The sequence below is a fragment of the Gossypium raimondii genome, chromosome 12, assembly GCF_025698545.1.
Source record: "Gossypium raimondii isolate GPD5lz chromosome 12, ASM2569854v1, whole genome shotgun sequence".
Lineage (NCBI taxonomy): Eukaryota > Viridiplantae > Streptophyta > Magnoliopsida > Malvales > Malvaceae > Gossypium > Gossypium raimondii.
Window position 1 is genome coordinate 31692818 of NC_068576.1, and position 144179 is coordinate 31836996.

Consider the following 144179-nt stretch of genomic DNA (forward strand, 5'->3'; position numbering starts at 1 on the left):
TAACCTATGTTATTCATCTCATTTTCATTTCTCCTTGAGACTGACTTTTTGTCACTCTCTCCACCATCTATTCTTCCACTTCTGATGGCATTTTCAATCATTTCACCATTCATGATTATATCCGAGAAACTCTTTGAAGCACTTCCCAACATGTGCGTGATGAACAGGGCTTTCAGTGTGTTGATGAAAAGCATCGTCATTTCTTTCTCTAGGAGTGGCGGCTGAACTTGGACTGTAACCTCTCTCCACCTCTGCGCATGCCGTCTAAAGCTTTCATTCGATTTCTTTTCCAAATTTTGCAAGGTGATTCTATCAGGAGTCATTTCTGATACGTGACTGTACTGCCTCATAAAAGCCTGTGCTAGGTCCCTCCATGAACTAATCTCTATACGGCTCAATTGATTGTACCATTTAGATGATGCCCCCACCAAACTGTCTTGGAAGCAATGTATTAGCAGTTGATCATTATTGACGTAGCCAGTCATCCTTCTGCAGAACATGGTGATGTGAGCCTCGGGCCAACTAGTTCCATTGTATTTTTCAAATTCAGCATTTTGAACTTGTGAGGAAGTACTAATTCTGGCACCAAGCTCAGATCTTTAGCGTCGATTCCATGATAACTATCAGCGCTTTCCAGGGCTTTGAATTTTTCCTCCAACCATTTACTCCTTTCTTCTAGTTGTTTTGGCAATTCTTTATTTGCTTTGTCCTTTCCAGCCATTTCATTGAAATCAGGGATAGCTAGATTAACAGGGTTATCTCTAGGGGTAATGCCTGATCCATTTTGGAAGTTCATTGGCACTGAGACACCGGCATGAAACCCCTGAGGCCTGATTGTGATAGAGGACTTACACGGGTGCATCTCCGCTTGGGTCTACCCATGTGGAGGGGTAAAGCCAGGAGAATAGAGAGATTTGTCATTGCCTCCTTCTTCGGCATTAGTCATAGGGCTCTTTCCTTTATCATTTCCCTCAGTCAATAGTTGAGTCAACCGATTCATCATGTCTTTTTGAGACTCTCGCATTTTGTCCTTAATATCTTGCTGAATTTTTTCCAACTGCTCCTTCATTTGCATCTGTAGCTGTTCTTGCATTTCTTTTTGCATTTGTTCTAGTTTCTCTAATCTTTGATCCATTTCTTTATTTTTGCGACGAGTACCATAGGGGTGTTTGGTTGGTTGGTTTTCCAGATTAGCTGAAATAAATTTACTCAATTAAACTCTTTCAATGGATTTTAATGCATGTAATGCAAATGCATGAAATTGATGCCTAAAGAGACGTTGAATTTGATTCAATTACATTTAGAAAAGTTTACTAGAAGACAAATTTCTTTACATAAAACGGATACATGTACAGCCTCGCCCTCATACTCCAAGAAACAACGTCAATCTTTCCTTGATCTGGATGTTAAGATAAGCCTTACTTAGAAATGGATATCTCATCTATCTCCTTTTTGCTTGATCCTGTTTGAGATCCATCGTCTACCCATCCTCGTGCTGCTTATCGACTTCTTTAAAGAAGTTGGAATGTCGAAGGCTCTCGGATAATCAGCTTGAATTCTCGAGCCATGAAGTAAAGTCACGAACTCTTTCATCACCATTCATGTGTTTCTAGGAATATATTCAGGCAGTCGTATTATTTTCCACTTTATCAAAGAATCCGTATTCCATGCCAAGCTTTCTAATTTAGTAATCGGACTTGAATCAATATCTCTTTCCTAAGATGCAAATGCAATGCAACCATAATCAAAACACAACAAGAGGGGTTAGTACAAAACAGAAGCAGGCAAGGAAAATAAAAGTACCTAGTCGGGTAACCACTAGGGATTTGGAGTGGCTCTACCTAGGATGGGTTCCTAAGGTCTTCTACATACGATTTGGCTCTAAATTCAATGTACCCGAACCAGCAGATTCCTCAATCTTCACCCATTATAGGCTCATACAGACCGAGTTCGGTTCAGGGGAATACATTTCCCTATGGCTGCACGGAAATGAAAATCTCACGAAGACATAGGTACGGATGTATCCCGAAAGTGATGCACTATCCTGCACGGAGGTGAAAACCTCACGAAGGAGTAGCTTCTCACTCCCACTTAAAAAGGTGAGACTAACTAGTCTTTATGCAATATGATGCCAAGATATAAAACTCAATGTACATAATCATACAAAAAAATGCAAAGAGAGAATCGTAATTTTGTAAATCAGATTTTCAATTTTCGATAATAAGACAGGAAACAATCAATTTTACAGTCTGACTCTCTCATGTTCCCCAGCGGAGTCGCCAAGTTGTCGAAAGCACTTTTTGAAAACAAAAATTAATTGTCGACTTAAAAAATAAAAATTGGGAGTCGCCACCGATCCTTTATTGGGTGTGATCGGCTCACCTTAAAAACGATTTTGGTCTACGAAATTTGAGAAAATAGATTCGAGAGTCGGTTACGCACGAGGAAGGGTTAGCACCCTCATAACGCCCAAAATTGGTACCGAATTGATTATTTAATGTCTTAGTCTTAAAATTTTGAAAAGATTTTAAAATACGATCCTTTTAACTTGAATAAATTGAAAAATAAAACACTCTTACTTCAAAGAAATAAAATGTCACACCTAGTGAGTTAGGGCGCAACATTTTGATATTCAAAATTAAGTTTATCTTTTGACTTTTAAAACCCATGCATTTTGAGAAGGATACTTGGTTATTTGGGTCAAATGAAAAATCAAAACCCAGTAAGTTAGGGTTCAATTTCCCAAAATTCCTAAATACTAAATATCGCCTTTATTTTTAAAAATCCTTAATTCGAGGTAGCAAAATGCCATATCCAGTGAGTTAGGATCCAACATTTTGAAATCTTTAAAAACTTTTATTTATAATTTGTACGGTTTTATTGCAAAAGGAATACTTGGCTATCTAAATTCAACGAAAAGAATCGAGGCCCGATAAGTTAGGGCACAATCCTCTCGAGAATCATGAACACCAAGTATTTTGAAAAACTTTGGAATAAAATGATTTTAATGCTTTAATGAATCATAATTTTTAAACAAATGTAGCATGATGGAGTAGTAATGATACATATATACTAGTATACATAAAAATGGAGAAGGTTTGGTGCATTAGTAAATTTGGAAAGAAGTTGATTTCACACAAATAAAATCGGTTTAAAATATCTATATAAATATATTAAGACACTTAAAAGTAATAATCATAGCAAAATCAAAACATTAATATATACTGAAAAAAATTTAATAAGTTATATAAGAGTAATAGTATTTAAAATTATTATTATGTAAACATTTAACATATTGGTATATAAAACAATGAATTTTAAGATATAACATAAAATAGAACATTAAGATATGTACGAATTATATCAAATTCTTATGAAAATATATATATTAATGAATGATGAATTTAATAATATGTCAAGTTAAATTTAATAATAGTAATATTATTAGAAATACAAAATAAATTTGTCAAAATAAGAACTAATTTAACTTAAAATTAAGCTAATAAAAGTTTAATCAAAATTGAAACAAGATTTAAAGAAAAAATAAAGCAAAGTACAATGAAATAATGGAACAAAAATTTAATTGAAACAAAATAGAATTAAATAGGTAAATACATAAATAAAATAAAAGGATTAATTTTTATTCGATAAAAAAATGAGGGACTGAAACAACAAATAAACACACAAATTAGGCATTCAAAACCAAAAAATGAAAACGACATCGTTTAGCTGAGGAATTAAATGAAACCAAAGTTAAATACACAGTACAAATTAAAAAAGAAAGAGAATTGAATCGCCACAACACCCAAATACAGAGGGACTTATAGCGCAAATATACCATTGAGCCAAAAACGCGCGGATCCTTCCCTCAGGTCGGGTCACCGCGCGGGTATAGACCATTAAACGATGCCGTTTTGACACCTGAAGGCCTTACATCAAACGGCACGGTTTCCCTTTTATTACTTAAAACAATTTTTCTTAAAAACATTTGTGCTTCATTTCTTAAAAAAACAGAAAGAAAGGGGAGAAACTCTGCTAGGGTTTCAGCCTTAACCCCCTGAACGCCGCCGCTTCAACATCGGAGCCCCCAACCGTCTGGTTTTGATCGGAACCAACAAGGGATTCGACGGTGGACTTAACCAGGTGCGAATTCCAACTCCCTTTCTCTTTTATTTACACTCTTTTTCACTGAAACGAAATGAGAACAGAGGCAAAAAATAAAATAAACAAAAATTAGAGAACAAATCACCATTTTTCTTTTCAATATTTTTTTCACTTCTTTCGTTTGTATTGATATTCTGTGTGTGTGTAATCGAAAAAGGGTACATCCATGGGGTTTTTATAACCCGAAAATAAAAATAAAAATAAGAAAAGAATACAAATTTATTTTTTCCTTCTGTTTTTCTTATTTTCTTTTTCTTTTTTTGCTGCCGATTTCTGCTCCTCTTTTCGTTTGTTTGTCCTCTGTTGTTTTTTTGTGACATTGCAGGTATATGGTGCTGATGTAGCGGTGTGCGTGGCAGATGCAGAGGGTATGGAGGTGCACGTGAGGGAAGAGGGTTGACACGCGCAGACGAGTGGAGCTGTTGCGGCGCTCGGGTTTGCCTACTGCCTTAGGGTTTTTGGAATTATTTTGGGCGTTGGGCCTCATAGTAATTGGGCCACTGTTTTAGGAATTGGGTCTGGGTTAAAATTGGGTTTAGGGTTTCAATTGTATGGGTACTGGGTTAAAAACGATTTGGGCCATGCTGGGCCCATGTGTTTGGACTGAGGACTTTTAAATTTGGATTGGTTTATTTTATTACGGGCAGGGCAAATATTGGGCCTTACAATACATGGTATTGAATTTGAGCTATTGATTTTGATTGATGATGTGGGAATTAATATGGGTCATTGATTAAAGATAATTATGTTAATAATATTTTTTTTAGTTTAGGAAATTTTGGCAGGATATGGGCCTTGAATTTTGATGGAAAGTTACATGAAATTTTAACCATTGGATTGAAATTATTATCTTAAGATATTTTTATTATTTTATTAAGGTAATTATTAAAACAAATGAAGAAAAGTCTTCATATTTCCCATTCATATACATATCCCACAAGAAGAGAAGAAAGGAAATTTTGGTTTTTTTTCAATTTGGTCCTTCTTAATTCAAATTACAAGTCACTACCCAAGACCTTTGATTTTTAAGTAAATTTTCATGTGAAAAATCAAGTGCCTAACAACATAAAATGCTTAGTTTTCTTGTTAGAGTTCATGGATGGAGGTGAGAGAAAGTTAAAAAAGTGAAGAAATCAAAGTGAAAAGAGAAAGAAATAGAGTGATGAAAGAATTGTGAACAAAGGAAAAGAAGTAACAAAAGTGAGAAAGGGAGAAAAGTGAAACAAAGGAAGTGACATCTAGCAAAAATAGGTAAGTACTTATATGATTCTATTTATTTTTCAAAGGATTGAAGTGAAGCATGTGATAAAATAAGTGTAGTCAATGTAGAATAAATTAAAATAATATTAGTGTAAAGGAACCCATAAGAAATAATATTTATAATTTATAAGAATTAAAGTGAGAAAGTGATATGTTAAGTGAAACGAAAGTTGGAAATGTAAACAAGTTCATGTGTACATGATATATTAGCTTGAGGGACTAAATTGAATAATATTCATGTGTTAGTGAAACTTGTAAAACAAGTGATTTTATGATAAGAAATCATTATGTGTGGAGTGAATTAATTAACAAGTGCATGCAAGGTTAGTAGTGACTAATACTTAGTTGTAGAATTTGACAAAATATTCTTTTAAAATATGCAAGTTGTTTTGGGAAAAACAATGATTTATATTCACTGAAACCTTAATACAATTTTAGAATTTTTATAAATTAAAAAAATTTAGATTGTTTTAGAATTTTAAATATTTTTAGATTTTTAAAAAATATTTTGAAGAATTCTCTGTAATTCTTTATAATTCTTAAGATGTTTAAAATAGTTATAATTATTTTATAATTTTTATAGCGTTATGTAATTTTAAAATTTTTTAAAATTTTTAATATTTATTGATATGGCAGTATGCTACATCAGCATCAGTCTAACGTGGATGCTGTGAGAGGAATTTTGTCAACTCTATTAGCGAAATTTAGTGGTCACTTTGGTTCATTGATAGTTTTTATTAATGAACTTAATTGATTTATTAAATTACCTAGAAGAATTCAATTAATGCAAATTAAGTCAAGAAACTTGGTTGATTTTTTTTCTTAAGATTTACATGAAAATATTGAACAAATTAAAACTAAAAATATCAGAAGGTTTGCCTTTCGAAATCATAGTGAGAGAGGGGTGCAACATGTTTTAGTCTTTGGCAGGGACGAAGTGAGAAATATACTTTAGGGAATCAAGATTATTACTGTATTAATATATTATTTCATTTTTTTTTAAAAAGATTATAACAAAATTTTACCATCTTAAAAAAATTAAAGTACAATTTAATCATAATATTAGCTTAAAAATTCAAATGTTTTAGAAGGACTAAGAAACAATTTACTAGTGCCTCCCCTTAATGCAGTCCCCGGACTTCGGTCCACTTGGTTGGACATTTTACTTTAAAAAAAATGGCTACCATTAGCATTGGTATGCAAGAAGCTACAAAAAGAGGTTTTCTTTTCTTTTTCTTTTTCTTTTTTAAAGAAAAAGAGAATTGAAGAGTTGATTGGATGAAGTTGAAGTTATAAGAGAAATCTCGACTTAATCCACTTTTATCGAACACGTTTCGTAATTTGTAGGTGTTGTTTGACTTTATTAAATTAAGTGATAACCTTTTCAATTAAAATTAAATTTGATGCATTGAATCGGTCTACTGCAATTATCCTCCTCCAAAAAAAAAATGTAATAAATTTATATGAAATTAAATGTAAATGGGTTAAAATGATAAAATTGAGGATCGAACATTTTAAGTTTTTGGTTTAAATTTCATGTGTATGTATTTTTTTAAAATTGTATATAAAAGATAAAATATTCTCAAAGTTATATTTATTGTTTTATAAAAATATTATCTAGTTTTTTTGTAATTTCACAATTGAGCCGTGAAAACTTTAAATAGATATTGGGTTTTTGATGCTTTCACAATTAATTTAGGACTTGACTGAAGGTGATCACAACTCAACTAAAACTTTAAATAATAATATACATAAAATGAGATAACATGTCAAATTTTTTGGGATAATATAATTTTTGGCCTTAAATTTGGTAACTCAATCCACTTTGGTACTTACATTTTTTTTTGGTTCACTTTTGTTACTTGCACTTGACAATTAGATCCATTTTAGTCACTGAACTTGAATTCCGTCAATATTTGATGATGTGACCAATATTCTTGAAACATGACTAGATTGGTCGGTTGAAATGATTAGACTGAGAACCAACCGGTATATTAGTTTAAACAAATGGGTTGAACAATCATAAACTACTCAAAATCAGTACTTGAATCGATTTAATAATTTTTTAATTAATGTTAATCTAGAAGTTGAACCAATCAAACCAATTGAATTAAGAACCAACTATATGAGCAATTCAATCACTAGTCGATTATTAAAACATTGTATATGATACTCAAAGATTATACACATGATGAACTGAAAATTTATATAAATTTTTTAAATGTCAAATAATGAGAGTGTCACATCATTAAATTTTTATATTTTTCAAATTCAAAATCAAAATGAATATAAATAAAAAATACAATTACAAAAGCAGGCCTAAAAATTATATTATTCTTTTAATTTTTAAAGTTAGAAGTGACAACCAAATTACAATTATAGAACTCGAATAACATATAACATTCTTTTAGACAATCAACAAACATGAGAAAAGGTTATTAGAGACAAATTAAGAATAAATTTTACTATTCCCATGTGTAGAAGAAAAAGAATAACGATGAAAAGAATTGTATGAAAAATGATGTTATATTATTTGTATTTTTTAATAGTTTAATATCATAATAATATTTTCATTTTGAATTTAATGATTTTCATCATAAAAAAAATCAAACTCAGATGGAAATCTTAAAATTTAAGATAAAATTACTAAATTTAAGCTACTGTAAATGAATAATATCATCCTTTCTGATTGAAACATAATTGTCAAACCATAGCTTTTGAAATTGAATGATTTAAAGACCTTGAGTTTGACCACACCCCATGATAGAAGACGGTAACTTCCCCACCTTCTCAATCCCTTCAGCGAAAACCACACCCATTCCCATGAAGAGATGGGATTCTATATGGCAATGGAATGACCAGGCCCCAGGGTTATCTGCTTTAAACCTCAGAGCCGTCCATCCAAAAGGATGTACCGGCACCGTGTTCTTCATAATCGGATTCACCAAATTGTACTTGTTGGGATCATTGAACATATCGAACTTCCCTTCTCCGTACCCTAAAACCCAGAAATCATGGCCATGCAAATGCCATGGATGCGTCTCACTGTTCTTCGGGTTCATGGTGTTTGCATTCTGAAGTATAACATCCACAATGGAGTTGAAATTCAGCCTGTAAATCCCATTACCTGAAGTTGTGTTTGCATTTGGGTGCCTTTCGTAGATATCATAGTTGAGGAAATCGTAGCCATCGGGAGGTGGGTTTTGATCGAAAGCGTGGGTTAAATTGTGCTTGAGTGCAATCAAGTAAGGCGTGAGGGGATGCGTGAACGACACATTGTTAACCGACCATCGTCTTCTTCCGTTTAACTCGTTTTGTGTGTTGAGGAAGACTATGACCCTGTCGGAGACTGCAGGAGGAGTGTGGATGTAACCACGGCGAGCTTTAATGGCTTGACTCTGTGCCATCCGAGGGCGGCTGTCGTTCCAGACGGGGGCTGCCGGAGGGATTGTCAGAGGAGATCTCCTTGGATGATTTGGATAGTAAACCAAAACGCCCTGACCAGGAGGAGTGTTGGGCGCTGGTCGACTTACAATATTTGATGTGATCCAATAATTTGTGGTGGGATCTTGATCGGCTTTTACTAGAACCGAATAAGTTTCCCCCGAGTATATGAACAAGTTTTGCACAACAAATGGCTCAACATAATGCCCATCCGCTTCAACTACTGTCAATTTATGGCCCTGCATATATAAAACCATTACTTAATTTGCAGTTTTCACAATTTGTGTTCCTCAAATTTTAGTAAAATTAATAAATTTTAATTAAAATATTACTTTAATAAAATTTTAAATTTAATATAAAAATACATTAATCATATTTAATTTATTGAATGAAAAATAATATTTGATAAAAGGAATTAAATTTATAAATTTTATTTGAAATACAACCTCAATCTTACTGACTAATAATATTATCAAAATATTATAGTTTTTTAATTTAAAATTTTAAAAAATTCAAATATAATCTAATGCTATTATAGCTGTCTCTTATGCTTTATAACATCAAAAAAGAAAAAAGAAAAGAAAAAGAATAAAAGAATCGATTGTATTGTAAAGAAAGGCAAGACGAGCATTACCTCAATCTGGAAGCTGAGAGCTGACAAAGAAGTCAAACTGGAAACTCGCAATCGATATGTTTTTCCAGGGACCACTATTAATCTAAAAGGGAAGCAGTCTGGGTTTGTGGTATTGCAAAGGCCAGGGTCTGAACTTGGAACACTTAAACTAGAACAGTTGAACCTTCCTCTCCCATGGATCAAAAGAGACTGAAAAATTTTCAAACTTACATAAAACAATCATCACCAAAACACTTGTTGACTTGAAAAACAGGTAATGATATATCCACCTGAGGCTCTCCAATCCATTGAAAAGGAACTTTAGACAAGCCAACAGCTTGTTCAGTAGTGCTGTTATGGTACCAATCATTGAGGATGATGTTCCTATCATAATCATATGCAAAAGGTTCGGATTCCCCATCAGATAGTCCCACAATGATTGATCCATATAACCCAGAATCTCTTTGCATTCCATAATGTGCATGATACACGTATGTCCCCGGCTGCATTCAATTCAAACACACAAAAGTTTTCAAACTCTCAGTCTATGATTCTATACTATAAGCTTCTGAAATTTCCCCAAACTTACTCTGTCGACCACAAACTGGTATTTGAAAGTGGTTCCAGGCAAAATTGGACACTGAGTTATTCCTTCGCTCCCATCAAACCAGGGTGTTCCAATCTGTCAAACAATAAATAAATAAATAAAAACACAACTTAATTTCACAAGTGTTGAGCTGAAAGATTAAAAAGTAAAAAAGTAAAACCTGTCGGATCCCATGCCAGTGAATTGCAATATTCTCTGTAAACAAACTATTTGTAACTTCAACAATGATTGTATCGTTTTGTTGAGCCCTGATTGTAGGACCCGGAGTTCGGCCATTGATGGTTATTACCATTTTCCTATAGCAATCAGGGGACTTGAATTCGTTCTTTACTTCCCATTTATATCGGCGGATTCTTGCCTCAACACCATAACCATTTAACAAAGCTATAAGTGGTATTAAAAGCAGAAACCTGACCGGAACCATATCGCAACAACCCCAACAAAATACCAGGAATTGGATTAAGTGAGTGAGGGGAAACTTGGGTGGTTGTTGCTTTCTCAAATCAAGCTTCCAATTGCTGCCTTAGAGCGATGGGTACTTGTGCCTTTTTTATTATTATTTTATAATGAATGCATGCTATTGAAGATTGACCAAGACAATGTCTTCTGTATCTATCCCAAATGAAAACTTCATAGAAACTCTGCCCAGAAAAAAAATGAATTGGACAGTGGACCTTTTAAAATTCTAAGCTTTAAAAAAATTCATGTGAAGTGTGATAAAAGAAAATAAAACAAGGCAGAAGTTGCCTAAATGACTTCTTTTTTTGAATTAGCCTCAATGACTTTGCCCTTTCTATTAATGGGTCTTTTACTTTTCTTTTCTTGATCTTTATAATATGAATATCATATATCTACTTGTGATAATTATATGAAAGCCGCGTATAACTGGATGACTTATAGAATAAAACAAATTTGAGTCAGTTGTCAGATTTTTTGGTGTGGTCAAAATGAAGGAAGTATCTTTGCATTTTCTGTTCTATTCCTCCGAGATGATGATGGTTAAATCTTAAAAGGGAAAGGGTCTTCCTTAAGTAATGTGTATAACATTGAGTATTGATTAGTCTATTTTTTTATTTAATACAATATTTTTATTAAATATAAAAATAATTTCTTCATTTATTTATTAAATAATATATTTTATAAGTTTTTAACAAAAGTAAATTTAATTTAACTACATAATAGATATAAACATATAAAGTAAATTATGGAAATATTTAAATTGGTAAAATATATATATGAAAGAAACTAAACAAAATACATAGTATTCAACTTAATATATATATACACTATAGTAATATGAGATTATAAAAAAAAAGCAAAACCTATACGGCACAGTTTATATGTTGACATTTGGCACATTAATATGATAATTATAATTAATATGTTTCATTATTTTTTTATAAGTTACCATAAACATAAATTTTCATAATGAAATAGAAAGATTTAGTCAAAGAAAATCAAAGATTAGAATATTTATTAAAATAAAATATTAAGCTCAAGGTAATCAAAGATTACACTAATTTTCACATAGATTATAAATTTATTCTGCAATAACTTATTTAAATTAGAGCAAAACAAATTAATTTAACAATATATAAAACAAATAACCTATAAAAATATTAATAAATATTATTTAAATTATAATAAATTAAAATTAATATTCAAACCATTAAAATATTTGTATTATTTTAATATTATTTTTAATATTAAAAAATTAATATAACTAATTCTAAATTCGTTACATAATTTTAAAATATTTTGAATTACATTATTATTATTTATTTTATTGAGGAAATTCATCAATGTTGTCAAACAAAAACTAATAAATAAAAATAATATAAAGTTAATATGCACAATTTATTCGTGCATTGCACAAGAATGCAAACTAGGCTATAATATTAAAAAAAATAATGTTACAGATTGTCAACCAAACTCATAGGGTTATAATTAAGGTAGTCATTACCGTACCAATGGACATATCGTTTTTGTCTTAGTGTTGGTATGTATCTGTATTGGCATGTTTCAGTGTACCATTTCATATTTATTGATGTTTTAAAATATTTTTCACACACATACATATATTGGTAGCCTAATTTTTAGATTTTTGAAAAAAATTATATATACATTAAATTTTTTCACATATATATTAATAGTCTAATTTTTAGTTTCTAAATAAATTATATATTATTTTGATAAAAATATATTATATGTTATATACATGCAAATATACATAAATTACATCCATATAAATATATTTATATGTAAATATAAGTTTTAAAATTGTTAATTAGGTTGAATAATTCAATTTAATAACTATTAATTTTAAATATAATTTTATAAAAATTAAAATGGGTAAGAAAAAAATTTAAAAGTTGGTTTCAAATATCAAATTTTTGTACCAACCAGTACAAGCCGATGCGCACCAATATTGACTAAAACAAGTTAAAAAGCACTGAAATTGTCACACCCCAAAATATAGGGGGTTAATTGAAATAATTAATTAAGAAATGAATTAGGCTTAATGGTTAAGTAGTTAGTGTATTCTTTAGAGGTCTTCAGTTCAAGCCATTCCTCTCTTATTTTTTTTCCCTTTTATTTTCAACAATGCTAGGATGAAAACCATACTAAAACAAGTATTGTTAGGAGTGAAAACTTAGGAAGTAATAGGCTTAGGCTTAATGGTTACACACTTGCTTCTCCCCCTTGCATACCCGAGTTTGAGTAGCCCAAATCAACCTCTATTTCTCTTTTATTTTCGACAGTAGGGATAAATTACCATGCAACCCCCTAAAGTTTGAAAACCCTAGGTATTTAGCTCCTTTTCTAAATTACATTTGCATTCTTGCTTTCTTTTCCAAACCAAACAGAATTTTGTTTTCTTTTCCCTATTTCCTTTTCATCTTCTTATTTTCATAATATTTTCTTTCCATTGCTGAAATTAATTTTGTCTTTTGAATCAAAATCAATCCCATACAAATCATATTTCCTATTGGATTTCGATTTCACCATTGATAGTATCTGTTTCTTTTCATCAAAGGTTCGAACCTGTTTTAGGTGCATCAGAACAAATTTGATCGTGAGGGATGTCATTCAGGCTTCCAGTTAAAGATGTGTTCTTTTACAAGTGAATTGGGGCAAACCGTGTCCAAGAATAGGGTCATATGGGTGGACCACACGACCCTTCACACAACCATGCACCTCTGAAACCCTAGGCTAGTCTGAATCTCACATGGTTGAGAACCTTCTACATGGCCTACCACACGATCGTGTCTCCCCTGTAGGTTAATTTTTGCAATTGCCAATTACCACAGTTTGTTACACAGCCGTGTAACCCTTCCACACGACCTATAGCCTCTTGCATAGCCAAGCTACACGACCGTGTGACCCCTGCTTTATAGTGTTGCTCAAATTTTTTTGATTTGTTCAGTTTAGTCTCTGAATAGTCCCAAAACTATTTTTAGATTTTATTTCTCTCAATTGAACCCTTGATAATATGAGTACTGGAATTCATGATTTGAATGTCTGAATTATTACTGTATTTGCATGATAGGTGAATAATATATGCCTATTGCATCTATATTACGGATCGTATGATCAGCATGCCTTAAGTTACCATTAAACTGAATACATCATAAAACATGTCTTTTGCTACTGTATTGATTTATGATAAGCATATTAATTGCAATTGTATTGACCTGTTATAAGCATATTAAGTACTACTGTATTGATCTGTTATAAGCATATTAATTGCTACCAATTGATCTGTTATAAGCACATTAAATGCTATCACATTGATCTAAGCATGCCACATTGCATTGCATGGGGTGGGATGATATGTACAAAGGAAGATTGGCAGTTTATCTGCAAATTTGCTATGTATCCATAGCTAGAGGCAGATTCTATCTGTGAGATATTTGTTGTGCATCCACAGCTAGAGGTAGATTCTAACTGTAGGATTTTGTTGTGTTTTCACAGCTAGAAGCAGATTGTGTCTGCAAGATTTTTGTTGTGTATCCACAGCCAGAGGCAAATTCTATTTGTGGGATTTTTCTATGTGTCCACATCCATTGGTAGTTTATCTACAAACCATTGGTGGTTAAACTACAACTCGATGTGTAAGTAGTTAGAGTTCAAGGGAACTCCCATTGTGGTGTGTAGCAGAGTTGGGTAGGACCTTTATTTTGATATATTGAAATTGCTTTGCCATACACAAAAATGTGCATACATAAACTGTGAACTCTGAATCGATAATTTATGGTGCTCATTCTATGTTTTGTTATATAGTATGTTTTATCGATTGTTAGCACTGATTTTCTTGTGATAGAACTCACACTAAGCTTCATAACTTACTTCCTTTTTATTTCCATCTCTATAGATAACCCACCAAGTTAGGACACAGACACGACATTCGCAGACTCTCAGCTCAAAACATTTTTTAATTATTTAATTAAAGTATTTTAAGTTTATAATTCACATTTTCTGTTATACAGAGACTGTATTGTTTTATTATTAAACTGTGAGATGAGACTTAAGATTTGAGTTTTATTTTATATAGCATGCATGAAATTTAATTTGAATTTAAGATATCGAAATATGGATATAAATTAATTATGCATGAATTTCAGTTTTTGTTCAAACTAAATTAGATATCACTTTTTTCGCTGCTAGGTTATAAATAAATTTTGAGCAGTAAATAAATTGAAAATTAACTAAGGTTTCCTCTAAGATAAAACGAATATTTAAGTATGCCTGTTTTATAAAGTCTTCGATCATACTAGTCCATTTCGGTGGCCGGTGTAATCTCCTGAATTTAGGCTTAACGTCTAAGCCGGGTTGGGGAGGTTACAAAATTTTTAACTAAAACAAACATAAACTTCGATACTGAATTAAAACCAAAACAATATATACTAACTAATACAACCAATACTATTATAGTACCAACGATCATAGTAATAACAAAAGACTTCTAATAAAATAAGGCTTCGTTTGTTTGCCAGTAAAACATTTTCCGGAAAAGCTTTTCAGCATTTTTCAATGTTTTTTTGGCTAAAAATAATTTTCTAAGGTAAAACGTATTACAAAATACGGGAAAAAAAAGCCTTTAATCTAGGAAAATGTCTTACCCTTTTTATTTCGGTAAGACATTTTTAGGAAAAGAAGCCAACAATGATTCTCAACACCCCGATCTTCTCTTTCCCCTTCCCCTTCCTCTTCCCCCATCCTTGACACCCTGATATTCTGCTTGCCTTCAGCCAACAACGATTCTCAACACCAGACACTGGCGTTCATCTTTGATTTTCCCCATCTTCGCCTTTCGTTGTCAAAATTTGCACTGGACCACCAGTCGATGACGGTGTTCATCTTCTTCTCTCGAAGGTAAGAATGAAAAAAAAAAGAAATATGTGATTGTTTTTGTTTATTTTTGTACTTATCAGGGAAGGGCTGTGATTTATTCTAGAAAATTGATATGAAAAAGAGAGAGAGATATGGAGAAAGATTTAGGTTTCTGCTTTTGATGAGTCTGCTTATATCAGCAGCCAAAGCTTTTTCTAATATAGATAAAAAATAGGGTAAATTTTTCTAATTTTTCTAATATAGTGTAAATTTTTCTAAATGATGTGAAGATTATACTACTGAACAGCTAGAAAACATTTCTAAATGATGTAAGATTGCTCCAAAAAGTTGTTGTAGCTATAGGAAATTTTATTACAGTGCTTACTGTTAATTGTTAACTCCAGAAAGGAACAGAGGAAACTGTTTGTTTTAGTTAAATTGTGCATATGTTGCCCTCTTGCTGAGCTTATTTCACTAAGGCTTGGCATATGTTCTTGGCACATTATCTGTTGTATGGTTTATCCTTGTATTATTTCTTAGATTCTAGTATATGCATCACATAGTTATCTTTGTTGCAAACCCTTTTATTTTCCTGCACATTTTTTCCTTTGTCTTAAATAAATTTTTTCTGTTTACAAATTCTCTGGTTTAGGGCAACCAAGCATACAAAGATAAACAATGGCGGAAGGCTATTGGGTTTTATACTGAGGCTATCAAGCTTAGTGTCAATAACGCAACATATTATAGCAACAAGGCCGCAACATATCTAGAACTAGGAAGGCAAAATTTTACTCTTTTATTAGTTCATCTATTCCAATTGATGATATTCTCGAAGGACTTCCTTTATATTTGATTTTTTTTCTTTTTAAAAGAGTAACTCATACGGCCATTTTAAAGTTGCAAGGAAGCCATTTAAGCAAATATATATCCATTTTCTTTGAAACAGTTATGAAAAACCTTACAGTCCTATATTCAGAACGAACCTTAAAACCCCATACTTAAACATTTTTCTTTGCTTATTTGACTTCCTACACATAATATTAGCTTTGTGAGCAAAATTTTTATTTTAAAAACGTCATATAATCCAATTTAAAGGAATTCCTTATATGATGTTGTTAATTGGACTATACTTATTAAATCAAATGGGTAGCAGAGGGACTAAATTTTTGGGACTTTCGGTAACTAAAAAAAAAGCTTGGGACTAAATTTCAAATGTTCAAAGAGTGCAGAGACTAGCAGCATAATTAGACCTAAAATATGTGTATGGATTAATTGAATTAGTTTCGCAATGAGTGTCGTTTTCATTTTGCACTATTATATATATTTATTCTTTCCATAGAGGCAAGAACTAAATAGAAAGGAATTGAGCGTCTTTCTTGTCCCATGTGATTGGATTGCCACTAAAATGACTTGCCAAATCTCCACTAGAATTAAAATTTAGCTGATAGACCTTGTTTTATATTATGCTGGACTTTCACTTTCAGATATCCCTATGTTGTCTTCTCCATATCCATTAAGCAAGCCTGTCATAAAAGCTGACAAACTCTGTTCAAATTTTATGGCCAATGCTTGAATTTCAAGCACCTACTTTAACAGAGAAGGCTAAAATTAAATCAATTATGTTGCATGGAATTCAGTTCCATCATTAAATTAAAAAAGAATCATTCAACTAAAATACAAGCCATGGTAGGTCAAGGGAAAAAAACTGCCAAACCCAATTATTTAACACACATATATATAATAAATAAGTTAACTACATCCACTTTGGTTTTTTGGTACTTGATTTTTTTCCCTCCCCTTCAGTTTCCTCCAAGCAGAAGCAGATTGTACTAAAGCTATCAGCCTTGATAAAAAGGTAATTTCTTCTTGGAAAAGATAATGATTTTGATTGTATAACTGTTGTATATTTTATTTCGTACATGGCATTTTTATGCATTATCTTTGATTGAAGTTTACTTAAAATCATAATTTCTACCATGATTCCATTATCTGTTTCAATAAGTGTCTCTGTTTGCAACTTATTGTGCTTTATTTTTGTGTGATCTTATGTAAAGCTTGCATATTTTTTGTAGTGATCAAATATTTGTGTGGCATTATTTTGTGTAGATGGATCGTAATCAAGATCAAAATGCAATTGCCGGAGTCGTGGCTTCAGTTTTAGCTTTTAGGGATCTTTGGATTAAAAAATTAAAAAAACTAGAAAGGAAATTGCTTCTCACCCTCATGTGAATCGAGATTATGAAAAAAGAAATTATATTAATAGGTCATAATGTATTGATGTGATAAGGATGAGACCAATTGCCTTTTTTAATTTGTGTGATATTCTTAGTAGGTCATAATGTAAGGTTTCGAGTGATTGGATCTAGATGTTATAGATCAATTGAGACAATTCATTGTTACTTTAGGGTTGTATTAAGAGCTATTTTGAAATTGTATAAACTAGTTATTAGATTACCTGATGAGTCAACTCCTAGTGAAATCAGAAAAAATACAATGTTTTATCCTTATTTTAAAGATTGTATTGGAGCATTAGATGGAACTCATGTTTGTGCATCTGTTCCACTTGGCATTCAAGGAAGATTTCGTAGCCGTAAAGGGGGAACGACACAAAATGTATTGGCTGCCATTACATTTGATTTGAAATTTTCCTATGTTCTAGCTGGTTGGGAAGGTAGTGTACATGATTCTCGTATTTTAAATGATGCACTTTCACTCCCAAGAGGATTAAGAATTTCGGAAGGTAAGAATTAACATTAAATACCAAATATTTCTAGTAAGCTCATAATTTATTAGTAATAATTATGTTTTGTAAAATTGTAGGTAAATATTATCTTGCTGATGTTGGATATGGCATCCAAAATGGATATATTACCCCATATCGTGGTGTCCGATATCATTTAAAAGAGTTTAGTGCTCAGGGGCCTAAAAATGCAAAGGAACTCTTTAATATTCGCCATTCATCATTGCGAATCACTGCTGAACGTGTTTTTGAGATTTTGAAGAAATAGTTTCGTGTATTTGATGCTGAACCATTTTGGAATTTTCAAACTCAGTAGATATAGTTTTGCTTGTTGTATCCTTCATAATCATATAATGGGAGTTGATCCTAGTGATTTACTTAATCAAGGATTATATGAGGAGCCTGAGTCTGATTTTGTAATACCAACTCTTACGGAGCGAAAAGAAAGAGAAAAAGCAAGAGAATGGTTTGCTAAGAGAGAGGAAATTGCACAAACTATATAGACTGGTTAGATGGCTAGAAATATTAGGTAGGTTTAGGGCTTAGGGTTATTGTTTCTGTGTTATGTATGTTTTAGAATTAAAATTGTTTTTTTAATGTTGGTTGGATAATCATATTGAATTTAGTTTGTTGGATTTTGAAATTATTATGTCTTGAATTTGTTAGATATTGAATTTATTATGTTTTAAGCTTGTTGGATATTGAAATGATTGACAATGACAATTATTAATGTAAAATGGGTAAGGGCAACAAAGAAAGGACCTCCAAGCAATTCAGGTGGACAAAACCGATGGAACATCTTTTTCTTGAAATTCTAGCAGAGGAGGCCCAGAAAGGAAATAAGCCTTCTAACACTTTCAAAGCAGTTTCTATTAATTGAGTTGTTGTAGCTATTTCTGAAAGATTTCAAGTCCAATGTGATGCGAAGCATGTGAAAAATCATTTGAGGACTGTAAAAAACCAGTGGCAAATTATATGCACAATTCGGGCTGAAAATGGTTTTAGATGGGATGATAACATGAAAATGATCACATGTGATAGAGTGACATATGATGCAGCAGTAATGCTAATATATGTATATATATGTTAAGTAGATTTCAATTATTTTTTACTTGTTATTCTAATTGTGTATAATGTCAAACAGGCACACAAGAAGTATGAACCATTTTTGAATAAAAGCATTAATCATTATGATGAAATGACTTTGGTTGTTGGCAAATATATGATAACAAGGATTTTTGCCAGAACATTTGCTGACATAGATTTGGAGGATGGTAACTAAGATTCAGTGCCTATAGACTGTGACAATGAAGAGATTGAGCTGGTAAAAACAAAAGTATCTTCATCTGGCACATCTAAACATAAAAGAAAAAATGCTCAAGAAAGTGTCGATGATGAAAAATTAAATTTGTTGGTGAACAACTCGGCAAAATTGTTAATGCTTTGGAACAATTTATTGCAGATAAGACACCACATCTTTACGAAGAAGTGATGTCGATGGAGGTAGAAGGATTTGATGATGACTTCCTTTGTAGTATGTTTGATTATCTTGTGGGCCATGAAACCGAGGCCAAAGCTTTTTTACTTAAAAGTAAGAAGCATAGAAAAATTTGGCTTCAAAAATTTTCTTAAGGTTGAAGATACTGATACTTTAATGTGGTGTAATATTAGTTATGCACTTGGACAATGTTGTTGTTATCATGTGGTGTACTACTAATTATGCATTTGGATAATATTATTAATTTCTAGTATTAAATGTGCTTTGGAAGCTAATTTATAATTATTCAATCTTTGTTTTTATTTTTATAACACAATTAGAAATAATTTATTTGCTTTGGTTGTTTTCAATTTATAACGGTTAATACTCTAGCTTAATAATTGAGTATTATTATATATTTAATTTGATTGATTTATTTATAAATAAATATTGCAATATATGTAAAAACAATTTAAAATATAAATTTATTAATATATATAATAAAATTAATTAAATAATGAAAAGATAATAAATTCTTAAATATATATTTGTTTCATTTCAAACAGCTTTTATGAAATATTTTCAGGAAATCTGCCAAACAACAGAAAATATTTTACACAGATTCATCCAAACACCAGAAAAATAAATCATTTCCAGAAAAACAAATCATTTTTAAAAAATTATTTTCCGAAAAATATTTTACTGGTAAACGATCATAGCCTAAAGTAAAATCTTGATGAGCAAATATCTCTACCTTTTCCGTTGGAAAAAAGGAATATAACCAATTAGATTAGATTCAATTTAAGTTGATAATCCACTTTCAAAATCCCTTTAGGTTAATTATTATCAAAAACAAGTATTTTCCCCACCTTTGCTTAGGTAATTTATTGTATTTATGCTTATTATCAGAAAAATTAAGTTATAATACTAAATAATTCTTTCGAAAATAATTAAAATTAATTAAGTTCTTCATTGCAAAAAGTATTTAATTGAACCCTTTGGATTATGATTGTTACACAATCAACTCTTTGAAATTATTTTCCACCCTTGACTAGTCGTTAAGTACTAACGTGCAGATGACATGGTAACTGACATGCCAAATTTACATAAAAAATGATGATGTGGAGGGTTTAATTAATTTTGTATTATTTTATTTAATCAGAAATTTTAAATATATAAAATTATAAAAATTAAAAAATTAAATATTATAAATTATAATAAAATATTATAAAAATTTTAGAAATTATGAAAACCTTACAAAAAAAAACTACAAATAAGTTAAAGAAATTATTAAAATAAATAAAATTTTTAAATTTTTTAAAAAAATTATAAAAACATTAAAAGTTATACAAATTATAAAAACAATAAAAGTTATAGAAAAATTTTGCTATTTAGTAGGTTTGGAGTCTTTTTTTTTGTAATAAGGAAATAGAGAGATTGAAGTGTGATTAAGAGGGAACGTTCAATTGAATTGAGACAAATCGAGTGAAATTTTTTTGAGTTAATCAAGTTGACAGGTGCTATTTTATCATCCTCACCCGATTTGAGATTTTTTTCGATTCGAGTTGAGTGAAATAAAGTTCGAGTCGAATCGAATGAAATTGTTCGAGTTAAATTAAAAAATTAAACATGTCAAATTAAAAATTGTTACAATATAACTAATTCCATGCCAGAGCACATAAATTTGAAACCATATATCTTTAAAAACTTTTTCAAAGCTAAATAATAAAAATAAGATATTTTAGTATGATAAACTTGAATCATTAATTAACTTATTTAGGTCCTAAAATTAGTATTTTAGAAGATTTTAAAATTTTAACATTCTTTATATATTCTTTAGATTTTTATAAAATATATAATTTTTTTAAAATATAAATTTTTTATTTTTATAAATATTTTTAATTTTAATTTTAAATTTTTTGAATTTTTTTGTAATTTTGTTGAGAGAGAACAATTTGCTCTTTTTTAAAAATTGACAAGGACCAAATAGGTATTTGCACCAATCTTTTATTCGAATTATTTGAGTTATTTGAATTGTAAAATTAAACTTGACTCGAACTCAAAACTTAAATTACTTATTCGAGTTGAATCGAATAACGCAATTCAATTAACTCAAAATACAATATTTTTTGAATCAAATCGAGTTTTGCTCACCCCTAAGTGTGATGGAGATTGGTCTTGTGTGGGGTGCCGTGTGTGGGGTGCCAACTGAGGAGTTTGACTGATGATGAGTTTAGTGCTTGTGTCACGCCCCAAAATATAAGGGGTTAATTGAAATAAATAACTAAGAAATTGAATAGGCTTGATGTTTAAGTACAACTCCCATATCCTAGAGGTCTTAGGTTTAAGCTACCCCTTCCCCATTTCTTCTCCTTTTATTTTCAGCAAACCAGGATAAAACCACACTAGAATATATATTATTAGGAGTAAAACTTAACAAGAAACAGGCTTAGGCTTAATGGTTAAAATGCTAGCTTATTCCCCTTGAAGAACTCAAGTTTGAGCCATTGCTTTCCAAGAATGCATTTTTATTTCGACATCTAAGGGAAAAATTACTATGTAGCCCCTAGGGTTTCCCAAACCCTAGGTATTTAGTCCAATTATTCCTAATTAGACTTGAATTATTTTCTTTTCAAATCCCATTATAATTTTTCTTTCCTCTCCTTATTTCTTCTCATCTTTCTTTTCTTTCCCCTCCTTTACATCATATTTTACATATTTTACCATTGAATATTTTCTTTCTCGTATTGGATCAACCTTGTTCATGATTTATTAACGGTATTGTCAAATAACATCCTTAATCTTTGCCAAAGAATTGGTAAGTACATCTCAATCCCGATGTTTATTCTCGAACTCCTGTAGAATTTCTATCCACGCTAATCTTGAAATCGATTAAATGATCTTTTACAAATCCTGCCAAAATCTTTATTAATATTTTCAAATCTTGATACCCAATGTTAATTTGTGTGAATTTGTCATTGAAAGACCTGATTAAGGTGAAACAGATCAGTCTTGATCGCAAGGAACGTCAATCAGACTCTTGGTGAAAGTTGTGGGTTCTTTACCAAGAAAATTGGGGCAAACTGTGCCTAGGATTAGGGCCACACAGTCTTCCACACGGGCGTGTGGACCACAAAACCCTCCACACAGCCATGTACCCTAGAAATCCTAGGCTAGTTCATGAACCACACAACCAAGAACCCTCCAATAGTCCTGTCACACGTCGTGTCTCCCTTGTAGATTAATTTCTTCATTTGCCACATGGCCACAGTCTATTTCACGACCTAACCACACATCCGTGTGACCCTTAGTTTACATTTTTGCCCAAAATTTTATGATTTCTTGTAACATCCCAAACAATAGGAGGGTAGATTCTTAGGAAATTATTATGAATTGAATCTTAGTCTAGTGGTTAAGAGCTTGGTGGAAAGTATAGAGAACCAAGTTCAAGCCTTCTAAATTACAGTCTTTCTTAGTTTTCCCCCATTTCCCAAAGGCCTAATCCACGTTGGCCATGCTACTTTAATGATTTTCTTAACAGATGCGCTAGTTGCCCAATAAGACCCCAAACCTTTGCTTAACCCAATTCTCTAAAAAACTTTCCCTAATTCAACTAAAATTCTCATTTGTTATCTTAGCAAATTAAAAAACCATAACCTTACTCATTTTCACATAACCTTAGAAAACCCCCTATTACAAACTTGTTCTCAAAACCTTGTTGTTGGAAATTCTTTGAATTCTTGAATCTTTACAATCAAGCCCTAATCCATCGTCTTCATCAAAATCATTGGATCTTGCGTCGATTACTCTTCAAGTCCCTGTCAAAATCAGTAAGTATTTTGTTCCCTATCAATTAGGACTTCTCAATTTTTAGGAAGCAATGAGCTTTAACCAATTTATCAACTCGTTATTTAATCTTTAAATGTTTCTATCAAAAATCCCCTTCGACTATTAAAAACCCATTAATAATCATTACGTTTTGTCGCTTAAAAGATCCTTGTAGGTGTTTGGGTCAAGCTTGAACGTGGGGTGGTCACTTGAGGTCCCGAGAAAGTAAGGTGGGTGACCTTTTACAAAAAATTAGGTTAAAATTTGAAACTGCCTAGGTACACACGATCTACCACACAGGTGTGTGGCCCGCCCGTTTAAAACACACGGTCCCTCACACGGTCGTGTCCCCTATTTTCCCGTTGCATCCCTGTTTTTCACACGGCCTGGACACACGACCGTGTGCCCCCTACACCTATACCGCTTCACTTTACACATGGCTTGGGGGCAACGTACACGAGCTGGACACACGACCATGTGGCCCTTGAAAACTCAAAATTAAAATTTTTCCTTATCTTCACTTATTTCATGCAATTTAGCCCCTGATTAGATTTTTAATGGCATCTAGAGAACTAGATTATGCAATTAGGTCATAGACTAGGATGGTATGAAATATCTACATGGATAAGTGATTTTATGCTTTATATGTTTATGATTATTGATTATTTTCATAAATTTGTGAATGAAATCATGATTGTAGTTAGAATTTGATGATTTAGGTATGACCATTTAAAACCATGATTAATAATGACATATCTATGATTGTTAATATTATATGATTGCTTAAAGAATGATCATTCTAATTCTTGTATGATTATGTTAGACTGAATATGATATGAATATGTCAAGCGAGTGTCTCGCTCAATAATATGGAACGACTATATGACAAAATTTTGAACAATCACCGAAGGAACGAACAATAAATATCTGATTGTTTTGCATATGCATAGGGGGAAGTATGAAAGGTGGAAGAAATAAATGATAGTTTGTACTGCATATATGTTATATGATCAAAATGGTAGTTTATACTGCATATATGTTATATGTTCGATGTGTACTCACAATTTAGCAGATTCCGACTATGACTAAATAAATGGAGCATCCATGATTTTCTCTGACAGCTTTCATCTGTAAGGAATTGTGGGTTATCAAACCAAACGGCAGCTTGTCTGCACTTAAATGAAAATGGAGTGAAAAGGAAGAGGGGTTCTGGGGAACACCCTCTTTGGAGAGCTAGTGGACGAGGGTAGGACTTATGAATGCCATATGATACGTTATACGACTATTGCATGAACATACTATGCATTCTCATTGGATAGTACATGATGAATCGTCTGAACTAACAAAGTGTGCTACATGAATGACCTTATGACTCTATAATTTGTGTTACTACCATTGAATCCATTTGAATGATGATTATTCTGCTTATCTAGAGTAGCAGGAATTGAATTACCGTATTATTAGGATTTTTATGTATATTTGATTAATATGATCGACATGAATGTTTGAATATTGATTGAATTTATTGTAAATGGTCTCCCACTGAGCTTGTCAAGCTCACTCCCATAATTTTCCATCTTTTCAAATAATCCAATAGACTAGGATGCAGACTCGACATACGGAGGGTGTTAGCTTGTCATGAACTTAACTAAATAATGCTATTATTATTTTTTTCGTCCTTATAATTATTGTCATAATTATTGTTTATGGATTCCATGATTTGGGATTTTTGGGTTGCACAAATTATTCTTTTAAGATGTGTAATATGGGTTATTAGGAAATCTTATAATTAGTTGAATTGTTACTTATAAATATTATTAGGTTATGTTGATACAATTGAGTACGGTTCTTATTTATATATGTGCCTAATTTGAAACAAGTTTATTTATTTTAAAAGAATGTGTTATAAATTGCTATTGTTATATTCTTGATAATTTTGTTAGAGGATTTACTTGAGTATAACAGGTTTAGAATCGAAAATTTAATTTGAGAAAGCCCGAGCCATTTCAATTGTTAATGTAGTCTCTTCGCTTAGGTCTATCGTCTAGGCCGATTGGGGAGGTTACATTTCTTCAGTTTAGTCCCTGAATAGTCCCCAAAATATTTTTAGAGTTTTATTTCTCTCAATTGAACCCCTGATAATATGAGTATTGGAATTCATGATCTAAATGACTGAATTATTACTGTATATGCATGATATGTGAATAATATATGCCCGATACATCTGTATTACTAATTGTATTTTCAACATGCCTTATGATATTGTTAAACCAAGCATATGACAAGTATGTCTTTTGCTACTGTATTAATTCGCTATAAGCATATTAATTACTACCGTATTGATCGGTTATAAGCATATTATTTGTTATCATATTGATCTGTTATAAGCATATTAATTGCTACCATATTGATCTTTTATAAGCAAGCCATATTGCATTGCTTGGGGTGAGAAGATATGTACAGAGGAAGATTGCCAGTTTATCTGCAAAATTTTTTGTACAAACCATAGTCATCAGTAACCTATCTGGAAAATTTTCAATGCACCCACAACCATTGATAGTGTTTTTTTTCTTTAATTGCAAATATGTTGTGCATGCATAACTCATTGGTAGCTTTTACTTGCAAACATGTTGTGCATCCATAGCCAATGTTAGTTCTCATCTGCAAATTCTGTTGTGTGCCCACAACTATTGGTAGCTTATCCGCAAACCATTGGTGGTTAAACCACGAATTTGGTCTTTAAGGTTGTTGGAGTTCTAGGGAGCTCCCATTGTGGTGTGCAGCAGAGTTAGGTAGGATATATCTTTTGGATTTACTGAAATAACATTGCTACTCATAAACACGTACATACCTAAACTGTAAACCCTAAGATATTACATTGTTAAATGATTCATAAAATCGATACTCTTAATTGATAATTGATTATGATAATTCTATGCGTTGTTATTTAGTATGTTTTATCTATTGTATGCACTGATTTTCTTGGGATTGAACTCACACTAAGCTTCATAGCTCACTCCCCCTTTATTTCCATCTCTATAGATAACCCACCAGGTTAGGGCGCAGACATGGCATCTGGAGGCTCTCATATCGAATCTGTATTTATTATTTGATATTTTCCGTTATTCAGATATTGTATTATTTTATTATTCAATTGTGGCATATGACTTAGGTTTTGGGCTGGTATTTCATGCATGACATTTAATTTGAATATAGGATATTGAAATATGGATATTAATTAATTATGCATGAAATTTGATTTTTATTAAAACTATAAATAGATATCACTTTTCTGCTGCTAGATTATAAGTAAATTTTGGGTAATGAATGAATTGGAAATTAAATAAATATTCTTCAAAGATAACGAATGTTTAAATATGACTGTTTTGTAAAACTCCGATCATACTAGACCATTTTGATGGCCGATGTAATCTCCTGAATTCAGGTTTAACGTCTAGGTCGGGTTAGGAAGGTTATAGCTTGATAACTTAAGGTGAGTGGTAAGAAAAGGTGTTCATGGGCCAACCTAATTTACTATTAAAAAAATAAAAATATATAAAAAATTGTATATTAATAATTTATATATTTTTATAATTAAATTTAAATAAAAATATTTTATTATTTTTAGAGTGAAACAAACCATTTGGTGGACCATGTCTAGTTGGGCTTGAGCCAGGAAATTTTTTTGAAATTGGACTTAAGCTTAGCCAAACCTATGCACATCTCTAGTGTTAGGTAATGTTTTAATTGAGGAAGGATAAACCGAAGGGAATCAATAAGGATGGGTTGAGGTATAATGTAAGACAATGTATAAGAGAAAACAAAAATGTATAGTAACTTTTATTTTTTAAAATTTCTTTGATTTTTTTAAAATATTTGAATAGTTTAATAAATTGTATATATATATTTTAAAAAATTATTACATTTAAATTTCTTCTATATATTTTTGTAATTATCAATAATTCTAATAATTTTTTTATGATTTTTATAATTTGTACTTTTTTAATAAATAAGAACTTTAAAGAATTTTAATAAGTTCATTTTACTCAAATAATTCATTACTCATTTATTCTTACTAAAAACACAAAATAATATCAACAATGTAACCTCCAAGAATAGTTATTCCACGGGGATTAATAAGGCACAGCGCTAGTCAATTAATCTACTTATGAAAAATTAACTAGGTTATTCAGTTTAAAGAATAGTAATGCAAAAACCTAAAAGCCTAACTATCTATCCTGTTACTTGTGTAGACTGTAAGCAATTAAAATGATGGTTGATTTATTATCTAACTATCACGAACCTAATATGCATGCCTTACTATCTCAATTATTATTCCAAGTTGGGAATTTTTTTCTTGGTCTCATCCTAACAAAAGAACCACCCTCTAGGATCTCCTCTCTGTCTCCCCTAGTGAATGACTAACCACTTGGTCTCACTATTTGGCCTAGTTGTATCGAAATTTTACATGATAAACTTACCTCTCGATCTAATTTATCTAAGTTTTCAACAAGAGTAATCTATTCTAGTCTACTAATTATATACTCACAATTGAATAATTGATCAAGCAAAGATGTCACACCCCAAAATTGGGCCTAGAAGTTTTGAGGGTATTTTTGTGATTTTAGCCTACATGTGCTTAAAATTTCATAAGTTTGTAACCGATAATGTTTTCGACAATGGCTATTAGGAAATTAAACCAATTTTTGAAAATAAGTTTTAAATATTTTAGGAAGAGGACTGATTTGTAGCAAGGTAAAAATTGTGAGCATTTATGTTGCAATTTAGCCAATTTTTTAAAATTCAACATAAAGAACCCCCACCTACAGTTTTGTTTCAAGATAGTTTCTCCCTACTTTATTATTGTGTCGTCCCTTGCTTCCCAAGCTCCTCTCCTTCACTTTTTGTTCTTCAAACCTCAATTCCATTGCTTCTTTCAATTCTCATAGCATTAATCTTCATAAATCTTCAAGAAAACATCCTAAAATCTCATTAATTTCATCATCTTCTTCAAGAGTGGGTTTTCTCAGATTTGTGTCAAATTTCATTTTTCTTCCATCAAAGGTAACTATTCATCTTTCTATTAGTTTTAAATGATATGTAGACTTTTAAATTGAATTTATAGTAATTATAATGCATGTTTTAAATACAAGTAAAAAATTAAGTCGTTAATGGTGGGCTTTCAGATTGTGGATTAAAACATGGTTTCAAAGTGTTTTTCAAGTTTTTTAACATGATTAGAAGGTTTCTAAAGTTACTTTGAAGTTTCGTTAAGGATTTCTCGAGTTTTAATGAATTTTCATCATAATGGCCAAAACTTGTCGAAAAATGTTGATACCTTGAAATGTGTAGTTTTGTGTAGTTTAGAGGTTGAGAATTAGTCATAGATGAATATGTAGATGAATGGAATTAGTTTCATGCGAAAAGATTAAGCGTAGGCTGAGATATTCAAATTTAAAGTTTTCTATGTCGAAGGTTTTGATTAAAAGAGAACATAGTTTAGACTGTTGTTTTTGACTATTTAAGGTAAGTTAATGACTGATTGTTGATTGTATGTTTGTGCGGTTTGTCTTGTTGAAGTGTCGGAGTCAATAGGACCTTCAACAAGTAGAGACAAAGGCAAATAAAAGCTTGTTTGAGCTTTTAGCTTTTCGGCGAAAGCGTATTGTTGGTGAGTGTTTTGGAATCACTGTTCATAGATGATTCATTGTGTAATTGAATTTAGAGGTATCCTAAACCCCTACTCTAAATTCCGAGTGCAAGTGTTCTTACGCCTATGACTAAATGTGATATATTTGTATTTGTGCAATTGTGAAAATATAAACATATATGAGATGCTATGACATGTGCCATAAGCTTGTGATGATTGTTGTGAAAGAGAATATGTGGGTTTACTGTTCATGCCATGTGACAGTAAATATGTGAGTATGTTATTCATGCCATGTGACAGTAATTATAATGTGCTAACGATGTGACTATGTAGTGAAAATATGCAAAAATCAGTAAGTAAATATGTTGTAATATTGTAGATATTTTGGCCTTGTGATTTTATGAGTCCGTTAGATAAAGTTGGCATGTAATTGGATTGTAAGTAGTCACCTTTGTGATGTAATTTTTGGGACGTTGAGGCCCAAGGACAATTTTTAGAGAGATAAGGGAATGTGAGCTAAGCTTTATTCACCGGGATATGTGTCCTTGGTGTGTTGGAGAGTATTAGCTATCTGCTTCACTTATGGGACATATTCGACTTTACGAGTCATTCTGGTGTGTTGGAGCTCCGTGTATTCGATGAGTGGTGATAGAGTCCACTTTAAGTTTCATAACCTCAAGAACCAAACTATCATAAAACGTGACTGAATGTGATTAAATGTGATTTATATGTGCTGTAACATATGCTTAAATATTCATGTGATTAATGTGTAAAATAATTCATGAAAGATGATTAAACGTGTAAATGTGACATAAGAGTTGAGGATGGTATGAATTTGTTGTATGTCTGTTTCGTTGTTGCATAATGACTTGTTTACGTAGTGATTATTCCGAGCATTCATTGAGCTTGTTAAGATCACTCACTCCTTTTTAACCATTTTAAATAAGTAGTGCTAGTGTGAGCAGTGTGGTCTTGAGGGGTGATATAAGCCACAAACTTTAGTTGCTTTTAGTAGGTGTTCTTTTAATTATTTGTGTTTTGGGAATAAAAGGCAATGTGGTAGACTTTATGTTGGTTTTACTATGATTTTTAGTTGGTTGCATGCCTATTATACTTGGAAATTTGTGGACTTAAAATATGATGCTTGGGACTGTTATTTGGGACATATTGGTGCTTAATTTATGTGGTATTTGATGCATGATGTTAATGGTTGGGAATGATCTATGTGATGATATATTCTGAGTTTTTACGGTCTAGAATAGAGATATCGATATTTGGGCTTTAAAAACGATACCTTTGATATTTTCAAAGTGTAGGAAGTCCGATTTGCTAGTTGGTATCGATATTTTTCCATGAGTATAGATACTCAGGGTAAAATTATCGATACTTGTTTAGTGGTACTGATATGTTTCGAAAGTTGGCTAACACTAGTGGTTGGACTGGTGGTTCTGGATGGCTACTTTGTGCGCATTGTGATCGTTGGCATCCTGGGGTGTGTCGTAAGTTGACAAGTGGTTGTTATAAGTGTGGTTCGAAAGAAAATTTTCTGAGGGATTGACCGAAGAGAGTTGAGGTTTCACAGACTCAGAGTTCGGCACCTGTTTCTACGCCTTGCTTGGGGCCAAGGTCGTGGTAAAGGTAATGGGAGGCCGATTATACAACGAATTTTTGCTCACACTATTGCTTCGCAAGTTGAGTCTGGAGGTCCAGCTCAGGTTTATGCTGTTAGGGAACTTGAGGATCAAGATCCAACTATGTTATTGCAGGTACTTTCACTTTGCAATCTATTCTATTATTTTCCATGGTTGATTCTGGTTCTACACATTCGTATATTTTGAGTGAATTAGCTTGTAAGTTCGGGATTCCTGTAGAGATGATTGATTTGGGTATGACTATAATTAGTTCCTTTGGAGATAGTGTCTTAGTGAATAAAGTTTATCGTAGATGCCCCATTATGATACAATGGCATGTTTTCTCTGTAGATCTCATAGAATTACCATTTTATGGTTTTGATGTTATTCAAGGTATGGACTAGTTGATTGAGCATAAGGCTAAGGTAGAGTTTGAAACGAAGCGAATTACTTTGAGGAATAGTGATGGGTTGGAAATTACTGTAGTTGGTGAAAGACCAAGATTTTTGTCTAATAGATTTTCGGCAATGAAGGCTGAAAAGATTATAGGAAAAGGTTGTGAAGCTTATTTAGATGTTGTGATGAATTCAATTAGCAAGGAGAAAGTTCAAGATATTCGTACTGTTAAGGATTTTCCTAAAGAGTTGCCTGGTTTGCTGCCGAATTGAGAAGTCGAGTTCGATATTGAGCTTTTTCCTAGTATTACACTGATGTCTATTGCACCTTATCGCATGGCACCAAAGGAGATCAAAGAGTTAAAGATTCAGTTGTAAGAGTTGTTAGATAGAGGGTTCATTTAGCCAATTGTATCTCCTTGGGGTGCACCAATTTTTTTTATGAAGAAGAAAGATGGTACAATGAGGATGTTTATTGATTATATGCAGTTGAATAAGTTAACTATTAAGAATAAGTATCATTTGCCTCAAATTGAGGACTTGTTTGATCAATTTCGAGGTGCGACGGTGCTCTCGAAGATTGATATTAGGTCTAGGTATTATCTGTTAAAGGTGAAGAAGTCTGATATTTTGAAAACTGCTTTTAGGACTAGGTATAGGCATTATGAGTTTTTGGTGATGCCATTTGGTTTAATTAATGCCTCTTCTACATTCATGGTTTTGATGAATCGAGTGTTCCATTCACACTTGGATCAATTTGTGGTGGTCTTCATAGATGATATTTTGGTGTATTCTCGTTCTAAGGAGGATCATGATGAGCAACTTAAGGTTGTTTTGCAAATTTTGAGGGATAAACAAATTTTTGCTAAGTTAAGTAAGTGTGAATTTTGGCTTAAGGAAGTTGCGCTTCTAGGACATGTGGTATCGGCAGAAGGGATTTGAGTGGACCCTAAGAAGATTGAGGCAATCTTTGAATGGAAGCCGCCTATGAGTGTTACCGTAGTGCAGAGTTTCTAGGGTTTGGCTAGTTATTATCGTATATTCGTTGAAGGGTTTTCCCTTATTGCTTCACCCTTGACGAAACTACTTCAGAAATATGTGATGTTTGAATGGATTGATGAAAGAAAAAAGAGTTTTGAACAACTTAAAGTAGTTTTGACTAAGGCACCAGTGTTGATTCGACTAGAACCTAGAAAATATTTTGTGGAATTTAGTGATGCTTTATATTCGATTCTTGGTTGTGTGTTGATGCAAGAGGGTAAAACTGCAGCTTATGTTTCTAGACAGTTGAAGATGCATGAGTGCAACTACCCCACCCATGATTTGGAATTAGCTATTGTGGTATTTACGCTTAATATTTGGTGCCATTATTTGTATGGGGAAAATTGTGTTATTTACATGGATCATAAGAGCCTTAAGTACCTCCTTACCCAAAAGGAGTTGGATTTAAGGCAAAAGCATTGGATTGAAATTTTGAAGGACTATGATTGTATGATTAGGTATCATCGTGGCAAGACAAATGTTGTTGTTGACACTTTAAGTAGGAAATCGATGTCGAAGTTAAGAGCTATGTTTGCGAGCTTAAGTTTGGCTAGTGATGGTGGTTTGTCAGCTGAACTTCAAGTGAGGCCGACTTTGACTCAAAAAATTAAGGAGAAGTAGCCTTTAGATGGAGATTTCTTGAAGAGGATTCGTCAAGTTGAGCAAGGTGTTAAGGGAGACTTTGATGTTGATGCAGAAGGTATCTTGAATTTTCGAGGTAGATTGTCTGTGCTACAAGATGTGAATTTAAGACAAGTGATCATTACTGAGGTGCATAGTAGCCCTTATGCCTTGCATTTCGGTAGTGATAAAATATATCATGATCTCTGTGAGGTTTATTGGTGGCCTAGGTTGAAGCATGAGGTTACAGATTTTGTGGCTCGATGTTTGGTGTGTCAAAAGGTGAAAGCTAAACATCAATTTCTTTCAGGTTTATTGCAACCAATTTCGATTCCTGAATGGAAGTGGGAAAGGATCACTATGGATTTTGTTCAGGTTTTCCTTTGACGCCATCGAAGAAGGATTCGGTCTGGGTTATAGTTTATCGGTTTTCAAAGAGTGTGAATTTCTTAGTAGTGCGTACCAATTATTCTTTACAGAAGTTGACAGAGTTGTACATTGCGTAAATTGTATGTCTTCATAGAGTTTAGGTTTCTTTCATCTACAATAAAGATCCGTGTTTCACATCAAGATTTTGGAAGAGTTTGCAAGAGACTTTGGGATCAAAAATTACTTTCAGTACGACTTATCACCCCCAAACAAATGACCAATCTAAAAGGGAAATTCAAGTGTTACAAGAATGTTGTGAATCTATGTGATCGAGTTCAATGGTAGTTAGGAGCGATATCTGCCTTTAGCAGAGTTTGCTTACAACAATAGTTTTCAAGTGAGTATTCGCATGCACTGTTTGAAGAGGTGTTGTATGGTAAGAAGTGTAGAGCTCTTTTGTGTTCGACGAAATTAGATGAAAAGAGGGTCGTTGGATCGGAATTAGTTCAAGAGACAAAAGAGAAAGTGAAATTGATATGTGAGAGGTTAAAAGCAGCAACTGATAGGCAGAAATCTTATGCGGATTTGAAATGTCGAGACATCGAGTTTCAAGTTGGTGATAAGGTGTTCTTGAAGGTTTCTCCATGAAAAAAGGTTTTGAGGTTCGGAAGGAAAGGTAAGTTGAGTCTTAGGTATGTTGGACCTTATAAAGTTGTTGAGAAGATTGGACCGGTAGCTTATCGACACAAGTTGTTGCAAGAACTTGAGTGAATTCATGATGTTTTCCATATGTCTATGCTAAGAAAGTATCGTTCAGGTCCATCGTATATTGTTTTAGTAGAGGAGATTGAGGTTCGACCTGATCTCACTTATGAAGAAAAACCAACAAAGATTTTAGAAAGAAGGTTTTAAGAAATAAGAAAGTTTCGTCTCAGTTACAAACAAAAGAGGACTGATTTGTAATAAGGTCAAAACTATGAGCATTTATATTGCAATTTAGCCAATTTTTAAAATTCAACCTAAAGAAACCCACCTAAAGTTTTGTTTCATGATAGTTTCACCCTACTTTATTTTTGTGTTGTCCCTTGCTTCTTAAGCCCCTCTCCTTCACTTTTTGTGCTTCAAACCTCAATTTTATTGCTTCCCTTCATTCTCATAGCATTAATCTTCATAAATCTTCAAGAAAACATCCTAAAACCTCATTAATTTCATCATCTTTTTCAAGTGTGGGTTTTCCCTCAAAGGTAACTATCCGTCTTTCTATTAGTTTTAAATGATATCTAGACTTTTAAATTGAATTTATAGCCATTAAACACATGTTTTAAATAACAGACAAAAATTGGGTCGTTAATGATGGATTTCAGGATTGTGGATTAAAACATGGTTTCAAAGTGTTTTTCAACTTATTTTAACATGATTAGAAGGTTTCTAAGGATTTCTCAAGTTTTAATGAATTTTCGTCATAATGGCTAAAACTTGTCGAAAAATGTTGATACCTTGAAACATGTATTTTTGTGTAGTTTAAAGGTCGGGAATTAGTCATAGATGAATATGTAAGTGAATGGAATTATTTTCGTGTGAAAAGATTAAGCGTAGTATGAGATATTTGAATTTAAAGTTTTCTATGTCGAAGGTTTCGGTTAAAAGAGAACGTAGCTTAAATTAATGTTTTTAACTGTTTAAGGTGAGTTAATGAATGATTGTTGATTGTATGTTTGTGTGGTTTGTCTTGTTGAAGTGTCGGAGTCAATAGGACCTTCAACAAGTAGAGACACAGGCAAAGAAAAGATAGTCTGAAATTTCGGCTTTTCGACGAAAGTATATTTTTGGTGACTGTTTTGGAATCGCTGCTCGTAGATGATTCATTGTGTAATTGAGAATTTAGAGGTTGCCTAAACCCCTATTATAAATTTCGAGTGTAAGTGTTCTCATGCCTATGAATAAATGTGATATATGTGTGTTTGTGCAATTGTGAAAATATGAACATATATGAGATGTTGTGACATGTGCCATAAGCTTGTGATGATTGTTGTGAAAGAAAATATGTGGGTATGTTATTCGTTCCATGGACAGTAAATATGTGGGTATGTTATTCATGCCATGTGATAGTAATTGTAATGTGCTAACGATGTGAATATGCAATGAAAATGTGGGAAAAAGTAGTAAGTATATATGTGGTAATAATGTGGATATAGGTCGCAAGCCATAGGATTGTGAGTACTCACCTTTGTAATGTGATTTTTGGGGCGTTGAGGCCCAAGGACAATTTTCAGAGAGATAAGGGAATGTGAGCTAAGCTCAATTCTGCGAGATTTGTGTGTTTGGTGTGTTGGAAAGTGTTAGCTATATGCTTTACTTATGGGACATGTTTGACTATACAAGTCATTTTGGTATGTTGGAGATCCGTGTATCCGATGAGTGGTGATAGAGTCCACTTTATGTTTCATAACCTAAAGAGCCAAACTATCATAAAACGTGACTGACTGTGATCACTACACCAAAATAGGCTTTTAGCGGCGTTTTTAGCGGCGTTTGGACAAAAAACGCCTCTAAAAATCGAGCATTAGCGGCGCTTTTATGAAAGCGCCGCTAAAAATGAGCATTAGCGGTGTTTTTCGGAAAAACGTCGCAAAAAACCTAAGCCCAATGGCATCGTTTTATACCTTTTGGGGCTTTAGCGGCGTTTTTAAAAAAAGCGTCGCTAATGCTCAGATCTTTAGCGGCGTTTTTGAAAATGCGCCGCTAATGCTCAGATCTTTAACGGCGTTTTTGAAAATGCGCCACTAATACTCAGATCTTTAGCGGCGTTTTTGGAAAAGCGCCGCTAATGCTCAGATCTTTAGCGGCGTTTTTGGAAAGGCACCGCTAATGCTCGGGGCTTTAGTGGCGTTTTTGAAAAAGCACCGCAAAAACATTTTATCTGTCTATTTACTATTTAATTTGTTTATTTATATTAATTAAAATTTAATTTATTTTTAATTGAATATTTGTTAAAAATGGATAAATTTGAAATAATGACACGTAGAAATAATTTGAAATAAAAAACATAGAAAAATATTTGTTAAAAATGAAGAAATTAAAATACTATTATTTAAAATAATTTTAAAATTTTTGGGTACATGATTGATTAATTTTAATTTATATATTAAATAATTTCAAATATAATTGTAGAAGATACGTTAGTATTAATTTTAAAATATTTAATTTAATTATCATTATAGTTTAGGCGGGTTTAATATATATGGTTTAAGGTATATATATGGTTAATTTAGGATTTAGGGCCGGTTTAAGAGTTGCAATTTTAAGGTTTATAGATTATGGAATTAGAGCTTATGGATTAGGGATTCTGATTTAAGGGTTGTGATTTAAGGTTTATAGGTTAGGGGTTAGGGGTTAGAGGTTAAGAGTTAGGGATTTAGGGTTTATGTATTTAGTGTCAGGTTAGGGTTTAGGATTTAGATTAATTAGTGTGTTTTAATTTATATATTAAACAATGTTTAGGGGTTAGGGGTTAGGGATTCGGGGTCGGGTTAGGGTTTATGATTTAGATTAATTAGTGTTTTTTTAATTTATATATTAAATAAGGTTTAGGGGTTAGTGGTTAAGGATTTGGAGTTTGGGGTTAAGAGTTAGTGATTTAGGGTTTAGAGATTTGGAGTCGGGTTAGGGTTTAAGGTTTAGATTAATTAGTAATTTTTAATTTATATATTAAATAAGTTCTTATATAATTGTAAAAGAGATAATAATAAATTGTAAAGATTATTAATTTAAAATTGATATGCAATATACAATAATTGAATATAAAAAATTGTAAAATATGCAAGCTTTGGCAGCGTTTATAGCCAAAACGCCACTAATATGATTTAGAATTTTTCAAAACGATGTCGTTTCATTACAAGAATTTAATTTATTAGTGACGTTTCTTCTGTAAACGCCGGAAAAGGTAACATTAGCGGTGTTTATGACTAAAAATATTTAATCTAAACCATTTGATATATTTAAATATCAGATTTAAAAAAATTAATAAATAAAAAATGTAAAAAATTGATACGGATAGGTAACTATCTATTTTGGATATATACGACCAAATTATAACAAATAAAATAAAATACAAAAACTAAAATCATTCCACATCGAACATCTAGCAAAATAATTATATTTTAGTTAATTAGGAAGAAATATCTCTAATAAAATAGAGATTAGATCGAAATGAATAATATAAAATCATGATTAACGTCTCAATCTTTAATAGAAATTTGATATGTGAGAGATTAATTGCTTACATTGGATAATTCTAACTTAATAATTAATAACACCATTTAATCATTTTTTCTTATTAAAAATAATAATAAATGTTTTATAAAATCACTTAACTAATAATTTTAATGACAAAATAAAAGATTTCAGCATAACAAAACAGTGTCGTTTTATTCCAAATGAAATAAGTTTTTGCGGCGTTTTTGATAAAGACGCCATAAAAAATAATTTTACTTTTAAAAAATAGCGCCATTTTATTTAGCAAAATAGTGTCGTTTTATTCAAAATGAAATAATTTTTTGCGGCGTTTTTAAAGGTAAGCAATAGCGGCGTTTTTATTAAAAATGCCACAAAAAATTTACTTTTAAAAAATAGCGCCATTTTATAAAATCCCCTCCCCCCAAAATCCCCAACTTTCTCGCCTAAAATCCCTAATTTCCCCCTTGAAACCCCCAACTTTACAAACATACCGTCCTTTAAAATTTTTAACTCCATGCCCATTACTATCTTTTCTTCCTCAACCCTAATTCTTAAACGCCCAAAAATCCCTCTTCCTCCATGGAAGCTGCTTCGAGGAATTTATTGAGCTTCATTTCCATGCTACCGACATGTTTTCTCTTTCTCAAATCTCCTTTTCCTTTTTGTTTTCTCTTGCAATCTGCTTATGTTCGGATTTGAATTAGCTTATTATTTGTTTTTTTTGTTCTCTCTAGGGTTTTAGTGGATCCATTATAGATGTTTTAGAAATTTAATGAATACGGTTTCATTCTTTATCCTATTTATTTTTTCCTAAAACTTTGTTTGCTAGGTTAGGGACGTGATATTTCCATGCTTAAGATTTTACGGTTAGTTTTTTTTTCTTTCTTCATCTTCTTTATTATTAAAATCCAACATTGTTTTGTCTGTTTGTCTTAACCTTTCTCTCTCTATATATAATTTTTTAATTGTTTAGAGTCCTCACTTTGAGAATTTCAGTATTTATTGAAGGATCCTTCGGGTTTCTCATTGTTGATTCTTCAATCTTCTATTTTGTTTTCAGCACCCTTTTCTCTTTATGTTCCATTTCTTTTCTTTATTGGATCTTTTAAAAAAATTAAAGAAGATATTTTGGGCTTTAGGGTTACTTTTGAATAATTATGGGTTGTTTTTAAGTTTATAACTTGTTGTTTGATTGAAAGCAGAAATATGTGCAGTATGGAAGTTCATGAAGATATGTATACGATAGTTGAATCAGTGGAGATATGTCTAGTGAGCCCTCCAATGGACAGGACAGGGAAGAGATTGTGGGAAAAGCTGAAGTATTAGCTGGTAGAGTACCACTCATTGCCTAATCTTATTTGCAATCTATTCATTTACATTTGGGACTTTGGTACTTTTAGGTGCTATCTACAAAAGCGTGTTCTTAATGTTTCAAGAGGTCCTGCTGTCCGAGCATTGCGTGAACAAACTGACAAACGAGAATATGCAATGCAAATGAAAAATGTGGTTGAGAGGCAAGTTTCTTTCTTTCCATTCCAATTTACATATTCGTTTGTAGAAATTAGCATCTATTGCCATTTCTTTATTAGAAGAATAATTAATATGTTTTAGTAGAATCTTGATTTTGTAACAGCGTTAACACTATCTGGCTAACTGATTAATTTTCCTATTCATGATATTTCTAGCTTATAGTTAGGTGCCTATATTGTGTAGCATTTGTGAGTGAATTGTGATATTCAAAGGCAAATAGATAGACTTTGTAATTTTGATATAATAAAATCGATAAAGAAACATAAGGTCACATGGAAAAGATAGAAAAACTGTAACTATTTTATTTTCTTTTGCAACATCACAAAAGAATTGTTGCCTCAGAAGTTAAATAATAGTTATAGCCAAACATCCATCTAAACGCTTTAAGAGCAACTAGTTATAGGGCTGATGATAACAAAAAGGTCTCAGATAAAAATGAAAATTGTGCAAATAATAGTTAGTTTAAAATGTAGCTTCTCCTTCTTTCAGTTTTAATAAAAGGGGAAATTGATTTCTGATGAGCAAGCATAAGAACCTAGAAAAACTTATGGATTGGCTTGAACATAGGTGAGAATGTTTGATTTACTGTTAAATTTCTTAGACTATTGTTTTGAGCTAAAGTGCACTCATGGATTGGCCAGTAGATTTTTTAAAATATGTTAGAATCTCTTCTCTTCCTTTTTTTTTCTTTAAAAAAATCAATATATTTTCATGTTTCAAAAGAAATGTGATAGCTTCCCTTCTCCAGGAAAATGGAAACCTTCTAGTAAAAAAGAAATGTCAAATTCTTTAGGATTGATCTACAGAATAGTTCTCAGGTCAGCCTTATATCATGGATTCCAAAAGTGTTAACATGGATTTTCTTTCTTGATGTTATAAATATATATGTTATTCAATAATTTTTTAAAGGACCTGGATTTATGATATATCTTTCCTTTCCACTAATTTCTTCTACTTTAATTGTTACTATGAGTGTTGTATGCATATGCTGTTTTTTTTCTTCTTTCTTTAATAGTTAGACCGATAATTGTTACTATGAGTGTTATATCACTTTTGATACCTTTTCGTATCATGAAGTTTGTTATCGACAAAAGAGATGAGAATTTGGGAGTCGAGTTATAATTTAATTTATTAATGAAATCTTCAGTGCTCAATTTAAGGATTTATTGATGTTTTGCTTGTATGATTTTATGAATCTTGTGCACACAAGTTTCTTATCTGAACATAAGAGATGAGGATTTGGGAGTCGAGTAATAATTTCATTTATCAAAGAAATATCAATTGAGCATGTGCCAGTTTATAATTGTTGTAATATTTATCATTCAACAGATATTTCATTTATTTTGTTTGATTTTTTTATACTTTCCAATTATTTTCCCTTGGTTTAAGACTTTAATTGGCGGCATGAATCTTTTGGCATTATACTTAAGCTTAAGTTAAAAATGGCATTTATCAAAGAAATGAGTCTTGGGATATAAAGCTGGAATGACCCATATAGTGAGGGAGGTTGAAAAGCTTGGTTCAAGTAATTTTTTCTTTTCTGACCCATCATCTATAAATTTTGGAATACTAGATAGTCTGTTGCTTATCTGCTGCTATATGAAATAAAACCATGTGCCTTTTATGTGCTTTCTTGCATTGTTTACTTTCCTCCATGGTTAGGTGGATAGCATAATGTATTTATATGTTCTTTTCTTCCAGAACTTCACAAGAAGGAGACATGTGAAGCAATTACTATCATTGAGACACCACCGATGTATTTCGACTTCTTTTCGTCTTTCAACGGCTGGAATTGCTACTACTTGTTATTATTTGACCCTCTTTTCTACAAGGTAAACTTCTTTTCGTCTCAAATTTGCTTAATTTCAAAACCTGATATTTGGGTCTACTATTTGGTTTCTGAGAAAATTAGAATGCTCCAATATTGAGCTTTATTTTGAGTTTAGATATGCTTTATTTTTGGTTTCTGATATTTGAGTTTGCTTTATTTTGGGTCCGAATCTAAATTGTTACTCGTATGTCAAGAGGGGCTGAGGTTAGTTCTTACCATGCTCTGGATATGCTTGATTTGCAATCTAATTTATTAGTATACATCTGAATCCGATTCATTCTAGATCCGATTAAAGGCTATTCTGTATTGAATATACTCAACTGATGAATGGTCTGAATTTATTTCGATGCCCTTATCTTCTTTTTAGCCTCAATGTGAGTAATCATTGATGGAACCGAACTTCTTTTAAAATGTGAAGGTCTCATCGGTACGCTAATAAATTTTAGCAAGTGGTTTCGAATATAGTGGTGAACTAGCTTCTTCCATGTCTTTATTAATTCTTGGTTTTGTTGATTTCATTTTTAAATTAGTGGTGTTTTTCGAGATCCGGGTTAAATTATTAAGTTCTAAATTGTTTAACAATAGGTTCTTTGTTTTCTTAGCGAGGATGATGAAGATGATTCATTGCCAAGATAAAGGCGGTGAGGAAGCCTTTGAAGCAAAACAAAAAGTAACAAATAGCTTGTCTGCTACTGTTCTTTTTTTATCATGTTTTATAATTTTGTGACAAATTGTTCTTGGTACTCAAGATATTTATGCAAAATTACCCTATGATTCTATTGTATTTATATTGCATGGTCGCACCATGTATTTCTTAACTAGTTTGATAAATTTTATGTGTGGTGTTTAATTTTTCGTTATTATGCATGTAAGATGCAACAAAACCTACATTTGAGCTATCTTTCCATTGTTTATTTTAGTTTTGATTCTAAATTTTATTTTTCTTTAATATTACGACAACTTGAGTTCTAACTTTTGGATTTTAATTGTGTTATTAATTTATTATTTTAAATTCTAAAACTAAATTCATTAATTTTTATATTTAGTTTTAAAGTTAAAATTTTGATAGAAAATTTAATTTAAATAATATTTTTTATTTATCCTTAAAAAGTATATTTAAAGTTCAAATTAAAAAAATAAAACATAATCTAATATTTATCATAAAAATAAATATTATTTGATTAAAATATTTTTTTAAAGATTATGTTTTTAGCGGCGTTTTTGCTAGAAGCGCCGCTAAAGGTTTGTTCTTTAGCGGCGTTTGTGATAAAAGCGCCGCTAAAGGTCATGGTCTATAGCGGCGTTTGTGATAAAAGCGTCGCTAAAGGTCTTGGTCTTTAGCAGCGTTTTTGGGAAAAGCGCCGCTAAAGGTCATGGTTTTTAGTGGCATTTGTGGGAAAAGCGCCGCTAAAGGTCTTGGTCTTTAGCGGCATTTTTTCCGGCGCTTCTCAAAGCGCCGCAAATACTTTTAGCGGCGCTAAAATGCTCCGCTAAAGGCCTAAAAAAGTGTCGCTAAAAGCCTGTTTTGGTGTAGTGGATTAAATGTGATTTATATGTTCTGTAACATATGCTTAAATATTCATGTGATTAATGTGTAAAATAATTCATGAAAGATGATTAAACGTGTAAATGTGACATAAGAGTTGAGGATGTTATGAATGTGTTGTATGTCTGTTGCGTTGTTGCATAATGGCTTATTTACGTAGTGGTTATTCTAATCATTCACTGAGCTTGTCAAGCTCACCCCCTCCTTTTTAACCATTGCAAATAAGTAGTGTCGGTGTGAGTGATGTGATCTCGATGGGTGGTCCAAGCCAGAAACTTTAGTTGTTTTTAGTTGGTGTTCTTTTAATTATTTTTTTTGGGAATCAAAGGCAATGTGGTGGACTGTATGTTGGTTTTGCTATGATTTTTAGTTGGTTGCATGCCTATTATGCTTGGAAATTTGTGGACTTAAAATATGATGTTTGGGACTGTTATTTGGGACATTTTGGTGCTTAATTTATGTGATATTTGATGTATGATGTTAGGGAATGGTTGGGAATGATCTATGTGAAGATATATGCTGAGTTTTTAAGGTCTGGAATAGAGGTATTGATATTCGGGCTTTAAAAATGATACCTCTAAAATTTCAAAGTGTAGGAAGTCAGTTTCGCTAGTTGGTGTCGATATTTTTCCATTAGTATCGATACTCAGGGTAAAATTATCGATACTTGTTCACTGGTACCAATATTTTTTGAAAGTTGGGTACGAGAAATAGTAAGCTAATTTGGTATAAATTTTCCAAGCAGTATCGATGCCACCCTACCAGTATCGATACCTACGTAACAAATTTGGGAAATTTTGCTAAATGGTCCTAATACATGTTTAGTACTTATTTTATGAATATTCTATGAATGTTTAGCATGATTCAACCTCCTTAGAGCGTGTATGACTTACGTTTCATGTGAATTCTATAATAACAAAAGAAAAAAAAGGATGCATGTGTAATATTGTGACGGATTGTTATGAATACGAAGTGAGACAGTGGTGTAGCATCCTAGTATTTGAGCTCGACGATCGGACCAGGTATAGGGTGTTATAGGGGCTATGAATCAACACACAATTTAAGAATTTTAAAAACAACTTTACTGTAAGTGTGATAGGTTAGTTATAATATTTATATGTGTTATATGTGTAATATCGTCTTCTTCTATTGTTTCAATGAAAGGAAAAAATTAGGAAAGCCGTGCATGGAGCAGTGGTCGTGAGAATTGAAGTCTGGAAGTATAGAAATTTAGAACTTGTAAGCTTTATTATCTTTCTATACTCGTGAACTAGAGGAAGAAGAAGAGTAAAAAATCCTAATAAGTTTCTATATAATGGGTTATAGATTTTAAGGTTTGAATGCCTTTCATCTAATCGATATATGGTTTTCATGCTTAGCTTCCAGGACGAAGGAGGCTTTAGAGGTGGGACAAAATAAGCTGACAAGGAGGAAGGATTTAAGGTGAGATTAAATAATCTTCCTTTGGGTGATCAATAATGTTGTGTTGCTTGAATGAACCATGTTTGTGTCTACACTAAATTTTGCCTAAGTTCATGGTGTGTATGAACCTGATGAAAGAGTATGATGTGTGGGCACTACAACTGTGTGAGTGTGTAAACTCTTGCTAGTTTGCTTTCTGATTGTTATATAGTTGTGAATTAATGATTAGGAGACTGGTGTATTGTATGTATAATAATAACTTCAATGAGTTGTATGAAATGCATGATTATATTGTATGTGAGTGCAGAGAAATTTACCTTGATGGAGTAGATGAAGATAGGAACTATTTGGTGTAATGGATGAATGAGCGGACTGAAATGGGGATTCAAGGGAGTTTTGGAGGCATCAAGGAATGATATCTACTAGCTCGCTAAAGTGACACCATGATGACAGTCTATTGACTTTATGGAGAAACACCGTGACGGTGGTTATGGACTAGTCCTTTGAGGCGACATCGTGGAAATAATTATTAGGTCCTTTGGGGTGACACCTCAGAAGAGGTTTATTGATCCCTCGGAATTAGAAATCCACCAAGACAAGAAACATCGGATCATATTGTGTAAGACCATAGTTGGGCTATGGCAACATATGGAGTTCACCAGGACAGTAACCATGAGATCATATCATGTAAGACCATAGTTGGGTTATGACAACATATGGAGTCCGCCAAGACAATAAACATAGGATCATATCATGTAAGACCATAGCTGGGCTATGGCAAAATATGGAGTCTTCCAGGACAATAAACATGGGATCATATAATGTAAGACCATAACTGGGTTATGGCAACAAATGAAGTTTGCTAGAATGGTGAACCAAGAAGCTAATAGGGCATAAAAAGAGAAATCGTTGTATGACTCGCGTGGTAAATAACATAATAGGATGATCGTGGCATGTTTGAGAACGCAGGTAAATGAGATAGTAAGAGAATTCGCCAAACTAAGAAGAGAAGAAAAATTGGTAGATGTATTTGAGAATGTGAACAAGCCTGTTAATAATGGGATTCGCCAAATTTAGACGGCGAGAGGAAATAGTACAAGTGTTTTCTACATGACATATGGGGAAAGAAAGTGTATTTTTGATAAAGATACTCGTGCACAAGTATCAGCCTAAGATGTTGTGGAATCATCTGCTAAGATTCACTTTTAGTCAATGATCGTCCAAACGATCTAATCAGTAAAGTTCACCAGAGATCTATAGAGAAAGAGGATGATAGGTTAAGAACATGTAGTGCGGGAAAGCCCGCGGGGACTATCAAATGAGGAAGTCTGCGGAGGACTACTTTGAGTGGAAAGTCAGCTGGAAAATGGTAGAAGAAATGAAAGCATGTCAGGGCTATATAGCATGGGGAAGACCATGTGGGACTACCAAAGGTGGATACGGTCAAGGGATACCTGGGGAGAAGATAGTCCATTGGGAATTATCCATTAATTGAATTATCTTAAAAGATTGGACTAAGGTGAGTAAGTACTCTGAGGTTACATTGCGGGTACGAGTCTGCCAAGAAAAATAAAAGGAGGGGTGCTAATTCAGTTAGCCAAGTATCATATTCAAGTCTGTGACTGAGGATAATAGAAAGAGACCTTATTCAGGAAATGGATCAAGTAGAGGTTAAGTCAAAAAGAAGATTAACGTTGAAATAGTAGGACAAATCCATATGGAGATCAGTGTGAATTAAAGGAATCAGTAGGTTAAGTCAAAAAGAAGATTCACAGCTATGGCGAAGTCTAGGTTAAAACGCTTGTAGGTGTTGCCAAATCCATGATAGAAAATACGAGTAATCAGTGATAAGACATATCATTATGAGTATAAGAAAAGTCTAGAAAAAGGATAAACAAGGTCAAGATCCATAAGAAAGTAATGTTGTTAGAACATAGTTATGGAGGGTGGTTATGTCCACTGACAGTTATTTCAGAGAAAACAAGGTATTGGCTATGCCAACAAAATTTATGAATGTCCTATGAACTTCAAGGAGTTTTACATCTATGCATAAAATCTCATTTTTCCTAATATTAAGAAGTCTTTTATGAATACCCTTGTATAGGATCTTGCTAAGTTCTTCTGAACTTATAAAATTTACTTATTGTATGTAGGGTAGATAATGACTTGAGGATCGGCTGGAGGGACCAAGCCAAACATCGCTAGATTCTAGTGGTGGATGCAATAATTGTTTCATGTATATACAGGGGCACCCTTAGAGGTGACGCCTTGGGGATTAAGTTGGATATGTTTGTATTAGAGTCCTAATTTAAAATTTCTAAATAGTTACTAGGTTTCTTAAGGAATCAAAGTTGTAAAAGTTTATCACTCATGTGATATGAGTTTTAATTGTAGTTAAATTTAAAAATTTGATATTGTCTAAGTATGTAATAAAATCAGATCAGAAATCTTGTTAGGTTATTAAGGTTGTTTGTAATATTCAGTACCTGAACCTGGCGATTAGGTCGGGTATAAGGTGTTACAAAAAGGGACTATACAAAAATTATTGAGTCGAGGATGTTGGTTGGATGTTGAATCACACCTCGGGACTTTGAGGTAGCTATAGGGTGTTACAAAGTAAACAAAGCGAGCGCTGAGAGATAAAGGTATCGTGCTGGAGAAAACCTGGTTTGAAAACAACTTTCTTGCACAGCAGAAAATTAAAATTTTGAAATCCGACCTAGTTTGTGATATTTATAGTAATAAACCTTAACTAAATACACACATGTGTTTTTGGATAAGCAGATCCTTGATGTTTTTCAAATTTCAACTAAACAATCATCTCCACTATTCTCGTAGCATGAACTTCTTCGAGTGTTGGCTCAAACCAATTGAATCAAAACACAAAACTAGAAAAAGTTTTCGTTGGGTGAAAATGAAAATTCTCTCTTGTTTAATAGAAACTGATAAAATTGTTATTCTAAAAAAATATATTTAAAAGTTGATAATATGTTCTCTCTATTTTACAGCAGAATAACAATATCTCAAAAGTTATTTTAATAGCTCTACAGGAAGAGAAGGTAGAACCCTTGTAGAGCTATAGGGTTTTATTTTAAATAGAAAAACAATATCCTACTTAGAGTAGGAGAGGGGTGAACACCTCACACTTGTATTTCTACTAGGGTTGCTGCCCCCTTCATGTTATATGAGGAGTTTTAGGCCTCTCTCATATTGGGTCCGATTACGAGTTCTTTCTAGGCCTTTTCACTCAGTACTCTGTAATATGATCCCACCTGATTCAGTTTTTCTATTTCCCAAAATAAACTTTAATATTTACATATTAAATAATTTTCTCATCCCAATTTTACTCCAGTAAAATTTTGACGATTTTACCCCTAGTAAAATGTCGAGAAAATTCATTCAATATGCCAAAACTCAATATGTTCACTATTACCGAATGCTTTATTTTCATTTTCGGGCTTTAAAATGGTTCAAAAACATAAACATATTCTTCCATCATTTTTTAAGTAATCCTATATAGGATTGCAAATTTCCATGTCCATTTCTGGAAACCTACATTCATTTTCAGATGATTCCATTTCTCCATTTCGCAGAAAACCATAATCATTCATGAATGTTTCTCATTTGTTTTTTTCTATTAATTTCGTTCATTTTTATTCAAGCATGCAATTCATATCTGGTTTTAACGAGCTTGTGGGGGGACCAATTGGACATATGAAGTTGAGACTCAAATGATTTATAATTAAGTTTCGGCTGATCACTTATTAATTATGAATCCATTTAGTCACGAAGTCATTCCACTATAGTTTCGTGACTGAGCTCTCCCCAACGACATACCATTACGAAAGCAACTACTTAGTGCTCGTCCAATAACCTTGTCATTAGTGTGTTACCCTCATAGGATATCCTTGATCTCTTTTGGATAATATTCGTTTTCTATTTTATCTCATGGTAACCATTACATCTTCCTTCATGAAAAGTCAATCACTATTAAATAGTGATCAAGTCCTCCATCACAAAAACGGACGACTGTGGCCACGTTTACTTTTCATCAACCATGTAATGTCAATGAGAGGATATCATTTACCCATGTTTTGGGCTATGAATTCCACTTTTTTTGAATGGTGCGACACACTATAGAAGTCATAAACCCAATGCACCAGCTTTCGATTCTTTATCTATTTGAACTCAAGCTTTTACTAACATAAAAGTGTACGAGTCACGCATACAGAGTTCGCCATCCACTCAAGATTTAGGTATGTCACAGTATGAATGTCACAAGTGAATAAATCCATAAACGGATTCAAGATGTCTTCTACTTGGGTTCTGTCCGTCCAATAAGTCACATCTATGTATCTATCTTCTAGGAGCCATCCACTCCCATGTCGAAGACAAGGCATCTCCCCAATTGGACTTGATAGATGACATATTAGTCTTTCAATTGGTTTTATCATTTCCTATTAGACTAAGGAAATGTTTAGGTTCGTCTACTAATACAAGTTGTCTTTCCGTACTACAATCAGACCACGTAATTTCGCTTAGTATTAGTTAAACATTAGACAATCAATAAGCAACATTTGCTTCCATTTTGCTTCGCGTGTAAAAACCATGTGAGGAAAATTATACAAAGTATATTAATGTAATCAATCAATTTGTTTTATTAACCAATATGTTTGGAAAAATTACAAGTGTATATTGACGAAAATACTACACTTTGGCCACCATATCCAACAAATGGTATATCCATGATTCAAGTCAATATAACACAAGTACTAATCAAATGAATTCAATCAATTCATGTTCAATCTTTATGCATATCACATACACATACATGTCAAAAGCTTCCAAGATCATATGAAATATGCATATAACCATTTTGTACATCAATTCATTTCATATTAACATTTAAACTTATCATATCTTGCCATTTAACATTACAATAGAATCAACCAAATCATACCATTTGTCAAGTGCCAATCTTTATACCATTTAAACATTCAAAACCATTTATGTATCAAATATACCTTTCACATTATGTCATTCAATTTTCATGTCCACTCAATACCATCTAATAATTTAACTTACCATTTGAATATATTTTTGAGTCTATTTAATCATTCATATTCAATTCACCCAGATCTCGATTTTAAATGAATCACATAATGTTTTATATACTTTCTTATTGAATTATTTATATGCACTCATATAGTTCCTTATTATTACATCATTTCATATACTATTATCAATTTACAATTTTATACCATTCCAATTCAAATCATACATCATAATAGTTTACCAAAATTCAATTTATTTCATTTTTCAATTTCAAGTTTAGATTTCAATGTTTAACCCAATGGAACACTAGTAAAACAGATTTGGATACATGGGCAAACAACATCACATCAATATAATTCATATAAGAAAAACTACACCACACCAAAGCATCGACCTGCAAAGCCCATAGGCATCAAATGCATATTCATATGCAAATACATCCCTCCACCACACTAAGGTTTCTGTAGCGACAAATAATACTCGATGATTCGGAATAGATGTTGGATCTCGATATAACATGTCCTAATCTCCATATCATCAAATATCACATACAAACGCACCTAAAATCCTATTAGCATGTTTGTCGCGTGTGAATATGATGTGCGAATTATGGAATTATACACGTCAAATCAAGTGATAAAGTTATGAGTGAGTATCGTTCCCACGAGGATTGGGTGAGTGCTATTTGTCTAAGTTATCACAATTAAATGATGTTTAATGAAATTAAAATGAGATTAACACATTACAAGTAAGAGTAGTAAAGTATACTAGCAGAGATTATCATTGCAACAAATCAAACAAGAGTAATAAAGACTGTAGCAAGGTTGGAATATTGGTCATGAAGGCTAGGTTTACTATGGGATCTATTCTAACTCGCAAATAATGCAGCGGAAAAACTATGGTGAACTTATTGTTCAAGTGGGTACTAATGTGGTTTACCTCTATCAAAAGCAAGATCTAAGGTTACTCACCTCTAAGGCACTATATGTCTATAGGCTCAGGATTAGTAACTACTACTAAAGCTCAACCCTTTAAATCATATAAGGTAAGGCTCTATGCCTAGAGTTTACATGATTATTTCACTTAACACTCACTTATATTACCCAACTTCGATCTAGGTAACCTAACCCTATCAGTGTCAAGCTACCTTAAGACTTATTGACCATTCATCAACACTCTCTTAAGCATTTAAACAAAAACAACCATTGAGTAAGGTAGTAATATAAACCATATCAATCCATGAACATTAATCAAAGTTAAAACATCATCTAAAGCAAATCCTAGACATATTAAGTTAGTTCATAGTTGGGCTACACAAATTCAAGAACAGAATCATCAATATCCCAAAATATCAGTTTAGATTAAGAGAATTGAAAAAAATGCAGAAAAACAAATCTGGGTTAAAAACCCCAATTCCCCCAACTCAGTGTTTTGTTACTTGTCTTCACCAAAGTTCACAGTTAGCTCAACTTGCCCTTCCTGCCACAATGAGCTCTCTGTCCCAGCTCCCGTCGTCCTTCTTCCTTTCCTTTTTCATTGCCTTTTATACTTGGGTTGTCCTCTAGGGTAAAAGTCGTTAGCTAATGATTTCTTTTTCCCTAATTTTGGGGTCAATATTCTCCATTACGAGTGCATGTGGGGGACCGAACGCTGAGTGTTCTTATTTTTGACTGGTTTTTGTCGTTTTCTTTACTAGCATTGCCATGGAAACCTCTCATAATGCCTCAAAAATCTCCATCCTCTGCTATCCTTCTCCCTTAAATCTGCATTCAGCCACAACAAGACCTTTCCGTAAGTAATTAAAAGTAAATATGTAATAAAGTAATCACCATCTCAAGTTCTTAGATCCACCGTTCGATTGACTAGAAATGATCATGCAATTACCTAAAATGAAGCTAATTTTACTTAAGTACAAGCAATTAATTAAGTCTAAGAGTATGACTTATAACTCTTTTCAAGAGTTATCACACCCCCAAACCTGAATTATTGCTTGTCCTCAAGCAATGCAATGCAAGCTAACAACTAATGCATGCTTTAATACACTTCATTGCCTGTACTTACACTATCGAGTTGATTAATATTGCAAATTTCCAGTCTTCAGAATAACCTGTACTGAAGAATATGTGCAATCTGTCCCATAAAAACTCATCAAATCCAGAAATGAAAGAACCTCTCCCTAAAATCAGAATTTCCTTAGGTGCAGTTGTGTGCATTCAATTGTATTTAGTCAATTCTTAAAGAACTTAGGAATTCTTAATCTAACTAACTTATTATTTCTTTCAACTTTACTTTAGTTAATACTTCTCCCATTTATTGCTTTACTCTTTGTTTTTGGGAATTAATCTCATCACACATGCCTTTCCACTTGGAAGTGAAGATGGAGCAAACACCAAACTCCCAAGCTACTTAGCACAGTCATAATTTGAAGTTATTTTCTTCACTCATGCTTCCAACCACCTTTCTACTTGGATGTGAAGATGGATCAAACACCAAACTCCCAAGCTACTTAGCAGTCTTCCACAGCGGAGTGTCCCAAAATTACTTTAAGATACTCTTATTTGAAACTCTTTTCTTCCCAAAAGTAAAGATGAAGCAAACACCAAAATTTTAGGCTACTCAATGAGACAGAAATTACAATCTTTACTACAAAACTTAGCTTACCAATTTATGCTTCTGGGAGTTTAAATTTAGCCTTTCATTTGCTATATTTGTGCATTTCAGCTCAACGTCTTCTATAAGAAATTGTGAGTTTTAGTCCAAAAATTCCTAAGGTCATTAAGGATTGAATGATACAATCTACGTGTCATAGATATGATAGAGAATCCTAACCTTAGGAGTTGGTTCTATTCATCTCCTTTCTATATCTTGCAAAAAAATTTTAATGACTATTTTCATCATTAGACTTCACTAAATTAGCTATCATGCAATCAACTCAGTAATGCTATAACAAACAATTCTTTATTACTTACCAAAATGCATAAAATGATATGGCAATAAGTATGTATATAAGGATAACATATAATAACGAATGATACAATGTTAAACTAAAATCTATAATACATGCTACGCCCCCAAACCTAAGGGATGCATTGTCCTTGATGCATGAGACTTAAAATTAACAAAATTCAATGTGATTTATTTATTTAATAAAGGGTAAAAGAAACTCACTAACAACTTGTTGTGATGGTACTTCACTGCCTGCGGGTTGATTTTTGTGCTATAAGCTTGTATCTTAGCTTTCTTTTAAGTGACTGAATGGGTGGTTCCTCCTATTCCTTATCAGAATTGGTGATCTTGTCAATGATTTGATTGATTTCACAGTCTTGTTCGGACATGTCTTCTGTTGGCGGAGGTGGGACAGCTTCAACACTGCCCTCTGTGTTACAGGTGTAGGGGTGGTTTCATTTTGTTCTTATTCCTCGCCCTCAGTATTCACAGCCTTTGTTTTCTCTAGTTCCTCCTCAGTTGCTTTCCCTTTTTCAGGATTTTCTCTCATAGTCTCAGGTTCTACCTTGTCACAAAGTACTTCAACTGGTTCCTCCTTATCACGTCCAGCCTCGGGGAGTGGTAGCAAATCTTTGGGGAAATTAGGAAATTGACGCAGTGGTTTAGTGAAGTTCTTCTACAGGGATCTTTTCAGAGCAATATTTTGATCCTTCACATAGGACTAATAGAGTGCCTGCTGTTCTTGAGCCTTTGTCATTTTCTTAGAAATTTGATATTACTGAGTCTCAAATACTTTTTTTTAAATAAACTCAGAGAGGTTGATGCTTCTGCTGATGCAAAGTGCCTGGTTGAAGATGTAGGTGCCTTACTTTGCTGGTGTTGTTTCGATGTTTCTAGTCCTTGGATTTTTGCAAATATAGATCGTGACATTCCACCATTGTTTGGGGTATCATCCTCATTGGCATTCAAAGGAACTTTAGTTGTTCTGCAGTGAGCAGTGATTAGGGAAAGGAAATTTAGACTGCCTAAATTCAATTCCGCACACAGATGCACCATGAAAAATAACCTTACTGATGTTGATTTTCCTACCCATGATGATCGAATGCAACAGTAGCATTCGTTCCTCAGACACTGTGGAATTGTGGGTAGATGGCATTAACCTACTCTTGAGGAAATGATATCAGACCTTACAAATAGGCTTTGGCGAAATCCTCTCGCCTGTGTGACATTCCTGGCTGGACACATTTCATCGAGTTCCTTCAACACACAAGTCCTTTAACACCTGATTTAAGCCTTCAGCAATGATGTTTTCAGTGAACGGGGTATGCTCTTGAACATCTGTCAGCCCAAATTGGACATTGATTCTATCTTCATCAAATGAGTCTGATGTTCCTCAAACATAAATGAATGGGTTATCAGGGGAATTTATATGTGCATAGAATTCTCGAACAAATTTTCCAAAGATATCGTCCGGATACAAGACGAAGATTTGCCAATTGTGCGTTGCCACAATAGGTGAAACCGACTCGTCATAGCCCATGTGTGGCTCATCCTTAAACAAAAAACCTTGCTCAAAATGGAATGGTATCTTGGAAATGTTATTGTCATATTATGATGTAGCGGCATTATTTAAGAAACTTTTGGGTTGGGTGGCCCCCGCCTTAGAAGATTCGACACCTTTAGAAGTTGTTTTGACTCTTGCCATTGATTACTCTTGAAGAATCCTTGTGAGTTTTCTATAGTCTAAGTACGAAGATGGTTTGTGAAACTACTTAAGAGAAGTTAATGGGAGGGAACCCTAGAATGACTTGGCCCTAAAAATTTTTGACACTTTCTTCATGGGCTTTCATATTAGGATAGGGTCCAGTTATCCAAAATATTTTCCTTGTACTTTTTCTCTCTTTTCAACCCACATGTTCTCTCGCTTTGATGTCCAGTTACCCACTTTGCTGCGACATAATTTACCTCTGGATTACTAGGGCAAACACATCTCTAAGGTCAATGGATTATTTATCTTGATTTACATGAGCACCCCAGTAGTTCTTTAACGTTGTCTATTAACTTTAAATGTGACCCCTGTTTGCATATCCTTGACATCCACTGCTCCATGGGGGTATACTTTGGCTGCTTCAAAGGGACCTGACCAACAGGGTTTCAGTTTACTAGGGAACATTTTCAACCTTGAGTTGAATAACAACACCTGTTGTCTTGGTTCAAATTGTTGTGGCATAATTCTCTAATCATGCCAACGCTTGGTCTTCTCCTTACAAAGTTTAGCATTCTCATATGTTTGTGCCCTGAATTCTTCCATTTCATTTAATTCAAGCAATCTTCTATTGTCAATAGCTTTCCAATCCATGTTCAATTGCTTTATAGCCCAGTGTGCCCTGTGCTCTAACTCAACCAAAAAATTGCATGGTTTTCCATAGTCAAGCTTGAATGGTGACATTCCTAATGGGATTTTGTAAACAGTGCAATATGCCCATAAAGCTTCATCCAGTCTCAAGGACCAATTTTTATGATTTGGATTAACAACTTTCTCCAAAATTTACTTAATTTCCCTGTTGGAAATTTTAGCTTGCTAGTTCGTTTGTGGATGATATGATGTGGCAATATTTTTTTTTACTCCATAACTTTGCAGAGGTTCACAACTAGCTTGCAATCGAAGTGAGATCCCTCATCACTAATGATGGCTCGAGGCGTACCAAATCTCGTGAAGATGTTCTTGTACAATAAGTTCATCACTAACTTGGCATCATTTATAGGTAGAGCTATGGCTTCTACCCATTTGGAGACATAATATACTGCCACAAGTATGTATAAATTGTCGAATTAGGGTCGAAATGGACCCATAAAATCTATCACCCAAACATCACACAAATCAAGTTCCAGAATATTTTACAGTGGCATTTCATGTCTCCTTGATAGGTTGTCTGTTCTCTAACAACAATCGCATAACTTATAAAATTCATGGGCATCTTTGAAAAAATTCAACCAACAGAACCCAAATTGAAGTACCTTTTTTACAGTTCTTACTCCTCTGAAATGCCCTCCATAAGAGGTTAAATGACAATGTTGCAATACAATGTTCATCTCTTCATCAAGAATACATCTTCGAATTATTTGATCAGCACATTGCTTATATAGATAAGACTCATCCCAATAGTAGAATCTTGCATCATTCAAGAATTTTCATTTACCCTGGCTATTCAGATCAGGTGCCAACAACCCAGTAAATAAGAAGTCTACAATATCAGCATACCAAGGCAATGTTATAGCAATTAACAACTGCTCGTCTAGGAAATCGTCCTTAATAAGCTTGATATTATCGTCTTCATTTCCAGCTTCTAATCTTTATAGATGATCTGCCACTTGATTTTTGATTCCTTTCTGTCTTGAATCTCCAAATTAAACTCTTACTGCAAGCGTATCCACCGAACCAGTCTTGGCTTTGTATCTTTCTTAGCCGCAAAATACTTAATGGTAGAATGGTCTGTGTAAACCGTGACTTTGGTACCAACTAAATATGAGTGGAATTTATCGAATGCAAATACCACAGCCAATAATTCTTTTTCAATGGTGGTGTAACTAAGCTGCATGTCAATTAGAGTTCGATTGGCATAATAGATCGCATGAAATATTTTGTCTTTCCTTTGACACAGTACTGCTCCAATGGCATAATCACTGGCATCACACATAAGCTCGAATGGAAATATCCACTCAGGAGCTATTACAATCGGTGCAACCACTAGTCACTTTTTTAACTCCTCAAAAGCTAACAAGAAGGTTCATCAAAGATGAAAGGTTTATTTTAACTCCTCAAAAGCTAACAAGGCACAAAGGGCTTAAAGATCTTGGAAAATTCTTTGATAAATCTCTTATAGAATCCAGCATGCTTTAAGAAACTCCTAATTCTTTTAACACTCGTTGGAGGTGGCAGCTTCTCAATCACTTCAATTTTTACCTTGTCAACTTTGATTCCTCTATGGGAAACATTATGCCCTAGGAAAATGCCTTCACTTACCATGAAATGACACTTCTCCCAATTTAATATGAGGCTAGTCTCCTCACAACGTTGAAGTACCAACTTTAGGCTGTGTAAACAACCTTCGAAATCATTCCCAAATACAAAGAAATCATTTATAAATACTTTAAGGAAATTCTCAACCATATCCAAGAATATGGAAATCATGCACCATTGGAATGTTGCTGGCGCATTACACAGACCAAAAAGCATTCTTCTGAAGGCAAATGTACCATATGGACAGGTGAATGTTGTCTTTTCTTGATCCTCTAGGGTAATTGCAATCTGATTGTACCCAGAGTATCCATCTAAGAAATAGTAGAAGTCCTTTCTAGCTAATCGATCTAATAAAGGGTAGTGGAAAATTGTCCTTCCTTGTCGCTTTGTTGAGCTTACGATAGTCCATGCAAACTCACCTTCCCGTGAAAATTATTGTACGTACAAGCTCATTATTGTCGTTACTGACCACGGTGACACCTCCCTTCTTTGACACCTATTGGATTGGACTCACCCTAGAGCTTTCAGAGATTGGGTAGATAATGCCAACATCCAACCATTTGATTATCTCCTTCTTCACCACCTCTTTCATAATGGGGTTCAACCTTCTTTGCTGCTCAGTAAAATTGCCATGGCCATATTCTAATAGAATTTTGTGCATGCAGGTATGGCTGATTCCTTTAATATCTGCGATTGTCCAACCTAATTCCTTTAATATTCTTTCCTAGATATGCGTACTTTAACTATGAAGGTAGAGGTTTTAACTCTAAGGTGGGTGGTTCTTCTATGGACAATTTAAAAGGGCTGAAAGTTTGAGCAGATAAATCTAATGTGTCAAACCTCTTTCCAAGTCTACCGACAATTATTTTGGATTCCAGCAACTCATTGCAATGTCCTAATGGCTCTTCATAATTAATCTCAACTGAATCTGATTCACTATGCTCTTTGTCGTGATATTCTTTCTCAAATTCCTCTTCCACATTAGAATCTAACAAACTAACAGCATGACACTGTTCGATATGATCAACACATTTCAGAGCCTTGAAAACATTAAAAGTGATCTACTGATCCTTCAGCCTCATAGTTAATTCTCCCTTTTGAACATCAATCATAGTCCTACCTGTTGCAAGGAAAGGTCTTCCTAGAATAATAGGCACATCTTTTTCAGCTTCGCAGTCTAACACAATGAAATTAGTAGAAAAAATGATTTTATCTACCCTTACAAGGACATCCTCGATTTTACCTTCTAGGTGTGCATATGATCAATTTTCCAATTGTAGCGTTATAGTGGTAGGTCTTGTTTCAAAAATTCCTAGCTTTTTGAACACAGGCATGGGTTGCCAATTGAGCAAGGTATTGTAAAGCTTCCTAGGTCCTTCAACTTTGGAGGCAAGTTATTTGTCAACATAGCAGTGCACCCTTCAGTGAGTGCAACTGTTTCAAATTCTCCCAATCGTTTCTTCTTTGAAAGTATGTCTTTCATAAACTTGACATAGTTAGGTGTTTGCTCCAAGGCTTCCACCAAAGGTATATTAATGTGAAGTTACTTAAGGATATCCAAGAATCGCCTGAAACGTAGGTCTTGTTTGTGATTTTGAAAGCAACGGGGAAATGGTGGGGGTAGGCAAACATCAGGTTGTAATGATTGTTTTGCCCGGGCCTGGTGTTCAGCAATGCTATCTGAATTTGCTTCGGCATTCCTTGGTCCAAATTTCTCAGTTGTGGTGCTCTTCTTGGGTTGTTCAAGGGTTTTGCTTGTAATTGTTTCTGAATTAGCTAATTCAGGAGCAACATTCTTGACAACTCTATCTAGTTGTTTTCCACTTCTAAAAGGGATTGCTTTACAATGCTCTTTCCCATGTGGTCTTGCATTCTCGGTATCACTAGACAAAGTTCCGTATGTTCTTCAATTCAAAGCATTAGCTATTTCTCCTACTTGATTCTCTAAAGCTCATAATAATGATGCTTGGCAATGGATCACAGCATCGTTCTTGGCCATATGCTCCTTTAATAGAGACTCAGTAGATGAGGAAGAAGATGATGTCTATCCTTATTGAACTCGTTGTTGAGGTGGTATAGACTGATTGAAACCAGGTGGAACATTCAAGGCATTGAGTCTACTAACCGTGTTGGAATTTCCAGCTCCTTTACCGTTCAAACCAAAATTTGGGTGTTGTTTCCAACCAGGGTTATATAAGTTGGAATAAGGATTGTTGTTCCTATTGACGTTGCCCATATAGTAGACAGAAGTTGGGTTCGAGGGACACTATTCAAACAAGTGATCCTCACCACAATAAACACAAGATAACCCAGTTGCTTTTAGCTCTTTCACCTCACTAGGCTTTGTAACAGGATTTGTGCAAGTGTACACAGTCGTTCAAGTAATAAGTAAGTAAAATGAGTTATCGTCTCCACAGGGACTATATAAGCTTAACTGATTAATTGCAAAATTATAATTAACAATTTGATGTAAAAACTGAATAATTTGGATGGTGGTGATTAAACTAAGTAAAATTAACTAGATGCAAATATTGATCCCTATGCAATTCTAATATAGATGCAATTTACCTAAATATATGAATGAATTGTTTTAGCAACAAAAACAATCAACATTAAATGGGCTAGGATAATTATATTAAACAATTCAATTTACTTTATCATGCTTAACAATGTTCGGACATACTTCCACGACAACTCGATCTTTCATGAGTTTGGAAACCAAATTAAGTCCTCTCGGATATTTTACATAGTGAAATATGCATTTTACTGATCATATTAGACTAAAGGTTTATTAGCATTTATGTGAGGTCACAGGGACATTTACGTTTGCAATAGTTTAATCACATAAACCTAAAAACTATGTAAGATAATAAAGCTAACTAAAGATATTATGAACCTCAACTTAGTTGGGTTTAATGATCTAAATTGAGCATTGCACTTTACAATTATATGTCTACTAGTCGTCGTCTAGATAGGATCATTCAGCTAACCTGAGTGCACCTAATCACGTATGAATGAAATGCATCATGCTATTAATTGAAAACATGATCGACTAAGGCACAAACATGTTAAACATGAATAAAATAGAAGGCACAAACATGTTAAACATGAATAAAATAGATCTTATTAAATTAACATAATCATCCTAGCAAATAGGATTTAAAATATCATTGCTGATGTCAAAAAAATAAACTCAAAGCAAATATGATTAAAATAAATAACAAGAGGAAAGAGTAAACTCTATTATTCAGTTCAGCAGCCTTTTGGATCTATTCTGACTTATGTGCTCCTCCATTCTGCTCAATGTTTTTTTTGCTAAGGAGTTTCTAAGGTGGCCGGCCAAAGAAGGCTTTTGACAAAGCTTATGTTGGCTAAAGGATAGGAAAGATATAGGCGGCTATGCAAGGGAAGGAAAAGGGAAATGGAATGTAGAGAAAATGCTTATGAGAGAAGAGAAATGAGTGTTGAAGGATGATTTGAGAAGTGATAGGTGCATGGTATTTATTGCTGAAGGTAAGGGGTAGAGTTAGCTAAAAATAGATTTCAAATCCCTTCTTTTTCTATCACACATGGCCGGCCACATTTCAAGGAGAAGTGGATGACTAAGTCTCATTTTGAATTCAAATCAAGGCTATTAATAGCCATAGGATGGATGGTTTCAATAGTGAAGTAGTTGGGCTGATGTAACACCTCTAACCCGAATCCGTCGCTGAAACAGGGTTACAGAGCATTACCAAATAATACAAATAAAACAGACAAAAATTTCAAACATTTCATAACATAATAATAATCACAACAAAACCAATCAACATCATATATATTGTCCTTTGTATGTGCCCTCGAGGCCCAACATACACATTAGAAACAAGTCGGGACTAAATCAGAAACTCAAAGAATTTTTTAGAAAATAGTAAAAATTTTCAAAGCTGTAGGGGTCACACGGCCAAGAGACACGCCCGTGTCTTAGGCCATGTGGGCATTCGAAATAGGGACACACGATCGTGTCCCAGCCCATGTCTGTGCTCGTGTAACTCACTAACTTGGGCCATACGTCCAAGCCACACACCCGTGTGCTAAGCCGTGTACCCTTTGAAGTAACCTCACACGCCAGTGTGCCAGGCCGTGTAATAGCCTGACTTGCAACCCTTTAAAAAGCTACAAGGGACACACGACCATGTCACCTGGCCATGTGTCACACACGGCTGAGACACATGCTAGCCCGTGTGACAAAATTAGGCCATTTTACAAGTCATATTTCTCACCCAATTTGACATGCACCTACACCCAAGATTGTGCATATAAACCAGCCATAATAAGGTACCAAAACCATGCATTTTCTATCCTTATAGAAATGGTATGATCATATACAACCAATATTCCCTTAGGCAACTCAAATGAAAAATATAAACATGTTTAACCATGTATTCAGTATAACCAAATGTTCAACTAGCTTATATGCATAATTGCATCAATACATATCATGTAGATCACTTTACCAAAACATACCAATTGCGGTTAAACATGCCCTTCAATTTCTAACATAATTAGACATACATGTCTTATACAACAAATTACCAATTCATTAACTCACAAAGCACTTATACAAAATGCACATATAACTATCATTTTGCCATATATCATTCAACCACTAAACAAGCCACACATCAACCAAATGAAGCCACATATATACATACCAAAATATACCAAAAAACAAGCCAAATCAAATGGTTATAATCTCAACAAAGCATATAGGCCAACATTAGCCAAACTAACCTATACATGCCATTATAACCAAACTTAAACCAACCGAAAGTACCGAGTGAGTTGATGGATAGTGTGATATAGCTTTGACGAGCTTCTAATCGAATGAGCTTCTGAATCACTATAAAACACAGAAATTACGCAGAGTAAGCATTTAAGCTTAGTAAGTTCGTATAACATAGAATTTAACTTACCATTTAAGCACATATTAGGTAAGTAAACAATACATATCCCAACATAACTTGGACAAGTGCCTAAACACATATTCACCAACATTTTAGCCATGTAAAATCACATACAAACCAGATCATGGATGAGCTCAACTAATAATCAAATTTCTATATACATGTACCATCCATTTCATTTAAATATATATCATGTAATAGCCTTTCCATGTATTTCATGTATATACCTGTAATAGTTTGTATCGAACTCGTATCATCTCGTAAAAGAACATTGCCCATTAAACCATTTAGAATATCGTTGGATACGTGGGATAACTCACACATAGGGTGCTAAACTGTAATTCGTCAATTCTTGTACATGTATGCTCATACGAGCTATGAATCGGGTATGCTCTCACAAGCTATGAATCAATATACTCTCACGAGCTGTAAATCGGTAAGCTCATACGAGCTGAAATTGGTAAGCTCTCACGAGCTAAAATTGGTAAGCTCATACAAGTTGTGGTGCGTCCGCAACACATGTAGGACTACAACCAAATCGGTAACCCTAATGACATGTCATTTGTATCCTACAAATTCCTAAGGTTCAAACGAGACTCGGTAATCATCATACGTCGTCGGATATGCGATCGGTATTTATACATGGCCATTATACTAATAAAATGCATATAATTCAATTAAAACATATAAGTACTCAATTTAATTGCACGAACTTACCTCGACGAGTATACGTAGACACGGATGCGATTAATCCAAGACTTTCTCTTTGCCTCGATCTAACTCCGTACGAGGTCTAACTTGATCTATACGAATAAATTTAATCCAACTCAATATATTTCACATTCAATTTAATCAAAAACACATTTTTGAAAAATTACCATTTTGCCCCTATACTTTTAATTTCTTTGCAATTTAATCCCTAGTTTATAAAAATGGAAATTTACACAATTTCACCACAACCCACCATGGCCGAATATCAAATAGGTCCTTAACATGTACTATACTTCAATTATTTCACAATTTTACCATGTAATATTTCTTATTTTTCAATTTAGTCCCTATTTGACAATTTTACTAAAAATTCCTTTACAAAAGTTGTTTATCTATCAACAACCATTCATATTCTATCATCTAACTTCAAAACTCAAGCATGTTCATCAATGGTAAAACCCTAACAATTTAATAGTTTCAAAAATTAGTCCCCGAGCTAGCTAGATTAAGCTACAACGATCCCGAAAACATAAAAATCATAAAAAAACGGATTAAAAATACATACCTAATTGAAGGAAATAAGGTTGCCAAAAGTTAAGCACAAAAATGTCTTTCTTCTTTGTGAAATTTGGTTGAAGAAAGATGATACAAAATGGTGTTTAATGTAGTTTTATTTATTATTAACTTTAATTTCCTAATTACTTAATTAACCTTTATTAACCTTGCAAATTACACAAAATGCCAAGCCATTATAACTCACTATCACTATTATGGTTTAATTACCATATAAGGACCTCCACTTTAAAATTTTATAGCTACTTAATACCTTTAGCTATTAGAATTCCACTTTTGCTCTTTACGCGATTTAGTCCTTTTTATCAAATTGGGCATGTAACCGGTAAAATTTCTTAACGAAATTTTTATACGATATTTCTATCATGCTTTAGACCATAAAATAATAATAAAATAGAATTTTCTACTTCAAATTTGTTGTCCCAAAGCCAGTATTTCGATTTCACTGAAAACAAGCTGTTACAACAGATTTCTAATTATTTTCCAACTGTAAGGACCTTCAATTAAATACCCTAAAGCTTGCTTTTGGTCTGCCATCTACTTGTGCCGAAACTGGGCTTTAGTTCCCCCATGTTGGAAGGTTTCCTAGTCCAATAATGTAGTGGACATGTCTATCTTTTAACACCTCTTTTACTGGGTCAAATTATCAACCTTATGACCCAAATTGAATAGTCTTGCCATCCACATCAATTAATTTATACATGTCCATGTTTCATTCACATTAATCACATCTTCAGTAGTCCTCCAACATAGGGAAAAATCACATATTAATAATTTAACATAAAATAATATAAAATATGTACAAAAATCATGTAATTAAGCACAATTTCACATACTTTATAAATTCATGCCCAATATTACTAATTAAAATTCGAGTAATAATTACTTAAGATTAACATATTTATTAAGTAAAAAGGTGGTAAAAATATATAGAAATACCCTATACAATTTCGAGTTTACACACCCCCAAACTTAAACCATTACTCGTCTCGAGTAATGTTCATGCACAGCACAATTTTTGCAAAGGCAATTTTGCAAAATGATAAAGTAGAATCAATTTTCGTACATAATCATGCATCAATAAAATCATGCTCAAAAATACTTTTTATTGATAAGTAGCTCAAATGCAAATATTATTTCCAAACTTTATACTAAACACATCATAATGTCAACATGAATCATAGTTAGCATGCATTTTCAAAGTCATACATAACATTCACCAATCAATATGGTTTCCTTATCAACTAAACATGACAATCCCAAGGATTAGTTAGTGGTCTTCATAAGTTGAGCTCAGTAATTCCTCTCCACTAATGTAGTCGGTATAATCATCCAATCAATAGGTCTTTTATTAGGTTGTAATAGGGCTAGGCTAAAGGTAGGGATAAAGAGAAGTGAATTTTTAGGTTCAATCATCTTAGCCCTAACTTGTCTTGAATCTTTTTGTGCCACAACCTTCATAAAATTGGGTCTTTGGAACAGCCCCAAACTTATTTCGAGCTCACACTCAACATTTATTATTTTTCAAACTTTGAGCAAACTTTGCTATTTATTTTTGAGATTTTTGAGCAATATTTTCTTTTATTCTTTTGAGTAAACTTGCCTTTGCTCTTTCATTAATTCATTCTTCTCCTCTCTTTTTTTAAGATGTGAAGAGCATATACATCTTTTCATATCTTTCCTCAAACTTTGATCACCAAGACAAATTTAGTTAAAATAGTTGCACAAAATAGGACAAAATTAAAAAGATGGTAATGTGGCTTATAATGTAGGTATTTTGTAATAAACAGGCCATTAAGCTCAAAAATTAAGTTTCAAGGATTAAATTAATAAGGTCTGCTTGAAAAGCTCAAATGATCCAAAGAAAGTGTGTCTATATCATATTAGATTCTTGTAGCTCCTAGGATTTCACCTCAAGAAAGTTACTAAGTCAATTCTAAAAACTTAAACCTTCATACATGTCTATTTCTAAAGAAATCAAATTTTCATGGCAAATACGACATAAGTCTAAAGAACATACAAGCATTCCATCACTCAAGATAACATGCAAATAACTTAGATAAAATAAAAAATCATGCTTGTATTTGAACAAACTTATGAACAAAAATTCTTTTTGAACATTCATTTATTTCAGCATACTTAAGTAAAAAGATTGAAACATACTTTAAAATTCATGCGAAATGCCTTACCCCTTTAAAGAGAAGCAATTTCCTCATTGCAAAAACAAAGTAATGAATGAAAACTGAACACCAGGTAGGGTTGCAAGAAAAGAGAGGTGAGTCATAAAGACTAATTAAGTACCAAGTCTTTCTCAACAATCCAATCCTAGACATGTTCATTCCCATTACCACATCACTTTCTTTTTTTATGTTGAAGAGGCATTGAACTTATTTACTCATGCTTGCTATATTATTATGCGAAAGCAAAAATTCTAACTAGGAAATAAAAATAAACACCTAAAAAGAGATAAAAAAATAAAGATAAGAAATCCCCCTTTTTATTTATTTGATTTCTCCTCCTCGTCTTCCTCTTTTGATGTTTCATCCTCGCATGCATTCTTATCTTCCTTCCATGACTTGAAGATATAATCTTGGAACTCAGGAACAAAATTTTTAAAGATATTTTTAAAAGTATTTTTTATAAAATCATCTCTAACTTTTGCATATTTCCAATAAGCCTGTTGTTGGCTATGCATAAATTTCATCATATCCATCACAATTGACAATTTTGTTTTCTTCACAGTGTTTGAAGAAGTGGGCATAGGAATATTCAACTTATGATCAACACTTGGTTCAACTAGCTCATCAGAATTCGACTCCTCTCTTGGTTCAAAGATTTTCGATTTCTTTATCGGGTTTGGATTGTTTGGTTCTTCCTTAGATTTTGCTTCTTTTGTCTCTATAATTGAGTTAGCTTTCATTTCAGATTTGTTCGATGACTCATCAATTTCTGTTTATGTTGGTTCACTCAGTTCAGTTGAGTTTAGTTCATGGACATTCTCCACTAAGCTTTCAAGATCCTAGGCTGTGATGCAACCTTGAACATATAGGCCTTTCAAGTTTGTTTTTGTTTTAACTTGGGCCCTTAAGCAAAGTGAAGTTATCAATGATGAAAAGTAAGCACTTCTGGTCTTCTTTCTAGCACAATCGTGGATTTCTTTGAGAATGATCCTCCCAATATTGATAGACCTTTCTATCATAATTGCATACAACAAAAGAATTTGCTCCATCGAGATGGTCAAACTATGTGAGATAGGCATGAAACTATATCAAACAAAGTAGAACCATACCTTAGCCAACGACTTTAAATATTCCTTTGGTAAGAATGGCTACCATACTTCCTTATAATCCATTGGGATCCCAGATTTGTCACAACATTAAGCACTTGTTGAAGAAAATCTCAATTTATATTTGTCATCATGGCAAAGTACTCATCTTCTTCAACATCAAGTAGGTGAAACAAATCATTAATGGATTTAGAAGTTAAGGGTACCCTTTTCTTGCAAACAAGAACTTCAGTAGCATCTGGCTTAGTCAAATTGGCGTAGAACTCTCGAACTAACTCCTCATTGGGTAATGATTGTGCATCACAAAAATAATTCCAATTGAGGGCATCAATCGTCTTTCAAATCGGCAAAGGCACAACCATTTTATCATTGCTTTTCAAGTTGGAACCTTTTTCCAACATCATAAGTTGATTCTTCAAGATGGAATCAAACCTGAACCTTTTTCCAACATCATAAGTTGATTCTTCAAGATGGAATCAAACCTTTCTTTCACTTCCTTATCTTGAATCATAATGGGATTTTCAGTAGAGGTCTCGAAAGATCTAGTTCTTTTGCGAAACATGGTGATTTTTCCCGAAAATAGGTAAAATTTTAGCAATAGATTAAGCAAGGGATTTTGCGACGGTGATAGGCTTGAGACAGCAACGGGCTTGCGATGGCGTACGATAGGGTGTGGTGGCGATATGGTTGCTCTGGCTAAAGGCTCGCGGCAACAATAAGCTAGGGTTTGCAACAAGGGAAGGAAATTTAGAGAGATTCTTTGGGATTCAAGGCTGATAGCTAAGAGGAAAAAGAATGAGTGGCTACGGTTTAGGCTAATTGTTTAAAGGGTTGTGAAAAATATGGTGGTAGAGAGGGGTTTAAATAGTGATGAATTATGGAAAACTAGTAGCCAAAAAAGGGTTTTGGAGAACCCTATGGATGGCAACATGGGGTGAATTTTCTGCTCTTTGTTGTTTCAGGCTTTGAGCCCAAATTGTACTTACAAACTAGACTGGTTAAGATAAAATAAACTTTTTAGTACTTGGGCCAAAGTGACCCCCTTATTAAACATAACAAATAAAATTAATATTAAAAAAATCAAAATTAAAATAAAATTTCAAAGCCAATTAGAAAATTTCTTCTCAAAAGATTACATTAAATTAATTCCCAGGAAAGGTTGAAGAGGTCACAATGGTCCCACTTAAGTTCCAATCTCCTTAGATAGAATTAATTAAATGTACTAATTTAAGAAAAAATAATTTCTAAGCATGTCATTTACTCAAATGAGAGAGAAAAAAAATGAAAATAAATTAACTACAGAGAGAGTGAAGTGGACTCCCTCAATGTTATTGATGATTGTCACTAACAAAGGCAATGTCGAACAGCCATTTATCATATCAATCGTATCCATCTAGAAAGAACAAGTACTGTTGACCAACAATTATATTCAATATTTGCTCAAAAAATAGCAACAGGAAATGGTCTTTCTGTTTTTCTTTGCTCGACTTTCTGTCTTTTGTACAAATCTACCTACCCACGATAATATTTAACGAAATCAACTCATTTTTTTGTTATACCTTCTTTCTTTGGTACAAGTCCCACCCACTGAATGTCATAGATGGGATCTATGATCCTTGCTTTTAACCATTGAGACTCGAGTTTTCCAGGATCAAATACTCAAGATTGGATGAATCTCTTTTGTCCCTCGATAGAACTCTTTTCAGTATCTAATGATCTTTTCAAAATCGTTAACTCTAACTCGAGTGACTTTTCTCTTGATGGGTTAGGTTGCTTGTACTCATGTGATGGTAGCTCTAATGACTCGAACTGAACTTTTGAACTGAATTCTTCTAAGTTAGCTTCCGAACATGTATCATCCTTATCTTGATGTGAAGAGTCAAATGAAATACCTTCCAATGGATCATTGTATTCTAATTTTGCAAGAACCAACCGATCTTCCTCGAATATAGTAAAAAAAACCTTTAACCTCATCAGGAGATCTTAGGGCCTTGAGTATATTAAAGGTAACTTGTTCATTTTGAACTTGCATAGTGAGATCACCTTTCTGTACATCGATTCTTGTCGTACCGGTTTCCAGGAAAGGCCTTCCTAGGATGATTGGTACTTTTTTATCTGCTTCAAAATCTAAGATAATAAAGTCAGTAGGAAATATGAATTTATCAACACATACTAAGACATCCTTGATTTTTCCTTCCGGGTATGCCAAAGATTGATCCACCAATTGGAGTGTAATAGTAGTCGGTCTAGCCCTACCAATACCTAACTGTCTAAACAAGAACATAGGCATTAAGTTGATACTCAATCCCAAATCACACAAAGCCTTACCACAATAGGATTCTCCAATATTGCAAGGTATGATGAAACTTCCTAAATCCTTCAACTTAGGAGGCAACTTGTTCTGAAAAAATAAGCTACATTATGTAGTCAAGGCTACAGTTTCAAATTCCCCAAATCTTCTCTTCTTAGAAAAAAATTCCTTCATAGCTTTCGCATAGTTCAGTATTTGCTCCAAAGCTTTTACCAATGGGATGTTGGTACATAGTTGTTTCAACACATCCAACGTTCTCTTAATTTGAGTATCTTGTTTATGTTGTTGGAGTCTTTGTGGATATGGAGGTTGTGGAGCTTTGGCTTGGATTGGACAGCTCTTCTGAGGTAATATTTCTACATCTAATGAAGAAGCTTGTCAAAATTCACTAGTTTAGATTTTATCTTTGTAGAATTTCAGAATTTGACTTCTCTAGTGCAAGAATTTCAATTGTTGGTTGATTTTCCTCTTTTTGGGGAGGTTCATCTTCAACTTCAAACTCATCGAGTTAGAAAGTCCTTTCGCTTCATAAATTGACCGTTTTGCAATTCTCCTTGCTCGGTTTTCTTAGGTTCTCCATGTCAGTGGGCAAAGCTCCTTGTGGTCTATTTCAAAGTTCGTTAACTTGTTGCCCTATCTGGTTCTCCAAATTTCTCAAAGTTGCATCATTTTTTGCCATGTATGCTCTTAATAAGTTCTCAAGATTAGAAGACTCGGCTGATAGAGGATTTTCTATGTTGCTTGGTACAGCACCTTGGGATTCGTTTCTAAACTCATCAGCTAATTGTCCCACTTGATTTTTTATATTCTCCAACGTTGTTGCTTGGTCTTGAATCAAGGCATCATTTTTAGCAAAGTATGTCTTCAATAAGTTCTCCAAATTATTTGAAGGTTCAACTTAAGGTAGGTTTTGAACTTGTTGATTGAAACTAAGAGGTCGATTCAGTCTATGCTGCATGTAAGTGTTGTCCGGTCCACCTTCTTGGTAGTGGATTGGTGGCTGAGATGCAACATGATTTAAATCGTTAGTAGTAAACTATTTCAACATTGAAGAGATAGACCATACCTGAGCTGAGAGTAAAGTAATGGCGTCTACTTCATGTATTCCAACTACTCGTCTTCTTGAAGCTGCTTGATTTGTTAGCCATTGGTAATTATTATTAGCTATTCTCTCGATGATTTTGTAAGCCTCATTATAAGACTTCAACAAGAGAGCATCATTCATAGAAGCATCTACCACCAACCTTATGTGTGCATTGAGACCATTATAGAATGTCTCCCACTGGATACAGTGTGGAATCCCATAATGAGGACATCTACATAGTAACTCCTTGAATCTTTCCCATGCCTCGTATAAGGACTCGTCATCCAATTGTTGAAAAGTGGTGATCTCATTCCGCAACTTAGAATTTTTGCTAGGTAGGAAATACTTGACCAGAAAGCATTCAACTAGTTCTTGCCAAGTAGAAATTGAGTTGGATGGCAAAGAATTAAGTCATACTCGTGCTCGATCTAGCAAAGAGTATGGAAACAACTTCAACCTCAGTGCATCTTCAGCTACACCATCTATCTTGAAGGAATCGCTCACCTCCATAAACAATCAAAGGTGAAGATGTGGATCTTCTGTGGGTATTCCACTGAATTGGCCTATTATTTGAAGCATATGAAACATCACAGGCTTCAATCCAAACCGTAGTACCTCCATCTCTGGTCTTCTAATTATTAGATTTAGTTCGTTAAGAAGTGGCACGGCATACTGTCTTATTGGTCAATCCCTATCATCAGCAATAAGGATTGGATTCCAAACATTAGCGGCTCTTTTCCCATGAACATCATTTTGATTCTCAAGGTCTATTACTGCGACTTGTCTCTGGGCTAACCTTTCTTGTCTTTTTTATCTAAATGCCACTCAATTTCAGGGTCTACAGGGAGTAAATCGATGATTCGATCTATGCTCATAAAAACCTGAAAAGAAAATCACAAAAAACAGTAAATAATAAAGAATAAAATACGAATACTAATAAAGGAAAAAATAAAGAATTAATTAGTAAAGTTAGAAATTAAATAAAAATAAAATAAAAACCAAATTGTAAAAAATAATTTTGCAAAAAGGATTAAGGCAACAATCCCTGGCAACAGCGCCAAAAACTTGTAACTGGATTTGTGCAAGTGTACACAGTCGTTCAAGTAATAAGTAAGTAAAATAAGTTATCATCTCCATAGGGGCTATATAAACATAACAGATTAATTGCAGAATTATAATTAACAATTTTATGTAAAAACTCAATAATTAACTAGATGCAAAGATTGATCCCTATGCTATTCTAATCTAGATACAATCAACATTAAATGGGCTAGGATAATTATATTAATCAATTCAATTTATTTTATCATGCTTAACAATGTTCGGAAATACTTCAACGGTAACTTGATCTTTCATGAGTTTGGGAACCAAATTAAGTCCTCTCGGATCTTTTACTAAGTTAAATATGCATTTTACTGATCATATTAGACTAAGGGTTTCTTAGCATTTATGCGAGGTCACAGGGACATTTATGTTTGCAACAGTTTAATCACATAAACCTAAAAACTATACAAGATAATAGAGCTAACTAAAGATATTACAAACCTCAACTTAGTCGGGTTTAATGATCTAAATTGAAAGCATGATCGACTGAGGCACAAACATGTTAAACATGAATAAAATAGATCTTATTGAATTAACATAATCATCCTAGCAAATAGGATTTAAAATATCATCATTGATTTCAAAAACAATAAACTCAAAGGAAACATGATTAAAATAAATAACAAGAGGAAAGAGTAAATGCTATTCAGTTCAGTAGCCTTTCAGATCTATTCTGACTGATACGCTCCTCCATTCTACTCAATGCCTTTTTTTGCTAAGGAGTTCCTAAGATGGCTAGCCAAAGAATGCTTTTGACAAAGCTTACGTTGGCTAAAGGATGGGAAGGAGATGGGCAGCTATGCAAGGGAAGGAAAAGGGAAATAGAATGTAGAGAAAATGCTTATGAGAGAAGAGAAATGAGTGTTGAGGGATGATTTGAGAAGTGATAGGTGCATGGTATTTATTGCTGAAGGTAAAGGGTAGAGTTAGCTAAAAATAGATTTCAAATCCCTTCTTTTTCTATCACACATGGCCGGCCACATTTCAAGGAGAAGGGGATGACTAAGTCTCCTCATTTTGAATTCAAGTCAAGGCTATTAATAGCCATAGGGTGGATGGTTTCAACAGTGAAGTAGTTGGGCTGATTTCTGATTATTTTCTAACTGTAAATCTTCAATTAAATACCCCAAAGCTTGCTTTTGGGTTGCCATCTATTTGTGTCGAAACTGGGCTTTAGTTCCCCCTTATTAGACAGTTTCTCAATCAAATAATATAGCAGACATGTCCATATTTTAGCACCTCTTTTACTAGGTCAAATTATCAACCTCATGACACAATTGCATGGTGTTGTCGTCCACATGAATTAATTTATGCATATCCATGTTTCATTCACGTTAATCACATTTTCAGTGGTCCTCCTACATAGTGAAAAATCACATATTAATAAATTAATATAAAATATGTACAAAAATCATGTACTTAAGCACAATTTCACATACTTTATAAATTCATGCCCAATATTACTAATTAAGTAAAATTTACTTATTTTAATAATAGTTACTCAATATTAACATATTTATTAAGTAAAAAGGTGTTAAAAATATATATAAAAAACCCTACATAATTTCGAGTTTACAAGCTTTTACATGGTCTTTATCCTGTTGGCTAAAGAAGATACCTGAGGAGAAAGCGAGGTAACAGCATCAAGTTCGAATGATCCATCCACTCTCTTGCCAATTCCAACTCTTGTTGTGGGGTATTGATAATCACTATTGACAATTCTCTCAAAAATCTCGTAAGCTTCATTGTAAGATTTATCTGACAAAATTCCATTAGCTGAAGCATCAACCACCATCCATGTCTATGCATTCAAACCATTGTAGAACATCTTCATTTGGGTTGAATGTTGAAATCCATGCATAGGACATTTCTTAAGCAAATCTTTGAACCTTTCCCATGTTTCATACAATGTTTCATCCTCTAGTTTCTTGAAGGATGTTATGTCATTTCTCATTTTGGCATTCATATTAGGTGGGTTATATCATAGTAGAAATCTTTGACAAAGATCATTCCAAGATTTTACTGTTCTAGATGGTAAAGCATTGAGCCATGTTCTAGCACGATTTCTTAAATAATAGGGAAACAGTTTAAATTTTAAGGCATCTTCAGGGACATCTTGCTGTCTAAAAGAATCACAAAACTCCAAGAAAAGTCTCAAGTGCAATCTAGGATCGTCACTTGGAAAACCACCAAACTGACCAATTGATTAAAGAATCTGAAACATTACAAGTTTCAGTTAAAAGTGGGAGGTTGAGTTTGTGGCCTAACTATTCCAAGATTCATGTTGTCTAAGATAGGCACAACATGCTATCAAATTGGCCTATCTTAATCATCAAACATTTGAGCAAGAAGAGGATTAACATTTTGAGCTCCTGGATTAAGTTGCACATTCATAGTCTTGATTCATTGCTCTTTGTTCTCTTCTCCTTCTCAGCAAGGTCCTTTTAATTTTTGGATTTAAACGATAGAGTCCTTTAGTAGTAGTGCCTCTACGCATACAACTAATAGCAAAACCGTTGAGATCATGAAACAAAAAAATTAACAACTAAAAGTATAAAAAAATGCAATAACAAAAACTAAGGTTACCAATCGCCAATTCCCAACAACGGCGCAAAAAACTTGTCTTGTGTGAATATGATGTCTAAATTGTACAAGTATACACGTCAAATCAAGTAATAAAGTGATGAGTGAGCATCGTTCCAACGAGGATTGGATGAGTGCTCGTTGTCTAAGTTATCACAATTGAACAGAAAAGATAAATGTATTGAATGATGTTTAATGAAATTAAAATAGGATTAACATATTACAAGTGAGAGTAGTGAAGTATACTAGCAGAGATTATCATTGAAACAAATCAAACAAGAGTACTAAAGACTTTAGCAAGGTTGGAATATTGGTCATGAAGCGGTTTACTAAGGGATCTGTTCTAACTCGGGAACAATACCGTGGCAAAACTACGGTGACTTTACTACTTGAGTGGGTACTAATGTGGTTCACCTCTGTCAAAAGCAAGACCTCAAGTTACTTACCCCTAAGGCACTATATGTCTATAGGCTCAAGATTAGTAACTACTACTAAGGCTTAACCCTATAAATCATAAAACGTAAGCCTCTAAGTCTAGAGTTTACACAACTATTTCACTCAACACTCTCTTATATTACCCAACTTCGATCCAAGTAACCTAATTATGTCGATGTCAAACTACCTTAAGACTTATTGAGCATTCATCAACACTCTTTTAAGCATTTAAACAAAAACAACCATTGAGTAAAGCAGTAATATAAACCATATTAACCCATAAACATTAATCAAAGTTAAAACATCATCTAAAGAAAATCCTAACCATATTAAGTTAGCCCATAGCTGGGCTATACAAATTCAAGAACAAAATCCTCAATATCCCAAAATATCAGTTTAGAACAGGAGAATAGAAACAAATGCAAAGGAAGAAATAAGGGTTAAAAATTCCAATCCCCCTAACTCAACGACTTGTTGCTTGTTTTCACCAAACTTCACAGTCAGCTCAACTTGCCCTTCTTGCCACAATGAGACCTCTGTCCTAGCTCTCGCCGTCCTTCTTCTTTTTCTTTTTCATTGCCTTTTATACTTAGGTTGTCCTTTAGGGTAAAAGTCATTAGCCATCCTTGCTTTTTCTCTAATTTTAAGGTGAATATTCTCCATTACACGTGTATGTGGGGGACCAAATTCTGAGTGTTCTCATTTCTAACTGAATGTTTTTCATTTTCTTCACCAGTATTGCCATGGAAACCTCTTATAATGCCTCAACAAATCTCTATCCTCTGCTATCCTTGTAACATCCCAAAATAGGGCTTAAATGGAACAGTGGTTGCGAAACCATGAATTCAAGATAGAAAATTTTATTGTGATAAATTTTTATGGTTTACCGGTTGATTGGATGCATGTGTTAGAATACCGATAAGAAATTTCAGCAATTGCATGTTTGAATTGCATATTAGGGTCTAAATGCAAAAATGGGTAAATATGAGTTTTAGATGATAAAGGATTTAATTGAAGTGCATAAATAAAGTAAAGATCCTTAAATGGTAATTAGACCATTAGATTTTCATGGACAAAAATGGGCATGCATAGATAAAAATAACTAAAGTTTTAATGAAGGGCATTTTAGTCATTTGATAATAAAAAGAATTAAAAGGGAAAAAGACGGAAAAATGTGCTCATCTTCTTCCATAGGGCCAAAACTTCAAGGAATACCATATCTAAGGTTTCTTCACTTTCTCAAGCTCATAGTAAGTGCATCCAAGCCCCGTTTTTAATTTTTTTTACGTTTTTGGAGTCCTCGTAGATCGATTTAGTTTATTCTACCATTAATTCATGTTAGGGTTTATATTTGGAAAAATAACCATAGGTGAAATATGTTTATTTTGATGTTTTGTGGTAGAATATGAAGTTTGAAATTATATTAAACAACTTTTTCTAGGCGATTTTAAGTGAAAACGAGTAAAACGACATAATTGGTAAAAACACCTAATGTTCATAAGTAAATGTTAGAGTGGGAATTTGATGTTGCCATAGAAGGGAAATATGTTCAGAATGTCATAAAATATAAGAATAAGGGATGAATTTTAATTTTCTAGCTTTGGGGTAAAAGTTTAAATATGCAAAAGTTTAGGGGCAAAATCGTAATTTTTCCAAAGTTCGAGTCAATGATTGTTTTGATGAATGTGAGTATTAAATAAGCTAAATTTTCTATTATAGGTCAAGAGGAACAAAATCCGGAGTTAGACCAGGAAAAGAAAAAGGTTGAGGACTAAGTTGCTAAATTTGATCGTATTTCGTACCGAGGTAAGTTTACGGTAAATAAATAAAATATTTCAATAATTATTAATGTTGTTATTTTCCAGCAATTATGTACTTATTTTATGAAATTACTTAATGTTGACTCAAGTATGAGATGATAGAGAATCGGTGTTAAAAAGTATGAGATGATAGGAATTTTTTATTGAAATTTATATTGATATGTTTCATGTTCAATTGATTGGATATGCTCTTTAATACACCTACTAACCTTGTGGTGTGTTGGGAATTGAAAGGAAAGGTATGTAGAATTTTAAATAAGAAATGTTTTAATGGTTTAATCATTTATGTTTAGTAAGTTAAGTTTCCTTTATACGAGCTTAATAAGCATTGGTTGCTTACATAGTTATTTTTCCTTGTCTTGTAGATTGTCGGAAAGCTCGATCAGTTGGAATCAAGTTAAAGTACATTCACACTATCCACCCTTTATCTCGGTAGAAGATTTGGATATATTGATGTCGGGTTATAAATGGCATGAACTAGGAGCCCTTAAGTTATTTTGTTTATGATGATGTTGTTTATAAGTTAGTTTAAGTAAGCTTTGCAGTTATAAATGTTTAGTATCTTTGGTGCATGTTTGAAACTTGATGTGGTTTTGGTCATTAGCTAAATACATTTAGTCATTAGCTTGATATATGGTAAACATATGTGATGAAATGGAGACTTTGATAATGTCTTGTAAATTTTGAGTATGGATTTGTTTGGACGTTTAAATTATGGTAACAATGAGGGTACAGTGGATAGGCAATTAGATCAGATGAGATGTGCTTTTTGGTCACTTTATTCATGCATCTTGAAAGCAACTGGCTTATGGGTTAATGTTATGAAAAAGAAATGGTTATTTGGTATGCTAGAAACGTGCTAAATGGTTGGTTTTGGAAATGTTGAAATGAAACAATGTTGATTGTGATTGTGGTACCTATTGTTGATATATTGGTTAGAACTTATTGGATGATTGATTTGGTACGTTTGAGTGTGATTGGAATATGTTTTGATCATATGAATGTTTGTATAAATGGTGTGTCTTGGTGTGCAAGAATAGGGTTTTGAAATAACTTGATTTAGAGGCAATTTATGTTGCACACAGCCTGGGACACGGGCTGCCATAAGGCTGTGTGTCACACACGGCCACCCCACACAGTTGTGTGTCATATTAATTTCAGGTGCATGTTTCACACGGATTGGCACACGGCCTGCAACACGACCATGTGACCCAAGTCAACGAGTTATACAGGCAAACACACGGGCTGGGACACAATTGTGTGTCCCATAGTTTGAATGCCCACATGGACTGGGCTATGTCGCACGGCCGTATGACCCCTATTTTTCTATTTTCCAAACTTTTGTGTTTTATTTTGAATTAGTCCCTGAATGTTTTCAAACTATTTTTAGGGTTTCTTAGGCTCGATTTAAGGCCTATAAGAATTTTTATGCTATAATTAAATTATGTTATCAAATGTTAATATGTAAATTATTAATTAGTTTATGTTTCGATGTTAAATGTTCTGAATTGTATAATAATACTCCATAACCTTAATCCGATGACGAAGACAAGTTAGGGATGTTATAGATTTGGTTTGAGAAAATTGAACGACTGTAAATTTTTTTTGTTCTCCTTAGATGAAAGTACAAAAAATCTATTAAATTTATTAAATCTTTATATTCATGATAAGTAGGACTCCAGAGAGAACCCCAAGTGGTGTTTACCTTTGTCTAGAATAGGTTGAGTTTGAATTAGAGTTGTAAAAAAGAAGGAAAGAAAAAGAGTAGGACTCGTTAGGAAATACAATAAAACATCACAAATTTATGAAAACTATGGCTAGACCATGGCTTTGGTTTTTACCACAACCATAATTAATGTTAGGTATATCTCCAACCTTTTCCACATTAGATTCAAAAACCACTAACATTCCAAGGAAGAAATGGGCTTCAATGTGGCAATGGAAAAGCCATACACCTAGATTATCTGCTTGGAACCTCAAAGCAACCCACCCATATGGATGAAGAGCCACTGTGTTCTTCATAATCGGATCAACCAAATTGTACTTTTCAACATCTCTTAACAAGTTGAATTTCCCTTCCCCATATCCCAGCACCCAAAAGTCATGCCCATGAAGATGCCAGGGATGTGTCTCACTAACATTTCGCATCATAGAATTTGCATTTTGTAATATAATATCCACGGTAGAGTTAAATTGCAGCTTGTAAATGGATGTGCTTGAGATAGCATTTGTATTGTTTGCAACAGTATAAATGTCAAAATTTGTAGAGTTGTAATCTTCAGGTGGTGGACTTGGATCAAAAACATCACTCATGTTTTGTTTCAAGGCAATAAGGTAAGGGGTGGTTGGAAGGGTATGGGAAACATTGTTTAAGGACCTTCGAAGGTAACCATTTATTGTGTTTTGTGTGTTGAGGAGTACAATGATCCTGTCTAGTTTTCTTGGAGGGGTTATAATGAAGCCTTTGCGAGCTTTAATGGTTAAGCTTTGGTTGAGTTGGGAGTTTGTGTCATTCCAAATTGGTCCTATGGGTGGATTGGTTGGGGGAGGTTGAAGAAAATGATTGGGTAAGTAATTGAAAATGGCTAAGCCATTTGGGGTTTTAGGCTTACGACTAACTACATTAATGGTGGTCCAATAATTCTTGGATGGATCTTGGTTTGCTATTACTAAAACTGAATATGTCTCCCCTGAGTATATAAATAGGTTTTTAGTGACAAAAGGTTACACATATTGTCTATCAGCTTCAATAATTGTCATCTCATGGTCCTGCATTTCACAACAGGACAATTGTTTCAAGTTCCAGTTCAATTGTCAATTAGTGTCTGCATTTCACAATATGACAATTGTTTCATGTTCCAGTTCAATTGTCAGTTAGTGTCCACAATGTTCTTGATTTATTCAAACAAAAGAATAAATAATATTATAACATATTCTTTATGAATAAACAAATAAGATAAGTTCATTTAATGGGATTTTATTTTATATATGTTAGAATATCTCGTATTTAGAGTTCTTGGGCTTGATATTTTAGTGTGATTAACATTTTAATATTTTATATGTATTTTAGAAATTTTTTATCGAATAATTGTGTTGAAAGTATGTATCACTCTAAAGAATTGTGTTATGCAAATGCATAACATTTAGTGAAAGATAATGTTACGTAAAAACACAATTTATGCTAATAATTGTGTTATGTAAAGGCATAACATTTTATGTAATGTTAGATAACACAATTTATAGGGTCTCAATTATCATAGATTACAATCAACGAATTGTGCAATAAATAAAGCTCTAGTTAATGGTTCGAGATATTTAATTATAGAAGAAAATTTATAACCAACATATATTCTCAACCTCCTTTGGGGACCCATGTTTGTGTGTTGTGATGAAATTTTTGGAAAATATACTACACGTCCAAAAATTCTAAGATAAGAAATATTAAGCTATTGACCAAAAGTCAATTGTAATGAGGCGTTTTTATTATAACTTATTGACTTGAAGCGTGCAAGTGTTGTAGCATGTAAATCAACATAATCTTATATTGAAATAGGAAAATTTGTTCTCATAAGTAATGATTTAAATATTAACCAAAGACATTCAATAAATAATTTCTCTAAATAATTATGTATATAAATAACGAGCTTTGAAAAATTGTTCAAATTTATGTACAACAATCATTAAAAGCCTTAGATATAAAATTATTAGCATTAGCAAGACTAATTGTCTTAATTACATAATCCAAAAATATGGTTATTTAAATAAATAATTTTTCAAACAATAGGTTACAAGTTAATAACACACATGTGAGTATCATGTCAATGTATCTACCAAAATTATATAATATCCTTGATGGATGAAACCATATGTAATGCCTCATAGTCTATTTTGATTACTTTTCTTTACATTATTCCTAACAATTTAAAGTGTCGGATATTTACACGTATTTAACACAAACACATATATTCAAAGAGTTTTACTTGAAAGAAACACGAAGAGTTGGAATAGGATACCTCAAATTGGAAGCTAAGAGATGATAAGGATGTCAAGCTAGCAAGCCTTAACCGATAGGTTTTCCAGGAATTACAGTAAGTGTCGAGGGAGAACATTGAGGATTTGTTGAGTTAAAAATACCTGGTGTTAAGCCAGAGCAATTGTAGTTCCCTTTGCCATTTATCAATAATGATTGAAATATAACCAAAAAGAAAAAAAGAATAGTTTAGAAAGGTTGTGCATATTCAAGTGTTGCATGGGTAGTGTGTTGATATACCTGAGGCTCGCCAATCCATTGAAAAGGAATGGAGGACAAGGCAGTTGATTGGTCATAAGCTGAATGATGGTACCAATCACTGAGAATAATCCCATGATCCGCATCATAGTTGAAGGGCTCTGTCACTCCTGGAACTGAAACATTTATCATACCATATAATCCTCCTTCTCTTTGCATTCCATAATGTGAATGGTACATGTATGTCCCCGCCTAATGTTTAACCAAATACAAATTTATGTATATGTTTGGGCTTTAATATCAATAAATTTAATTAACACTACATGCTAGTGTTACACATCTAATCTAAAATTATTTTTAAAGAAATAATGATTATGAATACTAGGTTATTCACATATTCAATTTATGTGAAAATACTATATAAAAATTATATTTATATATACAAAAAACCAATAACACGTTGGTTAAAATGACAAAGTTGAAGTTTTGAGACTTTTAAGTCTCACTTTCTAATTTATTATAAACTTAAATTGTTATTTATAATTTTATATACAAATGTAAAACATAAAAATATCTTTATAATAATATTTATTATTTTTAAAAATAATATTTTAAGAAAAAATTAACTGAATCAATATCGATTTAACATGATTAAAATATTTAATGAGATAAAAAAACTCAATTGAAATTGATTAATTCATTCCATTTTAAAAATTGAAATTATTAATACCTTTAATCTTTTAGTTTTATGTTAAAGACAACATTAAATCATATATATATATATATATATATATATATATATATATTATTTGGTATTTATTTAACATTAGATATTTTAAATTTTATTAAAATGAATGGAAAATTGAAAATCTTAACCTTGGATATGTTTTATTTTTTACATTAGAACAATAGATTGAAACTTTGAAACTATGGCAAGAATCCAAATAATTTTTTTTTGAAACTTTTCAGATTGGGCTTTATTAATGAAATAAGTATAAAAATTGTTCATAAAATGAAGCCTAAAACCTAAGAAACAAACGGCCCAACACCATAAATTAGACCCAGAAACCTAATGACACGGCCCGAATCAGATGGCCATAAACAACTAAAAATATCTAGATATTAAAATGGAAAACTCTAGAAGCAGCATTAAAAGCGCCGATTCATTGCCCAATCAAAAAAAACTGAAATCTGTCGTCTCCTTTCTACTATCATTTCCTTTTCCTTTTGACGATTTCACTTTCAAAACTATCCTTGTAAATTGTTTATTTTCTTCTTGTTTTGAAATTTCCTCTCTTTCAATATTCGTCTCCTGAGACTCCCCTAGTCTGGCTCGCTTACCCCATCATACCTTGTTTGATCTTCAACGTACTCAAGAACTCCCATTTCCAGGTATGTTTCTTCTCCTCTTTTTAACGTTTCTATTGCAAGAATGTGTGCAAGGTTCTTCGCAGATCTTGGTGTATGTTGAAATCTGAAATTATTTAGTCCATGTGTTTTCTGTTGGATATCATAAATGTAAACTCCTACCATTGATCGGTCATGACCCTTTGTATTACATTTCTTGATTATTGCGAGGGAATCTCCTTCAAAAATGAGTGACTGCCATCCCTTCTCGACTCCTACTTGGATCGCTTTCCAGCAGGCTATGGCTTCAGCAGCAAAAGCAGACGATACGTCATTGTGAATTTCTGAACAGGATAAGAGAACTTTTCCTTCCAAATCTTTGGCCACAATACCTGAAGCTGACCGGTTCTGGCTCTCCTTATATGCACCGTCAAAGTTAATCTTGATGACCTCCTACTGTGGGTACGTCCATCTTCTGTTTTCTTTTATTATCCTCAGATCTCTTTTTTAAAAGCCAGTTATCTCAGTGATGTAACTGTTAATAAAGTTTGCAATCTCCTTCCCATTACTGACTTTTCCTTCATGTATTCTTCTGTTCCTGTCCCCCCATATGGCCCAGAGTGCACAACAGAAAAGCTGACCTTGACAAGCGTTGAGCTGCTCTATCACCCAGGTAGTGTACAAAGTCCTCACTTTGATTCAACATAATATTCTGAAAAGATAATGCTCTCCATACATCTACTGTAACAGGGCATTCTCGGAATAGATGATTCATAGTTTCAGCACTGTCTCCACATCGAGGACAGTTTGTACTTACAGCTAGCTTTCTGTGTTGCATATTTACTTTTGTAAGCAGATAGTTCCATGACAGCCTCCATATTGTAATCTTTACTTTTGTTGGTAGATTCAGGCTCCAGAGTTGTTTATAGAATTTCCTATAGATGGTATGTAAAGCATAAGCTCTAGGATTACCATTCGATCTCTGTAATAGTTTATAAGCACTGCGGACTCTGAATTCACCCAACATCCCACCTCCCCAAATAAGAAAATCTTCATGCGGTGTTCGTGCCAGAGGGATTCAGAGGATCCTTGCAGCGTCTTCTCTTGTGAAGGTACTATTAATCAGCTCCTTTTTCCAAATTCTTTTATTACCATCAATTAGCTCATTAACTTTGGATACGCTCATAGAGTTGAACTCTGATGATAATTTAAAATTAACTGAATCTGGAATCCAAGCATCATTAATGGATATACTAGTACCCGTTCCCACCCTCCAACATTGACCTTTCATCAATAAAGCTTTAGCTACCCAAATACTTTTCCACACGTAAGAATAGGAATTGCCCAAATTGGAATTTAAAAAATAGTCGTTCGGGAAAAATTTGGCTTTAAAAACTTGCGTAACAAGAGCATTTTGATTGTTGATAATCCTCCACCCTTGTTTAGCAAGTAGAGATATGTTAAATTGCGTCATATTCCCAAAACCCAAACCTCCCTCCTCTTTAGGACTACACATGTTATCCCATTTACACCAATGAATTCCCTTCTTGCCCTTGCCTTTTCGCCATTAGAATCTAGCGAACATATTTTCAAATTCCCCACAAAGAGATTTTGGTAACAGAAAACATGTTATAGCATAAGTTGGAATTCCTTGAAGTACTGATTTAATGAAAACCTCTTTTCCCCCTTGAGATAAAATTCGTGTACTCCAATTCTCGATTCTCTGCTTGATTCTGTCCTTTAGATTTTGGAAAGATTCCTTCTTCTTTCTTCCAACCATATTTGATAGTCCTAAATACTTCTCCATATTAGTAGATCTCCGTATTCCATTTCAGCCGAGATACTTTCTTTTTCCCCTTCCACTGTATTAGATCTGAAGAAAATCATGGACTTATTAAAATTAACACGTTGACCCGAACAAATTTCATACTCCTTCAAAATATCTTTTAGGATTCTTGTTTTGCTCTTTGAGGCTTCACCAAACAAAATACAATCATCTGTGAATAATAAGTGTGAAATTACCGGGCCTCTTTTACTAGCCTTCACCCCTTTAATCAAGCCCTCCCCTGTTGCAATCCTGAGTAAAGATGAAAGTCCTTAACTACAAATAAGAAAAAGAAAAGGGCTGAGTGGGTCACCTTGTCGAAGTCCTCTAGAAGGTTTAAAAACACTGCCTCTCCTCCCATTGGTGGTTACAATATAAGAGACTGTAAAAATACATCTCATTATTAATGACACCCATTCCTCTGCAAAACCCATGCGAATCATAACTTCCTTCAAAAAAACTCATTCAACTCTGTCGTAAGTTTTACTCATGTCCAGCTTCATTGCCATGAATACCTTTTTCCCCGTTCGCTTTTGACGAAGTGTATGTAGAAGTTCATAAGCAATCAAAACATTATCTGATATGAGCCTCCCTGGAAAAAAATGCAGTTTGAGCACTACCAATACACCTTCCAATAATTCCCTGAAGATGATTGGTAATAGATTTTGCTATAATTTTATATATAAATGTGCATAAACTAATGGGTCTAAAATTAGCAAGATTTGTGGGTTTGGAAGTCTTCGGTATAAGTATAATCTCCGTTATATTTAAACCTTCAAAATCCTTTCAGTTATTCAAAACTCCCAAACAAAAATTTTCAATATCTTTACCTATAATATGCCAATATTTTTGACAAAATAGTGCCGGAAAGCCATCATAACCTGGTGTTTTGGTGGGACCCATTCCTTTGACTACATCATAGATATCTTCTGCCTTAAACTTTGCCAAAAGAGTTGTGTTTATATCCTGAGAAATGCTTTTATTAATACATGTTAAAAGATGGGGCATATCTCCTACGCCATTAGTCGAGAAAAGATTCTGGAAATACTTCTTTGCAATCTTGTTAATTTCTGAATCCTCGCAAGTTCCATTTCCATCAACTGTATCCAACCTGCTTATTGTGTTGATTCTCCTCTGCATTGAGGCATATTTATGAAAGAATGTCGTATTCTTATCCCCGAGCTTAAGCCAGTTAGCCTGTGCCCTCTGTTCCCAATACACTTCCTCTTTGTCGATCTCCATGTTCAGATGGATTCTCGTGTCAATTATCCACTCCAATATGTCATCATCTCGATCTTTCTCCATTAAATCTTCTAGCTCCTTTGAAAGTTTCTTCGTTAACCCCTTCCGTTTCTTCTTTATTGATTTTTCCCATTTTGATAGGCTGATCTGTAATCTTTCAATCTTTTCAAAAATAGATCCATTTGAAGACTCCCAGGCTTTCTTAATTTCCTCATCAATCGATTCCTCTGTGATCCACCATGCTTCAAATTTAAAACTTGGGGTTCCTCTGAAACTGCTTTCATTGGTTGTGCTTATTGACGTTAAGTGATGAATATTTCCTCTTGGGAAAAGTTCCAACCATTTTCCATTCGCAACACCCCTATCCAGTCTTTCTCTGATATTTGTTTCTGGTAAATTTCCTCTTTCCTATGTATACCATGTTCCCAAGTAGCCCACATCAATAAGTTGGCATTCGTTTAGGACATCGCGAAACTCTTCCATTCTCTTCGCCTCTCTCGGCTGACCTCCCCTTTTCACAAATGAGTAAATTATTTCATTAAAATCTCCACTCACTAACCAAGGATGATCTTGTTCCTGCCCCAAAAATCTTAATAGATCCCATGAGGCCTTTTTATTCTGTGAATAAGGTGATCCATAAAAACCTGTAAATATCCATTCTTCATCAACATCTTCTTCTTTGATTAGCACATCAATATGGTTCGTTGAGAAAGTTCTAAGATTAACCTGAACCTCTTTCCTCCATGCTAGGAAAATCCCTCCCCGCGTACCTATTGCTCCTACGTCCATCCCATTCATAAAACCACACTTCCTCCTAATTTCCTCCATGCGCTTTCCACTAACTTTAGTATCCATCAAGAAGACCAGTTGGGGATTGTTTTGCTTCAGTAAAAACTGAAGCCTTCTCATTGCCCGTGGACTCCTCAATCCACAGACATTCCAGCATATAATTTTCATTGCGTCTGGACAGCTTGCCTTTTGGCAGCCGCCGATCTATTCTGGTTGGGGTCTTCTGTCAACGAACTGATTTCACCCTCATTAATTAAATCTTTTCCATCCTGCCTCATTCTTTTGGTTGTGCCTTCCAAGTCTTTTCTGTACCGTAATCATCTTATAAAATCTTTGCTAATTTCCTTTTCTGTATAATACTTTCTGCCTCATAGTGTCTCATCCCTCCCCTTAATTCTATTCTTCTCCAACTGGCTTTCCTAATTGGTTTCAGTATGTCTTCATCTGTTTTGTTATTCTCTATTTTTTCTTCAATTATATCTCCTTTCTTTTGTATCTCCATCTCTGCTCCTAATGTTGTCAACCAAGAATCGTCTTTTTCCTCTTGCATCGTATCACTTCTTTTTTCACAATATAAGTGCGTTTCCCAATTCTCGTTAATATTTCCTATGTAAGAACATTGTGTTTGAAATTTTTTTGATAGAGCATTCAACTTTAAACTCTCCCTGCCAACCAAATTTAATTTAGCTTTTAATGCTAAAGAGAAAGGTGGATCCTCTCTAATTCTGCTCTTCTCTGCAGGGGTTAATTCTGTACATTCATGAAGACCATGTCCCACTCGACACACCCAAAACAAAAAGTCGGTAGCTTTTCATACTTGAAAGGGATCCAACATTTATTTCCATTACCTGTTGAAACAAAAATACCCCTGCGAAGGGGTTTCTGCACATTTAACTTTATTCTAAAGCGACAGAACTCACCAATAATTTCAGATCTGATCACTCCTCCAAAAGTGACTCCAATAGCATGCAAAAGATCTTTTTTATCAAATTCAGGTAAACATGGCCCAATTTTGATCCAGGACGGTGATGAAACAAGTCTAATTTGATCTCTCTTCATTGATTTTGTCAATCGATAAAAAATAATTAAATGTTTCCTAAACAACCAAGGTTGACCTTCCATAACAGTTTCTAAGTCTTCGTCTAATTCAAACACTATCAAAAAAAGGTTTTGCCCAACCGATTGAATCTCAAATTTTTTCTTTGTTTTTCATATGCTTTTCATCTGTGCTTTAAAACTGTCCTGATTGTAAGATTTCTTTGTCCATACAGAACAGATCAGATAAGGTTTACCATTTGCCTCCACCATCGAACTCTTGACAGATAGTTGAATGAGTTCCTCTGCTAATAGGGAGATCTCGTCTCCCCCAAACCCATCGTTCCCACCACTCTCCGTCATCCCAAGCCGCAGCAGCCACTGTTTTCGCTAGGACACCAGGCATAGCACTCTTGGCTTCTAGGGTTTTTTCTTTTTAAATAAAATTAATTTAATATAAACGAAAAGATGTAGTTTTTAATTTAAAGTTTAATTGATGTGAGATAAGATGATTGTTACCCTGTCAACTTCAAAAGTATATGTATACTTCTCCCCTGGCATGATTGCACATTGTGTAACGCCATCCGTTCCATCACTCCAAGGTGTTCCACGCTGTTTTCAGTAGCTCACAAACATAATTCATTCTATTAACAATTTTCTATTATATCATTTAAAACAAGTAGGTAAAATAATTCTCCACTTTCTCTTAATTTCAAATTTTGGCAAATTGACCCTTAAAATAATTAGAGCAATTTAATTTTTGTCAATTTCAAAAGTGAACGACTAAGAATAATTAATCACAACGCTAATGTCTTCCATAGATTGTACATAATTTTGATTAGTATAATAACAAATTTAGCCTTTGATGTTTACATATTTTATCATTTTGGCCTTAATTCTAAAAGTTCAATGAATTTAACCTCAACAGTTACATATTTACACAAATATTGTGAGATAAATTTGTTAAATTAGGACCAAATTGACAAAATGTGTAAACTTTGAGTACTAAATTTATTAATATACCAATCAAAATCCTTTTATTTGAAATTGTCCTTAATTCCTCACTTTTGAAATTGACATGGATTAAAATTCCTTTTTTTTTTTGAGAGACAACAATTTGATCAATTTAATTTCAAAATTGAAAGCAACTTTTACGAAATAAATATAAACATTAAGAAATGTAACTTCAAAATGGCAAAAACCTGGCGGATTCCATGCCAATGGATTGCGACATTTTCCATGAGCAAATTGTTGATAACGTCGACGGCGATTGTATCTCCCTGCACAGCTGAGATAGTTGGCCCTAGTGTCATTCCATTAATGGCCACTGCCAGTTTCTTGTAGCAATCAAGAGACTTGTACTCGTAAGTCACCTCCCATGTGTAATGTCGTTTTATGGCAGCAGTTGGAATGGTTATTAAGAAAATGAAGATGCATGTAATCAACAACATATTTATTATTTTTGCCCAATGTAAAAGCATCTCAAACATGTTTTTCTTTCATGTAATAATAGATGTTTTTCTTCTTTATATAATGTCCAAATCAAAGTTGATGTTTTTATTCCTTGCTTATTTAGTGTCATAATAACGATAAAACAAAAGGAAAAAACATATCTAACATTGAAGCCAAAATAAATGTAATACAATTAATTATCTGATATAGGAGTTTCATGATTATTTTCATGCAGGTAGTTAACGGGAACATATTACGTATATACATGTAACGGTTTTTTTTTTCTTTGAGGAAAAGGGATGTTTTCTCTTCTCCAAGGAAAAGGTATATTTTACTTTACTTTATTCTATTTTATTTATTTTCTTAACAGGAAGCAAACAAATGAATAAAAAACCAGTTAATTAAACTTAGATTATACCAAGTTGTGGTGAATTTTATTTTCATTTACATGTATTTATGAATTTGATCGAGCATGATTGGTTTTTTCTTAATTTAGGTTTCAGCTTAATCAACCGCTTAAACTCATTTAAATTAAATTTTAATTCATATAAATATATTTTAAAATCAAATCAAATAAATACTTTTATTAGTACAAATATGCTTTGACCCAAACAAAACTTAAAACCATGTCCAAAGTTTTAAAGTGATCAACCCAAGCTCAAATGTGAGGCTTATGATTTATTATACCACTCCCAATTAAATTAAACATGAATTAAAATATTGTTTGACGTGTATATATATATTATAATAGTTAGATATAAAATAAAAAATAGCTAGTATAAATTTAAATTTAAAATTAGAAGGGCAAGTAAAACCTCTTTGCTAAAAATAAATCTTAGGAGTGACTAAATATTACTAATTGAATTAGTTTATTACTAACCCATATACTAAAACATTTGTAAAAAATAATGCTCCTATCCAACGGAGCATAAATTTTATTTAGCGTAATGTTTGTATGCAATACATAAAATTAATGAAATGAATATTGCATATTGCATAAATTTTTACAAAAAAAATTAATAAATTAATAAATTATATAATTGATAATGTATATGTAATTCGTAAAAATGATAAAATAAGTATTATATAAAAAGGAGAGGAAGAGTTGGAGAGGTTGCTTTGAACATAGACATTAGCAAAAGCTTAAGACTAGGTTGATTGGTGCTTCCTTCATTTTATTACAAGGAAAATGGGTTTTGATATAAAATGGATCAATTGGATAATGCTTGTTGTGAGCACTCTCAGTTATTTGGTTTTGTTTAATGGGCGAAAGGTCGGATCGATCGCTCCTAATCGGGGGCTGCGTTGAGGGGGCCTTTTGTCTCCTTATTTGTTTATCCTCCATATAGAAGGTCTCAGTTATCTGATTTGGAAGGCCGAAGCGAGGGATGATCTACATGGGATCTCAGTGTATCATTGAGGGCCAATCTTCTTGCATTTGTTTTTTGTGGACGACAACTTTTTATTCTTTTGGGCATTATATTCGAAATGCAATGTTGTGGAGAATATTCTAAATTGTTATGAGGCTGCCTCGGGGCACGCTATCAATTTTCACAAGTTTAGAATTATGTTCAACTCAAATACTAGACCTCATATTTGGAATTCCATTCTGGCTTCGTTGGGTGTTTTTGGCTCAATTGACCATGGTCGTTATCATGGTCTTCCATCGTTGGTGGGTCGTAATAAGAGGTGAGTATTCTCGTTTATTTAGGAACGCTTAAGCAAGTGAATTTTCAATTGGAAGAATAAGGTGCTTTCAAGGGCTGACAAAGAGGTATTACTTAAAAATGTTGTTTAGTAGATCCCTGTTTAATGAATGAGTGTGTGTGTGTGTTTTGTCTTCCCTCAAAATATGTGATGGCCTTCAAGAAATGATTAATTCCTTCTGGTGGGATTCAACTCTTAATGATCGAAAAGGTATTCGTTGGACTGCTTGGGATAGATTGTGTGCTCCTAAGAGGTTTGGAGGCATGGGTTTTCGTTATTTACATCGCTTTAATTTGGCTATGCTCGGTAAACAAGCTTTCTACCTTATTTATTCTCTGGATAGTTTTGTTATTTGTGTGACACCCCATATCCGACCCAATTGTCAGGTACGAATGTTAGACATCATATTCGTTGCCAAAGGAACTTAGACTAATATATGCTTTGAATGAAATAAGAAATCAACCAACGATTTATTCATATAAATCATTTCCAAATATTTCAATTTATTACCGAGCATTTAAAATCAATTTAGAAGTGTTTTAAAATTATTTCTAGGTGTTTGGAGGTGATCAGGATTGAGTATGGGTCCCCGAGGGTCATGACAACTCAAAACAACGGAGGGACCACTGTTTGGCGTATATGTATCTGTACAAGTGTGAACTGATATCGATACAAGTCCCTGCTTGTAACGCCTTTAACCCGATCCTATTCTCTGGGTTTGAATCTTGAGTGTTATTACACAATTCACTTAACAAAATTTTTAAATAGCCTTCTTAAGCTTTTAACACAAGACATTTTCCTTAGTTTACCATAAATCATTATCATTAAAGAAACAAGAAAATGTATTTAAACAAAATACATCATATCTATAATAATTTATTACAATACATAAGTTTAATAAAACAAACTCATATGGCGTAATCCTACAATACACTACTTGTCCAACTAGGTCCACTATATGCATAGTTTCCCTTTTCGCCGCTTCTCTAGTGTACTACTGGCTTGTCCCACCCAGCGAACACACTTAAATAGAAACACCTGAAATATAAACATAACATTTCATAAGTCAAAGGAACTTAGTTAGATTTGACACAACATACCTTTTTAACTTATTATGTTGAATTCCTCATCTTGAATATTTGAGTTTCCTCATATTTGTCTTTGGTGGATACCTTCACATTGCAAATTATATGATTGCATACTTATACGCCACTTACAATTCTTAACGTATCATCATTCATCTAATTGTTTAGTTGTCTCTAGATCTTAACAGATGATACTATCTTTTTTTTTCTCTTCAAATAAAATTTAAAAATTTATTCTAGAATAGTTAGCCGCAGACATCATTCTTATCGAATACCACTTATTGTCCATACTTTTGGCGAATTCCCATACTATTCTTGCTAAATTAGACCTTAAGTTGGACTATACTTTGACCCTAACCAATACATACTCATAATGATGAGATATACTTCAGATCGTTCAGAAGAATTCCACATGTCTTTGTTACAGGGCATAAGACCTCCAAAATAACGAACAACTAAGATTCCTTCAAGTCTCACAACAAGACATGATATTAATCACATACAATAAATACTAGATAACCTAGATTTCCAGCTTAATAGCACAAATAGCTCAACCTAACGAATTCTTACACTGAATATGCCCTTATAATAAATTAACAGATAACTACGACAGATAGCCTCTTTGAACATATTGATCCATACTTCTTTCAAGAACTTCCTTTAAGATTTATTCGATTTCAACATAAAACTTTTAATACCAGATAACTTTAGACAGATTATATCATTATCATAGATTTATTAGAATACACCGCAAGGGCTAGACAAAGATACGCCACAAAGGCAACATATGGTATACGCCAAAAGGCTAACAAAGTGCCACAAAGGCTATAAGAATAAGCCACAAAGGCTAACAGAGTACCACCCAAGCATCCCATGAACTGTAGTGTTTGCAATATGGGTTTTCCTAAACTCACATCGCGTGAGGTTTTCCCATCATTGCTTTAGGACACGAAGAAAACCCTATTCAAAAAAATACAGTTCATCCGCCCCTTTTTTAGAATTATGCCATGACCATGGACTTTCTTCAGATTTATCATATCATAACTCATTTTTACTGTCCCGACGGACTTCATTGAAAACCACCACAATGTTAAAACTCACATCACAAAACCTCTCAACACTCAGTAACACCCTATTTCCTCATATTTATTAATCACGCCTCATATGCCTAACATAGGTATACATTCAAATATGCTATACGCATTTTCTTAGCCAAATCATACTCATTACACATTTCACACACACATCAGACGATCATGTATCACAATATATATCTTAGACACACATACACAGTTGCTTTACAGAATCATATACATCCATATAGACAGCCCACTACATATCGGACTCACAAGGACACTATATCAAGATTTCACACATATTTTCAACAGTCAAATCAAGTACTCATTCACCGATACTAGAACATTGATCACAAAGATTTATCTAGAAAAAATTGTAGGATTCGATATTAAGGACTCACCTACTGCAGCTATGTAACCCCTTAAACTCGACCCCATTCACTAGGTCTGGGTTTCGGGTGTTACTTCGCAAAACTAAACCATTAAGAAAAGAATTTACAATTTCCCATCTCCTTAAGCATGTGATTTGACATTTTAATTAGAAACTTATTGTATGAAAGCAAGAGAAGTAACATAAAATAATCTTATTACAATAAACTCGAGACAAATCCTTACAGAATGGAAATTTATTTAAATACAAACTCAAAAGGTGTATTCCTAGACTACGCCACATCTCCATTGTATACATAATAGCCCACTCCGCCATCACCTTGGCGAACTCTTGGCGTCATCCCTCCAAGCGAAGTCTTTTGTCAAATACCTGAAAGGCAATAACAAATCTTGTTAGTACAAGAGTACTTAGTGAGCTCATACATTACCTTGATGGATACTTTGCACTCTTGTATGAACTTTTAGGTGCTAATTATTTTGTATCATTTATTTCGGTGGATACCATTACAGTTTACCATTCTCTTATATACCAGATATCATGCTCTTGTCATACTCAGTCTTCCTTATTTAACTAAATGGGGAATCCTTTCAAACGTTTCATAAATCCCTTGTCCCACTATAACTTTTTAACAGAACATACCCCCAAAAATCACTTTCAACAATCCATGCCTTAACCCATACTCTTATTTTCAATCAATTGTTCATTAACATTTATCATGGGTGGATACATATATATTTGGTGAATACTTATGTAGAATTTAATACAATCAATTCATACTCAAACATACCAAGATTCAGTACCACATACATCTATATTGATAAATCACTGCATAGACCATTTTGACGAATTCCAAATCGTTTTATATCAGAATCCCAAAACCCAAGATAACTTTATTTTTATGATGATACTAATAATGAGAGATAGGAGCTCCGACTCCAAAATTTGACTTAACCGTGAGCTTGAAAAGGGAAGTCGAGCTTAGACTTTAACTAAGCACTTCTTGGGAGGCAACCGAGTGTTTTTTTTTTCATTTAATTTTGTTGCATGCTTAGTATGTTTATTTTTATTTCTTAGAAAATTAAAATTTTAAGAAACAGTGGTCCACACGGCTTGATGACATGATCCTGTGGTTTACACGGCATAAGCACATGCCCATATGCACACGGGGCATAAAAAACACTAAATAAAAAACAAAAACTCACAATTGATGAACACAATCAAGCCTCAATTTTAGTTTTTGCTCATCAATCTAAAAATTCACAACCTTAAATCAAAAACACTAAAAATAGAAAACAAACACTAAAAAATTTTCAAAACACTAAATTAAACCAAAATAAAAAAAAACTCATAATCAATCATTCCAACAAAACTTATTTAATCTTTTTTCAATCAAGCTTTTTAAAATAACCCGTCGAGTGCTGGTGGAAGAAGAGATAAAAGGACTCGATGGCTACTTGGTTTGAAGCATTGGCGATTGGTATTTTTGGATTTGAAAAACTCATCTTGACTTTGGTTGGAAGAAGTCATTGGTATTGACGTTGAAGGTTTAGATTTGAAACGTCATTGATGACATGATTGAAAGAAACCACCAATGCTGATACTAGTAATGGCAGCTCCCAAGGGTACAAGAAAAGAGGGTTTTGTTTATTTCAAAAAAAGACAACAGTGAAAACTCAGAAAAAAAAATTACCCATCGTAATAAAAACCGTTGTCACCCATCGTAATAAAATTTGTCTACCTTAATCAAAATTTTTATTAACTTTCATCACCTCATAATTTATTTATTAATTTTGTATATACTGGTTAGCTTCTTTGCTTGCTTAGTTGTTTCAATTATCTTCAGATTCTTGTCACTATGTATTTTGGAATTAAAAATATATTAAACGTAAAAATATGATTTTTTAATAAAATTTATTTTAAAAATAAAATGTGAAATTGATACTAATATAAAATTTTAACACGAATATTTTATGGCATAATTAATAATTCAATTTTAATATAAATATTCAATATGACTAAACAATTCAATAATATAAATAATATAAAATGAGAAATTTAATTTAATAATATAAATATTAAATATAAATAAAATTATTACAATTTATGTTTAGTGATTTTTTTTTTTGTATAATTTTGATTTTTTATTTGAGAGTAAAGGGTGAGAAGTAAAAGTTTTGGAGGAAAATAAAAAGTTTTGGGGAATAAAAGTTTGAGGGAAAGTAAATAGGGGGAGTAAAATTTTGGAGGCAAAATATTAAAAAAAAATTGGAGGGGGAGGGTTTAGGGTAGATGGGAGGTGGGAGGTGGGATGGGAAGGGAATAAAAGTTTTAGGGGAAAAGTGGGAATGAGTAAAAATTTTGGGAGAAAATAAAAGGTTTTGAGAGTTTTTGGGAGTAAAATTTTGAGAAAAAAGTAAATGCGAGAGTAAAATTTTGGTGGGAAATGGATTTTAGGTAGATTGGGGGTTGGAGGGGAGGAGAGTAAAAGTTTTGGGGGGAAAGTGGGAAGGAGTAAAAGTTTTGAGGGAAAAGTAAAAAAGTTTGGGAGTTTAGGGTAAAACTGTCAAATATTATAGTTTGATATTCGAATTATTCGAATTATTCGAGTTATTCGAATTCGAAAACTCAACTCGATTCGAACTCGAAATTCGAAAAAAAAATTCGAGTTGATTCGAATAACTCGATTAACTCGAATAACTCGATTCGTTTAATTCAAAATTCGAATTTTTTTTTAATTTTTTCGAGTCGAATCAAGTTTTACTCACCCCTGCTCGTTACTTACTAGGTATCCAAACTTTAAAAAGAAAAAAAAAAGCATTGCTAAATGGGTGAAAATCGACTAGATGAAATTTTTTATGTAAATATCTGCTAGTAATTCGAGTGATTCAGGTTAAGCTTAGCCTAGAGGCTAGAATTCATTCCGTTTATTTCAAAAGTGAAACAAGGGAAGGAACAAAGTGAACAGTGAAAGCAAAGTAAAGCTTGGGATTCGTGGTTGTCGCCATGGACGAACCCTCGCCGACCGTCGACCCTCTGACGAATCAATTCGGATCTCTGAACGACCTATCCCACGAGCTGGCTTCTCTTCAAGACCTTGCCATGCGCGGCTCCTGGCGTTCCATTCTCGATAAAGTTTCTGGAGCCCGTTCCCTTGACCTCCTAGCCAAACCCCACGACCACCTCATCTACCTTTCCTACAACGTCCTTGCTCTCACCAAGCTCCGCCGCTTCTCCGACGCTTCCAACGAGCTTGACTCTCTCCACGACTTCAACAGCCACCATTACAAATATGAAACCTACCCTAAGCTTTATCACACCCGCTCCGGTTCTATGGTCCCCTTCTCCCTCCGCTTCATCAACGCCCAACTCCCCTTCAAGCTTGGGAATCGCCAAGAAGGATTAGATCGCTTTTATCTTTTGCTTAACTTTATTCGTCAGAAAATTAAAGATAAGGGAATTCATAGTTTGCAGGAGTCTGTCAAAATTTGGAGAAAAAGGGAAGTTTTTGTTTTACATTGTTTAATTGGGCATCATTTGGGGGCTAAGGAATTCAATTTATGTCTAGATTTGATTAGGGATTTGATCAATCATGACTATTTAGACCCGGTTTTAGTTTCCAAATTAGGGTATATTCAGATGCAGATCGGGGATTTTGAAGGGGCAAAAGGATCATTCCACCGTGTTGAGACAATGTTAAATGAAAGGAAGAATGATGATTCTTCAGCTTTGAGTGAGGTTGAGTTCAGAAATCTTGTGAATAGAAACAAGGCCTTGGTTTTTTTAGTAGGCAAAGATTATGTTTCTGCAGTGAGGGAATACGAGGAGTGTATGGAAAGGGATCCCGCAGATGTTGTGGCTGTTAATAATAAGGCGCTTTGTTTGATGTATTTGAGAGATTTGTCAGATTCAATTAAGGTATTGGAGAATTCACTCGAAAGAGTACCTACCGTGGCATTGAATGAGACTTTGGTGGTCAATTTGTGTAGTATGTATGAGTTGGCATATGTTAATCACTCAGAGATTAAGAGGACTTTGAGTAATTGGATTGCTCGAGTCGCTCTTGATGATTTTGACGCATCCTGTACCAGGGTTTGAGGTATTCTTCCTTTGACTTGTTGATATTAGTATTTTGTTTCATTGTCTCATTTTTCTGTTCAGTTAAAGTCAAGTTCCTTAACTTATTTAATTAAAATGATCATATTATTCAAGATGCGTTGTGTTTATCGTGAACTCTATTTTAGTGTTTCCAATTCATCCTTTATACAGATTTTGTGCTTTCTTGTGTGTCCCGTGATGTTATCTCAGTTGAGGTGGTTTATTTAGTGGCACACATTAGCAAATTATTTTGAAATCATGGTTTGTTAGGTGCAAATTAGCAAATTACTAGATTTCAATTGAATTCCACAAAAGTTTATGGAATTCAATTTTTTGAAACTCTTCCAATGTCTCTTTATGTGGACAGAACCAAATTGTACTGCATTTGCTGGTTGAGCTGCATCATTCTGATTCAAGTATGCACTTAATTTCATGGTTACTAAGTAGACTGTATCCCAATGTTGATTTGTGTAGTGATTCAACCTATAGGTTAACTTACTGACAAATAGATGATTCATAAAAGCAGTGTTTATTTTCTATTTCTATTTATCCCTTATCTGCTCAAGTGGTGTAAGAGGTTCTTTGGCACCATGAAATATTACTGCAAATATTTATCTTTAATTTCCTGATATTTCGCATCTAGGATGAAATGTATATTAACTTTATCTTGTCGGTTTTTATCAAAATATAATATTGATTTCTGCAAAAGTGTGTTCCATACCTAGTTGTTTATGCCTATTTTGACAAGGATCAATCTTAAATGTTGCATTGAAACTTCTGAGACATCCATCATTTATTTTTCATAACAATGAACAGCTTAGTTTCTTAAAACACCACCATTTAAGATACAAATTTTCCCTCACTTCCAAATCACCTGTTCGTGGTGATATTTTCTTTATCTGAGGTCTAATGGCACATTTTTATTGTTGGTATTAGGATACTGCATTTGAACCTATATTGCTGTTATATGGTTTCTAATCATCAAATTACCCATGAACTACAAATGTTGAGTGGGAAAGTAGGATAATAGAAAGCTTTTAGATGTGATTTTGATAGAAATCCATATGGTTGGACTTGGATGTAACATCTAGCCGCAATACATGGTACTATTTACCAGAAATAAGTATTTTAATAGAAAGCTTTTAGAAGTGATTTTGAAATTTCTTCTCCATTATCTAATCAATTTTCTCCAAATTCTAAGAATAGGTTATTTTATTTTAAGTAGAAACAGGTTTGGCAGTTGTGGTTTTAGGTGGAAATAGAGACTGGTCTCTTGGTTGGCATTTCTTGTTATACTTATTGATTACTGGTGAAGTTGGTCTCATCTCAATTGAGCTTGTCCTGTTTGGTTATTTAAGCGATGAGCATCTCCTTTTACTGTCTATTTCGTTCTTTGGGGTCCTCATTTCAACAACTCTTTTGCAGTCTTTGTGCCAAAAACAAAACACCATTTGATGCCCTTTATGGTCTGATGAATCTGAATTTGAGCAGATTTTGACGAGTAAAGATGCAGAGAGTTGGTTCAAAACAGGGCTTGCGAGGTTCAACTTATGGTGCCAGCCGAACCTATAGAATTCATTCTCAAGTTTACTACCTCTTTTACGGTTTCCATTCTTTTACGGAAAGGAGAATACATGCAGTGGTTTTATTAAAATTTAAGATTTTGTAACTTTCCCATGGAACGATGTGAGATGGAGCTTTGTCTAATCCATGAACGTCGGATGGCTTTTTAGAAAATAGAATTTGAAAATCATGAATATTTGTGCTGTTGCTAGAACTCAGTTGATCCTCATTCTGGAGAAAGCCCTGCTGTAATGTACCTGACAACAAGTGCATGTGTATGTGGTTCAATTTTTTGGAGTTCTTTGATGTTTACCATTTAGCATAATTATAAATTTAGTTTTTAATCTTTACCATTTTGTTCATTTTGACTCTAATTTTTTTTATTACATTGCTTTCAATCTTCAAAATTTAGTAACAATTATTTATTTTATAGAGAAGTTGATTGAATTGTTAGAAGCTTAATGATAATAATATGGTAACACGCGTAACGTTAGTGTATTTGTATTTCATTGTTGATGATGTGGATTTTTTATTAATTTTTATCTTTAAATAATTCTTCTGTAATTTTTGAATTTGCACTTAGATTGCCATTTTTATGTTACTACTGTTAAAATGTGTAAGGAGTATATTTAGATTATATATAATTTTCCAAACCTAAAAAAAGTTATAACTTTTCATAATTTATAATTTTGAAATGTGTATAATTTAAATAAGTTTTTGTTCTTTTCAAAGTCATATTTTTTTGAAGTGTGGATATTTTGAATCTTTTTTTATTTTTTGTGAAATTTTATAAATTTATATACATTTTAAAATTTTAAAATTTTAAAATTTTAGATGTTGTTTTTCAATTTTTATTTTTTATACTTTTTTGGAAGATTTAAAAATTCTCAACATTTTTATGAAAGATTTAATTTAATTTATTTTTATAATTTATAAATATTTTTGTATATTTTTCGATTTGTAAATGTATGCTTATAAGACAATCATGAAAACATACTAATCCACTGTGTACAAAAATTTCAGATTAGTGAGATTTTAAGTATCAAAGAACAAAATGACGATTTTTGTCCACAAAGGGATTAGCTTGATGAAAAATAAAACCGTTTCTTTTTTTGGCCGAAAAAAAAATAAAACTGTAAGAGTTTAATTGATTTTCGATTTATTCTGTGAGGGTTTTTTTTTTTTTTTACCAATTAGTTTTTTGGACAAACTATGTTTAAGGTGGCTGAACTATTAGTAAATTTATATTTTGATCACTCAATTTTAAAAAAGTTACAAATTGGTCGTTGAGCTATTTAAAAGTTACAAGTTTATCACCTTTAAGTTTCTAAATGTTAGACGTGGGTATAAGTAAATTTACAATTTAGTTACTCAACATTAATAAGTTTACAATTTGATCACTCATAGCATAATTTAATAATTTTTAGGTTTAAATATGCCAAAGATCCTTGTACTCTTTCGAAAATTAAAATTTAATCCAGATACTTCAATTTTAAGATATTGAGTGCGTGTACTTTTTCAATTTAAAAGTCTTCGTCTTATCTTTTAATTTTGCCATTAAAGTTAACAATATTAAAGGTAAAATATTCTTTTAGCCCTCAACATTCACTTTTTTGTCAATTTGGTCCTTACATTTAAAAGTACATAAAATTTTAAATTAATTTTTCATATTTTAAATATAAAAATAAAAATTTAAAATATATTTTAAAAAATAAAAATTATGAAAATAAATAAAAACTATTTAAAATTAAAAAAATAAAAAAATATTTTTAAAATATAAATAAAAATTCCAAAATTTAATTTTATCTAAACCAAACTAGACTAACTTAGTCGGATTGGGAATTGATTGGGGTATCAGTCCAGTGATAGGTAAAAGAACGATTGACTTGTGAACTGGCAGAAAATTGGTTGAATTGAGCTAAAAAATTGGTTGAACCGATAATTGAATCAATTTCAAACTGGTTTGACCAATTGATTCCCAGAACGATTGGCCTGACCGATTTAAAGAAAATAAATTATTAGAAATAAAAAACAAAAATAAAAATATTAATATTAATATAAATATTAATATTAATATTAATATATATAAATTGGTTCAATTGTCAATTCAACTAATTTTTTAGCCCGATTCAACTAGTTTGTACCGATTCGCAAATCTATTAATTTTAAATATTTATAGTTTTTTGTAAATTTGATCCATACCATTTAAAATTGCATAATTTTTTTCAAGAAAAATAATTTTCTTCTTATCTTAAATACTTTGAGATAGGAATTTTGTCAGAAATATTGATATTATAACTAGTGATAGTACTTTGTGATGAAGTTGTGGCGGATTTAATAAATTAATTTTTTTAAGATAATACCTTTATAAATAAACAAATTGAAATTATAAATAATAACAATATTTTACTTTCTGCTAAACATTCTTGAATGTACTACCTCTACTTTTCATACACTTACCTCTACTTTTATTTAATAAATTTAGTTACTTTATTAAGTTAATATATCTTATTTAATTTTAAAATTTCATATCAAGAAATTTAATAGAATAATTTTAATAGTGTAAGTAATTGTACTTGAATTTTAAAATTTGAAAAGTGAACATACTAAATTCCTAAAAATAAAAGTAGACAACTAAATTCCAAATATGCAAAGATTATAACAACTTGGAGCATATTTTAATCTTTTAAAATATAGCATTTAAAAATCCAATTTCTTCGTAACTTTAAATTATAAATAGTGATAAATATTTTTATAACAAAGTTTTTAAATAAAAGGGCTAAAAGGGTATACTGGCCCTGAACTTTTGCGAAAAAATTAATTAAGCTTTTTCGCAAAAAATACACTCAATTAAGCCCTCAAACTCTCAAATTGCATAAACTAAGCCCTTTGACTACCGCTTTCTGTCTTTGACTGTTACAGTCCACGAGATGGGAATGAAAACTATTAGCCTCACACGAAGTTAGTGAATAAGTGATTGTTTGATAATGAGTAAGGAGTATCCGCCTTTATACTAAACAGGATGTATTGAACTCATAATTCATTAGATACTTTTTTATGAATGTTAACTAAGTATCGTAAGTAAATTGGTCTCAGTTGTTCAATCATTTGATAACTAGAGTCATTCTTTGATAAATGATCACTATGAGTCAGACTCGATAAATTTTGATCAATCCTTTTTTCTGTCGTTAAGGTGGAGAACTAAACCAAGAATTCTCTTTCTTTATCATCAATTGAATCATTGTTCGCGACTTAGGATTCTACGTGGCTATCAACAGCATTAACGTGGCGCTCCATGTTAGCGACAATTGTTGAAGTGGCAGTGTCACGTCAACTGCCACATTATAAAAATTAAAAATTAAAAATTAAAAATTAAAAGAAATATTTTTTATTTTTTATTGGAATGAACTTGGACAAATGATTGTCCAAGTTCATTCATTTCAAAATTTAATTTTTTTTAAAATTATAAAATATGTTTTAAAAATTATAAATTTGTAAAGCATTAATAAAATTCATCAAATTCAAAAAGTTCAAAATAAGAATTAATAAAAAGACGATTTTTCTAAATTATATCAAGTTTAAAAATATGATATGTGCATCAATATTCTAATTCCATTGGTACCTTTTACGATATATAAAAAAAATAAAAAATGTTTTATTAAATAAATAAATAAAAATAAATTTTAATTTTAAGATTAATTAATGTGAACCCTGGTTATATGCTAAAGGAGATGGGCTTTGGTTCTGAGATGGTTGGTACTTTTGTTCTTGTTTATACTCTCTTCTTGGACACTGGTGCCGAACATAGTGCTCAAGACTCCCGCGTCCCAATAAGCTCCTTTTCATCAATGGCTTTTTATGTTTTCAATTTCAAACCTTTCAAAGTTTATTGAATGATTGAATGGTGTTAATTTTTGAATTGTGGTGGTAGATTTTGGGCACCGTTGTGAATAGTGGCATGATCAGTTTCAGGTTAAAGTTGTTCATGGATTAGGTTGGTTTTTAATAAAATTTTAGGTCCGATTGATAGATCCGGGCTTGATTTAGCCCGAAAAATGAGCCTAAATACCTAAGTCTGACACAGATAAAAATACTAAAAACTGAGCCCGAGCCGACCTGACCGTATTAAAATTTTTTATTTTATTTTATTATATAAAAATATTTAAAATATATTTCATCAAAAACACTAAAAGTAATAAAATAAATGTTACCCGACAAATTGAAAATAAATTAAAAAATCTTTATACTTAAATAACACTAAAATAGGTGCAATTTAAACAAATGCTTCTAAAATAGTAGCACAATTAACAATAAAACAAGAGTTGTACAATATCCAAACAATAAGAATAAAATACTAGCAACATAATAGTGAAATAACAACAAAACAATGATAAAACAATAGGAAAACAACAACAAAACAATGAAAAACAATAGCAAAACAATAGTTTTTTTCTTCTTTTTTTTTTTTTTTTACAAATTTAGGCTAGGCCTGGCAAGAAAAAAAACCCTATTTGAGGCAAGACCATTTTGAAAACGAGACTTATATTTTTGCCCAAGTCCATTTTTTCGAGCTTATAGTTTTGCCCAAACTCTCCCACTTTTCAGGTGGCTCAGCTCATGGACAAGTCTATTTCAAGTCATTCCTCTTCATCTTCCAACGAATGCACCTGCATATTTTCTCGAAAATTAAGTTCAAATACACAACTTCATTGATATCCATTAGTATAACGAGTGATCCACAAATTGACTATAATTAACTCGATTTTTTTCCTATCAAACTCAGTAAAAGTATTAAAGAGGCTCCTGTACTAGGTGTAAAATTTAAAATTAATAAAATTAAATTAAACTTTTAATTTTTTGTATATTCTAAAAGGTACCAATAGAATTAAAATATTTATACACATATCATATTTTTAAATACAAATTTTAATAATTTTAAATTTTATATAATTTAGAAAATCATCCTCAATGAATTTGGACATTGGTTGTTCAGTTCACTTTGCACTTGGACAACCATATGTCCAAATTCATTTTGAACTTTAATTTTAAATGGTTTTATTAATTTTTATTTTTATTTTGAACTTTTGAATTTTATTTAATATTTTTATAAATTTTATTATTTATTTACAAATTTATAATTTTAACAAAATATTTTTAAAATTTTAAAAATAAGTTTTGAAATAAATGAACCTAGATAACCATTTGTCCAGGCTCATCCAGTAAAAAATAAAAATATATATTTCTTTTAATTTTTTATTTTTATAAAAAATTGAGTTTTTTTTATATTTTTTTGATGACATGGCAGCTAATGTGACATTGATACGTCAGCAATTGTCACTAATATGGAGCATTACGTCAGCGTTGTTAACAGTCATGTCAACAATATAATGATAAAAAATAGAAAATGTTGGTCAAATGGCTTAATTGATGCAATTTGAGAGTGAGAGCTTAATTCAGGAGCTAATATACCCCTTTTTGCAATACCCTATACTCGACCCGAACGCCAGGTCCAAGCTACAGTGTGTCATGACCACTGCCAAACATGAGAACATTTGACTGAAAAATACTACACCAAATATATATGAAATTACAACTGCGGTGTCCAAGTATACGGGTCAAATTGTAATATAGTATTGTGTTGCCACGGAACACAGGGAAGTATTCCGAGGATTGTACCCAAGGGAGGATGAGTTAAATATGTTTAAAATCTCTTTACAGTAATAAGTATAAATATAATAATTAAATTCTATATTACGATAAATCATAATATCAGAAACTGAATAATTAAAATAAATAAATAATAAACAAATAATTAAACTAGTTAAACCAATTAGGAAGATTCACTCGTTTCAGTGGTTGTAATTAACTTCGGATTCGAGTTTTAGGGTGAATTAGCTATTAACTAACTAATTATTACATCCCGGCCTTTAATTGGTTAATTAATTGGCCAATACTCGCTTATCTCCCGACCTCACTTTCTCACCTAGGATAAATACGATTTACTTGGCAAACTTATCTCCTGACCTCATTTAACCTTTGATTACTTCTTAGGGTTGTCAAGCCTAGATTTTAAGAACGTGTAATTTATACCAACTAATTCTATAAGAAACCCTTATTCTTCTTGTAACGCCCCAAAAATCTCTTATATATTTATTTTTGTATGATTGTGATACAAATATCTGTCAGCTCTAGTGGTTATGTGTTCTGGGAGTGTTTGGGAGGTCCTAAGTTCAAAACTTAGCTTGGGCAAAAATTTTTTTTATGAATAAATCCCTACCTCTAATCAGTAGGTTCTTAATTAGTTGTTGGTAAATTATTGTCAAAATGGGCCTGTTGGTCCGGTGGCTAAGTTGTTAGTTGGCGTGTGGGAGGTCTGGAGTTTAAGTCCCTGCCTTTGCAAGGGGATATAATTTTGCTAGTGGTACCGTGGAGAGTTTGAATGGAATTGAAATGCCGATGTGGTAGAGGTGTAGTGGGAAGTGAGGAGAGAAAATTAAGGGATTTTGGATAGGGAGAGAGAATGGTGGACGGTTTTGGGGTGTTTGAGTTGTAGTGGGGGAGTATGGGAGCAGATTGAAGGGTTATTTGATTTAGTTTAGATTTTCCTTTTTTTTCTCTTTTTTTTTTTGGAAAATTTGTTTTTTCTCTCCCCAATTCCAAATTCTGATTTTTTATGTGTCACCTTACATATTGCCGAAATTCTCTAATCTCCCTCTTCAATCTTGTTTTTCTTTTCTTTCACTCTTGTTGAAATTCTCCTTGAATCCTCTCTTGCCGACTTTCATTTTCTTCTTTTTGTTTGCTCCTGACTGCTTGTTGAATTTTTCTTCTCTTCTCTCTGCTTTGGTTTCTCCATTAGTCCATTCCTTTTTTAATCTTTGTTGCCGCATTTTGTCATCTCCGTTTTGCTTTCGTGCGTTGGTGGTAAGTTTCGTAACTATGGTGTATTTTGATTTATGGACTCTTGCTAAATCGGTCAACCGTTTTTTTGTTTAAGGTTAAGGGCTGGAACAATTCGGTTAGCGTTGGAGCGGAGTGGTTCTACTGTTACTCGTTTAGTAGGTAAGGTGGTTATGTTTTGTGAATAGGGGAAGTTTTTCTATTATCTTGATTATGAAGATGTGAATTGTTGTTAACATTGGGTCTTTCAGAATTGTCAGCAACGAATTGTGGGATGGTGACCTATCTTGCTCGGATTCGTAGTATGGGGTTGCTCGATTTTGAAGGTGCTAGTGATCTCGGAAGTGTATTTTCGTCACGAACGAATCATGTGTGTAAACACAACTCTTGAAATGGAAATCGGTGAAAAGTAAAAAAGTGTGATTGTCAACACCACACGGGCGTGCGGCCGCCCGTGTGGTTGGCCGTGTGATAAACATGGGCGTGTGATCAACGAGGCTGGCCATGTGTGATTCATAGGCCGAGTCGAATTGGGCCGTGTGGGCCACATAGGTGCGTGGGTCCCACATGGGTGAACCACATGAGCATCAACATGGGCTGTGGGCCCATTTTCACTGTTTGACTGCTAGAGTTGCACGGGTTACTCGAGTCGACTATGGACCTACTGTAGGCTCGATAAGCTTACCTAGACCCCTAATTGATTGAAATTATTTATGATTGATACAATTATGCATGTTATTAAGCATGATGATGTCCCACTGGTTTGATATTGTATGCCCTGATTTTATGCATGATATTATGTTTTAGCATGTCTTATATGTATATTACATTGCATTGGGGTGGGGTTATATTGTTCTGAGGAAGTGTATTGAAAGGCCTCGAGCCTAAATTACTTGCAGCTCAGCTGCAAACTATTGTCTAGTGCCGCATTCGGTACTTTTTGGAGTGTAGGGATGGGTGGGTTGATTATATCCCCATATGGAGTGTAAGGTTGGACGGAGTTGGAGTGTAGAGGCTGGCTAGGTAGGATTTGATACTGCATATTTGTTACTGTACTGAGTATTGATACTATAATGGGCCAATGCCCAAATGCATAACTGCTTCTGTATTGTAATGGGCTAAGGCCCTAACTGAAAATGAAACTGTTACCGAAATGGGCTTAGGCCCAGACTATGATTGCATACTTTCTACTTGTTTATATGGGGATTACACACTGAGTTTTCGTAAACTCACCATTCTAATTCATCTGTTCAGGTAATCCCCAAACATAGGCAGATCGGAGTGGTGCAGGACTCAGCTGTGGCCACACGACTCATTTTTACTGTTTCGTATTTAATTAGGTTTATTTTTTTAAAAGCTTTATTTGGGGTATTTTCTGTAATAATGACTGCTATGAGTTTTTGCTTAAAATTTGGATTTTATACTACTTTATGTTTTATATCTGCTAGAGGTAAATGAAATACAAGTTTTTAAAAGAAATGCATGTGTTTTAGCAAAATACCCACAAGGACACAAACTGTTTTAAAAAGATTCCGCAATGTATAATATTTTGCAAACTAACGGCTGAATAAAAATCACTATTTTAGGATTAATAAAAGACAACGACGAGATCTAAATGAAAAATGTTTTAATCAAAGTTACGATTTTTCAATATGAGCATCGGTTTTCAAACACACTATCATGTGACATCGCCAGATTCGGTCATAACGTCCAGATCGAGTTTGGGGTGTTACACCTCTGTTAATCACTCCCATATCCACTCGTTAATCTCCCTTAAGGGAATTAACTACTCATGACATTATTCATCATCTTAATCTCAATTGAAATAAGCATGTAAATGAACACAATTAAATCAAAAGAAAAAAAAATAAAGAAATAATCATACCAATGTTGATTGAAACGCAGAGTAGTAAATCTCTCTATTGGGATAACGAGAATCATACCAATGTTGATTGAAACGTAGAGTAGTAAATCTCCCGATTTGGATAACGAGAATCATTGCTTGCAAAGAAGAATAAACTGAAATACACGATAATAGAAAAACCAACAGAGTTTTAGAAAGGAAAAGAAAACTTAACAGAAAGCTAAATCTACTCCTACTCCTAAACTTCTACGTTTTTTGGATGCGTATCTAACGAATTTTTTACATCAAACCCCTAAGCTCTTATTTATAGAAGTGTTAGCAGCCTGAATTAGGTCTTTAGCACGTCTTAGGTCATTGTATAAGTTTGATTGTGCAAAACAATTAACCCCGAAAGACTTGGGCTCCACATCAAGCCTATGTCGCGCCATAGACATTGCACGGTGCGACACGACACCAATTTCTTGGGTTTCTAAGTCTATTTCATGCTTTAGCGGCTTGGGAATCTTGTGCAACACTCATCCCTTGATCCTATGTCCATTGGGCCTAAAATTTAGTAACCTAAACAGTTAAATTAATAGATTAGAATTACCTAAGGCTTGTGTCGGCCTAATAGGTCGCTAACAGTCAAAACTGTGTTAAAAATATTTATTTTATTAATATTTACTAACTAACTACTCAGTACTAAAAATGAAATAATTAATACTAAAATAGCTAGAAAACAAACTCTTTAAATGTCGAAACGTATCTAAACTACCACTACAACTAGCGGCAGGTCATGCCACACTCATTCCCGGAGTAGCTACGATAAATTCACGATTAAATTATACAATTTATATGATAATTATCAACAAAATATACATTTTTTTAATCATACCATAGTAAATATATATTTCATTTATGTATGCACCTAATGTCATACAACAATTCACCACCTATTAGGGTCATATAAACATTTCAATTAAGGCACTATCACATCTTACACATTTATCAAACTATGAGAATTTATAATTTGCATATAATTTTATATGTATGCATGTCGACCATATATATTACTACTAGAATATAAGATATAACATTTGATTATCACATTACTCAACTACCACAAAACCTAACATATTAGGTACATGCCAAATATAAGTAATGTTGAAAACTAACAAACATTATTGAGGCTGGGATTATGGATTGGATGTTGGAGTCGATGCACGAAAATCTTGAATTTAATCTAACCTACACACGGAGAAAACAAATAGTACGTTGAGTAAAGCACACAGTGTTATTTTTATAATTTAAGTGTAACACCCCAAACTCAGTCGAGTAGGTTCAACCCAAATTTGGTGAGCTACATTAGCCGCTGAAGTGACTTTCCATTAACTCCCAACCTAACTCCAGTACACCACTTACAACATATATTATGATAAGTTATGATATGTTATTATCATGCTTTTAAACGTGCAAGATGCTGGCTTTCAACTCGAATACTCTCATGGACCAAAGACAGCTCTATAGTGATATGCTTCACATGAGAGTTGTAGACAACTTGGATAAGTATATTGGTTTACCCCTTTATATTGGAAAGAAAAAGTCTAATGCTTTTCTTAGTATTATTAATCGATTCTCTTGTAGGATCAATAGTTGGTCCAAAAGACTTCTTTTTTACGGGGGTAGAGAAATCTTTATTAAATCAATCCTACAATCACTGCCAACTTACGCACTCTGTTTTCCTTGCTCCTAGGGGTTCTATTGAGAAGATGCAAGTAAGAATGCGTAGGTTGTGGTGGGCTAGTAAAGAAAAAGGACATGGGTGGGCTATGCTTGCATGGAATAAAGTTTGCCTCCCCAAGGGCATGAGAAGGCTTGGATTTAGAGACCTTCGGCTTTTTAACATCGCTCTCCTTGGAAGATAAGTGTGGAGGCTTCTCATGATTAATGATACGTTATGTTATCAAGTGCTCAGCTCTAAATATTTTCTCGATGGAGACCTTTTTCATCCCAAAAAAGTGGACAAATTGTCTTATATGTGGAATAGTATTGCTACTGCTGCTAGGGCACTCAAAAATGGCTTTGGATGGCAGATTGGTTATGGTAACAGTATTGATATCCATAAAGACAACTGGGGTTTTGAAGGGCTTGATGGAGACTCGTTGTGCGACATTGGTTAGAATATTCATGAAAGAAGAGTGCATGAGTTATGGATTAACGATCACATGAATTGGAATAAAAATAGAGTGTATGAAATCTATGAAAGTTACACGGGGAAACGTATCTGCAATCTTCCTATTCTTTCAAATGGCCCGAAGGACAGCCTAATTTGGTTTCATAACCCTCACGGCTTTTACACCTCAAAAATAGCTTATTCGTGGCTTCTTCTTAAGTAGGTGGGAATGGGTCCTCACAGACTTTTTTGAAAGACGATTTGAAAGCTTAAAACCCTCTAAATTTTTAAGGGTTTTTCTTGGCGTTTGGGACATGAGCTTCTCCTTACGAAAGTAAAGATCTCCTCGATTCGTCAAACTATTAGTAGGGATTAAAAAGTGTGGTGGAAGTGTTGAAACTCTAGTTCACACACTTATGGACTGCCCTACTGCTCAGGATATTCTTACCTTTGGAGGCCTTGATGGGAGACTTCTTAACAAAGACTACTTCTGCTGCATTGACTGGATGGAAGATGATATATGATTACTGGATAAGAAAGCCATGGCTGATTTTATTACAACATTATGGAACAATTGGAACAATCGTAATAATAATTTTTTTAGGTAAGGAGGAAGCTGCCTGGGTTATTTGGGAGAGAGCCAAGACTCTTAATCAAGACTTTCGGATTCACAACATGGTCAACAATCTGATTTTACCCCTCAACACTGTTCTTAAGAAATGGGAGAAATCGCCTAACGATACAATGAAGATTAATTTCGATGCTACTGTCATGAACGACAAAACTAGTTTTGGTGTTATTGTTCGTGACTCAGATGGTTTTGTGATTGGTGAGGCCTACGATTTTAAAGATGAAAAGATGCTGGTTGATTGGACTGAGCTTTATGCTTTTGAAGAGAGCCTTAAGGTAGCTAGATATTTGAGCATAGCAAATGCCATCTTTGAAACAGACTGTGTGAGCTTTGCGAACATGATTAAGAAGCATAGGGAGGATATCACAATTATGGGGCATCACATTAATGATTTGTTTAAAACCATGGATATGTTTAACAATGCGGTTGTTAAGTGGGTCAATCGCAATTGTAATAAGGTTGCGGACTTCATGTGCAAATATGCCATTACTAACAATTGTAATTTGGTTTTTGGTATGGATTACCATATAGAAATCCATGACTTTGTAATTGTTGATTCTATTAATTGAAGTTTGACCTTTTTAGGTCTTTTTGTCAAAAAAAAGTGTAGCATAAGCTAAACACTCTCTTGTACGCGAACATGTCCCATTGAATGGAGCATAGTTCGACATTCCCTTATCTCTCCACATGTCGCAGGGCCTTAATGCCCAAATCATAGAACTTATAGGTGAGTACTCACAATCCTTTGGTATACCAATATATCCAACATATAAGCTCGCAAAGGAGCTCGCACAAAAACTTATCACATAAAGCTCGCATAAAGAGCTCGAAAAAACATAGCTTATAAAACTGTACTTTTAAAACATACTTTAAAACATAAGCTTGCATAGGAGCACACGCAAAACATATATTTAAAACATGGCTTAAAAACATATCTTGGAAACAGGGTACTAGAACTTTAAAAACAAAGTTTTATAGGAAAAAATTAGTTTAAAAATAAAGTTCTTGGAAAACATAACAGTTTGCACACATAACAGTTTGCACACAAGTTATGAACCCTGAGCATTCATATTGAAAAACATGATAGTTAACACACTTATGGCGATTCTTAATCGTTCATCGATAAAGCAGAGAATTTAAACGAGTTTTGCTTTTCCTTTATCCTTGATAGTAGATGGTTTGGCTGGTTTACAACATACATAAACACACAAATTACTTAAACAGAAAAAACTTACGAAATTCATACATGCAAGCAAACCTAGCTTTATAGACAATCAACCCTAACAGGATAGAGGCTTACCTTGGTTTCTACGAACTTGGTTTAGAATAGAGACTTGACAACATAATACCGATGAGAGAATTCTTCATGGAATAATGGATGTATTTATAGGCACTAAGTGTCTTAGTAATATTAGGATACCCTGCTAGACTTAGGAACTATAGTCAGTTTAGAAGAACGTTACGTGCACGAAAAATATCCTAGATACACAATATCATTATTTCTTAATTTTAGTCTGACTCGACTTTTGACTGGCGAACCCCCGGTTCGCAACTCAACTAGCAAACCCCAATTCGCCAAATAGATTGACGAACCCCAACGTGCCAAACAAACTTGCGAACACAGCTTTCGATGAATCTGGCAAACCTCCTTTCCACATCTTTTGCCGTGCACTAGTTCGCCAAAATACTGATGAACCCTCACTTGTGAAGTCAAAACTTCCAAACCCAGTCTTGGGTTGTTACATTAAGTAGGTAATGTTAGCATAACAATTCTAACCTAAGTAAACATGCATATCTATATGCACATATCTACCATATACTTATAACTTAAAGTTACCGAGCTCAACATTCTCAATATAAACATGTTATATGTACAAAATTAACACCGCTTCAACATAATCTATAGAGACAATTCATTATACTCATAAAAATATCATTTTAAACTTTTCAATATCAAAACGTTCCTTATTGGTCCTATTTCGATTTACCACTTCTAATATTACCTAATTCATTCGTTTCAATTAATATACAATTATTTTCGGGTTTAATACGAGTTTCTGAAACTCAAATACTATACACTAATTAGTTATTGCCTCTCATACCAAAAATCATGTGCAATCGTAATTAATTCATTAAGATCACTAGTATTTTAGTATAACATACCAAGTTTGAAATCATTTACAATTCATGTCTCTCTAGTCTTATTTAAATCGAAACAGAAACACAAATGTTGTTGAATTGAAAATCATCCTCTGGATGTGAAAATTAATCATACATCATTTAAATACAACCATTTTACATTAATTAAACTTTTCCGAGACTTAAATGAGCTTACGAAAGCTCAATTGCTAAATTGAACATGATTTAAGACTAAATTGTAAAGTTTTCAAGGTTTCATATCAGGTTTCGATACCCTTGCTAGGTGCTGATACCATTTTAAGTTACGATGTTTCATGGAATCAAGTATTGATACCTACCTTTAGGCACCGATACCTTCACTTAGTATCGATACTATTTTAGCATTCTGTTTGGCAACATTTTAAAACAAAACACCAATAATATTGATACCATTGTAAGGTACTGGTACTTTGATATAAAGTATCGATACCATTTTTGGATTCAGTTTTTGAAAACTTGCTTAAAAAACACTAAGTACCGATGCCTTTACCGATGGTACCGATACCTTGAAGCCAAAAATGTCAAAATCTTATATTTTTGGTCCCCTTTCATACTCATCTCACCTCAAACACAATTCATGCTTAATAGCACCCTACAACCTGCACAAAATCAATACATATCATACCAAAACACCTTCATTCAACAATTCCCAAATCAATAAACTTTCATATATCAATATAGCCCATAAACATTTAATTTCTATCTTGTAACATTCTCAATAATTCTAATTTTTATAATCATTCCAAAACAACCAACTCAATAAGGCATAATTTTGGCATTAACCATACCATTTCAATCCATCTACTCAATTATTCATTCAACCTATTACATAAAAAATGTCTAAAACATACACCAATAACCATATGCATTCTATCTATCAACTTTAAGATTCAATCCTACAATTCCTTGTAAAGAATGCATGTCATACTTTAACCAACTACTAAATGATTCCAAACCAATTCACTTCTCATATTACCAAATCACCAAAATAAGTATTCCAAACATGGTCAAAATATACCTATACCAACAAGGCACTCGTCATTTATGCTACATTTACATTCCAAACTTATATAATTCTAGTTAAAATATACCTATACCAACAAGGCACTCTCATTTATGCTACATTTACATTCCAAACTTACATAATTGTAGCATATCATCAATCAAAATTAAAACATATAATCAAATTATTCCTACTTCCAAGCACCTATTAATATTTGTCATACAATTCATATTTTACGATTTATTCCATTATAAGTCAGTATCATCAAAATTGTAATGAACCTAAACAAATAGACACTAAATATAATCAAACATATCATAAAATTTACATAGTAAGTTCCATATGGACTTACCTGGCAAAAACGACAACAAACAATGTGTCAGGGACTACTTCGTAAATTTTCCTTTTCCGTAAGTATCTTCCAGTTGATGTAAATCTCGATCTATATGATAATTAAACTCAATTTATTAATCTCAAATACTTTATAACATCTAATTGTATGCATATGACATTTTACTTTTTTTTTACGATTTAATCCTTATACCTTAATTAACTATCAATTCAATAAAAATTTAGACCAAAATTCAATTCAATACAATACTAAAATAGACTCATAAATATTAAATAAAATATTTACAAACTTGATAATTGAAAATGGAATTTCAAAATCATTGTTTTCGACATCATTAGAAAACGAGTTGTTTCAAAATGTTTTAATTAACTTAAACCTAACATAGTTAATCTAATCATATAATTAATCAAACTTGGTGGAAGATGTCATCATCATCCACCAACATTCATCGATATAACGATTTATTTACCACTTTAATCCAGTAGTAATTTAAAACTCTATAGTGATTGGAATTTTATAATTTAATCTCTAATCATTAATTAAACTTTGATTTGGCTAAATTGCTTATCAAAATTTCAATTCATCTATACATTAAATCCGTAAATATTTACAGACTCATTTTATGGAAATGGGGTCCCAAAACCGCATTTTCCAACATCACTGACTTTAGGATCATTACACTTGTACCTTAATTAACTATTAATTAAACAAAATTACTAGACCAAACTTATATATATTTCTATACTAGCCTCGTAAATATTAATATTTAATATTTACAAACACGATTTTCGGAAATGACATTTCAGAATCGTCATTTTTGACACCACTGAAAATCGGATCGTTATACCTTTAGCCTTAAATAAATAATGACAATATTTCGTAATCAACTTGTAACAAATATAATAATTAATTTATAAATAAATTTATAAATAAGTAATCAAGTTAATTTATACTATAATAAATTAAAATTACCTTAAAAACAATTTAAAGATATAACATTTTATTAACAAAAAATATAACTAATGCTTTTTAAAAAATCCTATACTAATAAAATACATAACAACCTAAGTAAATCAATACCATATGAACTTACATGATAAAAAACCAAACAAGTTGATTTTTCAAGGACTAATAAACAATTTTAGCTTTTCCTCATTTACGTTTTATTTTGATCCAATTCTTGATCTATACAATTATTCCATACAATCTATCAATACCAAACATTTTCATAATATGCCATGACATGAATGAACCTACAAAATCTCATTTTTTGATACCCTAAAGTTTTATATTTTATTCAATTTAGCCCTAAATTTGAATGAACCATAACTTTCAATTTTAGCCTCGATTTAAAATCTGAATTCATATAAATTTATTAAGGACCCTATACTTTCTACTATACCAAAATTTCACAACAATTTTACATTTTATTCACTTTAATCCTTATGTAAAAAACTAACAATCAAACGTTACAATCTAGTCCTTTTCATAATTTAAGCTTAAAATCTATCAATTTCACACCAAATTCTTTAAGAAATCAACAATGACAACTTTCAAAAACTTTAACAGTTTTACAGAATGGTACATGGGCTAGCTAAATCAAGCTCTCATGACCTCAAATTCATAAAAAAAATACAAGAAAAGGACTACGATTCACCTACTAATTGGTGAATAAATGAAACACGAATTTTGAACGTCACATTAGTCACCAAAGTGACTCTCCATTAAAACCACCACAAAGCACACCAGTCACCAAACACACCTCACACAATTATTCATGAAATATTTGATAACCTAAAGTCATGCTTCCGTTGCGCTACTCTGATAATCAAGTCATTAGCATAATTTGTAAATTGAATTTTTAACAAGAAAATATTTTAAAAGCTTCAATTGAACATTCATGCAGGTGATAGGGTATTTAAAAGTTTATATTTGAAAGGATTTTATAAACCATTTTATTTAAAAACAAATGATTAAATCTAACTCGTAATGCAAGAAATGTTGGAAAACACCATTTCATAAGGTTGAAAATAGTATAGTAGAGTAATATGTATAAATGTTGTTTAGGAAGATTCATTAAAACATCATGCATCTTTTCATAAAATCATTATCATTTAATTAGTTCACAAGACCTACAATTTACGTAATTTGTCCAATTTTATATTTATGCATACTAAATTCATGATTAATTTCCAAATCACATATAAAACATATAAGACTTACCTTAATAACCAACTGCTCTTCGACCTGTACTTACAAGTTAGTCGAACAATTACTCATACCATTCATCAAGCATGCGTAATCTACCATTCAATCATCTACTTGAATTAGTAATAAAAGCTTCAAATCAAACCAATTAAAGAGTCTACAATGTCCAATTACAAACCATTAACAGTTCAAAGTCTAAAACCCTCTAGATTAGTCCCACATTGCCTTTCTTATTAAGTTGGAAACACGTCAAACATACTCAAGGTAAATTGCCTTGCTTTGGGTCACTTGGTAGCTCACTTCTCCTCCTCGTTTCAGCTATATCCTTGCATTGTTAAACATGATAGAGTGTGAGCTTTTTCAAGCTCAGTGAGTGCTCAAAGATTGCCACAAGTAGTCATAATATCCAAAGTTAAAAGAAAACATACTATCACAATTAATCATGGTAAGTAATCAAGCATAACTCATAGCGTTCTCATTGATATGTTGGCACAATGTGATCATGAAACATATATACAAAATATATTACATTGGATAACTAGATTTCCAAATACGACCAATATAATGTGTTGCATAAAATTATCACCCACCAAACACAACCAATCATAGCCTCCAACCACAACCAATTTAGCCTCCAAACGCAATCAATTATAGTCTCTAAACACAACCAATTTACCTTCCAAACACAACCAATCATAGCCTCCAAACACAACCAATTTGCCCTTCGAACACAACCAAGTGTACCCTCCAAAGACAACCAATATACCTTTCAACATATCCACTTAAACATGTATACATACTGTTTTATACACACTTTCACATGTCACACAACTCATGTTCATATAAAATATTCTAGTATCATATCATGCACTTACAAGTGCTCACGTTGTGCTCAAATAGCCACAGCATATAGATCTCATATAGTGTACATAAAATTAGCAAGACTCATATCATATTCAGTCATAAACACATAGCATTTTCATTTTCATCTTAATATACATCACATAACATATCACATTTAAGCATCACTTACAAATCATCATTAGTTTAACTAGAAACACTTACTCATGGAACTTAGTATAGGTGATTAGGCTACCTAAGCTCCCCTTTAACACTTTGATTTGTGCATAATTGTAGCACACTAAACCGCTCACCTTGCAACCTTGACTTAAATGACAAAAGCTCAAATAAGCCTTTGTTTGCCTTTGTCCTTGCTTGTAGAACCTCCCAACGAGTCTAGAAATTTGCATTCACATTAAATAAATTAAAAAAACATTATAAACAACCTCAAACACATTTAAATAATATAAAAAATGCATACCATAACTCATCTAACTTACTTACCAAAAACTAGCTAGTTTTGCCGAAAATGTGATTTCACCACTCAAATCTAGTTTATAAACCTTAATTTCAATTCAAAACACCCTAAATATCATCCAATTACATATTTAAACCATCAATTTTACCCAATTGCACCAATCTAATTTTTTCAAAAAAATCAAGCTTATGTGATCTTTGAAAAGGGGAAAACATTCAATTTTCTTAAATTCATTAATGATTTGTTAAATTAAGATAAAATGACTTTTAATTAGATTAAAATGATTTATAAATCACTTTAAAACCAAATCTTAGGCAATAAATACGAGATCTACCATTTTCAAGCCAAAAATCAACTTCAAATCAAGTGATATATTGAGATCTTGATTAAATCATTTAAATCTTAAATTGAATTAACATATCACCTAGTTTAATCATAAAAAGTTAGAATCTCACCTCAATTTTGCAAAATCGACGAGCTATGAGCTAATTCGAGCTAAAACGTGTGAAAATCCCTTGAGAATTTTAAGGATGAAAACATGAGTGTTCTTCAAAATTGAAAAGAGATTTTATGTTTAGAGAGCTTAGGAATAAAAAAGGAGGAACTAATTTCAGAAGAAAGACTTTGATTTGGTGTTTGGCAAATTTTTGAAAAAGATGAAGAATGAGAGGGAAGGAGAAGTGGGTGTTCTTAAATAGGCAACCTATTTTTAAAATTTGGGCCATTGCCCAGTTAACCACCTCCAGTTTCTTCTATTTTTAAAATAAGTCATTGCTTTTCAATTAAAACCAATTTCAAAATTATTTTCAAATCCAATCTCGTTTTTAAAATTTGTTTTAATCAAATTAATTTTCGGACACCTAATTTTAATTTCTCAACCTAAATTTTTTTAATTCTAATTTTTAAATATTTTATTTAATTAATTTCTAATTACTTTAATTATCTAACCCAATTACGATTTTTGATTTACCAATTCCTAATTTACTATCTCGATTCTACTAGCCCGATTTTTAGGATATGTCAGTTCTTTCTTTCTATTTTTGCTAGAAGAAGAAGATTATATAATGGTTTTCAAGCTTTCTCACTAATTTAGTATATATAATTTAATTAAGAGATAATTAAGGTAAATTAAGTAACAAAATCATGGCTTAATTAACTTAAACCTATCTTGATTAAAATTAGTAGATTTTATCAACATCATCCACTATCTAACATTTAAAAATGGTTTAATTATCATTTTAGACCTTTAGCTAATTGCTATTTAAGTCCCTAAGTCTTTGGTTAATTAAAACTTACAGCAATTGAACTTTTACAATTAAGTCATTGTACCTTAATTAATTAATTAATTAATAGAAAAATTAATGGATCAAACATTAATATTCTTTTATACCAACTCAAGAAATATTTACGAGCTTAGTTTGTGAAAATTAAGTTCGAAATCATCTTTTTGACATCACTTGAAAATCAGGTTGTTACAAAAAATATCTAGATTTTATCATAAAATATGTCTCAAATTGGTTGATGTTATAGACTTGAATAATAACACCTTTGTTGAATTTAATTTAATAAAGGTTTAAAAAATTGACTCCTAAACATTTTTTTTCAAGTACTGAAATTTTAATTTTATTACCACTTTTGGTCCAATCATTACTCCTCGTTAAACAAAACTCTTAATTAATCATGTTAAAAGTGATACTTAAACCTTTTTTACTTAGGTAGTTCAACTTTTGTTTTGGTTAAAAGTAATAAACTTTGATTTCTTTTTGTTTTTGTTCTAATCACTACCTCATTAAAAATAATATCTTAATAAATTATTTTATGATATATGACAAATTTTTTAGTTAAATTTAGAATTTTTTTCTTTTTCTTCCTTCTCTCTCTCCTCATTAAAAACCCTATCTCCCTGTCATTAGTTGGATTATTTGTTTGATCAAAACCCCCAATGCAATTGTATTATATATATACATCTAAGCTTAAGATGTTTTTAGTACAAGATGGTTCCATATCCAAGCCCTTTGTCCCTATTGCCACACTGCTATTTTTCTCTTCATTTGATATGTTTTTGCCTATCCATTTTAGCATTAGCAACCCATTTAGCTGCTGAGAACTAGTTTGACTTTCAACTTTTGTTGCACCAGTACCAGGTAGGCACTCAAGATTGCTGAAACTACCTGCTCCTTCCCTCCAACAAGATTTGGTTCCTTAAACGCTAACTGGAGATTTATGAACTTCCATTTGAGCGAGCTCCTTAGGCAGGCAATCTATCAATGTTTCAGAGACTATAACATCAACCTTCCTTCATATAGATCACCCTTTGACTGACCAGTCATTTCTTCCGTAGGTTTCCCACCATCCACCTCCATTTTCAATTGATTATAAAAAATTCACACATTTGAAGGCAAATCACCATTAAACAATATCCGTTAGACTTGATTGATCACCATCTTGTTTGATCTTAGACCGGTACCTTTGAGCTGATGGGTGAACAATAGTCGAATCTTCAGACTCCTTGGCTTTTTGAGTCCCATCCATATGTGAGTGGAACAACAGTATTCCTCTTACGAGAACGCATAGACTTTCACATTAAACTGACTTATTTTCACCGTTTAAGAGTAAGAGATAGTATTGTATATATAACTCTTGTTGTCATACAGTACTTTCCTTCTATAAGCTAAAGTAGTCTTGATAGGGGAAAGTAAAAGGGTCGTAAATTTTGGGTTTCCTTGGTTCTTTGAGAGCTTTAAGCTTTTTAAGATTTAACTTATCACTACTTGTAGGTGAAGTAGGGTTGAATACGAGCGTATAGCTCTTTTGCTTTTAAACTAGAGAGTTAGGTCACATTGTTCCTTGGAAAAATTTGGATTTGTTGGTTTTCCTCCATGGATATGCTCTTCTTCTAAGGTTTATATATGTATGTATGGATTTGTTAGGTCGTTGTTTTCTTCCTTGTTTCCTTAATCCATGACCATGAAGCCCACTTCATCCGCTCAAAAGTGTTGCCTAATACAAACCGGAAAGAAAAAAGGGAAATTTGGGGGCCGATTTCCTCTATTAGACATTTTATAAATCTCCATTGATGCAACCCTATGCATTTCAACTCAATCCTTACCTCGTTAAAAAATCAAACAAGATTAAGGTCCTCTTTAGCAATTGGCTAATAGCTTATAATTGATTGTTGATTGCAATGATTGGCTTGATCAACTAATTCTATTAATTGATTTGACCAATTGGTTCTATTAAATGTTTATTTAGTAAAACTTAGCTAAAAGTTAAAAATTGATATGTGTAAAATGATAAATAAAGACATAACACATTTTATTGTTAAGTATTTATTTGTTTACAATACTTTAGTTTTATTGGGTAAAATTATTGAAATAAAACACTATTACCAAGGAATTATAACATTCATTATGGAAATCAATAATTGAATATTTTTGAAAATTTAAATAAATAAATTTCTTAAGTTCCTTATTTGTAAATATTAATGTTGTGGAAATTGATAAATACTAATAGTGTATCAATATAATTATAAACTATATTATTAGTGATAATTATGTCATGTTCTTAGTTTGTAAATTAGTGATAATTATGTCACACTCTAAATAAATTTATCAAGTAGCACGTTTCAATTAATATAAAGTTGTATAAAAATCATTTTGCAAAAGAAAGTTGAAAATAAATTAAGAGTACATAAATATTCAAGAAAAGATATATATCCAAATAAGTAAAAAAATTTAAGAAACATGAGGATTTATAAGGACAAACAAATTAAATTACAGGGACAAAAAAGTTGAATTACAAGGACAAAAAATGTTGAATTAAAGGGGAAAAAATTCGACTTACGGGGAAAAAATAACTACATGAACTAAAAAATTTTAATTATAGGGACAAAAAATTCAATTTACAAAGGCCAAAAAAGTTGAATTACAAGGAGAAAAAATTTGACTTACAGGGAGGAAAAAAACGAACTACAGGGACAAAAATATTAAAATTATAGGGATCAGAAATTCAAATTAGAGGAAACAAAAATGAAATACATGAAAAGTATCGACTAACAAGAAGGAAAAAGTTGATTTAAAGGGGCAATAAATTTCAACAAAAAAAAATACAACAATTTAAAAGCATAGAAAGAACTAACCTTAATGGATGAAATCATCTCGCAATTGAATTTCCATAGTTGAGTTTTGTAGATTTACGGTAGATTTTTTTATTTTGAAATTTATTTTGGACTTTGAAGTTAAAAATGAAAATATGAGAATAAAGATTACTGATATCTTAATACTCTTATAGGTTTGAAAGCATGTGGCAAAGAAAGTAATTATTGAGCAAGTATAATTAAATATGTCATTTCACATATCTCATTTCCAATCGAACTCTAAAAAAAATTACTCATATTTATGCCAAAATCAGTTAAAAAATATCCAAACCTCTATTTATTAAACACCCCTAATCTCTTCCACCAAAACCACGATTTGGCCCTATGATTTGCAATACAAATGTGAATCCTGAATCCATAAAGGCCACTCCATCCGTACATCCAATAGACAAATTCACCTCTTCCATTCTTCCATACCTACAAACCCCAATCTTCTTCCTTTCCTATCCTTCTTCTATCATAAACCACCAGCGATCCGCTGTAAACAGCAGATATTTGGGAGAGACTCCCATGACCGCATGCCAGATTGATCCAATGGAATAATTATTATATACTAACATAAAAGTAAAACCATTCCCTTTTAGCTTCCACACTCTCCTATACGGAAAATTTAAATTAATAACTTATAAATTCAAATCTTATTGAAAATCTCCTTAAACAATTGAAATATAAGAACCAGAAAGAAAAGAGAAGCGCGCACAAAAGGTACTAGGTTTCCATTTTATTAAGGGGAAACAAATCCACAAAAGAATGAATATTAATAAACTGTGACATTTAATACAACCAAATTCATCTTAAATATTTCTACTGTGACCTATTTTTCATCCTCTGCAGTCTAAACTGAGATCGTTTCTTTAATCCATCGACTTGTTTTTCCCAAACGTCTCTGGGAAATTTCCATCTTCTTTCCCACATGCAACAATTCCTAACTCCAAACCCTATTTGATCAGCCAAACCCAACTCACAATCATGCATCTTACGAGAAACCGGATCCGAAAGTGTCTCGTAAGCCATTTGGAGCTCAAGAAATCGCTTTGTTTGATTCTTCTTTAGCTGAAGGAGGGCAAACATCGGGATGGTATTGAAGAACCATTCTTCTATAAGCCTTCTTTATTTCAGATAAACCTACATTCTCAGAATGGCCAAGAGAAAGAAGTTCATAAAAGTTGGGTTTTCCTCTTTGCACGGTTAAATTATCAGCCCTACATGATATACCTCGAACTTCGACCCTATATTTGTTATTGTAAGGCTTTTGCTTGAGCCCCAACTTTGATGTTGTTGGAACCATTCGCATGGAAATCTCCATGTCAATGTGATGTAATTTGTTTGAAAAAGAAGAATAAGAAGAGGATGATTGAGCCTTGATTTGTAAGCAAGAGTTGAAGGCTTAAATAAGAGAGAAGGAGCTGATTTATTAATGTAGAAACGCGTTTGGTATTTTTTTTAAGGTGGAATAGAGAAAAATGTTGAATGCAGTTTTGGCATTAGGTAGCCGTCCTTGGCGTTGTTAGGCCGTCTCCGGTTTTAGGTTGCTACGGTTGTTTCATGCCTGTATCCGCTGGTCTTAGCTAATCTGTTTTTATTAAGGTTTGTTTGACATGCACATCAATAATCGTTTCTTATAAGTCATTGAAAAATTTGTAATGAAAAAAATTGGTTACTGAACCTATGTTTCCTCTTATCTATTCAAGTTTGCTATGAGGAAAAAAAAACGACAACATATGAAGAAATTTGGGTTAATTTATATATATATATATATATATATATATGCCCAATAAAAAACAATTGAGAAAGTATGTTGAATTTAAAAAAAAGTATCGATCTATGCTGTTTTTGGAGAGATAAAGAAAAACGCGTCCTACATGGCACGTTTTCATTGCCACATTAATGAAAACATGCCCTATAGGACACATTTTTATTCTATCTTGAAAACGCGTCCTACAGGGCACTTTTTCACTACGACATCAGAAAACGCGCCCTGTAGGACACGTTTTCACTTAGCTAGAAATTGTGTTTTTTTCTATTCTTTTCTTGCGGTTAGAAATTGGAAATTTGTAGATTTATTTTTATCCGTGTTTGAGATAGACATGGTTGTAGTTTTAAGGAATGTTTGAATTTATGGTGGTGTCGTGGAGCTGGGTGACTTACAAATTTCATCAGCCATGTGAGTACAGAGCTATCACCCAGGAAGCTGGACCGCTTTGCAACTCAAGGTCTTAGTTGGCAGTTTTTATACAGTCTGGGGTTGAAGTGTAACTAGGGTTTCATGTTTACAAAGGTTACGCTATCAAGGGTTGGAGCATAAATGGGGCTGTAGTTGATGGTGGTTATGCAGGCATGCAACCAATTTTTCCTCATCAGAGGAGGATTCTTTAAAAAACCTAAAAAGACGTACCAAGAAGAAAAATCCAATGGCCTTTTAGTATAATCAAGTATTTCATTTTATCCATGTCCACTGAAGGTGGTGATCCCGTTATTAAAACCAATGGCATAGTTGAGGTGTAACAGGTTTTACTAACGGGGTCACTATCTCTGGTGAACATGGACATTACAAATTACTTGATTATATTGGAAGGCCCCTTCATTTTTCTTATTCGCACTTCCAAGTGGGTTTTATAAAGCATGCTCCTCTGATGAGGAGAAACTGGTTATCATGCCCATATAATCAACGTCAACTAGGGCCCCAGTTATACTCCATCCTTTGACAGCATAACCTTTGTAACCTTGAAGCCCTAGTTACGATTCAGCCCGATACGGTATATTCACCACCAACTTGGACCTCGAGTTGCAAAGCGATATCAGTTTCTTCGGTGATGGCGCCTTACTCACACGACAGGTGAAATTTGTAGGTTATCGAGCTCCATGACATCACCGTGAACCCAAATACAACTTAAAACTATGGCTATGTCTCCCTCAAAGAAAGAGAGAAATAAATCTTCAAACCTAAAAATTTCAACACACAAGAAAAAAGGAAAAAAAAATTAGGATACGAAATTAGGGGATGTGAACGTGCATTTATATAGGGGATGGGGCGGGGTAGAAAGAGAGTTTTTTATCCCAGGTTGTAGGGCTCAGAGGCAGAAGCAACCGAGTTGGTTGGGGGTTGAAATGGCCAAAGAGAAAATGCTCCTTGCAGGAGGCATTTTTGTCTGTCATGTTAGTAAAAGTGCTTCCTATAGGGAGTGCTTTCTTGCCACATGCTAGTTGAAAATGATTCTTGCAGGGAGCATTTTCACTACTATTTCAGATGAAAATGCCTCCTGCAAGGAGCATTTTCTCTCTGACCATTTCGACCCCGAGCCAACTCAATTGCTTCTGCCTTTGAGCCTCTACAACTTGAGATTCTCGAGATAAAAAATCCCTTTTTCCCCGCCCCATGCCTCTACGGGGGAGCATTTTCTCCCCCACAAAATATCTCTATAGAAAGAACTCAATAGAAGCATTTGATTTTCCATACCGACATTCGAAGAAGATTGTTGATCTGAATTATACTTAGCACTAGGAGTAATTGGTTGATAAGCTATAAAATTATCATATTTTAATCTCATTCATAATTCATTTTTGGATGATTAATTATGCAAATTAGTGAATTTGATGCTCCTAATCCTTTAAATTCATGTTTCTATACTTAAGAGAGCATTTGGGAGCGAAAGGAGCTAAAAACGAACCAAAATTAGACAAAAAGAGCTATTTTCAAGATCCACACGGGCTGGGCATGCGCCCGTATGGCTGGCCACACACCCATGTGCCAGCTCGTGTCGATTTCACACCCTACTTCCCAAATACATAGAAAAACCCAATTTTTAGGCTTTTTGAGCATTCTAAAGTCTATAAATACCAATTAGAAGAAGACATAAGGGCAATCAGTGAAGATCAAACAAAACACTCGATGAACACCATCGGAGCCAACTCGGAAACTGATCTCTATCAAGATTGAAGATCCCTTTTTAATTTCTGTCGAAGTTTTATTGAGTTTTTTTTATGTCTTGTGATTTTTCTGACTTTGAGATGTTTTTATTCAGGATTATTAACTAATCCCTTAGGTACCTAAGGGAGATCAAACCTATGATGAATCCTATTATTTAATTTCTGTCTTATGCGATAAATACTTGATTCTTGTTCTCAATTATATATGCTTATTTCTTATTTTAATATTTTCGGGATATTAATTCATGTTTAATGTGCTTATTTTAGTGGAGAAAAAGTCCCTGTTTAAGAGTAGATCTAGCATAATTGAGTGGATTTGCATGCAATCCTAGAAATAGAACGACCAAATCTATTGAATTAGAGTCAAATCTAATAAGGGAATCCATAAATCTAGTTAATGAGACGATAGGGGTTTTAATTAGAAAGAGATTTCAATTAATCAACCTAGAGATAGTTGTTCTTACTCTCGAAAGAGATATTAACAAAATTTAGGGATTTCTATGGATCAAGACACAAGTGAATAAATAGTTTAATTCAAAATTTTAATAAAATGTGAAGTCTAGGTGGATTCTTTCCTGAGTATTGTTTCTTTCATTGGTTAATATTCGAGTATTTTCCCGTTTCATTCTCTGTTGCGTTCTTAGTTAAATTAGTTTAGAAATTTTAGATTAAAACACATCACTCCAAATTGTCGGCTAAATAATAGAAAAACGGTAATTACTAGTACTTTTAGTCCTCGTGGATACGATATTCCCTACTCATCATAGCTATAGTATTGTTCGATAGGTGCGCTTTCTTTTGTTGTATTTATAGTTAGTTTAGTGACCATCAAGTTTTTGACGGCGTTGCCGGGAACTAAAATATTATGAATACTTGATTTTTATTAATTTAGCCATTTTTATTTTTATTATAATTTTTATTTTTAGTTTAATTTTTACAGTCTAATTTTTTCTTTTATTTGCTTCTAGCAAGTTCATTTAGTTTATGACTAGAAGAACTTGGTCGGGACCATTGTTATTTGACAGTGAAATTGAGAGTACAACTTGCAGAAATCGTAGAGATGTAAGGCAAAGTTGGCAGAATATAGTAGACGAACAAGAAGACATTATTATTGAGGAGATGGGTGATAACCAGAATAATCAGCTACCTCTTGCAATTGCTGCAAATCTTGCAAATCCAGATTTTGTTTCTCGTACTATGTACAATTATGTCAAGCCCACTCTAACTAGGGCTGAATCAAGTATTGTGGGACCCATTATTGCTGCTAATAATTTCGAACTGAAGACGAATACTATTAAGATGATTCAACAGTTTGTTCAGTTTGATGGTTTGCAAGACAAAGATCCAAATACTTATTTAGCTAATTTTCTTGAAATTTTTGATAATTTCAAGATAAATGGCTTCATTGACGATGCCATTCACTTACGGTTATTCCCTTTCTTGCTGAGGAACAAAGCAAAATAGTGGTTGAACTCTTTACCACGAGGTTCCATCACCACATGTGCTCAAATGATTGAAAAGTTTCTCCTGAAGTATTTTCCACCGGCTAAGACAACCAAATTGAGGAATGACATCTCTTCCTTTGTGCAGATTGATTTAGAGACTTTATATGATGCATGAGAGAGAAACAAGGATTTATTGAGAAGGTGCCCCCACAATGGGTTACCTTTATGGCTACAGGTTCAAACCTTCTACAATGGTTTGAATCCCTCAACTAGGCAGTTGATCGATGTAGTAGCTGGTGAAACTCTGAATAATAAAACACCAAAGTGGCTTATGAATTTATTGAGGAGATGTCACTGAATAATTATCAGTGGCAAGTCATGAGGACGAAGCCGATGAAAGCAGCTGGTGTTTTTAACTTAGATGCGGTCATGATGTAATCGAATCAGGTAGAACTATTAAATAAGAATATTTTTAGTTTATATGTTTCTAAGCAGGTACATTCGGTGATGCAATGCGATATGAATGAAGGAGGAATGAACAATCCAAAATGTTTACCCTACAGTCTTAGCACAAAGAACGAACAAATCAATTATATGGGTAATAATTCTAGGCCTCAAAATAACCATTATAGTAACCACTATAATGCAAGTTGGAGGAACCATCCCAATTTCTCTTGGGTGGTCAAAGAAATCAGAAAGTACAAGCTCCTCCAGGTTTCTAACAACAACCTTACTAGCAAGAGAAGAAGCCAAACCTTGAGGAAATGTTGATGAAGTTTATCTCAGTGTCAGAAACCCACTTTCAAAACACTGAAGCAGCACTTAAAAATCAACAAGCATCGATTCAAGGGCTTGAAAACCAAATCGGTCAACTTGCTAAGTTAATTTGAGAATGACCACAAGGTAGTTTTCCTAGCAATATCGAAACTAACCCAATGGAGAAACTTCATGCAATTACTGTGCGAGATGAAGAAGGGTTAGTTGAATCTGAACCAGAACTGAGACAAGAAATTGTGGTAAATAACGATAAGGTTGAGGTAAGCCAAAAAGAGTAAAAACTGGTTGGTAAGGAATATAAACCTCGAGTGTCATATCCTAATGTGACGAAGAGAGACCACATGAACGGACAATTTGGTAAATTTCTTAAACTCCTGAAAAAATTACATATTAACTTATCGTTTGTTGAAGCTCTTTCACAGATGCCTAATTATGTCAAATTTTTAACGGAGCTTTTAGCAAATAAAAGGAAGTTAGATGATTCGTCGACTGTGGAGCTAAATGCAGTTTGCTCGGCCATACTACAGAATAAACTACCCAACAAATTGAAAGATTTAGGGAGTTTTACTATTCCTTGTTTAATTGGTAGTTTGAATATTGATAATGCTTTGGTTGATTTAGGGGCTAGTATTAATTCATGCCCTATAAAATGTTTAAGCAATTAGGTATTGGGAAACCCAAACAAACTAGGATGAGTATTCAATTAGTGGATAAAACCATTAGATATCCTAGGGGTGTTATTGAAGATGTACTTATTAAAATCGATAAATTCATATTCCCTGTCGACTTTGTTGTTTCAGACATGGATGAGGATAGTGAGGTACCTTTAATTTTAGGATGACCCTTTTTAGCAATTCCCAGAACTATAATTGATGTTGGTACGGGTGAGTTAGTACTTTGTGTAGGTGACAAATCGATTACCCTTCAAGCTCGTGATTTTGTCAGAACATCTAGTGATCAAGATGATTTTAAATCTTCTGTTAATGTTAGTGACCATGTGGCTCAAGCTTCTTTGTAGGAAATCCCTCGGAAAAATATAATAAAGCCATGTTTCAGTCAATGCAATAGAAACAGAACGGTTTATGATGAACGAATGTTACAAATCTATGAGCTAGATGAATGGCAAACACATGTCAGGGAGAAACCGAAAAAGCACGATGAAGAGCCAAGGCGACACCATGATGATCATGTGAATGGAACGAACCAATTTAAGGTTGGGGACAAGGTATTGATAGACAAAATGGATCCACGAGTTGCCACTTTGGAGCTTGATGCAAACAGATCAAACTCTTTTATGGTATTGAACGTCTTCCCATACGATACAGTCGAGGTAGCTCATTCTAAATTTGGCACATTTAAGGTAAATAATACTCGACTTAAACATTATTGTGATCATAGAATTGATAACAAGAAAGAGGAGCTTCGACTCTGCGAACCACCGTGACCGTTCGTGCATAAGGTAAGTCGAGCCTACACTTTAAATAAACGCTTCTCGAGAGGTAACCTGAGTGTTAACACTGCTAATTCTTTTAATTTGATTTCATGTTATTTTAAAACTAATTAATTTTAAAAATTAAAAAAAAATTTGACCCACACAGCCTAGACAAACAGGCATGTCCCAGGACGTGTGCATAAGAAGGGGTTCGATAGTGAGTTACACAGCCTGGCGACATGACCATGTGACCCACACGGCCAGGACACATGGGCATGTCCTTGGCCGTGTGGATCATGGGACTTAATTTTTTAAAAATTTGATGATTACATGGCCTAAAACGGTCATGTCGCACACACGGGTGTGTCCTAGGCCGTGTGAACCCTGGAGCTAATTTTTTCGATTTTAAATCAAGTCAGAGAGTTACACGGACAAGAGGCCGTGTGTGAGACACCACTGTGTGCGAGACACGGTCGTGTGTGAGACACGGCTAAGCCACACGGGCGTGTAGGCTCTCACACGGGTGTGGGAGAAGAGAAGGACATCACACACGGGCATGTCCAAGGTCGTGTGGAGACTGGTTTGAATTTTTTATCGCACACGGTCTGGAAAGAATCCACACGTGCATGTGACATGGCCGTGTTGCGTAACACGGGTCTCACACGACCGTGTCACCATTAAAACTCTAGCCCCTTTATTTTCCTTTATTTTGTCTTCTCCAACTATCTCCTTGCCCTGGCTGCTGCTCGTCCAAGCTCCCCACATAGCCCCATCGTCACCGTCGAATCTCCCCCGCACCGGTCCAACCACCCCCACTTCCTTTTACTCCCACGCCCTCTCCCTCTTTCCATCGAACCCCCTCACCAAGCCTTCCCTCCCCGTCGCACTCCCTTCGCTTTCTTGGCTTTCCCCCCCATCGACCGACCTCACATCGTCCCCTACCACACCAAACTTCTAGCCACCATGCACTACCATCCACCATTGGCCCCCCATCGACCTTTTCCTTCCCCTTCTGAGCCACCATCCACCAATCGCATCCCACCCCGAGCCCTTCTCCCTTTTTTCCCCATTTCCCTTCTGACATCCTTCCACTCGCAACCACCACGCCCCACCGCCTCTCGCACAGCCGCCCAACCTCCGACCACCACCCCTAACTACCATCTGTTTCACCTTTGCCCTATTTTTATTTTTATTTATTTTTCTTTTATTTTATTTAGTTCATATTTGTTTTATTTATTATTGTTTCTTTGACTTGATTTTGTGTTTATTTTAATTATTTCTATTTTATTTTATTTTAATTATTGCCTTTAGTGTTATTATTATTATGTTTATTATTTTTAGTCTTAGGTTGCTTATTTTTATCGTATTGTTTTTATAACTAGTTTTATTATGTTGTTTTTGTTTTGTTGATTTATATTTTTCAGTCCTTATTAGTTTGATTAGTCAATTTATTCATATCGGTTTCATATTTTATTTATTTATGTATATATTTTTATTATTTTTAGTCTTAACATGTTTATTTTAGTTATTGTAGTCTTGGTTGGTGCTTTCAATTAGTATGTTCTTTTTCTTTTGTTTTTATGTTATTATTTTTTCCTTTATTATTTTTAATTATTATTATTATTAGCTAGTTTGATTTGTTATGCTTTTGATTATTATTTGTTTTATTCTCTAAATTTTTATTTTCTATTATTCCTATTTGATTAGTCTTATTATTATTTATTTTATATTTTCATGCTACTTATTTTAAGTATTGGTTAGCTTCAAGTATTTAGTTGTGTGTTCGATCTTGTGACTGTGGATTTTAGTGCGATTTGACTTCCATTTTATGATAACTTGAATTAATCAATTGTGTCAATTCGTGTTTTTACATTGAATACTGGCATTAATATATGTCATCTCTTTTTGCAGATTCACCATGACAAACACACGCTGCAAATCTAAGGTCATCGTCCCTACTTCGAAAAAGTAAAAGAATTCGATTGCGACCTCCTCCTCAGATCCATCTACAGATGCGCGCCACTCCTATATCCGATTTTCAACAGGTCCCAGGAGGACTTATATCAGCTTCTTCGACTGAGGCCACTCGGTTTAGGCCGATGTATTGATTGGGCCATTTTGGAGCAGGTCCAGTTAGCTGATCATGTCCGCGCCATCATCGTCACAGCCCCGTGGGACAGATTTTTCTCTATTATCGAGCCCACATACATGGAGCTCACTTTGGAGTTCTGTTCGACATTTACTCTATAGCATGTGATGATGACCCATGACGAGCCGGACATCATCACTTTCAGACTCGGTGGCATGACGTGACATATGAGTGTCCTTGAGTTCGGTGCTGCTTTGGGACTATACACTAAAGAGTTTATAAGTGTCGAGAACTTCCTCCGCCTACATCGGCACATACATTACACGTCATCTCTTTGTTGGATAGACCTTACGACGAGTACGACACCTTATGATACGAATCGCTCGAAGGCGACTTCTCTCCCTTCGGTTTTACGGTACATTCATGCCCTCTTGGCTCATACATTGATCGGTAAGGGAGAGAGCACCGAAGTTGTCGGTACCACTGATGCATACCTTCTATGGAGCATGGCCACGGGGCATATTTTTTATCTAGTTTACTTCATCGCTCTCGCCTTTCGCCATCAGATAGAGTGCAGCAGAAAGGGTCCTATCTATTGAGGCCCTTATGTGACTTGACTCGCACGACACTTCGGTCTCCTCAGCACATCGGTGCAGTCTTCTTCAGTGTACTCGTTGGCCAGATGTCCCCGCAGGGATTATCGAGCATGACACATATGCGGATGATCGAATGGCTTCGTGGAGTGGATCCTCCTCAGTATCGATTATTTCATTCTGACCCTCATAATGAACCCAAAGACTTCCATGATGATGTCCCTTTCCATCACGAGGATCCACCTCATCATCCACCTTCGAGTCACCGTCCTATTTCTTTTGCTACTACATTAGAGGACCTCTTCGAGCAGTTCACTCTCTTCGAGCAACACTGTTTTCAGAGGTTCGCCAGTATTGACGTGACATTGCAGCAGATCTGTTAGCATCTCCATATCTACTCTTCAGCACTGACGACTCACGACACCGACGCTTCTGACGATGAGGACCACTGAGTTTATTTATTTTCTTTTTCTTTTTAGTTGTTTTTATTGTTATTTTCTTAGACTTTTTTCGTTTCTTATCTTTTGAACTATATGGTTGTTTCTAATTGAGTTAGTAACCCTTTAATCTTTTTCAGTATTTGTGTTTATTTTCTTATTGTTTTCCTTGGAATCATGCACTACATCTAGATTTGTCTACAATTCTACTTTTCCCCGTTCAGGCAATTTCATCGAATATTCAGGGCAGTTTCAGTTTTCTTCCTCTCTTATGATATTCTGCTTATACTGTGATTATATTTTTTGTACATTGAGGACAATATACATCTTAAGTGTGGGGAGGTTGTTTATATAATTATTAGAAAAACCACGAATTATGTTTTGTATTTAAGTAATTTTCTCATACTTCCATTAGAATGAATTTTTGTCGATTTAAATTTTTTTGATGCGTTTTAGATTAATTTGTCAATAATTGTGTATTGGTTGATTTAAACTTGAAGACATGAGAAAGTCAAGCATGATAAATTATTTTTCAGAAATTAAAAATTTTAAGTTGTTTCCCTAAATTGAAGTATTATCTTGAAATTTGAGATTTGCAAGTTTGACATCAAAAACCATGATTTTTTGTGAGATTTTGAGCCTTTAGAGCATACATTTTTTTTCTCATTTTATTATTGGTTTTGAGTATGTCAATTTGATTTCTTATTCTAGAACTTGCTTCAATTATACAAGTCAAGGCCACACCTTTGATTTGATATATTGTGATAAAGGCATTTAGGTTTTAACCCACTTATCCCATAAAAAGCCTAACTACATAATTAACCCTTAGTGAACCCCGTTGAGCCTAACACACCGTTTCTTGATTTTCCTATTAATGTTAACGTATAATTCATTTTTTTACGTTGAAACTTTTTCTCGTTTTATTCACTCCCTTTTTGTCGATATTTGATTTGGTTAGTTGTCTAACTATGCTCTTTTGTTTGATTTGCCAAATTATTTATTATTGTTAAAAAAATTGAAAAAATATTAATTATTATTAAGTTCTATGATTGAGCTTGAACAGTTAAATTCATATTTAGAGAAGAAGCTCGTTTTTATTCTTGAATAGTTCTCAATTGATGTAATTGTTTTTTATTCAGCACTTGTTTATTTTTTCTCTTTTGGTAATTTATCAAATCGATCTTGATTATAACCAAATTTTCTGGCCTTTTTGCACACCCCTAACCTAAGCCCCATTACAACCTCTTAAACACTTTTTGATTTGTGTATCATATTATTTTATAGTGGTGGAGATTTGATTTTCATGTAAGCCTATGGTAATGACTTTTCTTGTTTGGCTATTGAATGCTTATTCTTGAACCTTAAACACTTGGATTGTTAGCTTGGAATGTTTGAGACTTTAGTGCTCTTTTAGTTGAATTGCCAATGCATGGTTATTAATGAATTATTTTGAGACATTATTGATGGGAATTACAAGTTGAGAAAGATTAATTTTAATGTGAGTTGAAGATTTTGCTTGAGGACAAGCAAATGCTTAAGTGTGGGGATATGTGATAAGCTATACAAGTAACATATTTTAATCCCATTCTTAATGCATTTTTGGATGATTAATTATAAAAATTAGTGAATTTGATAATCCTAATCCTTTAAATTCATGTTTCTATACTTAGGAGAGCATTTGGGAGTGAAAGGAGTGAAAAACAAACCAAAATTGGACAAAAAGAGCTGTTTTCAAGATCCACACGCCTTGGGTATTTCCACATGGGCTGGCCAAACACCCATGTGCTAGTCTGTGTCAATTTCGCACCCTGCTTCCCAAATACATGGAAAACCCAATTTTTAGGCTTTCTGAGCATTCTAAAATCTATAAATACCAACTAAAAGAAGACATAGGGGGCAATCAGAGAAGATAAAAATAACACTCGATGAACACCACCGGAGCCAACTCGAAAGTGAATCTCCATCAAGATTAAAGATCTCCTTTTAATTTCTTTCAAAGTTTTATTGAGTTTCTTTATATCTTGTGGTTTTTTAGACTTTGAGCTGTTTTTATTCAGGATTATTAACTAATCCCTTAGCTACCTAAGGGAGATCAAACCTATGATGAATCCTATTATTTAATTTCTGTCTTATGCGATAAATACTTAATTCTTGTTCTCAATTATATATCCTTATTTCTTATTTTAATATTTTCGGGATATTAATTCATGTTTAATGTGCTTATTTTAGTGGAGAAAAAGTCACTGTTTAAGAGTAGATCTAGCATAATTGAGTGGAGTTGCATGCAATCCTAGAAATAGAACGACCAAATCTATTGAATTAGAGTCAAATCTAATAAGGGAATCCATAAATCTAGTTAATGAGACGATAGGGGTTTTAATTAGAAAGAGATTTCAATTAATCAACCTAGAGATAGTTGTTCTTACTCTCGAAAGAGATATTAACATAATTTGGGGATTTCTACAGATCAAGACACATTGTCTCTTTCATTGGTTAATATTCGAGTATTTTCCCATTTCATTCTCTGTTGCGTTCTTAGTTAAATTAGTTTAGAAATTTTAGATTAAAGCACATCACTCCAAATTGTCGGCTAAATAATAGAAAAACGATAATTACTAGTACTTTTAGTCCTCATGGACATCATATTCCTTACTCACCATAGCTATACTATTATTTGATAAGTGCGCTTACCTTTTTCATATTTATAGTTAGTTTAGTGACCATCAAGTTTTTGGCGCCGTTGCCAGTGACTAAAATATTAGGAACACTACATTTTTATCAATTTAGCCATTTTTATTTTTATTATAATTTTTATTTTTAGTTTAATTTTTACATTCTAAATTCTTATTTTTTTTTGCTTCTAGCAGGTTCCTTTAGTTTATGACTAGAAGAAACCTGTCAGGTCCATTGTTATTTAACAGTGAAATTGAGAGTACAGCTCGCCTGCGTATTATGACGATCGCCTGGTCCCTAGAAAAATAATTTTCCACCACTTTTTGGACTTTTAAGCAATGCGTAACTACATTGTAAGCCACTTGTCCAAATTGACAACACATTCCTGTATGAGAGATTAATAACTCTTGAAAAGAGTTATATTTTAGATCTAGCTAACCGTATGTACTTAGATACATTTAGTTGTAGTTTAGGACATTTCATTAGTATTTTTTTGTTTTAACAGTACATTAAGAGCTTGAACTATACTTAAATGTTAGTTATTTTTAATTGTTTGTGGAAGGGTTGTGTGTGGTGGTGGATTTGCAAGTGCAGGATGAGGAACAAGAAGTAAAGAAGTGAAGGTTTGCCGTGGCAAAGGGTTGGACAGTTTGTCAACATGAATGCCATGGAAATGCTGGGTAGATGTCCAGTCAGCATTCAAAGTGAACCAGTCTTAGGCCCAATTGAATTTTACCAGATGTAACTAGCTAAAAAAGAGGGAAGAAAATCATGGACTATTGGATTTACATAGGGAAAACAATTATAAAAGCCAAAGGAGGAAAACCTAAAGAGGGCGGACAAAAAAAGGGAAGCTCCTTAGGTAGAAAAATAGAGGGTAGCGGCTGAGTGGAGACAAGAAGAGGAAGACAAAGGCTGTCCCTCTCAGTCACCACAGGACATTGCATCGCTGGAGTGTGGGCTGGATAAGTGGAAGCTATCTTCCTGACGTTCTTCCATTATTTCTAGATTAGTCTTCGTAAATTATTTGATGAAAATGATGTTGAATGATATTTTAGATTTGAATTTTAATTGCCAATCCATGATCTAAATCTCATAGGATTGAGATTACTTGATGAAACTTTTATTTTGTTTAATGAATAAAGCTTAGATATGCTTTAATACACTATTTCATTTAGTGGTTCTTTACGAAACTGCATGTTTGCAAACTCTAGACATAGATGGATGTATAACATGTTCATTAAATTAATATAATTCTGACAAGGTTAGGTTAATGAGATGGAAATTGAATGATATGAGCAAGTGTTTGACTGAATACTTGTAGCAGCCTCTAGACATAGAGCAGCTTTCATACGGAAAGAAAACAACATAATTTAGGGTACCGTGATAAAGGCCTATATACATATATCGCTTAAGGCAAGGTAACTTGAGGTCTTGTTCTCAAAAGAAGCAAACCATTTTAGAACTCTTTTGGGCAGTAGATTGAGTATGATTTTGCCGAGTCATTACTATCAGTAAGGGTATATTCTTAGTAATCCCGACCTTCTAAAACATCATCGTAGATCCTCTATACTTTGCCATAGCATTTTCCATTAATTATTAGTTATTCATATTACACATATAATTATTCCCTCAAATTACTGCTACATTTTTATCACTATTTTTTTCATAACATTAATCATACTTCATTATAACAACTCAACCATTTTATACCTGACCAATCCCTGTGGAGACGATCTCACTTATCAGCTGATTACTTGATTTGGTGTGTATACTTGCACAATTCGCATATCATTTCATACGCGACAGAGATACAAGCATAAGGTGTTAATAACTGTTGCAAAGGATGGTAACCGAAGAATCTTGCCAATAGCTTTTGCAATAACTCTGAAAGAATTTGATGATGACTGAGATTTCTTCTTAACTAACCTAAAAATGCATGGTGTGCCGCAACCCGATGTGTGCAACATTTTTTACAAGGGCACCAGAATACAGGCTACATTCGATCGACGTTGAAACCTATGGAATTGTGCACAACATAGGTATTTTTGCATCACATAAGGTCTAACTACATGGGCTGATACCATAAGGATGCGAATCGGCGACAAGTCATTAACATGGGTACATTGTGCATAGAATTGGTTTCTTGTAAAATAGTTTGACATATACATGTTACGTCACTTTTCTTGAATGCATTGTTGATTATCGTCGACAGGGTACGAGTTCGTCCAACTCCGATTCCATGAAATGTTGGAGAGACAACGGGCTGTAAACTAACTGGGTGCGCTGTACCTCAATGGGATACCAAAGGAGCAGTGGACGCAAGTGTATGACAGAGGATTAAGATATGGGAACATAACCTTGAACCTAGCAGAAAGCATTAATTCTGTACTGAAGGGGACACTCCATTTTCCGGTAACCTTGATGGTCAATGAAACGTATTTCCGATTAGCAACCTTGTTTCCAAAGCGGTTTGAGACATACACAGGACAGCTAAAGCGCTATCATGTTTGGTATGAGTGGTTGCTGAAAGATATTAGGAAAAATGTAGAAATCATGAACTCAATGACTTTAGTGTGTCACTCGCGACCAAATCTAGTATTCCGGGTTAAGCAGCCTCATAGACCCAACCATGGAGTTATCGATGGAGCGTACTACGTAGACCTCAGAAAAATGACCTGTGGTTGTGGAAGATTTCAAGCACTTTGTTATCCATGCGCGCATGCAATTGCGGCATGTGCCTCAGAATGTATAGATTGCATGACCTACGTTGATGAAGTTTACAGACTTGAAGACACATATAATGTTTGGAAATCTGAATTCCTAGCTGTCCCTAATGAAAGCATATGGCCACCTACCTCGCACGCTCCTTTCAAGTTGGTACCAGATAAGAACTCTCGGCGCAAGTCGATAGGTCGACCGAACTTAACTTGGATACGAGGAAATATGCATATTCGGGAATGGGGAGACACACCGAGGTTATGCACATATTATAGAAACCTAGGGCATATGAAGCCAACATGTCCACACAACCCGAGAGTATCGAGAAGAAGAGCTAATTAAAAAACTAACTTATTTGTTATTCATTAAATTTTTCTGTAAAGTGTAAGTTATTATTACTTTTTCAAGTAAGATATATTATAATACGCAAGCCAAAGTTATCATTCGAAATTGGGAAGCTTCTGATCAATTCATTGCTTTGTCAAAATATTGTACCTAACAAATCGATGAAAAAAATACTTAAATGAAAAAAGTAAAAAAAATAATTGTAAATTTTAAGCTCACAATATGATATATTACAAAGCAAACCAATTTAATAGATTTGTTTTGTATATTGTAAATAAGTGTACATTTAAGATGTAAGACAAATTTTACAATTTGGTACTAAGGAAAACGCGTCCTATAGGGCGCATTTTCACTGCCACATTAGTGAAAACACGTCCCATAGGATGCGTTTTCCTCTCTCTCCAAAAATAACGTAGATCAATAAATTTTAAAATTTTCAGCCCACTTTCTCAAATTTTTTTCTTTTTTAGCATATATGTAAAAATTAACGAGAAATTTGGTTAGTATTTTTTTATAGAATGAGTTAATATTTGATATATAAATTTTAATAACACAAGTAGGATCCAAATGCGACATTCTTTCTTTTTAAAATTATTAATTTTGTTTTATTTTTACATTCTAAAGGGGTATTTTTGGGTAAAATTAGGAGTATATGTCAATTTCGGGAAAAAATAAAGGTCAGAATTTGATTGTTTAGGAAAACTGAATAATTATTTTTTGTAAATGTGTCATTGAATGATTATATAATACTATAATTTACCACACTCATGATATGTATTGAAAATAAATATTTCACATATACAAATTATATTTACTAAAAATAATGATATTTGAAATAATTAATTGGTTTTATAATATTAGAATTTACCATACCCACAATGTAGGTGAAAAGACAATGATATTTGAAATATTTTACATATAAAAATAATAATGATATTTAAAACAATCATTTGATTTTATAATATTAGAAATCACCATACCAATAATGTAGGTGGAGAAAATAAATATTTGACATATAAAAGATTATATATAAAGAAAAAAATAAAAATGTTTGTTGATATTTTTAAAAATAAAATATACTTAACATAATGATAAATATAAAAACTATATTTTCATTATATAATTACATATTTATTAATTTATATATATAAATAAATGAGTTATTAGTTAAAATAATTTTAACATAATGATATATAATATATAATATATAATTACAAACTATTATTTTATTTATATAAATAAAAGAGTTGTTAATTAAAAAATTGAAAAAATATGTTTATTAATTAAAATTAAAAAAGCTTGAAACAAAATGAAATAAAAAATACAATTGTGCTTAGGACATAAATCAAACTTAAGATTCAAAGATGAAAATACTAACATTAGAAAGCAATTTTCAAAAGCGCTTTTCTCAGTATGCGTTTTGTCACATCTCTAAAAACAACCTATTCCCCTAAATAATCAAAATTTGGTGATATTCCTAATTATTTCTTGAAATTGGCATATATTCCTATTCTTTCCTTTTTAACATAAAGATCTATATAAAAAAAATATATTTTTCATTATTAACTACGCATATATTATCTTGTTTATATAAATAGATGAGTTATTAATTAAAAATATTTTTAGCATAATAAAACATATCAAATATATTTTCATTATATAATTACATATTTATTATTTTATTTATATAAATAAAAGAGTTATGTCACACCTAATTTTCTTTAGGTCTGGAAATTAGGAATAAGTGGGGGATTAAATTGAAAGAAACAGTAAGTGGCGACCTCTATCGAAAAATCAGGAAAATTGAGTGACTAATTTGGATATGGTTGAGATCCAATTCTAGTTTGGTTAGATTAAAACCAGTTGGTTCCTTACTGGGAGACAAAATGACTACCGTGCGTGAAGAGCTATAAATATATGAGAAGTGACCTCTCGAGGAGGATTCATCTCAATTCTGGTTCATTTTCCTCTCTTCTTCCTTGGTTGCTCTGAAGAAGAGATAGTTATGGGAAGCTTTACATAGAGCAATGATCATGAGGTTTAAGTCGGAAAAGTAGAAAACCTAGTGAGTTGCTACCAGAAGAATGGAAGCTTTGGCATACGAAAAAGTTAAGCATATGAGGTAAAGAAACATTAAGTGAATTTCCATACTCCATACCTGGGATGCTGCATGAATCTATGTTGAGTCCAGGTTGATTCATATGATGATGTATGATCTCTATTCTTTAAGAAGGCTACGTATGCACAAGGTTGAGTAAGTAATTGAGTGTCTGCAAGAGTGTTGTTTTGCATAAGACTGATTTTGGAAAATCATATCTAAGTTTGGCGTGCTCCCTGTATTATGTTTATGTGATCTACTACCTGTGCCTATGTGCTTATAAATTGTAGGGTATGGAGGGAAAAATATTAACGGGTTAGATGAAGTTAGGATTTGGAATTAGTGTTTCTATATATCGCCATAAGTTTGTTGCTGGGTGCAAACCGTGATGTGTGAAGCTCCAGGACTTGCGGAGGGGACACTACGGTGTTCAAGCATCAAGTTTAAAAGTGAAAAATGGGGGAATGGGCGGATGGATAAAGAAATGGAATTTTGTTAAGATTCCGCCATACGATGTTGTTGGGTTCAAACTGAGATGTGCAAAGCTTTGGGCCTTGGGGGGTAAACTTTGATGTTGGAGCATCAATGTTAAATAAGAAATGGAATGTTATTGACTGGTCCTTTAGGGTGACACTATGATGATGATAATTAGGTTCCATAGAGTAACACTGTGATGGCAGTCAGTAGGCTCCATAGGTGGACACCGCGATGATAGTAAGGTCCTTTGGGGTGACACCTCAAAGATGTTTAGGGCATAAGACCATAGCTCGACTATAGTGACCAATAGAGTCCACTGGGACAGTAAAGACAGGGATTTTAATGTGTAAAACCATAGCTCGACTATAACAACCAATGGAGTCCGCCAGGAAATTAAACATGGTGAATAATGTGTAAGACCATGGCTCGACCATGGAAACATAGAGGGTTCGTTGGGACACTAATTATGGGAAAGTCCACCAGGACGTTAAACACAGAGTATATCGTAAGACCATAGCTCGACTGTGGTAGCATAGATAGAATGTCCGGACAAACAAAATTGGGTAGCTTATCGGGATAGTAAACACGGGGGAGTCCATCAAGACATTAAACATGGAGCCTGATGAGTAAGATCGTAGCTTGGTTACGGCAGCATATGTGGTCCGCCAAGACAATAAACATCGGGTAGCCCATTAGGACATTTAGCACGGGGTAGACCGCCAAGATTGTAATTATGGAAAATCATCAAATATTGAAAAATAGTTAGAAGAAAAATGCTAGTGTTAGTGAGCTATAGTTAGCAAGAAGATTCTGAGGAAATCCATTGAGCAAGTCAAAGGTAGTAGAGATGGGATCAATTAACCATAATAGTAATGGAAGCCGGTAAGGTATTTGGGTATTAACCCAACAAGAGTCAGACCAGGGAAATGATGTGTTAGTAGTGCTTGGTGTATGGGTAAATGAAAGAAGATTTATTTGAGGATCATGAATATGAATCCATCATTAAGAACCGTCAAGGGATGCTAAATGAAACTAAATATATGAAATGGGTACTAATAAGGAGTATCCAAATGACAAATATGTCTGTCGAGACTATTCCTCTTTGAGTAAAGATGACGAGTATATCCACCATAAGTTATAGAGATTGTAAACTCGAACGGTAGTATAGATAATAGTCAGTTGGAAACTGTAGGCTTAAGGGGCCCAAAGCAGACGAACGTGATACACCTTAGAAGCAAGATGTAACAAATAGAGCGGATTATGAATAAGTAATCCAAAACAACTTTTCAACCTGAGTGTAGGGTGGAATAAGTTTTAGTCCGCCAGAGTGGCATGGGCCCTCATTAGTAACCCAACATATGGAATTCCCGTAAGTCCTTTAGAAGTATTGTAACCAAAATGGAGTCCGCTGATGACTAATTAGATTTGGAAGGATCCACACTGGGAATATATGAAAGAAAGAATGCAAGTAAAGGAAATATAGAGTCTACAGATATGGTAAGACATCCGAGGAACCACCGAAAATAGTCGAAAGGTGAGGGGATTGTCTAGGGGAAGATTGATTGGCGATCTAACCATAAATAGATACGTTTGGAAAGTAAATCAGAGACCATCATTTCGTGTTAAGAGAAATTTTTCCGAAACAATCAATGAGTTTAATGTAATTAGTTTCTTTTCTTTTACTACCATTGCTAGTTAGGGTTCATGTATTAAGTTATTCTATGATGTACGTATATTTGTTCGCCTAAATTGGCAGATAGAAACACATGTAAAAATAGATGAATGGGGCAAAAGATACAAAAAAAGGATAAGTAAGTGAAGTGATTGGATGTACAAGTGCTGAATAAAATAAAATTTCATCAAAGAAAAGATATAAGGAGAAGTTAAGCATTTTTATCCACTGAATGAGTTGTCGCCTCAAGGGTGACTTCACCTCCTTTGGGCTAGGACTTTTGAAAAGAGTAGAAACGATCACACTTGATTCTTGAAAATGAGGAAGATGTTGGATTCCATCCGTCAATCTCCTTATAGGAATTCGAGGAGTGGGAGTGTTGAATTCAGGGATGACCTTGGTAAGTCTACATATACAAATAAAGTGGAGAAGTTCACATCGAAAGGACTTACAACAATGAGTACACTTAGCCACGGGTTCAAGTTTGAACGCGGAAGACCTTTGTTTTAGGATTGAAGGGGGATTAGACGAGATAGTTGAGGAGGCAGGTATGTTGGGATGGCGAGCTTGGTATCTGCCAGGGGCTGCGTGACTCCCCATTTTGCAACTACATCTTTTGATCAGGATGTAGCTCCCACCAGCCCCTTATTCGCAAACCTTCAAAGGTTTGAATTTAGACCCCCCAAGATGGGGAGGTATTACAGTAGGACTCGTAATGAGAAAGGTCCAAGGAAAGAACGGGGAGGTTGAGAAAAAGGGCTCCCCTAGTTCTTGAGCAGATTTTTGCCATGTCCTTGCTTAACCTTTAGAGGAAGAGATGCATATTCTCCTGCATCAAACTGTCTTCTCCAAGAGAAGGAAAGACTTGTCTCATTTGAGTGAAAGGTACTGTAAGAGATGAGACGGTCGATAGTAGAAAGGGTTACCCAGAAAAGGGTCATGGGGTAGTTAGTTGCATCGCCTAGTTGATATTTCTCTTCAACCACCTCGAAAGCAAAAGTAATATAGGGTAATTAGATTCCTTGGATAGTCAAATGATCCATCATATCGTGTTGGGTGAATATGCCTCTGTAAGAAAAAGGGCCCTCACCTTACCCACATCATTGGTTTAATTTTACTAGATGAATAGGAAGGTAGAGGAAAAGAGTTGCGTCACCTAGTTGATATTCCTCTTCAACCACCTTGAAAGCAAAAGTAATATAGGGTAATTGGATTCCTTGGATAGTCAAATGATCCATCATATCGTGTTGGGTGAATATGCGTAGAACACCAGAATTTGAGTAGTAGCCCTAGTACTTTTCCTATATAGTAGTAAAAATATTTTATGGGTGAGCTTAGCTGATTCAGGATGAGAAGGAAATTGACCCACCAGATGGGCAGAGTTAGCGCATGAATAAATTTTGGATTTGCCAATTATCTGCAAGAATTAAAATCAAAGAGATGTCAGTCAAGTGGTGTTCACCCTTGAATGCTCACCAAATTGGAATTGAGAAGAAACTCTATGGTTTGGGGCGTATCCAACAATGGAATGTTTGATATTCGCAAATTAGCTAGTATCTATATTTCATTAAATGATGATGAATCCGTAAATCGAGTAGAGTAGGTATAAAATGAATGCACAGAAGAGTAACCAAGTTGAAGGTTCTGGTAAGGGTGAAAGGCAATTACTTCTGTGAATCATATGGGGGCAAAGATGAGGAAGAGATTCCCTAAGTTCACCCCTGAGGTTGAATGTGAAAGGAAATTTTGTGGTCGTAAATTTTTTTAAGGTGGGAGAGTTGTCACACCTAATTTTCTTTAGGTTTAGAAATTAAGAATAAGTAGGGGATTAAATTGAAAGAAACAACAAGTGGTGGCCTTTACCAAAAATAAAGAAAACGAAGTGACTAATTTGGACATGGTTGAAATCAAATTCTGGTTCGGTTGGATTAAAACTAGCTAGTTCCTCAGTGAGAGACAAAATGAATACCAATGGATGGTTTCTATACGATTGAAGACCGTGCGTGAAGAGCTATAAATAGCTGAGAATTAACCTCGTAGGGAGGATTCATCTCAATTCTGTTTCATTTTTCCTTTCTTCATCATTTTCTTCCTTGGTTGCTTCAAAGAAAAAATAGTTATGGGAAGCTTTGCATGTAGCGATGATTGTGAAGTTTGAGTTGAAAAAGTAGAGAATCTAGTGAGCTAATGCCAAAAGAATGGAAGCTCTGACATACGGAAGAGTTAAGCGTAGGAGGTAAAGAAACATCAAGTGAGTTTCTATACTCCATACCTGGGATGTTGTATGAATCTATGTCGAGTCAAGGATGAGTCATATGATGATGTATGTTCTTTATTGTTAAAAAAGGCTATGTATGCCCAAGGTTGAGTAGGTAATTGAGTGTCTGAATCCGCCATTAAGAACCGCCAAGGGATGGTAAATGAAACTAAATATTAGAAAGGGGTACTAATAAGGTGTAACACCCCTTACCTGAGACCATTGTCGGAGTCGAGCACGAGGCGTTACTTGACTTAACTTACTAGATTAGAGAATAAAAAATCGCTTTTAAAAAAATTAATTCACTCACGTTCAATTAATATGTCCCTAAAAAAGCCCTCGAGAACCTAAAACATGCAACAAAAACGATTCGGATCTAAACCGGGAACATTAAAAATTTTTCTGAATACTTAAACAAAACAAAACAATTTATTTCACTATTCACAATAAAATTGTCCACTTGCGTAACAGTCACTAATTGAATTATAACTCGAGTTACGAAACTCAAAATTTAGATCCGTAAATTTTTCCTGAAACTAGACTCATATATCTTCTATTCATAAAATTTCCAGAATTTTTGGATGTAACATCTTGATTTTGGGCCTAGTCGGAACAGTGGTTTCGGGACCACAAATTTGATGAGGAAAATTTTATTTTTACTATATTTTTATGGCCTACAATTTAACGGAATGTTTTCGTGAAAATTTCGTTCAAAAATTTCGACGTTTGGGCACTCAATTTAGTCAAAAGGACTGAATTGTAAAAAGTGCAAAAGTTGAGTTCTACATGTTAGAGGTGTCCAATTGTTATGAAATTTTAAATTGGAGGTCTTTATATGGTAATTAGACCATTGGTTAAGTTATGGACAAAAATGGACATGAGATAAGTGAAATAGGAAAATTTTAAGTTAGGGGTATTTTGGTAATTTGGTAATTAAAATGAATTAAAAGGGAAAAAGATGGCAAATTGTGCTCATCTTCAACCCATGTCCGAATTTTACAAGGGGAGAAGCCATAGTTAGGGTTTTCAAGCTTCCAAGCTCCATAGTAAGTGATTCCAGGCCCCGTTTTTAATGTTCTTTACGTTTTTGAAGCCCTAGTAACTTGGTTTAGCTTATTCTAGCAATAATTTAACCTAGGATTCATATTTGGAAAAATACCCATAGGTGAAATGTGTTTATTTTGATGTTTTATGGTAGAATATGAAGCTTGGAATTATGTTAAACAACTTTTGCTCAGCGATTTTAAGTGAAAACGAGTAAAACGACATAATCAGTAAAAATACCTAATGTTCATAAGTGTTAGAGTGGGAATTTGATGTTGCCATAGAAGGGAAAAATGTTCAGCATGTCATAAAACATAAGAATAAGGGATGCAGTTTAATTTTCGAGCTTTGTGGAAAAAGTGTAAATATGTAAAAGTTTAGGGGCAAAATTGTAATTTTGCCAAAGTTAGAGTCAAGTGTTGTTTTGATAAATGTGAGTATTAAATAAACTAAATTTGATATTATAGATCAAAAAGAACGAAATCCAGAGTTAGATCGGGGAAAGAAAAAGGTTGAAGACTAAAGTGCTAGATTTGATCATATTTTGTACCGATGTAAGTTTACTGTAAATAAATGTAATATTTTGATAATTATTATTAATGCTGTTATTTTTCGGCAATTATGTATTTATTTCATGAAAATATTTAATGTTGACTTAAGTATGAGGTGACAGAGAATCAGTGATAAAAGCTCCGTTGAAACATTGGGAATGAGATCTCATGTAAGACCATGTTTGGGACATGGCATTGGCATCATTGAGATTATGAGAGGTCCCATGTAAGACCATGTCTGGGACATGGCGTTGGCACCGAGATGAGAGGTCCCATGTAAGACCATTTCTGGGACATTGCGTTGGCACCGGGATGAGAGGTCCCCCGTAAGACCATGTCTTGGACATGGCATGGGCACCGATATGAGAACTCCCATGTAAGACCATATTTGGGATATGGCATTGGTAGTACAGAAAGCATCCCATGTAAG

General features: G+C 33.2%; 2 protein-coding genes, 1 long non-coding RNA gene, 3 other non-coding genes and 1 pseudogene across 7 annotated transcripts; 4 read left to right on the forward strand and 3 right to left on the reverse strand.

Moving 5' to 3' along the window:
* Window positions 1–8043: 8043 nt before the first annotated feature.
* Window positions 8044–10815, reverse strand: LOC105763686 (L-ascorbate oxidase). Its single transcript, XM_012582004.2, has 5 exons — window positions 10249–10815; window positions 10071–10163; window positions 9772–9984; window positions 9503–9691; window positions 8044–9107 (listed from the first exon to the last, which is right to left on the reverse strand). Exons 1-5 carry the CDS (start codon window positions 10510–10512, stop codon window positions 8157–8159), a joined length of 1710 nt encoding a protein of 569 aa, XP_012437458.1. The 5' UTR covers window positions 10513–10815; the 3' UTR covers window positions 8044–8156.
* A 58071-nt stretch (window positions 10816–68886) lies between these two features.
* On the forward strand, window positions 68887–68993 carry LOC128035644 (small nucleolar RNA R71). Its single transcript, XR_008192196.1, has one exon. It is a non-coding gene; the product is annotated as a small nucleolar RNA R71 (small nucleolar RNA).
* Window positions 68994–71626: 2633 nt separating this feature from the next.
* On the forward strand, window positions 71627–71733 carry LOC128035690 (small nucleolar RNA R71). The gene has a single exon (XR_008192241.1). It is a non-coding gene; the product is annotated as a small nucleolar RNA R71 (small nucleolar RNA).
* Window positions 71734–76408: 4675 nt separating this feature from the next.
* On the reverse strand, window positions 76409–86531 carry LOC105762118 (L-ascorbate oxidase-like; annotated as a pseudogene).
* LOC128035613 (uncharacterized) lies at window positions 80806–81347 on the forward strand. Its single transcript, XR_008192124.1, has 2 exons — window positions 80806–80862; window positions 80940–81347. It is a non-coding gene; the product is annotated as an uncharacterized LOC128035613 (long non-coding RNA).
* A 7151-nt stretch (window positions 86532–93682) lies between the features above and the next one.
* LOC105763692 (uncharacterized) lies at window positions 93683–96799 on the forward strand. Of its 2 annotated transcripts, none has more exons than XM_012582006.2 (2): window positions 93683–94887; window positions 96312–96799. In XM_012582006.2, exon 1 carries the CDS (start codon window positions 93795–93797, stop codon window positions 94884–94886), a length of 1092 nt encoding a protein of 363 aa, XP_012437460.1. In that variant the 5' UTR covers window positions 93683–93794; the 3' UTR covers window position 94887; window positions 96312–96799. The 2 variants fall into 2 exon arrangements, with proteins under 2 accessions (XP_012437460.1, XP_012437461.1); XM_012582007.2 differs by having other exon boundaries at window positions 96378–96799.
* Window positions 96800–124695: 27896 nt separating this feature from the next.
* On the reverse strand, window positions 124696–124802 carry LOC128035715 (small nucleolar RNA R71). The gene has a single exon (XR_008192266.1). It is a non-coding gene; the product is annotated as a small nucleolar RNA R71 (small nucleolar RNA).
* Between the last annotated feature and the right edge of the window lie 19377 nt (window positions 124803–144179).

Excerpts from the sequence above, each read along its gene's own strand:
- LOC105763686 (XM_012582004.2), bottom strand. The coding sequence starts at position 10,512 with ATGGTTCCGGTCAGGTTTCTGCTTTTAATACCACTTATAGCTTTGTTA. Across the intron at positions 9,692-9,771 it reads AATGGATTGGAGAGCCTCAG|TCTCTTTTGATCCATGGGAG; the intron begins GTGGATATATCA and ends AAAATTTTTCAG. Across the intron at positions 9,108-9,502 it reads CTCTCAGCTTCCAGATTGAG|GGCCATAAATTGACAGTAGT; the intron begins GTAATGCTCGTC and ends TTATATATGCAG.
- LOC105763692 (XM_012582006.2), top strand. The coding sequence starts at position 93,795 with ATGGACGAACCCTCGCCGACCGTCGACCCTCTGACGAATCAATTCGGA.